We start from the raw sequence: 130813 nt of genomic DNA, 5'->3' as shown, positions 1-130813 counted from the left end.
TTTCCAAGTTGTTAAAGTTTGTTCTTTACACATGTTGGAAATTATAATCCACCTATATGGGATGGAAGCCACCTTGTGGATGGATATTTTTTTTTTTTTTTTTTTTTTAGAAGTTGTACGTATGTTGTTATATTTGGCACTTGATGCATCATAGATGTGATAAGTTCGATAACCGCCCACTACAAACACTGACAAGACCGGGTCGGTAGCCCAACTAGACAATGGCCTAATGCCCAACAACATTATTTACCCTCTAATAATCCCAATTCAAATAACTAAAGATTTCACCTTCTCTGGGATTCGAACCTGGAACCTCCAGGGCTTTCTAGAGTTTATGTCAACACCTTGGAACCACTTGTGGATGGATATTGGGCTTTGCTTTGAGGACTGTTCTCTTCTTGTATTGGTTTAGGTCCCAGTTTTCTTTCACGTTCTTGGATGATTTCATAAAGAAGGGTCTAAAGCTTAGCTAATTCGCAAATTGTAATGTGGGATAATGTCAATACTTAGATTTGTCAACACTAGCTTGCTCAAGTGGTTGAATGTGTTCACATAAACTTCAAAACTCTAAAGGTCCTAGGTTCGATTTCAAAGGCTGGAATCCATGATTTATTGAACTTGAGTTAGTAAAGCTGTAAATAATGTAATAAATTTATTGGGTTTTACGCCTCTTTCATTAATGTTGAACTTAGACAGTTATCATGCTTATCACATCTTATTGATGTATCCAATGCCTTGTAACGACTAACGTAGACCGTAGTCGATTTCTCAAAAAAAAACACTTAGATTTAAGATACTTATAAACTCTAGTGATTAATATGAAGGGCCTGCCCACTTTACCTAGATACTCAAGGACGACTCTGATTTGGGCCCATATGGGTAACCAAATGGTGGGTTCCCTGCTTTAATGGGACGATCATGCCCTTCAAAATTCTAGGTTAGGAAATTCAAAACGGGCTCTCTGTTATACTGCTGAAAGCGCCTTACCAAGCCCAATTTCTTGGAGGTGCCTTAGGAATGGAAGTGTCTTAAGCCTACATATGGGCTGCCTATAAAGTTTCCTTTCTATTGTGGTGTGGAAATAAGAATGCCATTTTTTTTACTTTGGCAATGTTATATACACTTACCTTACCGTCTTCACTTGATACACTCTGGGTTATTCGCATTCACACTTAACCTATTTTTACTCTAACATACACACTTTTCTTATATGCACACATATTGGACAAATGGCGTGACCTGTTTTCGTCGAAAAGATGAAAACGATTTTATGCACAAATTGTCGGAAAGATGAAACCGATGTATAACGTAATGCATCAGTACAATCAGTACATTCGAAGAGAATTTTGATAAGTTTTTGTTGGTAAGGGAAAACCGCTGCTATATTAGAACTGTGGACAAGATGGAACCAATGTGTAGCATAGGGCATCAGTACAAACTTGTTTGACAAATAACTTGCTTGGGGATCACAGTAGGGGTGTACTCGAGTCGAGCCGAGCCGAGTAGTAAGATGTTCAAGCTCGGTTCGTGTATTTAACTGTCGAGCTCGAGCTCGAGCTCGTTCGAGTACTTGTCCACTTGTTCAAGCTCGGTTCGTTTAAGTTTGAAAGAGCTCGAGCTCGCATTGTTTTAAGCTCGTTTATCAAAATACTTCAAATTAAAACTTTCTAAATCATCAAAATACTTCAATGATCATTTGTCACATACAATAATAATGATTAATGATTCATATTCCGATAATTTTTTGATGGTTGATATTTTATGTACAAGTTTCAATACTAATACGTAATTATGTACTATATTATTATAAGAGTATATTAAACGAGATGTTCACGAGTAGCTCGTGATACACTAAAGAATGTTCAAGCTCGGCTCGTTTATGTAAACGAGCTTGATTTTGAGCTCGTGTTAAGCTCGGGCTCGTTAATATTCGAGTCGAGCCCGAGCAATAGTCGAGTCGAGCTCGAGCAGCTCGTTAAGAGCTCGGCTCGTGTACACCCCTAGATCACAGTTTGGCAAAGTATGAGAGTTGTTGTAGAATAAATGATGCCCGAGAAAGTAGGAGAAAAAATTGAATTCGGCAATGAGGTTGGGTCAACCAATGAACACGTCAACAAATAGCGGAGTATTCCTGCGCTAAACTCGTTCTTTCTTCTGGTCTGGTATAGTATTATCCAAGTAAATTCCACTTCCTTTTCTTTGTGTTAAAAGCTTCAAATTCACTTTTCATGATTTTAATTTCAATTTCATTTCATTTAGTTACGGATCAACAACCACTTTCCACTTTTTCCTATAAATGCTACGGGATTCCCTCTCTTCCTTTTCGAAACCATTTTGTTTCTCTTCCTGTTCTAGCCAGAATTAGTTATTTTGTTTTCTTTTAGAGAGAGAGAGAGAGAGAAATTCTTCTTCATCTTCTCTTTCAGTTGTTGTTCTTCAAAGGTTCCAGCTTCATCATATTCCCCTCTCTCAACCATGTAAGTTCTTCTTCTTATTCTGTTTTAAGATCATTCCTTAATTAGATTGTTTTGTTTTTTCTAATTAATGATTCTGACTCTAATCTGAGAAAATGTATGTCATTTCCGTCGGAATTTTAACTCAAACGAACTCTTTCTTTTACAATAAACTCTTCAAATTTTGTTTTTGGCTTCCTATTTTAGGTTTTTAGTTTGTTTCTCTTTGATTTGATGAACAATCAGATCATTTTTAGCTTTTTTTTTTTTCAATTTCTAGTTTTCCCGCTTTTGTTCATCCTCTCTGCGCATATATTCATTATACATTGTTCATACTTACTAGTTTTGTTCCTAAATGTGACACAAAATCATTTATCTTAGGGTTTAGTTTGATAAAAGGGGATTTCGTTTTTGACATTCTAGGGTTTATCCTCTGTTTAAAGACCCAAAGATCAAAACTTGACTATTTTTCCTTGTCCTTTTGTTGGGCTCTGCAGAATTAAAGGTCTTAGGTTTGGTATTTGCTGTTTGTGTATAAGTCCAAGATTAGAACACTGAAGTTGTTACTCGGATTCGGTGAAAGCAAGCACTATGGAGGTGTTAGGGAAACCCATTGTTGCCGGACCGACGACAAACATTGTTTTCTTGTCGAGTATACTTGGTCGAGAAGGGGAGGTCCCTAGTCACAAATGTGATTGGAAATGCCAAAACGAGCGTGTCTGTGGAAATGTATATATTTGCAAGCTAACTGGAATTACTCACATCTGTGACAAAAACTGTGATCAGAGGATTTTGTATGATAATCATAGCTCTCTTTGCAGAGTGAGTGGTCATGTTTTCCCTCTTACACCTATGGAAGAGCAGGCAGTGAGAGGAGTCCGGAGGAAGCTCGACGAGGAGAGCTCCTCGCCTGATAACACTTGTGCTTTTAAACGAAGGCGTGATTCTCAGCTTCATCCTTCTCATTTCGAGAGGTCTTTCTGTGGGATCACTCCAATCTGCAGTCTAGTTGGGGAAGGCATGGACATGAGTTAGATAGTAGTCGGAGTTTCTTCATCCTTTATTTCTTGTCTTGTTTTTCTTTTCTCGCCTTCAGACTAAGATGGAAAGTAAAACACTTAATAATGTAGGCTTAAATGGAGGACATATGTGTTCTACCCGCCTCTAGAAAAAGCTTTTATTTCTCTTCTCGTTTATATGAAACGTAGATCATCCTCTAACTCTTGACTATTACTTGTAGACTTAATCTTGCTCGAATTAACCGTATAAATGGAAGTGGCTTTGATGAATCTTCGTTTGCGTTTCCATTTCCTTCTAACATTACTCATCTGAACTAATTCTTATTGCTTTTCTTCGGATTTCAAGTTAATTTGTTTATTAGACTCTCTTTCCATGATTGCTACTGCTCTTGATATATGTCTTGATGCATATGGTGCATAGAATTGTTCTCTTTTGATAAATGCAGGTCTTTTGCCAGTTCCAAAAGGAGTTTAGTCGCAGGTTGAGAATTAAGAGGTTTTCTTATTTGGTGGTTTTGTTTGGTTGTTCGTCATTTAATCCTTTCCTGATATGAATCAGTAGTGTTATCTGAAGTTGATTTTACTTTTGCAGGAGTTAGTTCATACCCATTCCCATATTAATGATTTGATTGTCCCATTATAATGAATGTTTTCTGAAATTGAAAATGTTCCTGACATTACCATTTACCCTTTTTTCTTCAGGATTCAGGAACAACACAAAGAGATGAGGAAGAAATTAGTGTTTTCCAATAACCAACAAGCAAGGAAGCAAACCCAGCAGGTAGGTGAAGAAATATCACCACTTCCTATTTTTATCTTTGTTTCATGAAGTTAGGTTTGACCTTGAGTTTGTTTGATATATGAAAGTCCATATATTATCTTATCATGTTCACATGAGGTAGAAAAAAAAAAGATACTCTCAATAATCAGAGATTAGGGTTCGATTCTTATCCATGTGTGGTTTCTAGGGAAATAGGATGTGAGAATAATAAATAAAGGAATAGTAAGATGAAAGGTATAATAAATGTTAGATCTAGAATTACTACTCGAATTTTATATGTGACTTTGAATTTCACGTGCATAGACTAAATGTATCTAGACAAAAAAATTTAAGAAGCATGGAGGGTTAGGCACAAAATTTAAATTCAACGGCTCTATTACTCCATCCATGTTATTATGTGGTCCATGTCGATTGATTATTTCTTCTTCTTCTTTGTTTTTTTTATGAGGTTTTGCCAAGTCAACGATTCCTCAACATTTGATTTAAGACTAACCTAGCACATTACATGTAAAATGTTATATGTGATCATAAGATCAATGACTATGTATTATCGGAATGAAATATTAGCTTTTGGTTGAAGACACAAACTAACATTTGCCATTAAGAGTTTGAAATGGTAGACAAGTTAACCTTCTTCTTTCCGGCTCATGCTTGTTTGACCCCATCAACCATCAATGGAGCTCCTATAGCTAGACGATTAGGCAAGGATTTGTGGTGGTTCTACAGCGAACAGATTTGATTTTTGGATATTCTTCGTGTCAATGACCTGGTTAATTATTCGAAATTGGTTATGAGCCAGTATATATTGAACTTATCCTAAAATGATGAATCTTCCCTTTCTTTGTTCGATTAGAGATGAATAGGAGAGGGGTGTTTTCCCTTATCTAATTTTCTTCCATCATCTGGTTTTGCAAATGTTAAGGAAGAAAGATGGGCCACTCCTCGGTTAGAGTCCAGGTAAAGCGGGTCGGGTTCAAACAAAGTTAACTCAACTCTCTTCTCTCGTAACAAAAAAATGATAAAATTAGACCAAACGGAGGAGGATAAGATCCCTTGTGTCTTGAATGGGAGATGTGAGTTTCTACTCCATTGCTCCCAGTCCCCAGATTGAAATGAGTTCCTTCATTCCAGGGAAGGATTGAACTTTAAACTTTTTAAAAAATGTAGCATTTAATTTCTTACCCAAGAAGTACTCAATCTATAAGGATTTCCCTTCCAATTAATGATTCTTATAAAAAAAATACTCTTTAGTCTTTAGTCCCTCTATATGTATAATTGTTTTCTTTTGTACTATACATTCATGTTTGCTATAAATAAAGGGTTACTCTTCTTTTGGTCCCCTAATTTGTGGATTATTGTTAGCCCTCTGTTTTTTCGTAAACTTAAAAGTGTCTCCCGACGACCTTCATTACTCTCCTTTTTCTTCTTTTCCTCCAATTTCTTTTGCAGATCCGGGATTGCTTCTGCTATGAAGAACCAGCAGCAACGATTTGCTGCTGTGATTAGTTCATAACTGAACTTCATAATAAACCCCCTCCCCCATTCTTTTCCCCCATAAGGATTTCTTAATTCAGTACTAACCCCATACTTTATGGAAACTCCTCCTCAACATTCAGGTTGGCGCCCTGCCTATGGTTCCAGATTCTTTACTCCTTCTCCCACCTGCAAATTTGTTAATGGCTGAAGAATTATTGAAAGACAACTCATGGAGTTATCTCCTGGTGATCAGGTTTCATTTGTTTGTACCGAATGTAATGGAACAATTGTATGTCCTTGGTTTCATCTTAATTGAAAATCTAAAACTGGCCGACAACCTTTGGTTTGAGTGGTCACAAGTTTAGTTCTCCCTAGAGGTTGAGTGTTCCCGGCATGCTGAATTGCTGACAGAAAAAAAAAGTATATCTAAAACTGAACAAACACATCGAATCGCATGATTTAGAGAGAGAGTTGCAACAAATCGATGTTGTTGGTTTCTAGTAGCAGAAGAAGAAGAACCCTAAGTAAATGTGAAATAGGAACAAGGATTAAAGTAGCTTTAGTTTTTTTACACAAGTCATGTCTTAAATCTAACTCAGGTCGGAATTGGTATTAGTGAGAATTTAGATTGTTTATGATTTGTTTAATTCTTTATATTGATTAATTTGGCTGATGATGTAGACATGTTCATGTTGGACCCGATGATGTAGTCATGTAGGCTTAGACATGTTGGTAATGACTATTGTCCGGAATATTCCTCATTGATTACTTTTGATACCACGATTAATAATTCTTGTGAGATGTATAGTGGAGGCAGTTGATGTTTGATGTAATAGCTTAAGTTGTCTTTCTCTCATATGTCATTCTCATCGTCCCACGTACACCCAGTTGAATACCATAATCTTTATTGAAACAAAAATATGATTTATCTGTATGGCAAAGTAGAATAATACTACAATCTTAAACCTCTCATTTGTTTCCAATTTCCTTATTCATCAATTTCGAAGATGAATGTGGCATAAGTTGAGATGAACTGAATAATATGACTTTCATCCTTTGGGTGGGCTATTATTCGTACGATATCGGGTAGTTGTATTAAACCAAATGGGTAGATAAAGAGTGCGTGAAGTTGGTATTTTTAAATAAACTAGAAAACAGGGCCTTAGGGCGTTATCCCATTTTGTTCACATTTATTCTTTGTGGATTAAAGTACACCATTTACAATCAAGTTGTGCAATAGAAACAAAACGAGTTACTAACTAAATATGTTGAATTGCAACAAAAAAACCTAAATTTGTTGAAACTAGAAAAAGAAAATATTGTAGATGTGCAATTTTGTGCTTATTAAGACTTGAAGTTTTGGTTTCAACAAAAAAAAAAAAAAGTTTCAACAAAAAAAAAGACTTGAAGTTTTGAACTATTACGGTCATTCAATGAGTTTGACCTCATTGCATGAATATGTTGTAGACTTTATTTGTGATAGATAATTTTTATATACTATGTGTGTTTTCGAAGTGTTCAAATGCTTTATAATTTATATGGTGCTTTGCTTGAGGCTGTTCTTCTTTTGGCTATTGCAAGAAGCTAGAGGAATTTCAACAAAAAAAAAAAGAAGCTAGAGGAAGCTGTTTTTTGGTATTTGTAAATAGCTAAATATTTTGTATTTTTGTTTTTGTAGCTTTTTTGTTTATCTCTTTTTTTTATGAGATAACTTTTTTTTGTAGTTCAACAACAAAAAAAAAAGGCCGCGGCTTTGGGGAATAAAGAAAATTCTCCGGGGAATAAAGATTTTTCTTAAAACTAGTCAAATAAGATTGACTTTTTATATTTCTTTTTATTCCTAAGGGGCTTCTAATTTTAGAAGATGCTATAAAAAAGGCTCCTCCATCTCATCACCTCTCTCTGCCACCTAACCTTCTCGCCACCTCATCATCATCTTCTCCGGGAAGGCCGAATTTTCCGGCCGGCGACCTTCAAACATAAAAAAAAAAATTATTTTTTTTCCTCTCTCCTCTTTCTCTCTCTAAATTTTTTTTTTTTTTTTCAAATTTGATTTGCAATTCAAATAACACTTTGTTCCGATGAAGAATAATAAACCTAATTCAATTTGGGTTTTCCTTAATTCAATTTCACATCTTATCCCGGAGTTGAATTGAGATCAAACCCCCTACTACAATTATTCAACTAATCGGAGTTGAATTGAGATCAAACCCCCTACTACAATTATTCAACTAATCTTCAAACAGATAATCAAAGACCAATAATCAATTAGAAGAAGGAAAAAAAACCCTAGAATCAGTAATCATGGGTTAGTGCAAAACTATCCCACCAACATATAGGGCAATAAATAGAGAGAGAGAGATACATACTCTAACAGAAGAGTTGATCTTGGTATCAACGGAATTCGAAACCCTAGTTCCAGGTTGAGTGATCCCTTGGTGATTAAGAGATTGTGAAGTAGTAAGAGGTCGGTTGAAAATCGTAACTAGGTAATATATTTTCGTTAAGATCTTTTTTGATACCCGTTTGTTTGTTGTGTTTTTCTTCCTGAGAATTTAATAAGTCGATGAAAAAAATGTCGTTTGGGGATGATGATGATGATTCGGAAAGATCCACGATTTGTTTGTCCATGAACTTGGAAGTATTCATGGAGAAATTTTAGATTATTTTTTCAATTTTTAGATTTTGAGAGAGAAAGATCCAATGAAGGAAATCCATGATTTGTTTGTCCATGACCTTGTTGAAGGTCTGTTTGCAGACCTTTAATGGTCTGTGAACAGACCATCTAGATCTGGTGAACCAGATCTGGTTCACCAGATCTAGAGAGAGAGAGAGAAGAGTGTTTGAAAAAAAAAAATTTAGAGAGAGAAAGAGGAGAGAGGAAAAAAATAAATTTTTTTTTTTTTATGTTTGAAGGTCGCCGGTCGGAAAATTGGCCGACCGGCGACCTTCCCGGAGAAGATGATGATGAGGTGGCGAGAAGGTTAGGTGGCAGAGAGAGGTGATGAGATATAGGAAAACTTTCAAAAAAATGTATTTTGTATTCCCCTTAAAAATTTATTCCCCGGAGAATTTTAAAAAAAATCTGGATTCCCTCGAAAATTTATTCTCTGGAGAATTTTCTTTATTCCCCAAAGCCGCGGCCAAAAAAAAAAGATAACCTTTTTTGTTTATTTGACTACTATAAAATAATATTGTTACCTTTTACATTATTAAACTAAAATTTTGCATTTTACTAAAATCTCAACCACACATAATTTTAACAAAAGAAAAATATCAACCACACGTATGACCCCACTAATTATATACTAGTAGTAGAATAGGAGGAACAAAGGGCCACCATTCATTCTCTCTACAAAAATAAAGATTGGGCCAATCACATGTCATCATATCTTTATTAAATTTAATGAAATTTATCCCACTGTCTTATTGTCCAATCTACACTCTTTCATCAAAAAAAAAAATTGTCCAATCTACACCATAAAACGGATCCTATGAGATATTTTGTTTTGCTTGAAGACTTTTCCATGTACTATATGGAATTCACTTTGAACTAGTGGTAATGTATATATGTCTACATGTTCGGTCAAGGGTTCGAGGCACACTCTTACCAGTTCAAAAAAAAAAAATTGAGTTTCTCCAATTTTTATGCGTCTCCAATGCTAATCTCTAAAGTTTTTAATTCTTTTATTTATGTGACAAGATTATTTTTCTAAAGAATAATTGGTTATGTTGAAGATATATGAAGAGTTTTTTTCCCATCGGTCTGAATATTACAAATAATGAATTTGACGATTAGAAATATCTTAAGAAGACATGATAAAAATAGAGTACACTCTTAAAAATTCTCTATTTAACCACGGCTACATTAATGATTCAAATTGAGTTAAAAAAATCTACAGAAAATCATACGTGACACTCGAAGTTTCTAAGTTTGAGAGTTACACTGGATGATTTGCTCTTATGTAAGTACAATTAAAGATATAGCGGAGACGTGAATATTTACTAAACTCACTCTATATTTAATTATTGATTAGACTAAAAAAAAATGGAATCCTATTCACCCGACGTTATAATTTAGGATTCAAATAGAAAACAAACTCATTATCATAACATTATCATCAAAATTACAACCACACAATTAATTCACAGGATCACTAATCTCACAAGCTCGAAATGTAGAAAAATTCCTAGAAAAGATAACAACTTAGGAGAAGATATTCTAATAAGATTAATTCAAGCGACCCTCTTACTTTCATTCGTAGGTGGCGTTCTTTTCCTCGTTGTCTGAATCAAGTAGATTTCGGTCATTCAAACTAGTCAGACATCACAAGTTATACACAAAGAAAGAGTTTGAAATCTAATTCAAGTCTATTTAGACCTCAAATCATATATAGAAAAAAATAAACAATATCCTATATTACAAATATATTGTGATTGGAGAGACCTAAAAGCTTAATTTGAGAGAGTGGGTAGAAGAAGATTGGAGAAGTTTGTTAGCAGAAGAGAGTTGTTCAGTTAGAGATCTAATTTGTGCTTGATAAAGACGAACATGATCAAGAGCTTCAGCTTCTAATTCACCAAGTTGAGAACAGAGTCTTTCCTCTGCTTCTTCAACTACATATAATCTTTGTTTCATTCTTCCTAATTCCTCTTTCATTTTACTTTCTCTCTCTAGACTTTCCCTTAATTCTCTCTCTAAATCTTCATTTTTCTTCTTCAACACTTCTTCTTGATTGAATTTGGTGTTGGGTTTGGTCGAATTTTGGTTCTTAAAGAAGAAATGGTTCTGAGGTTGGGGAGGAGCAATTGCTAAGCTTGGTGCCATTGATGTAAAATTTTGGAACGGAATTGAACTGATAAAAAGGAAAATTGGAACAGATTTGAACCGGAATTTGATGAATTCTTTGTTATGAGGATGAATTGGAAGTGAAGATGGTTTGTTAATAGAAGTTAGAAAATGGTGGGTTTATATAGAACCAAAATGATATGTCTAGGTTCAATGTATCTAGAGAAAGAGATTAAAGTTTGATTAGTTGCTTACGTGTGGAATAAACTATGTTTAGTTAATTAGATCTGTATCAATTAAGACAAAGATAACAATTGAGGGCATAAATAGTGGAGAAGATTTAAGTGTTTGGTTGTCACCATAACAATATCCATCAATAATTGAAGAGAATAGCACGTGCTGACCTCACTATCGAAATCCAAAGTAGGATAGTGTTGATTTCAAGTCAGATGTCTGACTCAAAATCTGAATAGACGTAGATTAAATATTTGTTTTTTGCTGATTAGTCAGAGTAACTAATTTGAGTTTTTTCGAATCCAATTGAGTTGGCTAGTATTCTTAACAAAAAAATAAAAAAATAAAATTGAGTTGGCTAGTCAAATTCAGACCAGGAGAAAAAAGAAAATATCTCACATATACTTTATGAGGACTTCACCGTGTGGTCCACAATTCACCCATGTTATATCAAACTATTGATACTTATTTGGGTTATTTCCCTAATGGCCCCCAACTTTGTGACCAGCTTCCCGCCTGACCCCCTACTTTACGAGAAATACCCATATGGTCCCCTTCCGTTATAACACCGTTACTCTCTCTTCCATTTCTTTTCTCTCTCCTCCAACATGTTTTCTCTCTCTGCCACCTCGTTAAAACCAACCAACCCATCATCTTCTCCGGGAAGGTCGCCATATGATGAGTTGGCTGGTTTTAACGAGGTGGCAGAGAGAGAAAACATGTTGGAAGAGAGAGAAAAGAAATGGAAGAGAGAGAGTAACGATGTTATAACGGAAGGGGGCCATATGGGTATTTTTCGTAAAGTAGGGGGGCCGGCGGGAAGCTGGTCACAAAGTTTGGGGCCATTAGGGAAATAACCCTACTTATTTTGAGTGGTATCTTTATAAAATGCAAGTTGGTATATAAGGATTGACAAAATTGTCATATTTGTGAACTTCTCACATGAAGCATAATTCTGGTAAGAATAGTTATTTACTTATTTCCCCTTAACATTTAATATTTATATGACATAAGGAAGGATGTTCTTTTTTTTTTTGTTGAAACAAGGATGGTTAGTATTTTGAACGAATAATTCTATTATTCCCCTAACATGTTGTACCAATTTTAATCATTTTTCAGTGAAAAGAAAAGAAATTTTTCATCAAAAAAAAAAAAGCAAAAGAAGATAAAGTACGTAAGGCTTAAAATATTCCCTTAGTGCAATTATATATTGTATTGTTTTTTTGGTACACATGTTTCATGAGTCATTGCTATAATGCTATAATGTTGTGGGTTGTTTGTCACGATCACCCATGCTTCCACATTCATTTGAGGAAGAAAACATTTGAACCAAAATGATATAGAACAGAGGATTTTAACCGTTCCTATAGGTTGTTTGCTGCTGTTGGTCATAATAGGTTAATTCATACCTTTGTGCGGAAGCGGTTGATCGTCCAATTGCCGCTAATCTGCCCACGATCGTCGCCGACTTGCTACAATCTATGTGTCCGAATCACTACTAGAGCAATCGGAATATCCACCCCTTAAATCCTTGTCTATCGATGGTTAGACCATGTAATACTAGAGTATGTTGAATGAGATTATTTGTGTAGTTTTTTGTGTGTTTTTCAAGAACACAAATGAGACCTATTTATATAGTTTCTCATAGCTACAATTAATCACAAAGATTAATAGCCAGCAATTAATCCATTGTAACCGCTATACTAAATAGCGAGTTAATTACGACCGTTTCATTCCCATGAATGTGGCCGTTAAAAAACGGTTTCATTCCCATGAATGTGACCGTTACAACATGATTAATAACTCCCACTCGGCCACATAGGCCATACACATTAACTCGATCACAAAGACCGTACTCATTCATGGTCATACAGACCGTACTCATTCAATCTATACAAGAACGTATCACATATTTCATACAGGAAATAAGGCGTGCGACCACAAAGTAACAAGCAATGTTACGTTAAGCAACCATCTAACTAACATAACACTTTCATGCTTTTTGATACCCCGAATTATCCGACTATCACCGATTGCATACACAGTCCCTATACGCAATATTGTTTCATTTAGTTATACACACAGTATAACCCCTGGCCAGGTCATGGTGGTGATATAGGAATCATTCTCCCTTAGACACTCATGTTAATCCATCTTAGCTTGACTGCTTTCCTAACATGTGCCGCTGGATCGACACTTCGTAACCCTTTGGAAACATGTTAAAGTAGCATCATCGAACCTTAACTTCAAAACATAGTTCTAAGTCAACGGGCATCGTCCAGTATAGGTTTCACACAGTGACAAAGTAGGGATTCTTTTGTTACTCCCTATTGGTCGTCATAAAGCACATACAGTATGATATGTATGCCATAACATAGTTCCCACTTAGATGGGCATGTCACTCTTCTATGTTATGCGAATATTAAGTCTAGATACTACACAAGTGTCTAACCTGAGCCACTCGATCTACATACACAATGTACGATCTGACACTCAATTATTCGGCTTTAAGGTTTAATGTGAAAGCGGGAAATTTCACATTCGACTCCCACTGAGTCTCATCTTAGACATACTAAGGCGACTATCAATTCTACAACACATGTATGATGGTAGTCCATATTGCACACACACAATGCCAATACGACTAAGTCTCATCCTGCACACATACAAGTGTCAGGGCGATCACCTGTGTGAATAGGTCGATCGTAAAACCTGGTGACATTTTCAAGTGCCTAATTAAACAATTGAACATTTCCAAGAAACAAACAAATTTATTTCATTGATGCTCAATACATGTCCATTACAAATATATTCCCTTAATAAACAACGACTACAACCTACGCAATCCTAAGTTCTTCACATGGGCTACAAAAGCACTCTTAGGAATTGGCTTAGTCAAGGGATCCGCAACCATCATGCTAGTGGGTATGTAATTAATGACAACATCTTTCTTTCTGATAGCCTCTCTAACAAAATGAAAGCGTCTCCTAATATGTTTGGATTTTTTATGAAACTTTGGATCTTTAGCGAACTGTATAGCAGCAGTATTATCACAGTGCATGTCTACAGGTTCATCAACCTTAGGAGTGACGTTGAGATCATGTAGAAAACTCTTCAACCAAATAGCTTCTTGCACAGCTAGGCAACATGCAACGTATTCTGCTTCCATTGTTGATAAAGCAACACAATCTTGCTTCTTACTACACCAGGATATAGCACCTCCACCAAGGATAAAAGCATACCCGGAAGTCGATTTAGACTCATCCAAATCGCCGCTGAAATCCGCATCTGAGATACGGGGACTACCTCGATCTCTGGTTGATCACCTAAAGCAGACAGACGTCCCTCATCCGAAATTATAGGACTACTCCTAATATTTCGGTCATTTGGTGGAACATCACTATCCTTGGTGCCTTGGTTAGAACCTAATTTCTCCCACTCACCAAGAGATAGTTCCAAGTCATTTTGTAACTCATACAACTCAAGATCCTTTTTAATTTCACCAATACTTGGGAACTCATCCTCAAGAAAATCAACGTTGCGGGTGTCAACTTCTGTCAAGCCACTGTTTGGTTGTTCACCGAACATTACATAACCTTTAGAATGCTCAGGATACCTTATGAACACCATCTTAGTCGCTCTTGGACCAAGTTTACCAAACTTGTGGTTTTGGTTGTGCACATAGCCAGCCGAACCCCAAGGTCGTAAATGATCCAAGGAAGGCACTCTTCCATTCCATAACTCATATGGGGTGGTAGACACACTCTTACTTGGCACACGGTTAAGAATATAAGTTGATGTAAGCAAAGCATCTCCCCAAAACCTGATAGGAAGATTGGCTTGCGCCATCATTGACCTAACCATATCCAGTAACGTACGATTTCTCCTCTCCGCTACACCGTTTTGTTGCGGAGTATAAGGAATCGTGAGTTGTCTTTGAATACCTTTTTCCTCACAAAACCCTTTAAACATATCAGAAAGGTATTCACGACCACGATCAGTTCGAAGTGTCTTTACTTTTCGATCTAATTTGGTCTCTACTTCCGCTACAAAACGCTTAAACATATTAAGGGCTTCGTGGCGATGCGATAATAGGTACACATACCCATATCGTGAGTAGTCATCTATAAAAGTGAGAAAATAAACAGCGCCATGACGTGCCTTAACATTAACAGGCCCACAAATATCAGAATGAATTAATTCAAGAGGAACCGACACCCTCATTGCCTTGCCAAAAGGTTTCTTAGTAGCTTTACCAGCTAAGCAAGGCTCACACCTAGGTAGCTCAACCTTAGTGAGCTGATCTAAGAGACCACCTTTTGCAAGTCTACTCATCCTATCTTGCCCAATATGACCAAGTCTAGCATGTCATTTAACAGATTCAGAATGAATATCAAAGTTAGAAGCAACCGCAAGCATAGAATTATTATCAGAATCATAATCCAAATCAAGTACAAAGAAACTTTCTTTCATGCACCCACGGCCGAACAAATCTCCATGATACATAATATCCAAAATGTTTAGTTGAAAATAAAAGGAAAAACCAAGTTTTAACAAAGCAACAACAGAAACTAAGCAACATTGCACCCCAGGTGCGTAGAGAGTATCATGAAGAAGTAACGTTTTGCCTCCTCGTAACTTGAGCTTGTATGTACCAATACCAAGAACATCTTCTTTGGTTCCGTTGCCCAACATAACAGTCTGTGAACCCACGGGCACACGGTGGTATTCCACAAACCCAGCTCGATCATGAACTACATGCTTGCTGGCTCCCGTATCTACAATCCAATTAGGAAGGTGATTAGCAACTAATGCGTGGGAACAAACATAAGTTTCATGAGTAACAATATGGTAAGGTACCTTTTTCGGCTCCGAGCAGTCTCGAGCGAAATGACCTTTATTTCCACAGTTGAAGCACTTCACAAGTGCAATTTTAACCTCTTTACGGCCTTTTGCCTTTGGTTGCTTAGCCACACCACCTTCAGGTCCATGGTTTTGAGAAAAACGAGCCTTCTTAGATCGCTTAGATCGATGTTTCGCCTTTTTCGACTCGCGTCCATGAGCTACAAAAGCAACATGTGAAGGCGCAATTGCCTTCTAACGCTCCACCTCCATCTCAAGGTGTCTAGCAATCTCAGAAAATGTCTTGACATGCTCACTATGAGCCATGAGGAGTTTAAAATTAGCCCAGCTAACAGGTTCATCAGGAAGTGAACGGATCACATTGAGAACCTGCTCCTCATCGTCAACTTCTCGCCCAGCAGCTTTCAGGTCACGAATCATAGCACTCATGATTCGAAGATGTTCAGCCACACTATGACTTGTATCCATAGTGTATCTCATCCATTTCAAAGTCAAGGCACGAAGCCTGGTAGCAGATGTTTGACCGAACTTGACCTTAAGCTTATCCCACATGTCCTTAGCCGTGAGACAATTCTCAAATTCCCCAATCAGATCGTTGTGCATGCAGTACAACATAGTATAGCGCGCCGAACGATCCTTTTTGGACCATTCTTGGTATGCTGTTAATTCTTGGTTATACCGATCACTTTCGGTATCCTTAGGTTCAACCATAACAATGGATAAGTTGTCTAAAACCTCGCGTTCATTAAGGAGATATTGAATCTTCCTATGCCAGATGTCATAGTTAGTACGATCTAGTTTTTCATTCGTGGACAAGTCTCCAATCATACTCTTAGTTGTCATCTACAATTATGCACAATGTAATGGATATTAATTAGGCACTATTTTTATTTCTAACTAAATTATCGAGATTTCATCATTTGTATCAATCACTCGAAAAATTCGCTAAGCTCATTATCATCATTCATGATATAAACTAGAAATTCCATAATTTAATTACTTCATAGAACACATCTATGGGACCCTTTGATTTCACAAATCATATTCGTAAAAAATTAATTTATAAATTATATAGGTCACACAGACATATATAAATCATATAGACATGAACTCTCATAGTTATATCATGATTAAATATGCTACACATGCATATTAAACAAATACACACATGTATTAACTCATTTGAAATAATAACATCCCATCCAATCCAAAACAAATTCGGAAACGAGTTACAACAGGATCACATAGATCTTGGTCGTTTGTTATTATTTGGGTTGGGTTACTCTTTTAAAAATTGCCAATAGTAACCTAATCCCAGTAGCCAAAATTTAATTTGGTTACCCAAATTGAATTATTTGATATGTCAACCAAAAAACAAATGTGTCCATACACAATAATAGGTCCTAACAGTAGAGACCCTTAATTTAATATCTTCTGTATTCATGTATGGGGATGGAAATAAGAGAGACATAGTTGATTATGGACTCTACGAATAATTTTTTCTTTGAGTCCCAATCAAATCATATTATTATCTGGCTAATGACACTATCCGACAGATTTAATCATAAGTTTACATTCACATTTCAAGTGATTTCCAATTTCAATTTTTCTTTATATAAATAAAATGAAATTGTAATTGGAAACTCCATTATCGACGAACAAGAGGCAGGAGCGAACAATTTCGGCTCTGATACCACTGTTGGTCATAATAGGTTAATTCATACCTTTGTGCGGAAGCGGTTGATCGTCCAATTGCCGCTAATCTGCCCACGATCGTCGCCGACTTGCTACAATCTATGTGTCCGAATCACTACTAGAGCAATCGGAATATCCACCCCTTAAATCCTTGTCTATCGATGGTTAGACCATGTAATACTAGAGTATGTTGAATGAGATTATTTGTGTAGTTTTTTGTGTGTTTTTCAAGAACACAAATGAGACCTATTTATATAGTTTCTCATAGCTACAATTAATCACAAAGATTAATAGCCAGCAATTAATCCATTGTAACCGCTATACTAAATAGCGAGTTAATTACGACCGTTTCATTCCCATGAATGTGGCCGTTACAAAACGGTTTCATTCCCATGAATGTGACCGTTACAACATGATTAATAGCTGCATTATCTCTCATATACTTTTAATTTCTTTTAACTAGTTGAGCTTCCATGAATGGAGGTCATCAAATATCTCATAACTGAAAAGACAAAGAAACAATAAGATGAGATAGAGTAACTAATTTGAGTTTTTCGGAGTCCAATTGAATTGCCCAATCAAATTTAGACCAGGAGAAAAAAATATCCCACCTGTATTTATACGAAGACTTCACGTGTGGTCCACAATTTACTCATGTTATATCAAACTATTGATACCTATTTTCAATGGTATCTTTATAACATACTGTAGTAGAAGACTCTAGTTGCTGCAATTAATAGAATAAACCACCGACAATGCTAGAAAAGAACTCATAATTGGCAAGGAACAACCACAATACAAAGAAGAATTCGTACTTTTTCATTCAGGGAGGCGGGGACTCGATTTACGCGCCGACGGTTAATGGCTGACGACGAATGTTGACAGCGAGAAGAGAAGAAGGTGGAAGAAGTAGCGGTTAGAAAACCACCCACAAATGGCGCATGGTGACTGCACCAGAAAAGCATCCCACTAGTTGGACCATATAGCTCTAGAGGCACCCCAAGCGCATAACTTGACTTATTTGGCTGCATTGTAGGGGTGTCAACGGGTCGGTTCCGGTTCGGGTATCTCACTATCCAGAACCGGAACCTATTAAAAATTACAGTTCCGGATCCTAGCGGTTCCGGGTCCGGTTCCATAATTTAAGGATCCAGAACCGGAACCTATAAAAATTGCGGGTATCCGTCGGGTATCGGATATTTATCGGTTCTTTTTATGACTTCTTATTTAATCATTTTTAACACTAATTAGGAAGGTTATACTTCATTCAAAAACTCGGATATTTTTTGTAAAACCTATTTAATAAAAGATACACGAACGAGTTATTAAAATTTTATAACAAATCCCATTATTGTATATTATAAGTTGCAATAAAATTTGTTATTGAATATAATTTGATTGCCAATTAAGAATGTTATGTTAAGTGAGAAACTCAACGACATGATTAGAAAATATTTATCATAGAATAAGTAATTAGGACCTTAAAATTTGTGAAAAAATCAACTAATTACGTATTAAAGTCGGGTATCGGGTACCCATCGGGTACCCGTCGGATATACCCAATAAGTATTTAAATCTTATCGGTTCCAATCGGGTAATATCCGTCGGGTATTAAATTCTTATCGGATACCAAAATAAGGATCCAGACCCGGCATAAACAGTTCCGGTTCCGGTTCGGTTCCGGGTAAATGGGTACTCATTGCCACCCCTACTGCATTGGTTGTGTCTTTATTTTTCAACTTCATGATGTAATTCTCATTAGCCTTTTGGTATATAGTGAAGTTTGATTAAAAACAAAATGGTATATCTTTATAAAATGCAAGTCGGTAAGGAATAAGGATTGACAAAATTGTCATATTTGTGAACATCTCACATGAAGCATAATTGTATTTGTGGTAAGGATCCTAAGAATAATTTGATAACTTTTGCGCCCTTGACATCTAAAACTCCTGTGACATAACAAAGGATGATTAGTGTTTTTTTGTTGAGGAGGATGATTAGTGTTTTGAACTACTGATTCTTTTATTCACCTAACATGATATTTTATTCAATAACAATAGAGAAAGTACTTACGGCTTAAAATATTACCTTTTTTTTGTTGAAACCTTAAAATATTACCTTAGTGTAATTATTGTATGGGTATTTTGGTCAAACATGTTTCACGAGTCATAGCTATAATGCTATAGTGTTATGGGTTGTTTATCACGATCACCACCAATGCATCGACATTCATTTGACGAGGAAAACATTTGAACCAAAAGGATTTAAAATAAAGGATTTTAACCGTTCCTATAAGTTGTGTCTTTTTTTTTGAATTGTTCAGCGTGTGCCTCGAACCCGTGACCTCTAGGTGGAAGATTATACCTCTTACCACTCCAACCAAGGGTTGTTGGCCCTATAGGTTGTGTAGGTAGCAAAGGGCCCTATAGGTTGTGTAGGTAGCAAAGGGAGTAAAAGTTGAACTTATAAATATTAGCGGCCAAAAGAGAAGATATTCATAAAGGAGACGAACACAAAGGAGAAGATATTCATAAAGGAGACGAACCAAGGGTTGTTGGCCCCATAAGAAATTCAGTATTGCTAGAAGCCTAGAATCAACTCCATCTCCTCCCGTCACAGCCATACCAGATCCAAGGTTAGGTCTATCTCTGTCCCCTTTTCTCTCTCTCTCTCTCTCTCTCTAGTTTCATATTGCTTTCATTTTCATTTGAAATTGAAGCAGGAACGAACAGAAGGATCTCAAAATCAAAACCCTAAATTTAAAAGTCTCACATTTTTTGTTTAGCTTCCCCACTGCTTAAGTCGATAACCTCTTGCTTTTCTTTTTCATTTGCTGTTCTAATTAGAAATCTCTTCAATCAACTTTTCTATCCTATTAGGAATTTGGATCATATATATAGAGTGATTGGTTGACAATGTTAATACCATATAGGATCCAAAATTTAGTTTAAATTGTAAAAAAGCAATAGTGCATTTTAAGTGTTTGTCATTTGTTCCCAACAAAAAATTGGGTTCTTACTTCTTTACTTGGAGGCTAATACTTTCTCTATTTAGGTTATACAATTCACATCTTAGTTTAAATTTAGAGTATTACTTGATATGTCAAAGAATAATTTAAGCCATAGCCACACACCTATGTTTTCTTCATTTGGTGCTCATTATAACTCAAACCCTCTCTGTATTTCGTATATTTTTTAAATTGTCTTTCTTGCTTCTATTTAGTATAGTTTCCTGGAAGCAATTTATCATGTACTGACTTTATATATTCTCTAGTTTTCATTTCTCCTCGTGGTTTGCAGTATTACCCCTTCGTGTCTTGGTGCTCGTTCATTTTCTCCGTTTACTAATTTTAGAATTTTCTCAGTTGTTAATATACACAAATGGATTGGAACCCCCAAAAAAGATAGTATAAGAGCAAGAAAAGAAGCTAACAAGTTTCTATTTTTGCAGCGTAACAAGGTTCTAGACTGTGAGAAGATGCATCCGCCTTTGACCTTGCATAGGCATCCTATGTGCGCAGAAGTATGTTCATCTTCTTCCTTCTCTTATGTATTCAATCAAACTCATCTCTGTTCATTTGAAGAACGTAAGAATTTCGGGAGCCCTTAATCGTTCTCATGACCAATATCTTTATCTGGCGTTTGTTCTTTGAAAAGGATGAAATAGTAGAAAAAAGGGAAAGATCTTCACATTTTTTGCTTCTCTGCTTATGACTGTTGCAGATAATTGAAGAATTTCAGAAATGTCATACAGACCATCCTCTAGGAAAGTTCTTGGGCAAGTGTACAGATCTCAAGGTTAAGCTTGATCGATGTTTTCGTCAAGAAGTGAGTCTGAGAGCTAACTTTTTCATATAATTTTTCTCTTTTCTTCTGTTAGAGGTTTCAGTTTTGGAACTAACTTATGTTCATAATTTATTTGGCAGAAAGCAGTAAAGAGAAAAGCAAATTTTGAAGAGAGTAAAAAGTTTAAGGAGAGATTACAAACTTACAGGAAAGAAACTGCAGAAGAGAACGGTATTTAGACATCGGGTAATCTTGATGAAGGAGACTTGAAACTGTTTCGAGTTTAACATGTCGACAACCCACTCAAAAGAGAAAGAGAGACAAGTTTTCACTAAAAACATTTGAAAACTGCATTCATCCAAGTTTTCTGTTGAATGAAATTGAAATGATGGCAATATCGTTTCTGTTTACAAGTTATACTTGGATTGTGAACAAGTATGATTAGCTATGAAAAAAAATTGGTATATGTTATTAAAACTTTATATTTGTTTGGAATTATATATATGAAAATAAATTGATGATGTCTTTTTGGGGTTCAATGAAATTTTCCCTATGTTGATATAAGTACACTGAAACTGAAAAATGACTTTTTGCCTGGCCATAATCTTGGTTGAGCTGGAAATAGATAGTTAAAACTTTTTGTCTCTCTAAATCTTGTCCAATCATATACTTCACTTCTTCCGAGACTGTGGCCAGGGCAGTGCCAAAAAATATGTAGAAGTAATTGTGCTCACATGTCCAAAAATCACATCACTCCCAGTACCAAAGAGAGACCCAGGAATAGGTAGATAGAATAGTTAGTTTCCAACTTTCCATCCAAATGCTAAATGTGTAGGGGAGCATAACTTATGATAGCACATTTGCCAGTCATACGTTTTCCTACTAAAATAGATTCAAATAATGAAACTTTTAATAGGATATATCACTCGACCAACTCTGTCTGCCCTGTTTAGGCGTAAGTTGTTTTTTTTTTTATTTTTTTTATTTTTATTTTATTATCTATTCGACTCTTTGACTTGCATTCCAGATTAGTTACCTGAGTTCAGGATGCGGTAGAAACTATTAGAAATAACACGACCTAGTAGTAGTCACTCGGTAATATAATTCCCAAAATCTTTTAATCTAGTGTTTGAAAATTTTCGAACGGTTGTCCTTGAAAATCGTATCCCATCTATTTTGGGCCGATTCCGAGTGATTTTCGTGTGAATATCAAATCTAAAGATTTTAGACTATACAATCCGAGAGTGTCTTTGTTTTTCTATACTGGACAGTGGACAGTCCGAAGGTCAAACTAAATTGACTGGAGTCAATAACTGTGGAGGAGCGCCTAAACCAAAAAAGTGGGGCTCGTGTAGAGAGAGGCACCCAGATTGAAGTGATCGGTAGGGCGCTATATTCTACACATTTCTACTGTGGAGATATACTTCGCCTTTCGTAGTTCCAGAGAGGTTTCTGCTCTCCTTGCTTTATCTCGGTAAATCTCTCTCTCTCTCTCTCTCTCGCTTTAGGGTTTCTAATTAAATTGAATCCTGATTTCGATTTTTTCTATTTCAAGTTTTCGTTTTTCTAGGGTTTTCAGTGTTTTAGGGTTTTCAGGTTTTTGTTACCTGCAAGTTCTTATATGAGCTTTCTTTTCAGATCTATATCATTCTATCTATAGAAGAATCGGATAAGATCGTTTGATCTTTTCAACAGAAGAAGATGTACAACGGAATCGGATTACAAACCGCTAGAGGATCCGGAACAAACGGTTACGTTCAGACGAACAAATTCTTCGTAAGACCAAGGGCTGCGAAAGTGGAAACGAAAGCATTTGAAGATGATCAAGGAACTGGTGGTGTTAAAAAGGCAAACAAGGAGATTCTTGAACATGATAGAAAGCGTCAGATTCAGCTTAAGCTTACGATTTTGGAAGATAAGTTGATTGATCAAGGTTATACTGATGACGAAATTGCTTTGAAGCTTGATGAAACGAGAAAGGAATTGGAAGCTGATGCTGCTAATGAATCTGATCTTCGATCCAGTGGTAGCGCGAATAACAAGTATTTTGTTTCTCCCTACCCTTTTCATATCTTGTTATAATGATGCTTATTAGTAGTTCATTGGCATATGAACTTAAATTGCATAATATGATTGTTTTTTTTTTTCTCAATTATCTAAACATGTTGAAATCATTAATTGATAATTTTATGTGGTATTGTTCTAAAACTCATCGAATTTTAGTTTGTATTGTTCCATTGAATTATATGTGGAGGATTTTGATGTTAGTTGCGAGAATAGGTATAGGAGTTGAGTTCTGTGTTGTGATTGACATTGTTCTTTCATTGTGGATTATGTCAAGTTTTGGTTATTTTTAGGAGTTCCTGATTGTGTTAGGATTTCTTAGTTTATGAAGGTAATCTATGTTTATTGCGTTTTCCTTGTGATAGTTTAGACTGGAGAGGTTGTCTTGAAATTGATTCATCATACTTCACTTTCCTATTTGATTATTTTCTCAGTCGGGTATCCTAATCTTGGTTCCATTGTCAACTCTCGTTTTCTCTCTTCATTCCCTTTAATATATTGTTCTACTCTAATAGGCGTTGATCTTATTTACTTCTTTCATTTTGCTTGAAACTTCATCCATCTCTTTTTGTACACAAACTCAGTTTGTTGTAACCCTATAACATATATACTCGTCTGGGTCCTTCGCTTCCTGACAAGAGAAGGGCTGGATACAACTCAAGAGGTTAAGTTTTGACCCTTTGGTGATACGAGGAATTATCTGAAGAATCTCAACTTGCTTGTATAGGTAGAAGAAACAAGTTTGTGGCAGGATGTTGAGAACGAAATTTGTATCCCACTTGCTGCGAAGGATATATTATGTAGACACACTTTTTTGCCTTTGTGTTAAGAATATTGAGATAGACTTCTATTTGCTCCACGTCCCATGTACTCTATTCTTTTTTAAGTTTATATTTCGTTTTCAAAGAGTTCCAGATTGTTGAACCTGGTTTTTGTGACGTTGAGTGTTAAATGAGCCCCATACCTTTTACTTGTACAGCGAGTGCAGGTACTGTTTACAGTTCATAAGCTTGGATGCTACATTTGTACTAGTTGATAGAATTCTAAGGAGCGTATTTTTGAACTTTTATTTACTTTTTAACCTTATGTTGAGTTTAATTATCTACTACTTACTTGCCTGGTCCAGGGTTTCGGATACTCAGACACATCAGGTTGCAGCTAGAAAGGAGAAACAGATGGAGACATTAAGGGCTGCTCTTGGGATTAGTAGAGCTGATAATACCTCTGAGCACCAGGAACAAAAGAAAGATGAGGTTATGCATGATTCAAATACTGAAATGAGCGATGATGAGAAACCAAAAGAAGAGCCTAGAGAGGAAGGGGAAATTTACAAAACTGAGGAAGATGTTCCAGAAGTGGGCAAGAAAGATGAGGTTATGCATGATTTCAATCATATTATTCAAAAAAAAAAGAAGCTGGGTGATAAAAATAGTAGCCGACGAGGTGAAATTGAGTTGTCCAAAAACCATGAGAAGCAAGATAACAGAAAAAGAAGGTACAAGGATGGTTCTTCTGATGCCGATAGTAGCGAAAGACGTTCCAAAGGAGTAAAGAAGAAAAATCGAGATACTAGGCAAGATACCGACTCGGATAGTGACGATTCTCATGATGTCAAGCACAAGAAGAAGGGTTTGGAAGACAAAAAGACTAGGAGACATCACAGTGATGATTCTAGTTCAGATTCCATAGCTGAAAGTGATGATGCTGGTAAAAGAAATACTAAAAGGGTGATGGAGAAATCTGCTAAGTCTCATTCAAGGCGTGGTTTGGAAGAGGACACCAGAAGACACAAAAGCCAAGTGGTGATGCAACATAAGGTCAGTAGAAGACATGACTCTGAAGATGAATCTGACACAGATAGTGAGAAAGTAACCAGAAGAAGTCAGATTAAAGAACAGACAAAATTGAAGTCAAACCAAGAGGCAGATATTGGGAGAAAATCTGACTCTGATAAAAAAGGACGTGGAAAAGACAGCCAAAAGGTGTATAGGGACTCCGGTTCTGATTCAGATGGAGCTAGAAAACATCGTAAAGCAGAAACAAATAGAAGGATTGGAGGTAGAAGGTATGATCCAGACGAGGACGATACTGGTAGTGGCAAGAAGGATGCTAGAAGTGTGGTGAAGCGTAGGGCTTCTAAAAGAGAAGACAATACTTCAACAGATGATAGTGAGAGCAACAATAGTAGCACTGACAGATCCAGCAAAAGTAGCAGTGGAAGTGATTCTGACGGTAGCAGTGATGATGGCAGCAAAGACAAACATGGCAAGAAGAGGGTTAATGAGGTGAAAAAGACCTTTAGTTCTACAAGGGATCAACACGGCTATAAAAGAAGAGAAAGTGGTAAATCCACGGAAAGATATAGTAATAGAGAAAAAGACACTTTAGGAACAGAGGAAAGAAGTCGATTTGAGACAAGGAGGGGGACAAAGAATGAAATCTATGCAAGTCAAGAAACGAGAGGGAAGAGGAAGCTAGAGACTGAAGGTAATGAAGAAAAATTGGAGTTGCGCTCGGAGCGCCAGAGCTCAAGAAGAGAGGGTGGGCACAGGGAGAGCAGGGCTGAGTTTGGACCAAACCACAGAGCTAGCAGGACCCAAGATGATGAAAAAGTGAAAGAGCATTTGAGTTTTGATACCTCAAGGGATAAATTGTTGCACAAAAAACATAACCACAATGAGCATGGAGTGGGTAGTAACCGAAGAAATGGTGATGAAGAGGGAACAATTAAGACTAGAAGGGGTGAGGAAAGACATGGAGGTAAGGTACAGGGAAGAGATGAAGACGAGCATGGGAGCAAAAATCATGTCAGAAATGAAGAAAAAGGAAGTGCTGTGAAACATGACAAGAGTGAGGAGGGGCAAAGTGTTAAACTGCAGGGAAGGAAAGAAGGGGAACTTGAAGATAGAAGGCGCGGAAGAGAGGAAGGGGACAGAAGGCGTGAGAAGGATGGAGAGGAATTGGGTAGAAGCAGAAGACGGGAAAGGGAAGATGAAGAAGTGCATGGAAATAAAAAGCTCAGAAAGGAAGAAGATGAACGCATGACCAGGAATGTGAGGGATGAAGAAGAAACACGTGGAGGCAAAATGCACATAAAGGAGGGAGAAGAACGCCAAAACAGAAGGCGTGGAAGGGACAGGGACGAAGAAGATGAGTCCCAATTGAGGAAGCGCGGAAGAAATGATGAAGAAGAAGAGCCGAGGAATAGGAGGAGTGGGAGAGATGATAGAGAGGAGAGCAAGACAGTAAGACAAGGAAGGGAAGAACTGCATGAAAGTAGAAGACGTGGAAGGGACGAAGAAGAAGAAGAAAAACGAAGAGGAAAAGAGGGAAGAGAAAGGGAAATGGATGCTAAAAGGGGTAGGTACGACGATTATCCTCGGTCAAGTGGAAGAAGAGGACATGAGATTAGCAGTGATGATGATCAACCAAGGCGACGACATGGACGAGAGTAGATACATAAATAACAAACACTTGGTGAGTTAGTTGAATTACGGTAATTTATGCTATGCATATTTCTTCTTTTTTTGTTTCATTTGGTAGCTGACGGCTGACCTGATTTAGCTCCTCTTCAAACGAGTAAGTAATGAATGATAATAGTTTGTTTTCTCGCAGATACTGATGCTGAAAGGAAGTTTGAGGAGGGAGAAGAGGCTGATCTGTCAAGCGTTTACTTACATTTTGCTCTCTATACAATGAATTTTGTTTGTTGTACTTCTACTGCACTTTTATCATTTTGGTATCGCTAGAAAACGATATTTAGTACTTTGGAGCAACTAGTTCTTGCCTATTTTCTGCCTTTTGAGTCTAACTTTAATCTTATGGGTTATCAAACTATTGTAGGATGAGTATAAATTTGGATTTGTTTTGTGACTTTTTCGATCTTTCCTTTGATCCAATAGAGAGAAAGAGAGCAGGAATCAACTTTGGAGCAGTGTTAAACCAGATTTCTTGATAGTGGACAATTGGAGATGATGCCATTATCACCACTTCTTTTTGTTTTTCTTCAACGTTTCTTTGTTTTCGGTCTCCCGTGTGTATTAAGGTCTGAAATATGAACTATTTCACGCAAGATTTGTAAGAAATTATTATCATAAATAATTTATGAAATGTAGAAGTTGGAAAAGGAAAGGAAGGTGTGTCACCTTCTGCCTTTGATAGAACAATGTCATAATACCAAAAAACACAAGTTGTAATCTGATGTGGAAGACTATATTTCTCTTGTTTTTTTCCTTTATCTATCTTTGATTCCACTGTGGTAGTGGCATGACTTCCCTGCCCTTACTTCGCCTTGTCGTTGAAGGTAAGAAAAGCCCAAACCGTCCAATATAGTGAATCAGAAAGTACACACCGGCTAATATAGTGAAAGTTTTTTCTCTCTATTTTCTTTTCTTACTCCAAATTGTTATCAAACACAAATCTACATTCAGTATTTTTCCAAGGTTCGACATACAAATGTAGAGAAAGTTAACCACCCTTAAATCAGGACGGTTCGGTTTGTCTTAGAAGTGGGCTTTGAATTTGGTGGGGTGGCCCGTGGCCCGTGCCCCTATCAAATTCGATTTTCCCCTTTCATTTCATCTCACCTTAAATTTTCATTTCATTTCACTTTCATTTACGTGGACGGGGTTTTGAATCGTCTTTATTTGGCAAATCACTCTCTCCCTCTAAAAAGTTATCTCCAGCTCAAACCCTAGGACAAATCAACTCCACCATCTTCATCCTCTCTCTCTCTCTCTCTCCATTCAGAAACAAATCCAAGGTACGATTAACATTTCAATTATCTCTCTAGTTTGATTGATTTACTATCCTTTTTAACATATTCATCTTAATCACTTCTTGTTTCCTGAATTCGGATCCATCTTGAGTTGATCCGATTAGGTAACATATATTTTGTATCTTATATGATCGATCTTGACTATTTCCTCATAGATCTACTGTTTCTATCTTATATTTTGCTATATCGATTTGTACGGATAGTAATATGACGATTAAATTACTGATTTTGCTTAGATCTACTACCTATTCAATTGAGATTAATGAATCGTGTTATGATTTACGCCCTAGCTCGATAGATCTACTTCTGTGCTTGATTTGATACTCTATTATTTGAGATCTCTAATGCGTTTTAATGATGATCTGGTCACTACGGTAAAACTTTATGTGTTGATGTACGGTTCAGTTTCAAGGTTATTGTCTTGTGTTAATTTGTGTGAATCTGCTGATTATTTGGCTGATTATGTGTGATTGATATTGAGTTTTGATGCTAAGACTTTCTCATGCTGCTTTCTTTTCTTGACACAATGAATAATGTCTTGGTATTTGTCCAACCGATTGGGTGTTTTCTGCGTTTTCTTAAAGCTCATATTGGTGACCTAAAATTGGTTTCATTCGTTTTATTAAACTGTTGGCATTAGCATTCCACAATCGCAATTTAGCGGAGTAGTCTGCTTGTTTTCGGACAATGGTACTTGGCAAGTAAAATTATGCAATTTCTTGCTAAATTACTGCAGCGCACCTTTCATCACGGATGACAGTTACCTAGGTTACGATCTTTCTGGAGATCGTGACTCGTACGGAAACTGATGATGATGAATGAGATTGACAGAAAAACCTTCTATTATAGAAGTCGTGTACAACAACGAAAATCTTACAAGTCCGGCCTGTTATAAAGATGGTAAAAACGAAGAAGTCATTACTGTTGCCTGTCTGTTGGTCTTCTGTAGCATTTAAAATTATAACAGTAAAAGATATTTTGAAGTTTTAACTTGAAAATAAGACTCTAGTTGCTCTTATGGTGCAATAAGAATATTAGTGTATTCATCACTTGGCATGGTTTTGTTGTTATCTCTTAGACTCTTACTGTTATGTTTTATTTATTTATAACTAGCATTTTTAGTTTTATTGATCTGTAACTAGCAATGTTTAAAAAATTGAGGCGCATTCCTTGAGGAGCGCCTCGAGACGAGGCAGTCACTCAGTGCCTTGGAATTATTTCTGAGTTGTTGGACAACATAAAATACATTAGTACTTTTGTCTATTGAACACTTGACTTATATTATGGTAGTAAGTAGAAAAATTGTGTTATGTTATGCTTGTATATAATTGATGCCATGTACCTTACAAAAAAACAGTTCACTAGCTTTACGATCGAGGCATACGTCTTGAAGCGTTCCCTCGCCTTGTGAGAGCAAAACGCATTGAGGCGTAAAATTGTATTTTAAAACATTGGTAACTAGCATTCACACTGTGGTCTCTCCCTGTCTCTCTGTCTATCTTTATGTCTATCTCTCTTGTCTCTGTGCTTTGTCCAAGTCAGTGAAAAACAATACCAGGCTTAAAGTTGGATTTTGTTGTTGCTTGTTTCAGTCACTGCGATAAATTATGGCGGAGGAGGACATTCAGCCTCTTGTCTGTGATAATGGAACTGGAATGGTTAAGGTGAGAAAATTGTGTAAGAAGTTTGTATTTCCTGAGCATTATACCAGTATTTCTTGACTAATCATCTAGTCTCATATTTGACAGGCCGGATTTGCTGGAGATGATGCTCCAAGAGCCGTATTCCCTAGCATTGTTGGACGACCCAGACACACCGGTGTTATGGTTGGAATGGGACAGAAAGATGCCTATGTTGGTGATGAAGCTCAGTCTAAGAGAGGTATTCTGACCCTGAAATACCCAATCGAACACGGAATTGTGAGCAACTGGGATGATATGGAGAAGATTTGGCATCATACTTTCTATAATGAGCTTCGTGTGGCCCCAGAAGAGCATCCTGTGCTCCTTACTGAAGCTCCTCTTAACCCCAAGGCCAACAGGGAGAAGATGACACAAATCATGTTTGAGACCTTCAATGTTCCTGCTATGTATGTTGCAATTCAAGCTGTGCTTTCCCTCTATGCCAGTGGTCGTACCACAGGTTGGTAGATAGAAATTTCTATTTGTTTTTTTTAAAGATACCCTAGTATTTTATTCTAAATGATGGTTTTCCTCAGGTATTGTGCTGGATTCCGGTGATGGTGTGAGTCATACTGTCCCCATCTACGAAGGTTACGCCCTCCCACACGCCATCCTCCGTCTTGACCTAGCTGGACGTGATTTGACAGATGCGCTCATGAAGATCTTGACAGAAAGAGGATACATGTTCACCACAACTGCTGAACGGGAAATTGTCCGTGACATTAAGGAGAAGCTTGCCTATGTCGCTCTTGACTACGAACAAGAGCTTGAGACTGCAAAGAGTAGCTCATCAATCGAAAAGAACTACGAGCTTCCTGATGGTCAAGTTATCACAATTGGAGCAGAACGATTCCGTTGTCCAGAGGTGCTGTTCCAACCTTCACAGATCGGAATGGAAGCAGCTGGAATCCACGAGACCACTTACAACTCTATCATGAAATGTGATGTGGATATCAGAAAGGACTTGTACGGTAATATCGTGCTCAGTGGTGGATCAACTATGTTCCCAGGAATTGCTGATCGTATGAGTAAAGAAATTACTGCACTCGCTCCTAGCAGCATGAAGATTAAAGTGGTTGCACCACCAGAGAGGAAGTACAGTGTCTGGATCGGAGGTTCTATCTTGGCCTCTCTCAGCACCTTCCAGCAGGTAATCACTGAGACACTGAGTGCGTGTTTTTGTTCCCAACTATTTGAGTTTGGTATTAAATTTTGTTTTGTATTTGCAGATGTGGATATCCAAAGGGGAATACGACGAGTCTGGTCCATCTATTGTCCACAGGAAGTGCTTCTAGAACGTTTCTTGCTGGTGATTATTTTGTTGTGCTTATTATGGATCCCAGATTTTCAAGTTCAGAAAATGGTGGTCAGTCAGTCAGTCAGTCAGTCAGGTCTTTGGTTTTGTTGGTTTTCTTTATTTCGAATATTCTTCTTTTCCTCTCCATCCTCTAATATAGGGTGGTTGTGTTGGTGGTGGTGGTATGAGTCCTATATATATATATATAGGTTGTATTATTCTGGTTTGTGTTTTTTAAGGAAAGTTTGCCGAAGTTGAGAGGATGGAAAATTGGATTGCTATTAATCTCTTATAACCTGTTAAGCTTGAGGGTTTGTCGAGTAATTAAATCATTTATTAAACTAATTGATGTCGTTGTTGAAGTAACCATTCTGGATTGAGGTTTTCAATTTGGTTGTACTCGGAATATTGATTTCGAGTACCTTCTATACAAATCCGGGAAGCTATAATTTTGTTTAAACCACTAGAGATTTAAAAGAGAAGGTCCGAGATCTTATATCATGTCTTGTTCTTGTTTTGTTCTTATGTATAGAATGCCCTAATTTTTCATTATATTAAGGGAAATTGCTAAGCTTCTATATCAAACAATTCTATCTACTAACTGTAAAATGTTCTTTACAAAAATAACAAATAAAGAAGGAAAAACATGACCAATAGTCCCAATCCAAATACTATTTTTTTTTTTATCTTGAGGATGAAGGAAATATTGTTGTGATGTCATATTCAACATTAACCTTGAGAGATGGATACTTTTTTTTTGTTGAAGGAGAGAGATAGATACTTGAAATCTTAAAATCTTACTCAAAGTTCAAAATAAGAAAAAGAAAGAATATTTTTGTTGTTCCAAATGAAGAGATTATTAATTAGGCCACATCAAGCCATTAAATATTAATGAACAAGTAGCGTATGTGGAATTGAATCAGCCAATATAGAAGTGCCCTCACTAAGAGGACTCCTCACAGTTTAGAGAGAGGGAGAGAGAGAGAGAGAGAGGGGTCCAGTTAAATAAATGAATGAGAGTATGAAACCAAAATTAATAGCTGCAGCCTCACATTATTTTGTTTTCAGTGGAAAATTCTAGATCGTATTTCCTCTAGGTTGGGTACCAAAAAGGCACGGCTACATGTACAAAATCAACAAATTTATTTTTGAAAGAAAATGTAAAGGAAATATTTTTTTTTTCTGTTGATTTTAAATTTGAAATGTAGGTTTATTAATTCAAAATTTTGGTTTATTAATTCAAAATCTTAATAATTTTTAAGGAGTAGGGTGAGATTTTGGTCGAATACAAAATTTTGGAATTAGGAATCTTTAGGATTCTTAATAGCCAAATAGACAAAAGATTCTTGATTCCTGCTAAATTCTACTTTTGACAGGAATCCTACTTAGAAATCTCACAACCAAATACGCCGTCAATTTAAATAAAATTTCACAATGGGACACGTTCCCTTTTAAGACGCAATTGATTAATACGTGACCGATCAAAATTATGTCTTAGACAGGCCATCGTGTTTTGGCTAGTTTAGACCGTTCATGATCTACTTACCCGAAAATTCCCTTTCTTTTAAAACATCAAAAATACTATAATAGCAACTAAGATATAACTTTTCAGCTTTCTACTCATAATGTCAATCTAGTACAGAGATTTTATAATTATCATTTCATTAATTCTACCAACTCTCACAAGTTACAGCCTAATAATTACCACTCTACTGCCGTTGCTCGCTTCTTACTGGTAACTCCACCGAACCAGGTTCCATGTCCGCCGGAGATTCGCCGGAATGTTCCTCTGGCTGTGTTGATGTCGACCTTGAACTTGTACTTGCAAATAATGTACGGCAAATTGGACAAGAAAAATGAGAAGCAATCAACCATTTTTCAATACATTTTACATGAAACCCATGATTACACTTTGATAAAACCCTAATTCCTTCTCCATTAACAAAGTCTGATAAACAAATTGCACAAACTGGTTCTGTACCAGCTAACTTTAACCCAGAGAAGAATTCAACAATGGGTCCTGCTAATTTCTCAATCTGTTCAAGTCTTCTTTTTTCCTTTTCCCTTAATGATTTCTCATTAGCTTTTTTTAGATATCTATTGAGGAAGTAATTGAAAATGAAAAAAGACATAATGAAACAGAGAATTACCACAAAGATTAGAGCCATGACACTATTGAAATCTGATTTGCTTTTAAATGGTACCCATGGGTTTTCATTGCTATCATCAAATGATGTAGATAATAAGCGTCTAATGTGGGTAGATGATGAGAAAACCATTCTGTCTTTTTAGAGAGAGAGAATAGGTTGGTTGTTTTTTTGTTTTTCAAAAGGAAGAATGAGAATATATAAAGGAATCAATGGATGTATCTAGGTTTTATGAGTGTACCTAGTAAAAACTAAAACCATGGGCTTGATTTCCTAGAGAGTGAAGTGATATTACCACTCACACACACTATTGCCTAATATATACTTTTATATACATAGAATCCACATAAAAATGACTAATAAAATGATGTTAATGACCTTATAAAATGTTTAGAATCGCTAATATTCTATTTCTTAATGTATAGACCATTATATGGGAGAATATTATCATTAAAGTAAAAGATGTTTGGAACTAATTTAGTTGACAAAATAGAACAATAACAAATGATTTTCCTGATGTGTTTTAAGACACGTTAAATCATAAGATTTTTCTTTAATAGATTTTTTGAACTGATGTTCAGGAATTTTTATGTTTATGAAGAAAAAAAGTGAATCTCTTAACACGTAGTCTAAGGATACATGTAAGGAAACTTCATAATCAATAGTTTCATATTTTCTTATCACGTGTCATATTTATAAGTTTTAACTCCATGCAATTCTACATCGAAATGCAAACTAAGGTTGCTCTCTCGTCAATCGTGAGAGTTCAAGTGAGACATCGCTACAATAGTCGAAGAAAGAGCAGATAGAGGGACGAATACGATTTTTTTTCCACATTAGTGGACAAGTCGGGTAAAAAGAGTGTGATAACAAAATCGCGGGTGAAAAAAATAAAAGCGGCGCATGAAATCCTCTCTCTCCCTATAACTGTCTCTCTCTCCTCAACTGGATTCAGTTCTGAGTTTTTTTTTTTCCGCCGACAAAGGGATGAAACCCGTTTTTCTTTCCTATGTAGTTTGATTTCCCTCCATTAATGGTATCTAGGGACCATAAAAACCCTAATTTTACGTTTACATATCCACTTTCAATGAAAGTCACATAGCAGGAAGGAACGTCGAAAATGAATTCCTTCAGAGAAAAAGTTCCCAAAAATGTGGTATTTTCCATAAACAGAAATCATACGATGAAGACGCAAGAGATGATGATGAAGATGGTCATCATAATCATCATCAATCCGAAAAAGATTCTTCCCCTCATGGTAATGGAGAAGGTTGATGTTGTGGTGAAGCATCTCATTGATCTAACAGTGGATTTTGGTCAGAATGGTGATTAGTATAAGTGTGTATTTATCACATTCATGGCAAATGATTGAACGCAACTTAAATCTTCAATTATATGCTATAATCGGTGTTTCGTTCGATATGATCTTCTTCACATTGACGGTACATCACATCTCATTTCATGATCCCTACGTAACTCTTTTCTTTGAATTCCATCTTATGTTTACTTTTAAAAGGATATGGATGTACCGACTCATGTTTCAAATATACTCTTTTAATGGCTTTTTCCGACAACTATTTAATGGCTTCTTCCGATACCGGTATAATAGCGGTTACGTCTTCAATGCTTCAAGCAGTTACATTTTTTTGGGGGCAGTTTCAACATGAAGGGTTCAAACAGTTACAAATTAACCGACATATTTGGAGCAGTTCACTAGTGTATTTTTCTAATTATTTTAGTAGGTTATATTTCTTTGTTGGTCTTTAGGACCTGTTTTGTTGGTCTTTAGGACCCTTATGTTTTTTTCGTTTTATTCGAGTGTTTTGATCATGGACCACTATTGGGAGTTTCCTCATCAACTTACAACTCTCTCTACCGATGTACTAGAATCAGAGGCGCAAACCAGAGATCTGCACGCCACGGTTGACGGCGAGAAGAGAAGAAGGTGAAAGAAGCATCGGTTGTTAAACTACCCTCAGATGGTTAGTGACGTTTGTACCAGAAGTAGCCCACCAGTTAGATCAGGCAGCTTTAGAGACACCCCAAGTGGGCATTACTTGTCTTGTTGTCCGGTTTTGGTTGTGTCTTTGTTTTTCAACTTAATGATGTAATTCTCATTAGCCTATTGGCCTTTAAATGAAGTTTGATTTCCAAACACACAAAAAAAAAAAAAAAAAAAAAAAAATCGTGGGTGTTTAATCCCAAAATATTTTCCCTCAAAATTGGGGTTTTCTTTCCACACCAAAATCCACGTCCACCAATTCGGTCGGCCCAATAGGCCCATGAGTAAAGTATAATAGTCCTCTTTCTCCTCACATTTTCGTGTCTTCTGAACCCTATTCTTCTTCATCTTCTCCGCTAAGCCTCTTTCTCTCTCTCTCTACTCTATACGATGAAGAAGAAATCGAAGACTTCGATTCTCACCAGCGATCTGAAATCGTTAATCAACGATCACTCAGCTTTCTTCGACAAACTTATCGAACAAATTCCTGCTAGGTTTTACCTTCCTGTTGAAGACAAAAAACCATGGTTTCAAGGTTTAAGCAAAGTAGCAAAAGCTTCAGCCAAGAAAGAATCAAGAGAAAACATCAAAAAAGCTCGAAGAGCTAGATTAGATCCTGAAGAACCTTCAGGAACCCTAGATTTACTCAAGAAAAACATAGAAGAAGAGAACGAAGAAGATGAAGATGACGAAGAAGAAGATTTCAAACACCAAAAATCAATTCTCACAGAAGGTAAAGAAGAGTCATTAACTTACGAAGAACTTCGACAAAGATATCATCAGAAACTTGAGGAATTAAAATCAGGTCGAAAAGCTGGACCTTCTGAAGAATCAAATAGATCAAAAAAGAGGCAAATTAATCAAGGAAAGAGGAAAAGATATGAAGAAATCTCGAAGAAACAAGATTCTTCTTCTACTACTACTACTAATAGTAAAGAATCGAAGAGTAATGAGAGAGATGTTGATAGAGTTGCTGAAGAACTGACATTTGGTCATGTAAAGATTGACGAGAAAGATGATCAAGGAAGAAAAAGGAGGAAGCTTTCGAAAACACAAACCCTAGAAGAAGCTAAAAAGTTACAGGAATTGAAGAAAGATCCAGAAAAAGGTGAGATAATAGAGAAGAAGCATCAATGGAGTGCGGCAAGTAGTAGAGCTGCTGGGTTTAAAGTTCATGATGATCCAAAATTGATTAAAAAGAGTATAAAGAAAGAGAAGAAGAAGCATCAGAAAAATGTAGGGAAATGGAAGGAAAGGGTTGAAAGTAGAGATAAGATTAGGGCTGATAAACAGAAAACTAGGTCAGAAAATATAGCAGGAAGGATTCATCAGAATAAAATGAAAAAAATTGAGAAGAGAGAGAAGAAGTTAATGAGGCCTGGGTTTGAAGGTAGGAAGGAAGGGTTTATAAATGAATCTTCTACTTGATTTTGTTTTTCTTATAGAGATATTGGTTGTATTTTGATTGGGGGTAATTGAAATATGAAATTCAACCTAGGGTTTTGATTGGTGAATAGTTTTGTGTTTTCTTTTTCTATTTCTATGAATCTGATTTGTCTCAATCTGACTCATTTGAATATGACTTGTTTTCATGAGAGTCATTTTACTGATTTATTTTATGTTCGATTCAGATACACCTGAAATCAGTTTGAGTCAGTTCATTCAGACGAGTCGAACATCACCAGACTGATAAAACACAAACGATTCAAAATCTTTCTCGAGTCAATTCAGATGTCGATTTAGGACTGATTTGAGCAACTAACTAAGAACTAATCAAGTTTGGTTTTGAACTTAAAACTACAAAAGCCGAATTAGTTGACAGTTATATCTGCTTGTGTAAATAAGATCTAATTATTCACTTTAGGTAGAAGAGAGAGAGAGACATAAATGTTGGATGACAGGCAGGGGAAGGATGTAATGAATTTCTTCTCTCTGAGGCTCTGCCATTTATTTCCTTTTCGAAAAGCTAAAAAGAGATAAGGAGCTAAATTCAATTTCTTAAATGAACTTATTAATGTTCTCTGCTATTGATCCGAGAGATAGACAGAGGTAGAGTTAGAGAGAGAGGGTTAGAGGGAAAGAGAAAGACAGAGAGAGGAGGAAGCAATGGAGGAATCCAATTCAGAGACTGAACTTTGGAAACAAGTGTTTGGAGTAGCTGAATCGGCTAAGGAGTTGGTAGACTCTGCTTCAGCCCTCATCTCCAAATCTTCCCACGAAGAACAATCTCTTCGTGAACGAGCACTAGCTCTTGATTCCAACATCTTAAAACTTCGCTCTTCTATTGATACAGCTCTGAGAATTGGAGGTTTAGATTTCAAAGAAGCTGAAAAGGTATCATCCTTCTTCTTCTTCTTCTTCCTCTTTAATCTTGTGGTCTCCATCAATGTTTGCTTTAACAGTTGATAGATTTGCTTACCCTTTTGCGCTTTTTTTTTTCAGTTTTTATTATGGGTTTGATTATTGAATTCAGATATTATTTTGTTGTTCTAATCTCATGTTAAGCTGGAAGAAGATTTGTTCAAAGCAAGATGCATTTTGCATGACGGAGACATATCTTCATTTTTACCCATGAAACCTCATGGTACCCTTTTGAACTCTTTTTTTCTTCTTGTTACTTGTTTAATCTAGAAGAGCTTCTTTATTACCAGGACTTCTTTTTTTGTTCATACCTTTCTTTTGGAATTCGTAGGTGGTTTCTTGAAGATGTTTCTTGGTCCGATCAGTGTACGGGCGAACAAGAAAGATGTTAAGTTGAAAATAAAAGAGGAATACAACAGATATAGAGTATGCTTCTTTCCCCCGTTGTGTTTATAGAGCTTATGATGTTCCCCAGTCCCTCGAAAATGACTAAATGAGCATATCAAGCCTAACTTAGTTTTTGTTTTTTTCCTTTAAGTCAGATATGAAATCTGACTCAATGTTTGAATCTATTAGAGTCAAATTTCAAAATGTTTCTTTTTTTGCTTGACTCATGATGTCTGACCTGTCTGAATGTCTAATTTGGATACTATACGAGTCTCCTAATATGAATTCCTGGTTCCACCCTCATCTCCCGAGATTGTTAACAGTTAACTCGTATCTTTGATGAGCAGGATAGAACAGGATTCATGTTTCTTGTGTTTCCGTCGACTCTACTGCTTCTAAGGTCATTCTTGTGGGATGGATGCATGCCAACACTACCAGTTCAGATGTACCAGGTACCATATCACAGCTGATTTTGTTCTTCCATTGAGTGTTTAATTCGCCTCGACGTGTAATTTATAATTGAAATCAAATTCAGGCGTGGCTGCTGTTCCTCTACACAAGTTTGGCTTTGCGAGAGAACATATTACGAGTGAATGGAAGTGATATTCGTCCATGGTAATTGGCTATATCGCCATTTTTGTCGAAAACTTGAAATTTTCTTAAACAAAAGTTATATCATTTTGGGGTCCAAGTTTTGTTTATGAACAGAATTGATTGATATACTTTGTAGGTGGATATACCATCACTACTGTGCCATGATGATGGCAGTTATCAGTCTCACTTGGGAGATTAAAGGAGAAGCTGATTGTGCTCATAAGCAAAGAGGCGTTCATCTATTCCTGCAATGGGCAGTTATGCAAGGAGTTGCAATGCTTCTACAAAACCGATATCAACGCCAGAGACTCTATACTCGTATTGCATTAGGAAAGGTGCCACACCAACGTCATTCCTTTGAAATTCTTGTTCCTCAAACGAGGCAGGGACCTGACTGGTTGACCTAAATTGCCATCCCCATCTTTGATCCATCAACTCGTCTGCTATTTCTATGAAATGCAAAGACTTAGACGTGCTCTTTATCGTAAAACCGTCGTATATTTACTGTACATGGTATTTATCTTAGTTCGGATTCTCTGCTATTTTTAGGCAAAACGAATGGACGTGGTATGGGGAGAAACTGCTGGTGTAGAAGGGCAACTATCGTTGTTATACCCCATACTCTTCATTTTGCAGGTGATTCAAGCTATAAATCAATTGTTTGTGTTACATATCACTCTAGCTATTAGATTCTCAGTTATTGAATTGGTGTCTTTGTACTTGTCAGGGTTTTGAAGCATACGTCGGATTATCACTACTCAGAATTGCGGTCATTGGAGTTGTGTCTGAGTGGCAGGTAAGAAATAAATATCGTTCTTTAGGCTTGGTTTCATCTTTATGTTCGATCTCGAAAAAATATAAGTGTTTACTTCGAAGAACTTATATTTGGTTATGATATAGGTAATAGTCTGTGGAGTTCTTCTGGTTATAATGTCAGTAGGGAACTTTAGCAACACGATACAGACATTGATGTCAAAATCCAGGTTTAAGGCGAAAATGAAGAAGAAGCTCAAGAACAACTAGAACATCAAGAACTGAAATCAGCTTGCAAAATGTGTTACGGGTTTATTTCTTAGTTACATTTAGTTTCTCATACTTATCATGAGCATGGAAAGTTTGAGCAATTTTAAGTTGTTACTACAATTTCTATGGTTTTATTTTTGTTGATGTAGAATTACAATTCCATTATTAATGTTTGTGATCCTTGAATCCAGTTTTGACTAAAGACTTTGAAAATCAAGTAGTGGTTTGTTTACTCCTTCAACTTAAGTTTAGATGTTAATTGGGTGAAGTTGCATTGATCTCATTAGAAAAGCACTTGCTATGGACATGAATGATGGTAGGTACAAGATTAACGGAGAGCTATTGTATCAGTTTATTTCATGACACAACTTAAGACATATGTCCGTTGAAGGACTAATAGCATCAATCTTCTTAGTAAATTCAAGGTCGTGAAATCAATTCTAGGGGACACTACACATACAAATGATTAATTTGATAAGGGAAAACCCCCCAAATTTTCATTGTTTTTCAATAGCCTTGTCAAAATATCTCAATCCATTTTAAAATTTGTAGATTTCAAAATATTTTGAGTAGATGGCCCAACTACCAACTCTAGGGAGGTAGGGTTGGGTTTTAGGAACCCGTACTTATCCTTCTTCTTAACAGATAAGAACGAAAAAACACTTTTTTGACTGAATTGGAAAAACTAGTAGTACTCTTTTCTTTCTTCATTTTTCTCGCAAGAGATAAAATTCAAGAGAGGAGTCGACTGTGAGAGAAGAAATTGCGGATTGCTATTTTAGAGAGAGAGAGAGAGAAAGTAATTGTTGGTTAGGGTTTTATCGAGAGGAGTCAACTAGGGCACCAAGAACAGGTAACTTTCCTCCTTCCCTAATCATCACTTTGTGTACTTTCTCTTAATTAAATAAATGATTAAAAGGTTTTCTAATGACTCTGAAGTGAACATATCTATTTGATTGATTTCCTTAATAGAATTTGTAAGTTCACCTGGCTACATCTGTGTGATATGGACACTCTGTTTTTAGCTATTTCTTTAGCTGTTTAGGGGCATTTCAATAGGAACCTTCACCCAAATATATGAGATTTTGTATGTTCCTCATGTGTATATTTCCACGTAAAATGTTAAACCAATATCATTTTAGGTTAATCTTGTGTGTATTATGTACTAAAAGTTCAACCTTTAAGTGAAAAATCATAGCAACAAGTAATGAGCATAATATATAGATTTGTTAATTTCGTCAAGCATATAAAGTTTGCCATGAAAAATGTAATTATGGATCTGACTTCAGTTTAGTCGAGGAATGAGAGACAAAAAGGAAAAAAGAAAATAAGAATAAGAAAGGAAACAAAGAAAAAGACACGGTTGAAATCATTGTCAAGTCTGATTTAAACAGATGAATTGTAGAAGAAGGAGAAGGAGAAAATGAAAAGAAGAATAAAGGGAAGAAAAGAAAAAAAAAAGAGTTTGTGTTGATTGGAGGAGGAGGATTACCTCAACTTTTGGTAGTCATGATCCACTGGTGTTTGAACAACCTACCCAAACCCCAATTTTAATGGGTTGGGCTCCGTCTGCTTGAAAAAAAAAGAGAAACACTAGCCACCCTTTCTAGGGCTCCGCTTGAGTTAGGCTCTCTCCTAATGGAGTCTTCTTCCGACCTGTTGACTAGGCGTAGAATAATATAACATGCTGTTTGCCTTGTAATGCCATGTATACAAACAGTGTCATGAGCTACTCCTAAAATGGGATGGGTTACAAGGGTACTGCCATTAGAACGTTTTTGGAGGTGTTATAACCACTTCCGCCAAGTCCAACGAACATTACTCTTGTTCTCTCTCTATGTGATGAACACACCACTCTTTTACTTTTAGTTAAGGTTTGTACAAACTCAAAGATCTTTTGTTCTCTGTAGGGTTTTGATATCTCATTGTTCGATATGACTGCATTGAGGAGCTATAATTCTTGCGCTGTTGGAGCCCATACCTGTTACAGGTAACTTTTTCTCTACAACTGTCTTTGGCAACTCCTTAATTTTTTTTTGGGTAACTACATTTTTGCTGTATTTTTTAATCCATGGGTAAGAATTCCAGATATGTCTAAATAAGATTGCATCATTTGTTTCCATTTGATTTTATCTAAGTTAGTTGCAACCATGGTAGTAAGTTTTGATATACTTTCATTTCAATGAGTCAAATGTGTCTATTACAGACTCAATTGACAGCAAATTCTACTTATAGTTACCATTATTATATTTCGGTCAAAATAACGATATCTCACTCTAAGCCTCGACCAGAATTTGGAGAAGAAAAGTCCAATATCTTATAGAGGAAAAATAGCGAAAATCAACATGAGATATGGCACACTTGCTTTTGAAATAGTGAAGAGGAATATTAGCTGTGCAATATCTGTCTCTCTTAAGATATATCTTCTTTTTGCAACTTCTGCTACACTAACGTCACTCTTGTGCTTTAAGGAGGAGAAGTGGAAGGTGGAATTCTCCACAAGCAGCTGTCCTTCCTAATTTCCATCTCCCAATGCGCAGTCTTGAGGTTAAGAATAGGTAAGCTATTGTTAAGGCATCCTATTCTTGCTTATGACTTCGAAACCTTTTGTGCTTATATGAAAAATCAAATGTTTGTTTAAGTGTGCCTTAGAAATTAAAATCTACACCTTTTCATGTACAAGATCACATGTTGGCGGTTTTTTCTTTTTTTCCCCCAAATTAAGATCTGAAAATCTGACTTGTGTCAGCTTTTAGAACGTTTATTCTTTAATCTTATTTGTGTGTCTAACTCGTCTGAATTGCTGACTCAGGCTAGAGTTTGGGTCCACTTGGGCCAAACGACTCAAACATTATATAAGCCTGAGTTAACAACTCAATAAACTAAATGTTTACGGTTTACCTGTTAAAACAAGTCAAACTCAGATGATTTAGTTTCAGACAAGTTGGACTTGAGTGAGTAATTCAGACAAAAAAAAGATCACCACCATAGAGAAGGTGGACATGTTCAAGTCGAATAATTTGTTCAGGGGTTACCAGCGTGTACTTTTTCGCTCTTGACATATTTCTTTTGGGCATTTGAAAATTGCAGGACATCATCAGAGGATATAAAGGCACTAAGATTAGTCACAGCCATCAAAACTCCGTATCTTCCTGATGGCAGATTCGACCTTGAAGCTTATGACGACTTGGTGAACATGCAGATTGTAAATGGTGCCGAAGCTGTGATAGTGGGAGGAACAACTGGTGAAGGTCACTTAATGAGTTGGGATGAACACATTATGCTTATCGGACACACCGTAAACTGCTTTGGTGGATCAATCAAAGTAATCGGAAATACTGGAAGTAATTCAACGAGGGAAGCAATTCATGCCAGTGAACAAGGATTTGCTGTTGGAATGCATGCAGCACTTCACATCAATCCTTACTATGGAAAAACGTCTTTGGAAGGTCTAGTTTCTCACTTCGAAGCCGTTCTCTCCATGGGTCCTACTATTATCTATAACGTGCCATCAAGAACTGGCCAAGATATTCCACCCTCTGTGATTCAAAGGGTCGTTCAAAATCCAAACATGGCTGGAGTGAAGGAATGCATGGGAAACGAACGAATCAAGGAATACACATCTCAGGGTATTGTGGTATGGAGTGGAAACGATGACCAATGCCATGATGCAAGGTGGGGTTTTGGTGCCACTGGAGTCGTATCTGTTGCTAGCAATTTAATCCCTGGATTGATGCACAAACTCATGTTTGAAGGCAAGAACAGTTCACTAAATTCCAAGCTTCTGCCATTGATAGATTGGTTGTTCCATGAGCCAAATCCAATTGGAATGAACACAGCCCTTGCTCAACTTGGAGTTGTGAGACCAGTTTTTCGGCTACCTTATGTTCCTCTCTCCCTAGCTAAAAGGGTAGAATTTGTGAAGATAGTCAAGGAAATAGGGCGAGAACATTTTGTCGGTGAAAAGGACGTACAAATTCTCGATGACGATGACTTTATCTTGGTCGGTCGGTATTAACACTATTTTTTTTCTTAGTTGTAGCAGCTTTAGTTTTTCTATATCTTTTTTATGTTAATTGGCATCTCAAGGAGGTAGTGTTATTTCATAAAAAAAAAAAGGAGGTAGTGTTGAATTTTTGAATGTATGGCAAAATAAGTCCATCTTTAGGAGGATGTTTTTTGTTTCTGGAACTGATTAAATTATCTTCTGGGTTGAAATTAGGTTTCTTCGAGCCTATTGTACTTTTAAATGATTGTGCAGTAGGTGAGCGAACTTGTAGCAAATATTGAATCTAAGGAAAGAATTTTCGCATCCTATGCCTCGTGTTTAAGTGATTGTGGTTAGGTCGTGTTTGTTTAAGAGTATATTATTTGAAATCATTCAAATGGCTATTGTAACCTTAACTACAATTAGTCAGGAAGATTTGGATGCATACATGAATACACCAACACAAATTGGTGGCTTAGCCAGCATATTACTTTTCAGAATTTTCGATTAACATCTAAATGCTTCAAGTTTTTTAGCCACTTTTGGGTATCTTGAGAAACATATGGTTCTGTATATGACAATTTTTTTTCACCTTCTCCCTCTGACATACCACCATTGGATACCATAACATCATCGTCGTCGATTTTCTTTATCTTTGCTGGCATTTGCCTGTCTGCTTGGATACCTTACTTTAAGCGACAGAAGGCGAGAGACTTAATGAAGGCCACCCCATTTTTCCAACGCACGTGCAATGTCATATCACCCTGCAAAATTTTGAATATATAGTATAAACTGCATAAAAAAGAGTCACGTATTACGACATCTTCCTGCAATAATGTAGCTAAATTTTCAGATATCAAGATTGTAGATCTCTCTTCTGAGCACTAACACCTCTCTCCCGTTCTTTCTTTGGAACCCCTCTCCAACAAGGAAGACACATTCTCCTAACAATGTCTCTCCACATGCCTAGACTGATAAGATTAGATCACATCAACTTTCTAAGTTGTTGTCGACTTCCATTGCAGGGCAAATAGCATTTCTAAATTGATATAGTTTTATTCGGACTGACAACATTTTTTTGAAGGGTTAATCTCCCAACCCCAATCATCTTTAAACCCTAGCTCTATTTTGTGTCCCAATTGTGTTCGTTTTTGTTCCATATCGTGCATGGATTTATCTTTTAGCTCCTAACCTTTGTCTCACTTTTTAATTCAGTCATTTTCTCTCTTATTTGTTTTTACCGTCTTGACTTGTCTATATTCGTCAACATTGTCTTTTCTCCTTTACGATCGTCGCCGATAAGGGCCACTGACCAACAAACCCTCCACCGACCGACCACTCCCCTATCTCCATCACTAGCTTCCAAATCTCTCCACATCTTTCCATCTAAAATCTGGCAAAATAAACCTTCCCTAGAACCTCTTTATCCTTGAAGGGGGAAATCACAACCTCTAAGGATTTTAGAGATTGGAGTGGTGGTGATGAAGAGATATTAAGTTGTGGATAGAAGGTCTATCAAGCGACGATCCCCTACAAACAGTTGGAGAGAAGAAAAGATTACGGGGAGGAAATATATAGATAAAGCGGATGAGATAGAAAGAAAAGAAAGTTGAAAGAAAACACTAGAGATGCAAAATTGGGAAGTGCGATACATATGAGGACTAAGACACGTTCGATTTTATCTAAGTTAGTTGCAACCACGGTAGTAAGTTTTGATATACTTTCATTTTAATGAGTCAAATGTCTCTATTATAGACTCAATTGGCAGCAAATTCTACTTACAATTACCATTATTATATTTCGGTCATATGATATATTCATTTTGGTCAAAATAACAATATTTGCCTAAGCCTTGAACAGAATTTTGAGAAGTCCAATATCTTATCGAGGAAAAATAGCAAAAATCAACATGAGATATGGACAGCAACATCTATTGTAACAAAAAAACATTGAGTACGGACGATTAGGTAGAAGAATTGAACATTCACTTGATACAAGTGAAAATAATTTATTATTTAACATGTCCAAGAACAATTATCTTTTAGCAATAGAGGAGGTAATTACAACTATTCAGTGGAGATGAAATAGAGCAAAGTTCCACAAAAACCTTTTTGGCCTATCAAAATTTTTGATAATATAGAAGAGAAAAAGTTTCACTACCTTTAACCCACCCAAACCAGAGCAATTAAGAATTAAGAACGACAGTTTTGATTCACATCTAGTAAAATAAGAAACACTTTTTTTACTTCTCTCACCTGATGTTCAGATGATACACACTCTACTTACCTAGTACCTTCTTATTTTCCTTCTCATAAGCTTCAGTGCTGCTTGGTTTTGGTTCGGCTTCAGTGCTGCTTGGTTTTGGTATAGGTTGAATCCTCACATATGGATTTCTTGTCAATGTTTCTCCTTTTAAAGCAGCTACATATCGATCATTTGTATTTTCCTTTCGCTGCAACTCTCCTAGATATTCCGCCAGTCTCTCCCGATTAACTTGACCCATCATCTACAAATTGGCGAAGGAATGTTAGTAATAAGGTACATTATACACATCTTGAGGACATGAGAAAGAAATAGTCACCATTTCATCTCTGAAGTTATTCAAGATTAAAAAGAATACAGAAAGTCAGAAACTGTATTCGACTATTATTTCGCAATTACAACCAACATAGCGCCAGGTATTTTTTTTACTATCTGAAACTTGCTCGAGTTTGAGTTATCCCAACCCGACCCACTTGAGTCTGCCGTGTTTAGAGCAGGAACAAAATAGTCATTTGAATTTATTTCAGACAAGAGTCTCATAATTCAGTTAGACGGGCCAACTATCAGCCTAGCATTTAGACGAAGTCAGAAATCTCGAAATAGAAAAAATGTTCTGAAGCCAACCAATTTAGATCTCGAGTAAGATTTCATGTCTGAATTCACCAATAACCAAGGACCAGAACAGAGGTAATACCAGAGCCAGCCTAAAGCGGCTGCTTTGGGCCACCATTATTAGGGACCCATAATTTGGGTCTGACACCAATTTGCTCTAAGCATTTTGCATTTTTTCTACAATAACCTTGAAGATCTTCGTTCTTTTTTTTTTTGCTTATTGAGGCCAAGAGATATTCAAATACTCTATGTCTAACAAAAAACTAAAAAAGTACGTTTTGGAGTTATCATCTCGAACAAATATGTTTCTTTTTCCTCTAGAGCGTCTTCTATTCATGAATTAATCTTACTTGAGTACCCAAAGGACTTCATAAACTCAGACGATTGTAACTTGTGGACCCCAAAACTTACACGCATCATCTATATATCTTCTTTGTTAGACATTTAAGTCTTTATACTATTGTAGCAAAGTGAAAAAGACTATGTTATCTAATCTTTTCACATACATTTGGTATCATTTTTGCTAAAAGAATTTTGTATGCCTTTTGCAGATCGAAGCATAAGCCTCAAGACATCGCTTCAATTTTTCATGGCAAACTACCTCATTATAACTTCTTTCTTTAACATTGTTTGTATGTTTTACTTGTTTCACCGAGGATGTCCTACCTAAGCACATTTGAAATTGGATACTGTTTCTGAAATTTTATTGATTCAGAGTTTGCAGGCCAAATGGGAATACAAAAATAGTTTACGGAAAATGGAGAACTTATGTTTGGTAAAAGTGCAGATTGAATTGATGAATTAGAAAGGGCATTAAAATGAGAGAAACGGAAAGAGTAACAAAGTGGGGGGGGGGGGGGGGGGGGGGGGGGGTTCTTTGGTAGAAGAATTACCAGGGAATCAGGGCGAGCATTTTTACGGAGCTCTGCTTCGAGTTTTTCGTTGCTGGAGCTGGTAACTTGCATGACACAGTATCCAATCATGCCTGGTATAACACCACAGACTGTTGCGAAGGTTAAGAAGAAGGGCTTTGAATCTCGAGTCTTGCGAACAAGCCATCTCCATGTTCCACTCTTCTCCCACAGTAGCTGTGACATTTCTTTCTCCCTTGACTCTCTCTGAAAGCAGAAACAAAAATACTGTAGACAACAAAGGATAAGTTTCATAGACTAAAATCTGGCTAATGAGCCATGAATTGAGAGCGAGAGGCGAGGTGACACCTTGTCGCCTAACATGCATTTCGACTATTACTATGAATTATAAATGTAACTTTCTCCTGTCTGCGGATTTTCACTTTTGATTTATAGCAATTCGCAAGTAACTGAAGGCAAAAACATACAAACTCACTAGTCGCAAAACCACTATAATTAGTAATCAAAACATCCACTGAACAGAAGCACAAAAACAAAAAAAAAATCAGGATCTAAAAAAATGGGAAAATTTTGGAACTTTCTGAAGATAACTAAGAAAAATATGTTATAATTTTGCATGTTATGAGTTTGTTTCAATGAAAGGAAATTGATTAGACCATTAATCAGAAACTTAACTAAATCTTCAATGAGAATTTGTTTTGGTAATTAACCATCTAAAACATCAAAGTTCCTCAACAAATTTTTACCAGAATCAAAACCCTTTCATTAAATGGGTCAAATAATCATGAACTTACTAGTGAAGATGAATAATTAGTAGTTCAGTAACGTATTGTTATTGTAACACATACCCTGAATGTAAAATATTGAAGGAGTCGGATCTGAAAATAAATACCGAAGAAATAAGAAATTCTATTGAAAACAAATGGGTACAGGAGAAAAACCCTAAAACCAAGAGCAATTTGTAAAAGAGACAGTAAAAATAAATTACTCCATCTAGGTAGATTTCTGATAATCTAAGGGGATTTATTTTCTTACCTATAAATAATGCTCTTCCCGAATTTGAGATTTGGCGCGAGAAAAACAATTCTTACGGTAGGATTGCAAGAGGAGAAATCCCTAATGAAATGTCAAATCATCTTCACTCAAAATGGTGACTAATAAAAAAACAAATGAGATTAAAAGTGTGTCTAAAGGCCCCCGGTCTAATTGCTATCCGCACCGGGGAGTGTCTCCTTGGTGGCTTAGCCAGCATATTATTTTTCATAATTTGGATTGTCTTTGCATATCTGAATTTTAGTGTACTCATTGCTAGTTGAATCAATATTTACACATATACTCTTTGCACAATTAATCATGTAATTACATTCATAAGAGAAATGGTTTTTCATTCAATCCAATTAACATCTAAATGCTTCAAGGTTTTTAGCCATTTCTGGGTATCTTGAGAAACATAAGGTTTCATATATGACATCTTCTCTTCACCTTCTTCCTCTGAGATACCACCATTGGATACCATAACATTATCGTCAGCGGTTTTCTTATCTTTGTTGGCATTTGCCTGTCTGCTTGGATACCTGACTTTAAGCGATAGAAGGCGAGAGACTTCGTGAAGGCCGCCCCATTTTTCCAATGCGCGTGCAATGTCATATCGCCCTGCAAAATTTCGGAAATATAGTATAAACTACATAAAAAAGAGTAAGCGTATTACGACATCTTCCTGCAATAACAGTAACTAAATTTTTAGATATCAAGATTGCAGATCTATCTTATTCTTATCGAGTAAGAGCGCAATTACAGCAACATGCACTCAGCATGGCTTCTGTCCCTGATCTAATAGAAACTTTAATCGTATGGTTTGTGCTAATGAGATCTCCGAAATGAAACTTTAACACAAACATTCACATTAGCTTTCCTGCAATTGCCGTGACTCACGTTTTTGAGATTTGTCATGTCATTACGTCCATGTTCAAGCTTACAAGGAAGAAGTCAAGAAACTATTAACAACGATGGAATATCCTTACCTGCACGTTCGAAAGTTTTTCTACTTGGCATATAAGTCATATCCATTCCCCAGCTCTTCTGGAATCGACTTATCTGCATATTAAATTGGATCATGTCAAACTCTAACATAGTAAGTAAGAAAGAAAGCTCAATCATTGCAACTGGAACGGTTGGTAAAATTGGTAGTCCAAGAGAAAGCTAATCTAGAATGAAACATAAGTAAAAAAGAAAATGCAGCAAGGACTGATCGGATCATCAATTCAAAAATGTTACCTCTTCTTGCAAATGCTCAAGGTTGTCCCAGTAACCCTTGGGTTTACGATGTTTATAAGCAAGGGATAGGTTCATCAATGATGCAATCTTTCTAAATCCGCCCATACGTGTAATTGCCTTTTCGATATCCACCCTACCATGAAGCCGAAGTTGCTTTCTCATTGGCATGAATCCTTCCTGTCCGTTTTGTGAAATAAAGGTCAAGAGCTCAGATTTCAGAACTTCAATGTCTCTTTGCAAGCCTGGGACCCTTGGTCTTTGTTTTAGAGTATTCGGCCTACTGGAATCAGCTTCCTCAGTTAAGTTGCTACTCTCAGCCGCTATCTCATTGTCATTTGGAGCGAGCTTTTCTTCTATGTCCTCAGATGTTTCAGAAGATTTTGCTACTTCCCGTTTTTCGATGAAATCACGAATGGCACATAAGTTTGACGGGAGATCTTCGTATATAACCTGGAAAGTCCATGTATCAAACTTATGGAACTCCAAAATGTAACTGTGTCTAACAAAGTATTGTGTTCGTACCTCTTCCACAATAGCTTCTGAAAGAAATGAATCTGTGTGCATTTTCGATTCCACATTGTACTTGAGTTGTGTATGATGATTTCCGAGTTGTTCTAAATGCCATTTGCCCTTAAAGGAATCGAAATCTCCTTCCACTAACTCAAAACTAATCTCTTCTTCCAGCTTTTCACATAAATCTAAAACGACACGTGCATGAAGTACCATATATAATAAGCCCTTGCATCCTTCCTGCACAAAAAGGATGAGTACTAGAAAGTTTTAACTATCCCAATCAGGAAGCGGCATTAAGTTTTTAATATTGATCGGTTTTGTGAAATATTTCCAGTTCTAAGGATCGACAGAAATATCATTCTGAATTTACATGTGCATATATTTCGAGAAACTAGTACTTCACCTACCTGAAGAATGCGAACCTTGTTGTTTTCTCGTGATAAAATCTTACTGATAGCTAAATTTGGAACAACTCTGTAGAAGCCAACTTCATAAGAAAACTTAATCAGGATGGTTAAAGTAATATAACAAAGAGAAAGTAGAATAAGGCCTACTCCATACGGTTAAACGACAATTCTCGCACAATACGAAAATGAAACCTAAAATACTTACTCAGGCAACGTCTCATATGCAGTCAAAACGTTCCAGACTTCACGAACTGGTGCCTTTACTGTAATGCTAGCAACGACACAACGATGAACCCCTCCATTCTCCTTCATTCAGACAAATCGCTTTATTAAAAATTGGCTTCCCTGGAAAACTAATTAACGAAAACTTCAATTCTACGAGGTTATAAAAGCTACCGCTTACTCTAAAAGCTTGAACTGTTAGGTGACATGAGATGATATATATAAAAGGGGGTCTAGAGGTCTAACAAAGGATTCGGAACTTTCCTTTGGAACAGACGACACGAACATAATACAGGTTATGGACAAAGATTCAATGAATTACCAATAGGCCATCAAATCTGCGGAAATGAACCTCATCCACCATACAAGGCCTATCAAGCCTGCAAACTTTTCCGAACACACCCCAGTTAGTGTTCACTTCATTTGAAGATGGTGGTAGTGGAGCAGTAGTAGAATTGGAATAGCTATTGATTTCACTGGAAGGCAAGATATCCTTCTGAGATATTGCACCGGCGAACTGCAGAGAAGGGGAAGTAAGGGAAGCAATGGAGGCCAGAAGTGTCTTCTGGTTTGCTTCGGCATTTCTTTCAGCTCTAAGAGCTAAAGCTTGGAGATTTACAGGAAGATCCGATCTGATAATCCTTTCTAAGAAAATGGCTGGAAAATTGAATCTTGGTATTACATTGACCTCATAACATAAAGAAGTAGTAGAAGATCTGCATAAATTGGAAAAAAGTAGAAGATTAAGTAAATTTCTTCACATTATCTGCGGTTAATATGAACGAATAAAGGTTGTACCTATTTCCAGATTTTACAGACCATTTTCCTTCAAACTTCTTAAAATCTCCATCAACCATGGAAAAGTGGAGCTCGGGACCATTGGCCTAAACCATGAAACATTTAATCAGAGTAATCATCACTACTAGAGATGAAGAAAATATATATTCAGACGAAAAACTATAGTTGTTGCATATTAGAGAAAAAGGGTTAGACGTAATAAGCAAGTATTAATTTGTAAATTCTCTAGAAAGTTATAAGAAGAAGCTGCTACTGACAGCATGGGGGAATTCCTTGAGATCCAAGACAACCCGAGCTTCGATGTGCCAATATAGTGCTTGTTGTAGGCCTCTTTGCTCTAACCATATACGACCCGGATGAGGACATGGAATTCTACCACTGAGGAGAAATGACCAAGAAAGAAACAAGCCTTCAAAATCACGAGTATATATACAATAAGATGGATTATATGTGTAGAATAACTGGATAGCCAGCCCTTTTAAACTTGAGTGATAATAGGATTAACATATACTAACAAGTTAGACAAGATATATATACCTGCAAATGAGATTAGGGATGAAATCAGCAAGTCTTTCATAATCAGTAAGAGCATTCCAAACAGAATCAATATCAGCAAAAACCAAAACAGTGGCCCTAATTCTTCTTTCCCTCCATGAAATTACATCTACCTCACAATGTACCTTCCTCTTCTCCTCTCCTTCATTATACTCATCTTGTTCCTTTCTAGAATTACTATTATTATTACTCTTGCCGCCTCTGGGGTTTCTTTCGCTTCGATCGAGAGAGCAGAAAACTGTACATTTACCAATTGAGGAGGGTTTGGATAATGAATGAGGGTTATTATTATTATTATTAGGTGGAGGAAGAAACCAGCTGAAAGAATTGTTTCTTTCTCTTCTTCTTCTATTGGAAGTGATGAATTGGAGAGAGGAATTAGAAGTGAAGCTCAGATTTGAAATCTTGCAGGTGATCATGGAGAGAGAGAAAGTAGAGAGAGTTGAAGTGAGAGGGAGGGGGAGAGGGAAGTTCAGTTGCAAGAAATCGACTACAGTTGTAAGCAGAGATGGGTGGTTGATGTTGGAAGTTGAATTGTCTTCTTCCTTCCCCCATGCTGAGAGGGGTATTTTAGTCATTACATTACTTCCACTGGGTGGTGGATATTTTAACAAGTGTAAGGTGAATAACATTACTACGTCATCTGATTTTCTTTTTTTTTTGCATTACTTGGAGAGGATGAATGAGAAGAAAAGGCAAAAAAAAAAAGGTCGGAGTCCACCACTCTTTAGTGCAGTGGTAGGACACTCTTTAAGTCCGTGAGATCTTCAGATCTAGTCTTTAAATGGTTTTAAGTAGGGGTGTGCAACGGTCGGCTTTTTTCGGTTTTGAATCGACCCGAAGTCGAACCAATAAGTGGCGGTTTGACTAAATCGTCGGCCGAAGTCGAGCCGATCATTCGGTCGAACGACATGGTTCGACTCGGTTTGGTTCGGCTCGGAAATAAGACGGATAATAGTATGGAAGACTAACTAAGAATAGGTTGTGGTAAATAGAAAATGAGTGAAGACTTACCTTTAAATAGAAAATGAGTGAAGACTTACCTTTAAAACATTTCAATCAAGTTGAATAGGTGGTTGATGAAACCGACAACAACAACTAGGAAGTAAGATAGATAATAGTATGGAAGACTTGATTAGGGATTTTCTAAATTTTTTTCTTTTTACTTTAACACTTTCTAACTTTACAAAATTATTATTTTATTTTTCCTTAGGGTTCGGTCGGTGCGGTTTGGGCGGTTTCTAGAAACTCAAGTCGAGATTAAACCAAACCGATTTTGGGTTGTTCGATTTTTCGGTCGAATCGAGTCGAACGGTGATCGGTTCGGTCGAAAAACGATCGGTGCGGTTCGACTTGTTTGGTTCTGCCAATTGGTTCGGTTTTTGCTCACCCCTAGTTTTAAGAGCCCAAGACATATTAATTGACAGTTATAGTGTTTATCCAAATTTATGATGTATTGCATACTATGTTCTTAATATTATCAATATCATTCAAATGTAATGACTATTGGCATCCAATCTAAAAAAAATTAGCGATACTTTGGGGTGGAAGGGAATTTTTGAAAAAGGAAGTTAATTTTAGAGAACGCGGAAGGCTTTTTAGATTTTACGGGGGCAGAAGGGTTGAGGGGATCATTCATTTTGTAACTGTTCAATTTTATTTAGTTTTGCAAAAACTTTCATCATCTCCATCATTGTCAGCATCGTCGTCGAGCACCCAACACCTCCCTCCTGTTCTTTTCTTTGGAACCCCTCTCCAAAGATTATGTGGAGGAGAGATATAGATGAAGTAGATGAGGTGGAAAGAAAAGAAAACACCAGAGATGCGAAATTGGAAAGTGAGATACATATGAGGACTAAGACGAACTGTAAGACACAATTGTAGGCTAAAAAAAGCATTGTTGGTCACAAATTGGGGATCAAAAAAAGGAAATCTCCAACTTTGAATCTACTCCAATTCATGTGAGACCAATATTTTAAATATGACAAATCTGGGACCTAGTTGCCAGATAACAAACTTATATGGGACCAAAATTTAAATCTCTAATTTTGAAACAATTTTAGGTGCTTGGTGGGAATAGAAAAACGTTCATTTGGGTACAGAGAAGAGAACTCGATTGAGAGGGTACGCCGGAAAGGTGGTCGGATCTCATCAAGTAGGAGACCCAAGTGAAGGGTTTTCACAGTTAGGGCAAAATTAAGGTAAATTTTTCCTTCTCTAACATTTTCTCTTTGTTCTTTCCCACAATTGACTTGAAACGTTATTCTCACTCTTAGGTTTTCTAATTTCACATTTTAGGATTATGATAACCCAATTCAAGCTCTTGCTTCCACTTCCAAATTCAGTGAAAAACCCTAATAGACTGTGGTATGTTGAATTTGGTATTTGGGGTTATAAACCCCAATCTTAGATCTTGTCCATACCCTAAATTTGAGTAGCAACTCTTGTCAATTGTTATAATATGCTGAATTTTGGCTCTGTATGATAATCACCCAAACTCAGATCTTGTTCCAACTCAATGTTCTTGTTGGTTTAGTATAAACATGGGTCATTAGGTGTTTTAACTCTAGCATGGATTTTGAATGTATAATTTGCTGATTTTTTTGAAGAAGAGGCCTTACTTGAATCCGATTTTTTCTCTCACCTGAAATTTTATAAATTTACCGTTTATTGAAACAAGGTTCAAACCCTTCAATCTTCAAAATGGGTTCCCAAGATCAGGAGGCAAATAACAACAAGGAAGAAAACCCACTTATAAAAAATTGGTCTCTGCAAGATTTCGATGTTGCAAAACCTCTTGGAAAGGGTAAATTTGGTAGAGTCTATCTCGCCAGAGAGAAGAAGGTAAAAAAAATTTATTCAATTATAAATCTCCACGATTATTAATTTTAAATTAATCTGTTTTTTCAGAATTTGTTTAAAGAATTAATGATGATTTTTTCGGTTCTTTTAGAGCAACTACATTGTTGCTCTCAAGGTGATCTTTATAAAGCAGATTGAAAAATACAATCTTCTTCATCAGCTCGGTCGAGAAATGGAGATTCAAAGTAACCTCAGGCACCCCAATGTTCTCCGCCTCTTTGGTTGGTTTCGTGATGATGAGCGCATATTCTTAATTCTTGAATACGCACATAGAGGAGAGTTATACAAGTTACTCAGTAAGACTGGACATCTCACTGAGAAGCAAGCAGCAACGGTAAAACAAAACTGAAATCAAAGTTTTTGAGTTCATTTTCCCCTTGCCATTATGTATTTATTTTACTTGTTCTGTGGTGGAATGCAGTATATTGCTAGCCTTACAAAAGCCTTGATATATTGCCATGGGAAGTATGTAATTCACAGAGACATCAAACCGGAGAATTTGTTGCTTGATCACGAGGTAATTTAGACTCTCTTTCGCATAATCTTATTGGGGTGAGTTTTTAGTATAGTAAAAACCTTAGTAGCCCACTTTAGTTGGTTTAACGGTGAGGTTGTTTATGCAAATTTGGAGTTATGTTAGTTACACATCTTCACATTAAGATATTGCTTATAAGTTTAGGTGATTAGCAATGATGACAATTGTTTATACGATTTTTGTTAGTAGCAAATCGTGTAGTGTTACATTTTTGCTGACATATATAATGGATTTCAAGAGGTTATTGGTTTGAAATTTAAGTGCATATGGGTTTTAATATTGCAGCTCTCTTTTTTCCTTACGCTATCTTTATTGTCCCTGTGGTCGAGATCTGAGGTTTACTTTTCCAGGGTCGACTTAAAGTTGCAGACTTCGGATGGTCAGTCAGGTCAAGAGATAAAAGAAGGACAATGTGTGGGACTTTGGATTACCTAGCACCAGAAATGGTAGAGAACAGAGGTCACGATTACGCAGTCGATAACTGGACAATGGGTATTCTCTGTTACGAGTTTCTTTATGGGGTTCCACCATTTGAAGCCGAAACCCAAGGCGAGACCTTTACAAGGTTAGGATAGTATCTTGATCAACTTCTTGATCTTACGTATGGATTATTCAACTATAATTGAATATCTTAGTGAATTTGTCCTTGTAAAAACAGGATAATGAAGGTTGATTACAGCTTCCCTCCCACTCCCCATGTGTCTGTGGAAGCGAAAAATCTCATTCGTTTGGTAAGTTATTTCTTGCTAGCTACCGTTCCCATTTCGATTTGCAGAGACGATTACATAATCAGACAGTCTTGACGTTTTTTATTTTGAAAAATGTGCAGCTTTTGGTGAAGGATCCTTCTAAGAGACTTTCACTTACAAAAATTATGGAGCATCCATGGATTATCAAGAATGCTGACCCTTCTGGTACCTGCAGCTAATAGTAGCTTTCCAAGTGATTATTATTGCTACGTCATATTAAGAAGACGAGAACAGTGAAAGTTCGCCGGAGTTTCTGCTCTGCAAGATCATAGAATTTGAATTATTTGTTTCGAAGATTTCGTCTTAATGTTGTTCTATGACCCCTGCGACTGACTTTTATTTCTGCATGTATAGTAAGTTTGCGATTTCAAATGTGGTGATTGTCTACATGTCCTTTAGTCCTGCTTTGGGAGATTTCATGGACATGTTATTAGAGAAAATGAAGGGATAGTTACTTGAATTCAAATTTCAAATGTGATGAACGTATGAGAAGTGATAGGAGGTATTTGTTGTAAGTTATTTGTTGGAACGGTCAATTACAATCTTTGGGAACGAAAAGAATATCAATGAAGATTTTATGGATGACAAACTTGTTATCGATTAAACAAGTATGGCAGTAGAGTTGGATTGTGAACAGAAAGTCTAACATCGGAATGACGATGAAGAAGCCAGAACGAAAACCAAGGAGCATGAAAAGAAAGAGCACTAAAAAGTATGGTCATCTATACTAAGAAAGTGACTTATGCTTATATGCAAAAATAGGGAAGTTGTAAATTATCTTCACGATCATATAATTTTTGCCAAAATTCTCATGGGCTGGATTCACAGACAATACCTAAAACCATGAGAACTAGGCTAAAATTAGTGAGAACAAGCATAGAAAAAGAAAAACTAGGTTTACTTTTTCCCTTTCCCAAAAAACAACCGTTACCTATAATGTGTAATACAACAGAGTGCAGATATTGTAATTGAATACACTAATTTATTTACATTAACAGGTTCATCTATTAACTCAGACATTCTTACACATCTCGAAAACTATTCACAAAAGGTTTAAGCTATCTTAGCACCACTTCTTCAAACAATTTAGTGGCCAAGTTGTAACAAATGCTCAAGTTTTTCGACTCCGAGTTCTTCGAGCAATCTGCAGAAAAACGAAATAAAGGTAAAAACCACAAAAGAACTGCAGATATGGAGAAAAGCTGAGAAGTATAGAGTAAGTCGCAGAAATCGTGACGTGGCTAAGTTGTAGAAGGAACTTACAGCATCCTCTTTCACGTCAATTACTTCGGATGCTGCAGAAACCGCTTTTTGTCCTTTCTTCTGCTCTTTGTTTTCCCCTAAAAGATTACCAACTCATTCATGACATTGAGATCACGGACTCTTCTAATGTAAACTTAATCTAGTATATACCCTTCCCGATGTAAAATGTACATGAAGTCCAAGAGACTGGCAGTTCTAGTTCTTAAGCCTTTTTGGCTTTGGAGCATTGGAGGAATCAGGTATGGACTAACGAGCTGATTTTGTAGTATTCAGACTAGATATTAGTATATAAATATGATGTAAATCTACACTGTAATTCTAATCGCAGAGTTATAAAATCAAGTTCCTTATGATAAAGGGCATTTTTTTCCCCACCGAACAGGTCATGCTAGTTAGGCGTAGCCTAGTCCATAGTTGGCTGACTAAGCTGTGTTACGACTTTCGAGATTAACAAATACTGACATAGTTCGTGATGTTACTAGAAATATCAGGAGTTTAGAACCTTAAAAAAGGAACCATGCAACATTACCTGCTACAGATGGTATTTTTTCACCACTAACATCTCCTTTTCTCTTACTTGATATGTTTGTCTTTTGTAAGTTAGGTTTATCTCCAGCATCATTAACTACCTCAGCAGACCTGATAGAATTCACCCACAGTACAACATGAGTTCAATGTAAAATTTTAACAAATATAGGTCGGACAACACGTGACAAAACAACCAAGCATCGCTTACCCATTGGAAGACTCTGTCCACCGATATAGATCTTGACATTTCCTGCACAATAAAGAAAGAAGAAATCATTTTTGTTTCAAACAAGCAAGGACATAGAGTAGAACAAAATATTATCCGACACAAAACATTACCAGAACACTTTGTCAATTGCTTTTTTTCTTGCAACTGTCCTGGCCCATGATTGACTAAACCAAGGACATGCTTGGTATACCATGAATGTACACTAATATTCAGTCCCCAATTGTTAAAAAAGTTACAAGATCAATCGGGTGAACCGATTTGTTGTCAAACCATATGAGTTTACAAGATCAATTAGGAATAAGTCCTTTAACAACAAACATGAATACTTATGTGGGCCATATGCAACATAAGGTATATATGCGAACACATAACTTGGGTTGTACAACAACATTAACGAGCACCTCGAAGTCTGGAACTACTTTCAAAGAAAGCGGTGGGGAAAGAAAAACAGTTCTTCCCCACATATGCCATAGGCATATAAAGCGCGCATGTTATAAAATGAAATTACTTGCCTTTACTGAGAAGTAATAGCAAACCTAATGTATATCATAAATATATGCCACACATGCCTAATATGCACATCAATCCATGAGTCATACTTGATGCATGCACCTTATAGGATATGATGAGGATCTGAGTACATGCAAGAAAATAATTGTTGGAAATGCAAAATATTTTATGTTTACACTAAGAAGCCAAAAAATGCATATGCAGTATCTAGAAAAGAGATTACTCTCAATTAATATATCTGTATATCCATGTTATCCCCTTAAGGTTACAGATCAAGTCAGTGATAAAGATACGAAACATCCTTTTGGAAAATTAAACAGCAATCCCTAGCCTTGTCAAAAAGGATCCATCAAATTTTTTTTAGGCCTCGTTCTGCAGGGTTTGAACTTTCCTGTGTAAAACTTGCACATGGTTTGCAGACAGGGAACCAAAGCCTAAAAAGATGTTGACATGTCTTCACCATAACCAACACAAAATTGTACTCAATGCAATTTCTTGCGTTTTATTTCTATTCTGGTTTCTCCAGCTGATGGTTCATGACCCACAAAGAGTTTGTCTACAAATCTCCCGAAGAATGTGAGTTTCCAAGTGAGATATTTCTTATAAAAGTATAAGCAATTGTAATAGCATAAAATTATAGAACTGATCTGCAGCACCAAAGCCGATTGAAAAGATTAGGACCTTCAACAACTCACCTAATCTTCGGTCGGAGCTTGCTTCCTTCCTTCGTCAATAAATTGTCCTGTAATAATGCAGCACAAGCTCAAAAAGAATCTAAAGTAAAGGAGTAGAAACCAATGACATAATAAAACAGTGACTCATAATGTCCAACTAAGGCTGCTTTGATGTAATAGGGATAGGAAAATCAGGCATGATTCCCCTTGTTTTTAGGCCCTTGTTTGATCTTAACACGAATGTCCATAATCGACTCAACTGCCCTAACCAACTCGTCTAGTTACAGTCACAGATGATATAGATGGGCCCTAAACAAGCTAGATTATTCAATAAGCAGATAAGAATCTAAGATAACTCTACCCCAGCTCTAAAGAACCTTTAATTACAACCAACTTTAAGTCCGCGTTGAACATTTACTTAAAACACCCACACATGAACAGTAGCCCTAGCCTGGTTTCTTTTCTTAACTATAGAGTCCCACTGCTACATCATGTTAGCTGACAGAGGCATATACAAAACAAAACTGAAATAAGATTTACATAATAGTATAATACTCACCTCCTTCAACAGGGCTTCACTACTTATGATCTCCCAGTTTTCACTTTCCAAGCATAACTCTACAACTTCCCCATCATCACGGGTAATCTTTCAATTGCAACAAAATTTTAAGAAGTTTCAGTTAACCCGGGGCTCAACTAATGGGTGCATGTATAATAAAGTTACCTTTTATGAAGAAGCAACACTCCTAATATGATTAAATAACATGAACTTACTTAAATAACGGAAAATAACCATAAGATCCCATAAAAACAAATGCATTGATTTAGAAGATATGAATGAGACAAAGATCCAAGATTATAAAAATAATTTATAGGTTCAAGTACATGCTGATATGAGTCATATGGCCATATATCGATTCCTGCCAGATTATATCAGTGTTAGCGAAAGACAGAGAAACACCATTTAGGAAAAATATGAAATTGCAACACCTAACACTTAAAGAAGGATTGATCGATAGTTCCATCTGCTTAACCGAAGCAACATTCTGGAACTTTTGAAACAGTGAGCTCAAATAAGTTGAAAAAGAAAAGACAGAAAAACAGTTACTTTCAAATAGTTCAGTACTGTAGTACGAACCTACCCTTCTCGTATTTTCTACTTGTTTACACTAGTTCAAGTGTGTTACAAGCAAAACTATACAGTGGTTCCTGTAATTAACGCATTAAGAATTCGTTTTCCAGAATGGCAGAGACGAGCTCTCTGCAACCTTTATTTTTTTGCTACTTTCACCGTTCAAAGTGCACAGAGATAAATGTCCTTCTATGGATCAGGAGTTGGGACTAAATTGGTAAACCTTGTCTACTATGATAACCGAAATACTAACAATTTGGAAATTAACCCTGCAGAATTCACTGTTTTATCATATTGAACTACATTACAGAAACTTACTTTGTGAGAACTGTTCTGAGAATTGAATTCATCAACAGTGCCTGAACAGAAACTGAAAAGCAGAACAAGAAAAAAGATAATGTAAGACCACAACTGACAAGTAAGTTTTTGAAGTCCACGTCACATTCTTTATCAATCCTCACCAATTATCAATTGGAGACCACAGTTTTATCCGCTTTCCAATTAGCAGCTCAGGTGTATTCCCACTTTCCTGTATATTGCATTAGTTATGTCAGCTCATGCCTCATAGATTATATGAAAACAGTGTAAAAGGGTGGTGTTTGTTTTACAGGCATCTGACGCCAACTCATTTATGCATAGCTAAACTGACTCTGTTTATTACTTTCAGATACAACAACAAACTGCAGACATCGTTATTCTTTCATGTTGGAAAACTTAAATTGAACTGATGAGGCTAAAATTGTGCTTGAAGTAAACATACTGAAGTCTAGTGAAGTCCCTAAGAGAGCCCATCCAACTTGTTTCAATACTTTATTGCATGAATTTTAAAATTTAAAGCGAGTCATCAACAAAAAAAAATTGAATTTGAGATGAAAATCTGACTCAAAGTACAAGCTAGATGATTCTATTTTAGAATCCTAAAATCTTGAAGATCCTGAGCAAGAAAGAGTCAGAGTTGATGCTTTAGAAAGAAAAGAACAACCACCACCTCAATATTGAACTCCATGATTTCGAATTGACTGTAACCACAAACCTTGCAATTATTTTTCAGATCCATACCCGATCCTCCGCAAACTTCAACAGCTGCTGCACTCCTTGTTTTTCTCCTATCAGTGCTTTTTGTAGGAAGGGAGTTTGTTAAATCTATATCAGGGGCAGAAACTTGTGACCGAGAAATGGAAGGCTTTGTAACAACTGATCCACAAGATGATGAAACTTGGAACTTTCCCTGGTCTGCATCAGTAATTTCAGGTGCTCCTTTCCTATGATCTCGCAGTCCCATTGATCTAGAAGTCTGGAGACATACCTCCCCTTTATTTTTATTTGTAGCAGTGACTTGCTCTCTCACATCTTCATTAGGGTCCACTCTGTGCTCGGAGGTTGTTTTCAGTTCTGCTTTCGTCCTGGTTTTTAGAAGATCAACTTGTTTTTGCAGTGGCAACCTCACATGGTGCTTTACCCCAACTAACTGAATATTATCCTCTTGAACCTTTCTACCACGTTTAGCTGGAGGACTAGCTGGCTGAAATAGATACATATGTTGTAACTATAACAGCCCTAAAGGGAGAAATTTGATTTTAGATATAAAAATAGGCAAATGAAAGCAAATAATTGATAGGTTATAACAATGTACCCTCGCCATATGGGATTCAGAGATGGAAATGACTTGCTGGATAAAATTTTCATCAATGAATCTCCCAGTACGGTTTGCCTGTGCAACCCACAGTTAAAATAATAATTTCAGCGTAACAAGCCAGAATCTTTTAAATAAACTATTGAAAAATATCAGATCAACTTACTTCATCAGTTTTGGCATTAACACCATCTCTATAGAAATGCGACGGCAGCAAAACCAGTCCAGGAGTATGAGATGAAGATATGCAATTACTAAGCACTCTTAACATGAGGATGCCAATTTCTGCTAAAATATGTAGCTTCTGAAATAGAAGTAATCCATCTATTAATTTCATAATGTAAAGGTTCAAAAGGTAAAAACCCTGTTTTTAACAATTCACAATACGTACAGGAGTCATACGAGGATCAACAGCATCCTCAGCTTTTCTAACCGCACGAAAGATACTTAGCAAATACGATGAAGCGTCGTCAACAAAATTCTTACTACTATTGACAAACCTAGCATTTAACAGTGCCTGCAAAACCACTAGGAGTGGACTGAAAAAGAAGGCAACATGTTAATATGATACTGGTACCAAGCATGAGCAATGTGATATTCAAAACTGAGATGCAACAACATTGTACAGAAGAAATATACTACCTGCAAAACCTAGCATAAACTTCTTCATCGTGGCAATTTTCAGAAGGAAAATCTAAATCATGAGCAAGAATATGGATCAAGTAGACCAATGTGTATTCTGGGTAGCTCGTCATTGTTCCTCTGCTGTCTTGCATATCAGAAGTCTGGCGGAGCCGAGCTTCCTTGCCGTAGTCGTTAACGAACTCTGATAAATGTCTCAAGGACTAGACCAAATGAACATAATAAATTAACACACAGGACCATGTATTTGTTGAGAACTTCAGAAGGTAAAAAAAGAAATAATGGAATAACAGCGAAGGAGATCATGTACGTCAGCTTGCACATCTTTGAAAGAGTCTGAGGCGCCAAAAGCAAAAGCACAGGCATATCTGATCGGGACAAGGCGGTCCCTCAAGAGCTTGTGTACTTTATCCAGAAATGGTCGACGAACAATAGATGAAGGATCCTGCAACAGAACAAGTGGACATGAATATTATTGGAAATAGTGTAGAATAAGAGCATGGAAGGATCCTAATTATACAGACTCAAAGATGGGAGGTGGAAAAGAGGGTGAAACAAGCCGAGGCCCAGATTTTCAATAATTTATATTTACTACTTCCCCTTACCATTTTACTCGTATTTTATTTATTGACACTTTTAGATTTAAGATAATTATAAGTCGTTCCTTAGCATCTGGGTTTCTTTATTTCTTTAGATTAGGATTAGTTGCTATCTCTGTGTACTTTCGCAATGGTAGGCAGTCCTCTGGGTCCTAGGTGCAAGGACTCACGATCCTAGTCTTTTCCGTTGCTTCTACATAGCCAAAATTTGGCAAGTTGTGTAGGCAAAACAGATATTACTGGATAAAGGAGTTTTTCTCATAGGCTCATAGCAAGCAACTGGTTTGCCATTATTCACCCGAACTATAGTCTATACAAGAGCTTAATCTTCTCTCTTCATCTGCTAAAAATACAGAAATGGAGGAATATGGATTGTGAAGTTAGGCAGGGTGGAATAAGGGAGCACATTTTTTGTGTGCATATGGACTATTGGAAATGGTGGAGAAACTGGTATTTTGTCTCTTTTGTGGTGGGGAGAAGTGGGAAGGGAAGGATGGTTTTTGGTTGCAGATATAATTGGATGAGTTTTCTTCCTGAGAATCTTAAGTGTTGACGATTGCGAACAACCACCACTAATGAACGATTCAAACTAGCCCTTGCGTTCGCAACGTATACCTTCAAACAAGTTATTTATGGAAAACAAACCTTTCAAAACCTAAAACCTATGAATAAAATTTCTGCTTCAGCCAACCCATCTTTTAACTTAGAGCATTCAACCCAATCCAATACCCAAATTTGGATAAATCAGTCTTTTCACTAAACCAGAATCCTATAAGTTACAAACAAGATATACATACAAACACTTACTTTATACCTAGTGAAGTGACTACCAGTATCTGAAAAGTACACGAGTGTCTACACCGAGCACAACAATATATCAAAAGGAGTCTCGATGTTACACAAGAATTACCTCTTTACAACTACACATAATTTATAGCTTATAGCTCATACCTTGGCCTTCCTAATCGCCTGGTGAAAAATTCTGGGCGAAATATGGAAATCCCATCTTCTAGCAAGCCTGAGCACAGCCTTCGCAGAAGCTAACCTGATGTGAGCTTTGTCACTAACACTGCACAACAAGTTCAATAATGCATATAAGCATAATATAGAATGTGAGTTTGTGGACTGATTTGGCTCTATAATGTCTATATTTGCTTGAGTTTTCTTCAAATTTTGTAGTTTATGGACTGAAATGGCTCTTTGATGGCCTACCTTGACATATATATGTAAATTTTGGTTTATAGTTTATTCATGGTTTTTTTTTTGAAAGTTTGAATTAATATATAATCAAAAAGTGGTATAGTACAATGAAAGAGGACAGACTAGCCGCGAGAAATTACATCATTAACTCATCCCACTTAGAGGTAAAGTCATTGAACGACTTTCCTTTTGCCCAACTTGAATTCCTACTCCAATGGTTTATTCATGGATGATATATGAGTTTGTGGACTGATTTGAGTTTTAATAAACTTAATACTGTGTTAATAATAAATGTATTAGATATATTATTATATCTATTGACCGTTAAAATACGTGACACGTTTCAGATTTTCGAGCTTAGAACTAGAGTTCGCACGACCTGACCGCACAGGAGTTTTAACAAAAATTAAAACCTGAAATCAGAGGTTACATGATCTAGAAATTAATACCTCGATACAAGATCATCTGAAACTTTACCCTCAGGGAGTATCTTCAGCAAAATGTCCAACAATTCCTTAATATTGCGCCTAATCTGAGTTCCTTGATGTGGTAGAAAGCTCTTCACAAGTGTTTTTAGCCCATATATCTGCATGGCCGACCATTGAACCAGGATAGAGACCAAGTAAATATTTTAAACATTACATAGAATCATCATCCACAAGAAGTACGGCACCAAAATAAGAGGTTTGTTTTGACTTGGAAGTTGGAACACATCCACATATATTTTTATAACTTATAAAAGTAGGCAAATTAGTTAGGCAAACAAAGAAGGATGACTAAGGAAGAAACTTCACCTTCAATTTGCAAGAAGTGCTGCACTCCGGATCTTCATCAAACATAAACAGCTCATTCAGGGATTGTGCCTAAAAAATATAAATTTTCTATCTCAAGCCATCAAACTTCATCACGTAAAAAAAACACACAAGAACATATAGGTTGAAAGAAGTAGTTCATAGTGTCATCCTGGCAAGCAAAATTACAAAAACTAACTCACATTAGTTTCGTCAAAAATATTTTGGATGATGGATGTAATCTCCTCCTCCTGAGACTCGAAGATAGGTACAGAATATTGTGCAATACAGCCCAGAGACTGTAAAACCGTGGGGACATTTTCTCCAGAACGAAGAGAATCAACTAGTTTCTGAAAATAGAAGACAATAATAGTATAAGCCTTCCATACACAAAAATTTAAGACTACGTCTAAGAATGAAACAAAAATGATGACTTAATAAATCATTAAGAGTATAATATGAGCACAAGAAAATTATAAACAAATGAAATAATACCACACAAAATTTAGTGTACATACTTGCATTTCCTCTTTCCCTTATCGTAAGGCCTTGAAAGAATCGAGAATTACTAGACTTCCTACCAAATTTAGTATAGTATTTAACAACCAAAATTGATTGCGCATAACACATTGTACATAATACATATATATATATATATATGTATGTAGATATATATACAAAATACATTTCCTTTCAGGTTTAAATCAGTGCGACAAAAAATGAAAAAACACGACTAAAAATCATGGTCAAGAAGGTGATTTTAGAGGCTTATGTTAGCAAATCAAATTCCTGATAGACTAGGGATATATTGAGGACAAATCGTGCTCATATAAAAAAATCAAAAGTATCACAGGGGAGTATACTAAATATATGAAACTACAGAAGAATAAGAAGGTAAAAGCCACCAGCATTACCCTAGGTCAGCACAAATATCAACAAGTAACAGACTGAATAACTAGCTGAAAGAAGTGATATAATACCTTGTATAAATCTGAGAGTACCAGTTCGTCAGATGTCCCATTTATTGCAACAATGGACGAAATGGCATATTTTGACTGGACACGAGTTCCCTCCAAACACACCCTTTCCAGTGTAGGATAAATATCTCTAGAAAACAAGCAACCAAAGCAAGTTACGTAATGCACTAATGCATTAAGGATAGAAAGCACACAAAACGATATGAAAGCAATAGTGCGAGAAGCTCAGTTATTATTAAACTATTCAAGCAATACAGAGAATAACACATTTTGACTGCAAAATATATCTCAACCTTGATGGTTACCTGAATTTCCAAAACATTTTCTAATGCTTCTTTGACTCGAAAAAACGGATCAGGTTTCATAGACTTTTTTTTTTGAAACTTTGAATTAATATTAGAAGAAGCGGAAGATACAAAAGGAATAAGAATTGTGACGGAAAACAGTAAAAGGTCCTGGAGAGGTAACCGGGAACCAGAAACCTCTCCAATTACATAGGAGCAACATACCACATACAAGAATTGTGACGGAAAACAGTACAAGGCCCTGGATCAGGTTTCATAGATGGTCCTTCAAAACCCAACAAACTAGAGAACTAGTATAATATTTTGGAAAATGGACATAATGAACAGTTAGGTGATCTACTGGTGCAAATCATTACATAGCAATCCACAGATGTACAATAAAACCACAACAATAAATACGGCATAGAGAGAGGGGAGTTCAGACACAGCAAGTAAACAAGTCCCAAATCAAGAAAATAGAAGTAGAGTGGTTGATTTACCCGTTCAGAATAGAAAGGGGAACTACTAACACAATTTTGGCACAACTCATTATATTCATTTTTCATAGATGACCTTTGAGAGTCAACAGACTAGGGAACACCAGACACGGACAATATTTTGGAGATGGATGCTGTGAAAAGTTAGGTGACTACTGGTCTGATCATTACACACCAACACAGTGGATGTGCAATCGAACACACATTAACAAGTACGACATAAAGAGAGGGAAGTTCAACGAAGTATCTTAGACACTTTTCCGGAGTTATGAATCAAACAGGAGGCAATATGTACCTCAGTTTGATGGAAATATGAGGACCTGCTTTTGCCAAAATTTGAAGCAGCTTTTCATGAACTGAGTTGTTGTCTTCCAGTAAAAGCTTCATTAGCTGCTCTTCAGATCCTCTAAGCAATGATGGATACACGCTCGAAACAGTCTAGTTCAAGAAGACAGATGAAGTAAATAGCAGATCAACTTAAAACTGGTTTTAACTTATCTTATGAAATGTTATTTTGTTTGAAGATATCTCACAAATTTCCCATATTAAAAAAATTGGTGACTTATTGGCAAAGGAGGCTAACAGCACAAGTCAATTTTGAAGCAATGACAAATTGTTAAAGAAGAGTCATTTGTGTTAGGAATACAAAGTTGTTGCATAAAACTGTACACCAATGAATGGCATCCACAGACTAGAAAAAATTGCTTCAAGCACGAATTAGAACATCTACGTAATCATAAAGCAATTTTCTTACCGATAGGAGATTGAGGGACGATGCATTTGTATCCTTACTTCCAACCTTTTTCATGGAAAGATCTGATAGAATATAATGCACATGTTCTGAGCTGAAAATATTAAATGAGCATTTTGCAGAGAGTGTTCTCAAAAATTCGAAGAGTGGATGTTTCTTGCCGATTCTCTTTAGAAAACTATCCTGAAGAAACAAATAAAAGGGTTAGTAGAAATTTGAGCACGTAAAAGTAACTATTGATAAGCAAAACAGAGAAAAGAGTTGACAAAAATAGCATAGAAATTTGAGCACGTAAAAGTAACTATTGATAAGCAAAACAGAGAAAAGAGTTGACAAAAATAGCATAATTGCATTTTTGGATGCCTTCACAGTAAAAGGTAAAGATAATCATAATCTAATCTCTCTGCCTACAGAAGTAATGTACGGCCTCTTCACATGTACGTATGAGATTGCTTGCAATTGAGAATGAAAATGCATTAAGATATAGAAAATTTAAAGATATAAGATGTATTAGTTTGAGCGAAGTGATGAGAACCAAAGAGAGGAGTTCAAGCCCGTCAAACCAAATAGACTAGAGGACCTAGGTGCAGCTCGTTCAACAAGCAGCAAACCGACCCGATTGAAAACCCAAAGTTTTTTCTTTCTAATTAAAACTATTTCCTTTTTTGTGTTGATATGTTGTAAGGATCAGTCTTTTAAAACTCGGTAGATGCATACGCCTCAAGGCGCGCCTCGAGGTGAGGCAGTCTGTTTTCGCCTCGAGGCGTACACATCTACAGAAAAAAAAACTTACACGCATTGTTTGAGTTTATACAACATAAGATGTATCAACATTTAACTTGTTTTTCAAGCAGTCAAGTCTCTATATTATTGTCGTAAAGTGAAAAACATCATACTATTTTAATTTTGTACATAAATGTGGTGTTATTTATTTTTCTAAAGAATTAGTGCGCGCCTGCGCATCGAGGCATCCGCCTCAACGCGGCGCTTCACATTTTTGGAGTAAAAGAGGCACAGAAACATTTTTAAAACATTCTTAAGGATGGTGTTTTCCAGATTATAGACTTCCCAATTGTGAGTCAAAACCTTAATTAGAAGTACTAGAGAGTTACATGATTTCCCTACTAATAGAACCTAAAGGATTGAGTCACAAATAGATCTTTTGGTAGAGTTTTGATTCTTTCGAAGAAATTTTGAATTTAATTAACATGTAATATGGTTTAATTAGTTCTAGTTGGAAAAGTAAACATTATTATCACGCAAGGACCTCCGTATAAAGCTTTCACGTCTGACCCTTAAGTGGCGGAAACTTTCTTAGAATGTTTGGTACACTGATAAATAATAAGTGTCGAGTAACGAATGCCCCCTAGTTCAAGTCAATTCACATGTTTAGCCCCCAATTCGGTTTGAAATACTGTATTGCCCCAATACCTCAAATGTTCCATCCGCGGACGTAAGTTACCTATTACATTTTCCTCTCATGTACATGGTTCTTTTTCTTCCTTTTAACTTTTTCTCCAACAAAATTACATATTGCTCCACCAGGAGCTCTAAGTTTCTGCTCGGAGCAGTAGAGACCACTTATGGAGGTCGCCTACGAAATCGAAATTACAAATATACGTTATGCTGGATTGAAGAAGCAAGCACCTGCATTTATGACGCACACCCCCCCCCCCCCCCCCCCCCCCCCCTCCCCCCCCATCCCCACCCCCCCACCATTTATTTTTATTTCTTTTTCAGGAATTCATGTTCCTAAACAGAGCAACCGCTGCACCGAGTCAAAGCAGTACAATAGAAAAATTGGAACTCATTAATGCAAGGCAATCAGTCAGTGATCTTGAGAGAGGAGAAAGAAGAGAAACAAATAACTAAAAAAGAAAGTGGGAGAGGAAAGATATCAACAAGTCTCCTAGACAGGAAAAAAAAAAGGTGGGAGAGGAGAAACTTGGTTGCCGTTATTGTTTACCAATAAGGACTTCGGAACTAGACATGTGAGTTGGCCTAAATCCCTAAACTACGGCACATTTGGCAACCGAGGCAAATAATATATTTGAACTCATGAATAAGATAGAGATATTATAATCTAAAAGTTTCGTAGACTTACGGTCACAAATGTTGATAAAAGTACAAGATAACTTACTCTTACGTTGTGGGAAGTTATAGAATCTGTTTGCACATCCAACATTTGTAACAAATCCTTAAAGATGTTATTGTCTTTCATTTGGTTCAACTTTTGAAAGCACTCTTCTGCTTTTGAAGGATCAGCAAAAGACGCTGACATCTTCCCAAAGGAACCATTGGTTCTCTTCTGCACATCTTCTACACTATTATCCTGCATTAACACTTCAAGATTCAATTAGAAAATATAAATTTTTGTGTTAGTCCAGGCGAGCGTTATGCTATTCAAAAAAACATATACCAAAAAAATATAAGATACAGAGAATCAGATACCAAGAATCATTCTAATCGATCAATACAACTACAAACGGCTAAGATAGTATTAACACAATTCAACTTCCTCTGATAGCCAAAAATGGATCAGATGTGTGCCTCAGCCCTCGAGCTATCAATACAGTAATACACTCAAAATTAATATTTCATTTAAATCCTTTTACTGGGTGACAACCCTCTACTAGGCCAAATAAAATTGGCAAAACATTATCAAACAAAGTTAGAAAGATCAACTCCATTACAACACTTTTCAGATTCATCCCATCTCTTTTTGGTTGAACATTTACCCTGCTAGTGCTAGTGTAGTTCAATGTCATAGACTCGTAGTTAAATTGGGCCGAAGACTCAATTTTTAACTTTTTTTAAGTTAAAAAGACAAGTTACATTTTTTTTGGTAATAAACCCAAAATTTGTAATTTTTTGTTAAAAACCTAAATATTTGTATTTTGTTTGGCTAAAAACCCAATCTTTTTTGCGAAGTTGTTGCATGGTCTTGCAAAGGTGCCGCAAGGTGTTGCAAAGCTAGTACAAGGGGTTGCAAAGCTGTCGCGAGGTGTTGCAAAACTATTACAAGGGGTTGCAAAGTTGTCGCAAGGTGTTGCAATGCTATTGCAAGGTGTTGCAAATTAAAAAAGTACCTAGGGAGTTGAAGAGTAAAACAAATTGACTGATCATTTTTCACCAAAACAAAAAATTTATAGGGAGTTTTGACCAAATTTATGATCACTTTGAAATTCGTAGTACTAAATTTCGTTATGGTTTTTCTTATGAACTAGCCAAAATTTGTTATGATGAAAGGCATGTGAAGAGTACTCATCTATTCGGCTCTTGTGCAAGTCTACATCTAAATCCTAATAACTGACAAGACTTCATTGTGAACTCCTTGAAACACCCCCATTTTAGACCTCGCTTAGGCTACATCTATGCAGTACGACTCGTCCGAGTCAGCCGAGTGACTCAAGAGTGACTCGGGACTCGGCAGTACACCGAGCCGAGTCCCACCGAGTCAGCCGAGTCTAGGGTTAGCCCGAGTGACTCGGCTGACTCGGACCTGACTCGGCTGACTCGGTAGAGATTGTATTTCTATTTATTTTTATAGCAAGTCTACTAGTTTTTTTATTCTAGTTCTTAGTTATTACTATTAGAGTATGAGTCTACTAGAGTGATTATTTAGTTCTACTTGTTCCTAACTCTACTAGTAATTTAATTTTGAAGTTTGTACTTGATTTTATCAAGTATTATCATGTTATTATTTTATATACATACACTACTAACAACTTCATAATATTCAGAGTGACTCGGCCGAGTGACTCGGCTGACTCGGTCGAGTGACTCGGCTGACTCGGTCGAGTGACTCGGCTGACTCGGTCGAGTGACTCGGCTGACTCGGCCCTTGGCCGAGCCGAGTCCGAGTCGTACTGCTTAGCGCTATATTGATCTTAAACCCACTTTTTGGCTTTAGATTGGAGATACCGAGTTAGTCTTTGTCAGGATAGTCTCATCTATAAGTACATTATCCTAGCAACCCAATCATTTTAAAACTTTTAGAATGACGTGAAATTTCCATGAGGTATGCGGTGAAAAGATCACCCTCACTGTATTTTTTTTATCTTTGTGTATGCAGGGGTGGGGGAGGTGGGTGCTCAACAAGTGGTGCAACAAGCTCATCTTACGAGTGCTTGAACCCATTGCTCAACCACCGAGTCAGATGATCACTGATGGTCATCCAAATTGATTAAACTTAGCCGAGTCATATACAACTAGTCCAAGTAAGTGTTAGTCATGATTCTCAGGTTATTCACGTTGTGGTCGTTAATCTTCAAGCTTAGCCAATTAAGTCAAATCAGAATCAGTCAATCTTGAAGCCACACTAGGATTGAAGTCCAACTTGGATGGATCAAATGACATCTTCAAGAGTTCAATGAGAATTTTTTCGAACTTGTGGTGCCTGGAATTGGAGCAAATGTCTAAGTTTTCAGCTAGACATTGATTAAAATGATATAGAAGATACATTTTACAATTTCTAATATGTATAAATGATATGCACCGCTAAAAGTATATGACAACTGACAAGAATAAAAGAGAAGATTGCACAGCATATTATGTTCTTCTCTACAATATCTTTATTTTCTTTAGGGTGTTCTAATCATTAAAAGCAAATATCATCCCTTATTATCTTCAAGAGCCTCCCTTCTCTTTCCAGTTTCAGTTAAAATCTACTGTAGTACTACCTAACATTTATAATAAATATCATGTTGTTCTAATATGATATACCATACCTTTCCTTTTTTTCGGAAATCCAAATAAGCCTGCATCTCTGTCTGCAACCTGAGGAGAACCACATTACATGACGAAATAGCTATTTCACAACCGCCAAGTATATAAGCTATTCAGTACCCATTACCTGCATTTCTGAGACAAGATGGAGTTTATAGCCTTCACATGAGCGAAAGAAAATAATGAGAACAAAAAGATCCAATGTGTTGTTCTCTCTTTCACAGAGAGATTGGCTGGAAAAAGATCCTCAGCAAGCACAAGTTCCATATTATGGGGCCTGTAAAAGTGGCAAGAAATTTGATAAAGTCCGAGTATAAAGATTCATTATGGACGACCAATAATAAGGTTTCAATAACCGGACCTGAACTCCTTACAATCTTTATCGTAGCAGAGCATCAAAATTTTACACGGAATCTGCTCAAAGTGGTCAGTAAGTGTCACAAGACCCTCGGAACACTTAATGCAATAAAACCGATAAAGCTCCAGCAACTTTTGCATAGCATTTTTCCTCACAGAAACCTGAGGAGAATTAGGAAAACATTATATTAGGTGGAATTCGTACAATCTAAGTATCTAACACATTTTATCAAGCAAAACTGACCCTCCTGTCTCGCAGACGTTCTGTAACCCGCAATATCAATTCAGGTGCAATGGATTTCAGGTTGGACTTGGCCAAATCACAAAGGGAAACCACGGCCTGCATTCTCACTTTATCATCAATATCCAATAGTCTTTCTTTAAGTACAGCTGCAGAAAATGACAAGGTTCAGCAACATACAAAACTGTAAGTTAGACTGACAAGATAGCAAATGTCCAACTAAATTAAAGTTTTAATGTTCAATAACTTACTAAGAACTTTATGTGACTCAGGCCCAGAAGGATTGGACATGTAGCAAGTTTTCGCGCACTGTAAAGCACTAACTCTAACATCAGCAGACTTGTCCGAGAACCTTTTCAAAAACTCCTCAAAAAGTTGGCGATATTCGCGTGCAACCTGTTGTCCGGGTAAAGCAAATAGCTTTCCCAGTAAATTAACAGCTTTTATTCGGACATCTACCTGATCAGTCTGCAAACAGAATCAAAAGTTACTACATAGTCTTAAAAAGTACTAAAGCTGAAAGATTAAAAATAAGATTGTGGAAGAACCAAGCCAAATACACAGCATATTTTGTGCCCGATAAACCAGAGATGGGCAACAATACCAGTAATTCTTCTGTCAAGTTCGGAATAACAGGAAGAAGCAATTGTGGAGCAAACTGGAAAAGTTTAAGAACAATTTCATGGTAATCTTCTTTAAGTTCGCTCTCTACAGAATCTCTATCAAAGATACAAGATGCTAAAAATCCATGAACGAGAGGCTCCAGCTTTTCAGAGCATTGCTGAATGACAGAAACAGCTAGCCTAGTTGAAGCAGATGATGCAGCCTGCAGAGAAAAGGGCTCAGTTTTTTGCATGTAGCAAGAGGACTGGAACACCTGACTAGAACACTGAACATATATTCAATTATAACTTCAGGAAAAAAAAAAAAGTATTTCAATTTTCTGTTCTTCTCTCTTAGAAAATATTTTGATTCTCAAATATTAGAGGTAAAAGAGGTCACAAAAACTCTATAACCTAGAAAAACGGGTACCTTTTCAGACAGTAGATTCTGCAATATCACATCCAATAGAGGTTGAGAAACCTTCTCCTCTAGAATAAGAGTCATAATAGACAGCATAGACTGAAACAAGCTTTCTTGATGATGTTCTCTGTACAATACGTTTATATTACAATTAGTAAAATATCTCAATAATATCTATATGGGAAGGCAAAAAGATGGTCGTCACATTACTGACCAGTTGAGTAGTTAGTAGAAACTAGAAAGAACAAGCTACAAACAACAAGAAAGGCCAACGGAAAAAATTCCGCAAACAAACCACTTTATCTTAATCCCACGTTTTTTAGATGCAATAAAAATGCATTAACTTGGGGCTCTAACAGGGAGTGAGCGCATGCCCAAGAATGCCCTTCTCAAGCTATAACTGGATACTTCAACCCATGAACTCCCTAGAGCTCCATCTCTGATCCCATGGTGACAAAAAATTTATCCATTGCCCCAGATTGTTTAACAATGTGTAACAATGTAAATTACCATAGTCTGCATGACTAGTAAAGACGGCAAAATTGAGACCACTACAACTACTATTATTTTCTTTCCATTGGAAGAGGAAGTCTGAGAAAGTTCTTAAAGAGGCGAGGCTGACAAAATAGTATATACTGGGATATCTTGCTCATGTTTTTCTAACAACATTTTCTGGAACGCCTGCACTAACCTAATTCAGAAAGCAAGAGTTTGATGCAGCCCTCAGTAAAGAACTCCATTCGTTACCTCCTCGACCTTCAAATTAGTTACTAACCTCGCCCCTCAAAATTTGACATTGAATAAAAGGATGTACACTCTCTATAGTAATGCTTAACTATAGGGTTGGAGCAGATTCTAATCTGGTAGTAAAAAGAAAAAAAACGACTATGCTTGCATAGCTTCCCAAGATATATAGAAACCCATATATGACTTGTATTTAGCCCATACATTAAATTTTTCAACTGAGCAACTCACAAGCAAGCAAAAAACTCATACAGGGCAACTGACTTAGTACAACCAAATATTCAATGTTATGTATGTGTTGTTTCTTCTTTTTCCCTTCTCATTTTCCCCTTTTTTCTCTTTTTTTTTAATAATATAACATGGGAAGAAAGCATGAACAATTCAAATTATTCAATATATAATATTTCATGGAGAGTGTTCAATCCTCATTCCTCGGTTCTAGAAGCAGTAATGTACCTGACAACAGAAAAAAAGACGGTGAACATTTCCTCAACTAGATCTTCGCAGCCGATGTCAAGCATAAGCAAACAACATTTGAGACGAGCAACAGTCTCCAATATTTTAGCCCTCCTTGTGAAATAAGGGCTTGCATTATCAGCTAGCTCCGCAAACATACTGACAATTAGCTTAAATATGTCCTGCAAAGGAGAAAGATTAAGGTATATATACGTGTTTAGACAACGGGGCACGGGTGCTGAATCAGAAATATCAACTAGGAAACATATTACCCTTAAGACTTCGTCACTGAATGGTGGATCGGGTGCCAGAACCCGGATTATTTGACAGATACAGCTGGCTACCAAAACCCTGACATCTTTATCTTTGTGAAGAAGCAGGTTATGCCGAACAAGAGAATCGCTTAATGGTTCTATTGCAGAGTTTAGCGATGAAGACTGACCTAACGCCAGAAAAGCATCTTCAGCTTTCTACATAGGAAGTCGAAAAAGATTGAGCAATAACTAACCTTAAGCATCAATATTTAAGAAGATCGTAGAAGTATCAAACAAACAAAACAAACTCGTGGTATAGTTGAACTAACAGAAAATAATTCAACTGAAACTGTGGAGTGTATATGTTGGTGTAAGCAATTAGTCACAAGAATCACAACTCACAACTACCTGGCTAGCTGCCTAATGTGTATAAATACACATGGATTAGTTTACATAGAACCCCGAGTATCAACTTTTCTTAAGAATGATATTAAAATTCACATGCCTATAGCCTACCCGTGAACAGATCCAACTGCTTTCCTTTGTCACTCACATATTTGATTTGGTATTATGGTTTAGTATAGTAATGAATATACCAAATTATGAGGTTATCTAACTATATGTTTATATGAACATGATCCATCATCCATAGATAGAATTCGCCAATTGTCCCTATTATGAGGTTTTGCATTTTTGGATAGAAACGAAAATTATGTAAATGCACACTGTAGCTCATTAGTGAATTTTATTGAACAAACAAGATAGCAAGTACGAAAAAGGAGAAACCCATGGCTGTAACAATAAAAGGAACTCCGTATTATCATAATATATAAATTAGCAAACCGAATTATCCAATCCGAGATGCTGTGTAGTAGAGAATGATTTGTATTAAAAATAAAATGCATCTGAATGGGAGGGGACAAAAAACTGGAACCCATCTGTACTGAGGGAAGACGAGTTTTATAGCATGAAAGCGGATAAAATGAAGATTAACAAGAGCTTCGAAAAGATGAATATCAGATGGGCAATGTGGGTAGCTTGATCTTCAACGAGAGAAAGATAAACTGCATCTTTACAAGGACTGGGGTAAACTCAACGACAGTATTTACCCTTAACTAGAAAGAAACCAGTATCATCTCAAGTAGGAATTAGCTATATCAATCCAAACCACAAGAGAGGTTTGTGTGTGTGTGAGAGAGAGAAAGAGAGAGAGAGATGAACTACTGAAGAGTAAAAATACTTGTACTTAAAATTGTATTAAAATTAGTAGTTTAATGAAGCAAACTGAGATTAAAATCTGGAAGAACTATACTAGAGGTTTTTCATCAATAAAACATAGGAGATGAGTCTAACAAATAATCAGTAAGTAAATGAGTAAAGAGATTGAGGATTTGGTTACTCTGAGCAATTTGACAAGAGAATCCTTGTTGAGACGTGTTTGTTGAGAGAGACTCTTCCCAACATCACGTATAACTTCTGCTGCAGCAGTTTCTGCTGCCATTAAATCTTAGGGTTTTAATAATTCAGTAAACAGATTTGATTTTGTTTTCCACAAACTTGATCAAAGAAGTCACTCTTCCCGTCTGGAGTCTCTTTTAACTTTGGAGAAAGAGAAAACGTTTAACAAGGTGGAAAATATAAGAAAGATCGAGAGCACACAAGGGAAGGCGCACCAAAGGGACTATCTGTGTCTGAGTCGTCTAAATCTGAGTCTGAGTCGTCTGAGTCGTCTAAATCTGAGTCTGAGTCGTCTGAGTCTGTCATCCGAGTCTGAGTCATCTGAGTCTGTCATCCGAATCTGAGTCATCTGAATCTGAGTGGTTTAGGTCTTAATCACCTGAAATTATTTGTATACTTAATAGTTTGTTTGTTTAACTATAAACAATTTGGTAAGTAATGAGATAAGATCTTTTGTAACATGTCTATTACCATTTTTCATTTCCCAATTATGTTCAATATCTCTTATCTTTCCTTTCAGTAAAAAAAAAAAAATAAAGTAGTATCAGACATAAAATTAATTGAGTCTTATCTTTCCTTTCAGTATAACGTTGACGTACTGCGAAAGCCATAAAGCCGATCATGAACTAAACTACTTCTTACATTATTTAGCTCCTACAAATAACATGAAAAATTCTCAATGCAACTCATGTTCTCTAGGACTCAACTGCACAACCTCTCAGTATTTCAGAGAAATGCGCGAGAAAGTAGACAACTTGCCCAAACAATTCCCCAACAAAGGTAGCTGATTTTCTTTCTTCTATTAAGAGCCCTCATTTTGTTTACTTCTGCCATTTTTGCTTATTCTAACTCACCATTTTTCACCTTGTTTAGCAAATTTAATACCTCAGTTTTTGAGCATTTGTTATTTTCATATTTCTATTGGATTGATATCCTTCTGAACATATCATACATGAAAATCAACTGCTAGTTTTAAATAGAAACATGGGCTTTGGTACAAAATTTCCAAAGTCATAGTTGGACTCCATGTGTTGAGAGAGTAATTCAACTCTAATTGAAATCTAGCATAAAACTATTTACAAATCCTTACACAAGCAAGGTAACCACTTTATGTTGATGAGTTTCACAGGAAAGAAGAAAGATTGATGACGTGATTAAAACAGGGAACTTCTCCACTTTCGTCGAGAAAACTCGGAATGAAACTCGCTCTTTACCTATTTAGGTTGTAGTTCCCTTTGTCAACGACGGTTCTCTTCTCTGATCTTTCTTTTACTCATCGGAAATTATTTACTTCTCATGCTGAGAGTGTTCTGTACTTTTGATACCCAACGTGTTGTTTAGACAAAATATCTGCAATAAGATGGCGCCCAAATAGGTGAGAGTTTTTTAGGATTAGATTTCTTGATGATGAGTCCACCACATAACCTTGACCGGCCATCCATTGAAGCAACTGTAGAAGAAGTTCCTTCTTTTCGGGCTCGCCTATATACCGTGAAATAGCCATACCAAATACCTCCTGAAACAAAACTCACAAAAGTTAAAATCTCTATTAACATCGAATTCGCACCCAAAGAAGGAAGAAATAGAAGAATGTGTAATTCAACATATGTATATTCAATGACAAGTTTTTTTCTCGGGCAAGGCATAAGAGGTAGGCAGATTGCAAGAGTGTTCTCTTGCATTTGCCAGGTCTCATTTTGAGCAGATATGGGTAGTGTCCCTTGACATTTTATGCTGGATATGTTGGAACTAAACAAAAACTCTGTCCAAATTTGTACATTTCAGTTTTGACCGGCTTTCTTCTTCTATTTCAATAACTTGGGGATATAAGATGTTTTGTGCCGCAGGAAAAAGGATTTTACACAAAAGACAACTACTTGAGATTTTCTTGCGAAATTTACAAATTCTCATACCTGGTCTATTTTGTAGCCAGAACTGTGAAGAACTCTCACGACATCATTTATCATGTTTATATTGCCTGATTTAATAAATGATACCACGAACTTCTTTAATGAGGAACGGGAGATTTGGTCGGCATTGTCCTATTCAAATAAACATCAGAGAATATAAACCAACATATAAACCATTTAATAACTAAAGGACTTAAATTCGACGGCATTATTAGGCTAGCCATACCTTTACTACAACATAGGCATCTTTCAGAAGTCCTCCAGCAACTAAGATGCTTAATATCTTACCATGGAGGGCCCTACACATTGTTTTCTTGCTATATCTTAGAATGTTGTAAACAGAATATGCTTCTGACGAGGCCCCAACATTTCCAAGTTGCAAAAGTAAGGAGGAACCTAGTTCCTGCAAATATACCATACATATTAATGTTTCTTCAATTCTTTTTTCTACTTTGACTATGATATCGACGTAATTTCATGAAAATAACTTGAAATATTTTCGTTTTACAACAGATCGATGTCAACTAGAATATACGGTTGAACTATTCAAAGCAACAAATGAATTTCCATTAAAATATAAAGCCTAACTTAGATGTTTAGGTTTTTAGTAGTGATACTGATACGACATTTAGTTATACAATTTTACTTATCTCTGAAACTCAAGTATTGCATTCGCTTTCTACCTATGTAATATGAATGTATGATATCTTATAAGTGTCGACATTTCTACGAAGAGATGCATTTCACTTATAAGTTTGTACCTCAAATGCCAATAGGCAGGAACCCCTAAGAAAATGTTACTAGTTTCCATTATGAAGCATCGTACGAACAGTCAGTTCGTCACATCCCATTGTCCCAGAAAAAGTCTAACCCAAAGGGCTCCTACCTCCCTTTGGGTAAATCTCAGAGAAACGTTAATGAAACAATGAGTAGGATCTCGATATCAAGCATAGGGGTGAATCCCCTATCAAGTAGTCTAAGAGAGATCTCTGGAATTTAGTCCCTATGGTTATTTGCTGGTCGATCTGGAAGGCCAGGAATGAAGGAATCTTTAAGGATTCTAGGTCAAGCTTTATAGTGGAGAGGGAGGATGTATTAGGTGTTTTATTTGGGTGGAGCAGACACCTAGGTTGGGCTAGAATGTATTCGTATTGGGACTTCATGTCGAATTGGGGGAGCATTATTAACTGAGATGTATTAGTTCTGCTCCCCTCAGTGTACTTTTTTGTTTTCGTTATCATATATATTCAATCAAATTTCAAAAAAAAAAAAAAAGCATAGGAAAATTGACGGGGAAGCTACTGCTTACCTCATCTGGTTGATGACCTTTACTGTGCATATCCATCATTGTCTTAAATGCGAGCTGATACAATTTTTCCTTGCAGAAGTATTTGATTAAGATATGGAAAGTGTTAGAATCAGGCTCAATTGCTAGTTCATCCATCTTTTTCATCATCTGCATTACACTTTCCATTTCTCTTCCTCTGCAGTAGGTCCGAAGCATGCTATTTAACATAACCAAGTCGTATTTGTCAGATGTCGCATCAAAGTCTCTACCAAGTTGCTTTGCCTCTTCCAATTGTCCCGTTCGACAAAAAGCAGAAATCATAATACTGTATGCATAACCATCTGCATGTACAATTGTAATTCCAGGAAAGAGATTATGATTTTAAATAATGAATTATGCACAAGATTAAGGAAGTGATACGCATTAGTTCCATACGGTATCCGAAGTACAGAATAATATTAGTTAGGAATCGAGTATCTTAAAGCAAGAAATGGTAAAGACTAAAGAGAAACTAATTTCTAAGCTAGGTCAAAATTTTAATCACTATTAGTACTATATATATACTATCTTTTTTTGTTGCGAAGTCCTATATATACTTAACCAACACCTTCATACATAATTTAAAATTCAACATGAAATTACCAGATTTTACATCTTTCTTCCTCATTTCATCAAACACTGATTTTGCTTCATCTACATGGCCAGCCTTTGCAAGCCCATCCGTTAATAAACAGTACGGCAACTACAACCATATTTGCATTTGATTAGAGAAGATAGTAATTAATTAACAACGATAACAAGGAATAAGTATTCTTAAATTCATGATTCAAACAGACAACTTATGGCATTTCGTTTCCACAGAGAGTAGATACTAATACCCAAGGAATGAAACTTCCCGAAATTTCACCGAAATTTCGCGAAACGTTTCCTAAAATGAGATTAGGTGCACGAAATAACACTTACAACTATTTCCTGCATAGTTTCCACTGACATGATCGAAATTTCCACCGAAGTTGTGGGAAATAACGAAATTTCCACCGACATGATGGAAATTTCGACCGACATAGTAGAAGTCTAGCAAAAAAACCAGAGAAACTAATACTAGAAAAATATCCATTTCTTCGTCTTTTTTCATCTTCATTTCGCTTAGATCTTTCTTGATTTTTATGTTATGTTTTCCATGGTTTTTAAATCTGTTTGAATGATTTACGACTTGACTTAACTGCCTAAAATTGATTTTATCTTAGTAACACCTGTAATATAACTGTGTAATTGACGATACCTTCTCAAACTAACATAGTTTGTTAATTATTATTAGTAAGAATGTTATCTTTTGGGTGTTATAGCCAAAAAATTATTCAATTTACCCCCGGAAGTAACTGTGTAATTGTTAATACTCCCTCAAACTAATAGATAATGTTAAACATCATTTTTATGCTTCATTATGGTTTAATAATCTTGTTATACATAATTGCATCATATTTCTATCATTTCTGTAGATTTGTAAGATTTCCACACTGACCGAAACATTTCTACGAAACGTTTCCACTTTTGGACCGACCGAAATTTCCACCGAAACCGAAATTTCATTCCTTGCTAATACCAAACCACTTTTATAAAACAATCAAGCTTAGATAGAATCATCACCAGAACCAAGTCTATGTGAATTACCTACCCTAAAATAGTTACAAGGTTTTGGGCAAGGACATGGATATAGTAATGTAGAGTCTCAGAAGGCGCTGCAACAAAGGTTTAAAAAGGTAACGTAAGCGATGCTAAAGCTACGTAAGAACTACCAAAAAAATGAACAAAACAAGAAGGAATAACAAAAGAAAATGAAGTCATAACCAAGAGGGTTATTTTATTTCAGTTGATGACGAAGAAAACATAAAACATCCGTAACCTTATTGCCATCTAACTAGGACTCTTCACTCTTCAGTTGATTATACTACTATGCCTATTATATATCGAAGCTCTTTTGGTTGCTACTAGTATCATATCTATAAGTAATTCAAGTCCCTTCCATTTGGCCATCAGTGAGTGGGTTCGCTCCTACTAGAAGGCCTCCATAAAATATGTGTTGAAAGATGTCCTCGGGGTGCCGAAAGGCCTCTCATCAAGCATCTCCAAAAGAGAATGGCGTACTCAAATTCCCCTAAATCAATTTGGCATTGCTTTCTTAAAGTTGAGTTGTATGCAAGCTTATTATCGAACTCTTTGCATATTATAATCATTCAAGGGTTGGTACTATTGCAGCCCTTGGCATTAAACAATAGAAAAGAGGCTCAAGATACCTTGCATGACTTGCAAAATTCGAAATTTGCTCTAAGAATTGAAAGAGATAAAGATCTTTTACCTCATCCTTAGCATAGCCTAAAGTTTCAAGTTCGAGTAACAATTCCTTCGCCTTTTCGAATAGACCACCTCTAACATAAACCTTCAGTAAAGTAGTCAAGAAAACCTGTAGTCATACAACAAACAATGAGGTTAAGAAATAATCGGGAAGCTAGTGAAATAAAGTACACTAACAAACGCGTTGAGGCAGTGAGTTTTCTTATCCAGTTGTGCACTTGTACAAGACCTACAGGTGCAGTATCTAACGAATAAAACATAATGAATCGACGAAGCAGATGACAATTTGGACAAAAATAATTCCTATTTCATGCAAATTTGGGACTTTAGTTCTAATTCAGCAAACCCTCTTCTTATTGTAAATGGTATTAAACCCTCAGCCATTGGACTCCTCGTGCAGAAAAAGGAAGAGGTTTCTGATAAGTTAAACATTAAGAACGAATTTAAGATCCGAAAGAATCAACCCGTTATTTCTAGCCCGCTCTTAATGGAAATGTGGAAGTCGTGCAACATGGACACCAGTAGGGTATCGATGTCTGGCATCTGTATGAGGTATAAGATATGGTGAGTGGAGAAATGTCAGTACGTGGATGTGACACTGCACATGTTTTTCACTTTCAGATCAAGTGTTGCCAAATTTTACACCAAACCAAATTTGTTAACGTAGATAGTATTGTGTAGCCCTAACAAACCTGTGTGCAAATTGGCGCAAGATGTAAATGCAATGCAGAAGAAGATTCCAAAAGAAGTATTAGTGACTTCGGTTAGATACTGGAAACAAGAACGTTGACATCCAACCTATTGTTAACAGTTTTCATTATTTAGTACTAACATATACTATAGGAGTATAGGTGAATATGAAACAAACCTTATTAAGTACTAACCCTGCTGATTTCATATCTTTAACTAATTCATCAGCCTTCAAATAGTTCCCTTCAACTGAATAAGCATTAAGCAAAGAGCTGTAGTGATATTCATTAGGAGAAAAACCTTCATCCTTCATCTGCTGGAAAAAAGTCTCTGCATCTTCGGACCGGTTATTTGAAGCACAAATAGCTAACAACGACCCATAGATTACAGGGTCCATGCTTATACCATCATGCTTCAATTCCTGTACCAGCGCCAACGCCTTAGTATATCCATGTTTGCTTTTCATGCAACCTGAAAGCAGCTAGGGTAACAATATACAACATTGATCAGAGAGGAGTTAAGAATTACAAGTAACATAAAAATCGCGAAACAAAACTTCAAAGTATGATTGCATTAACTGCCACTAAGTTGGAATTAATATGACATACAGTACTATAAGTAACAGCATCTGGCGCTAGACCATTCTGCTTCATCTGATCAAATAATTTAAAGCTGTTCTCAGTTTTTCCATTCTTGATGAGGCACCCTAATACTGAATTACAGACAGAGACATTATTTCTTGTAGATTCATCTTGCATGCTATTATATGTTTCTAGAGCTTTAAGTGGATTGCGGCTCTTTCCCATGAACTTGATGAAACTGCTATATGATGCAATGTTAGTCTTCCCATTCTTCTTCATCCAATCAAAGACCTGCATTAAAGAAACAAAATATTACAAATTTTACCATTAGAAGAAGAAAAAAAGGAGAACGGAGAAACAAGAATAGCAGACCGCGGGTAAATAACAATTGGTATCACATGAACATAAAGGAAAGTCCATCAAACGCACGGAGTGCTAATGCATGTAAGTGACAACTAAGACGAAAATTTGTGGGAAGACTTATCACATGCGACAACCCTACCAAATGATTAGGCGTATAAGAAATTCAAGTTTCAGACGACACTAACGGAAATACAATCCCGTACCTGGAAAATTGCTTTCGGAAGTACTACAATTTATTTTGTCAAACAAAGAAGAATTTATTGGGAACGCACCACCTCCTTAATTCATAACTACAGCTTCTTCCTAACTTTTTCATAATTCCCAATTAATATCACTCTTTTCGTGAAGAATAAGTCGAGCGAGCATACGGGAGGAAACGCAGGACTACAGATGAGAAGAGTCATAATTGAGTACACGTGAAGCTTTTTCTATGTTTGTTTCTAAACTCATACTTGGGGAGCAAATTTCAAGTAGAAAAGCATCTCACACAAGTGGCTCACATGAAATTTTGAAAGATTCCAAATGTTGGGTGTTTTGGGGTTTCTACGCTTGTAGTTAGGATTGGTTTAGGAATTTGTGTATTTTTTTTAGAATATAGTGAGTTCAACAAAATGCATAAGTACTTACATATTACGAACAAACAGAAAATTCAACAAAAAAAAAGAAACATCACGATATAGAACTTAGCTAGCGATAAAAAGGAACTCAATTGTCGACTTGAAAAACCAACCTTGATAACATCCTGCCACTTATTTAGATTCCCCAAATTACGCAAAATGACATTCATATCTTGTGCTTGCAACATTGGTCCTAATCTGTCAAAAAAGTAAAGTCTTTCAGTTTCTCCTCGAGCTAGAAATGCATAAAAGAAGTGCTCAAGATTGTAGTTTTACAAGATATTATGAAATCCATATACAAGAAACTTCATTTTAGTGGTACCACACCCAAATAAAATCATGTGATTAAGGATATCAAGGTAATCATTGATGCATTAAGACATAAAACAATGTGATTAAAGATAACAAGTGATTCTACAAAATAAAGGTTAACCTCAAGCTTATCCATTTTTGTTTGATTTTAGTTGGCTAATAACTAAATTCAGTACAATTAGAAGATAGAAGTTATAATAGTAAAAATTCAAACTGAGAGGAAGTGAAGAGGATATGGAAACCTAGTGAGTGCCGATTCCAAATTGGGAGCTTGTTGGATTTCGGCAATGGTAGCTCGTCTAGATGAGAATGATGGTGATTTTGAACTGTTTTGAACTCCGGTGGTGGTAGTGGTTGTGGTGTTGTTTCCGGTGCTGGTGGTGGTGGTGGTGGCTGTGGGAGAAGGGATGTGAATGGATTTGTGTTCGAATTTCCTAAAACTGGTGTTGGGGGAAGTAAGCTGACAGCGGCAGTTGGTCATTGTGTTGGTGATATTAGGGTTTAATTGAGGAAACAATGGACCTGCTACGGTGGATGGAAAGATGAGAAGATTTTGAAACCCACCACCACGGACGCCATTCAAGAGAAGATTTTCCATTCTCTCTCTCTCTCTCTTCTTTCAGAAGTTGAAAGAAGGAAGATAACAGTTGATAGAAACTAAGAAATGAAATTATGCATCTTGAGTGGGTAATTAAAACGTACAAAATCCAACGGTCAGGCGTCCAAAGTATCATAGTTTCGCGTATAGTCACGGATACTTAAGTGATCCTGGAATTAACCCAAACGACTCGCACTTGTTTGCCTTGGCAGAGCATGTCCAACTTATGGGCTAGGACACCCAATTTTGGGTGTCCCTGAATTTTGAGAGTTCCTGATTTTTTTTCAACTCTAACACTGGACTCGCTCTTCAACATAAAAAAAACACCGGACTCGCAACAAAAACTCCCAAATTCAATTTTTGAATATTATAATTAAAATTCATTAAGATATATTAGAATTCATACATAATTAAAACAACTAAAATAAAATTTTAAAAAATAAATTAAAACTAAATTAAATCTCATTCATCCAGTTTTGCACCAATTTCCTGTGAATAACAAGTTGTTCAGGACATATGTTTTGAAGTATCTTTGTTCATCAATCCTACCCCAATTTGCATTCGCGGATTTTCTTCTTTTTGGCGTTGAACGAGTATATTTTCTCTTTGCACGTCTATATTTTTGTTTTGCACGTCTAGACTTTTGTTTTGCACATTGATGGTCTCTTGTAGAAGTTTATCTTTAGACTCATGACTCGCATTTCTCTCTTTCCAAAACTCAGACGTTGTTGAACTTTCACCACTTTTGGCTTTATTTTTTTCCTTGCTTGTTTTTCTTTCAAGTGTCTTTGTTGGGTTGTAGAGAGAGATCCTTCGCCTTGGTCGGAAGAAGGTTTTCTTTTGTTTGATGAAGATTGAGATAAGTTTGATGACCAATTGGAATGGTCTTTCAAAATTTTATAACAATGTTCGAACATAAAAGGTTTGTCGTCATTGTTATGTTTAAACAATTCATATGCAGACTTCAACTGCAAAGTAAAAAAATTTAAGTTCATAATGTATCAAAAATAAAAAGTAAAGATACTAGGCTAAAAATGTAATATCAAGAGTGATTATCCGATCATTATCATTTTCTCCGTTTTTTTGGTTCCTTTGCAACACTGTCAAGCGACCACAAAACTTCCAGTATTGCTTGTTAATTTCGCTCCAACGACATTTAAGACCCTTCGAAGCACGATTTTGATTTGTACGTTCGTTGAAGTGTTTGGTGATCTTGTTCCAAAAGCACCCGCTCTTTGATCATTTCCAATAATCGCATCGGTGCCGATATGTAAATAAGCACGAACAAGCACGACATCACCTACATGATTATAACGCTTAATAGTTACCGATGAATCCGGTGTTTCATTAAAATCAAAAATTTTCGACCTCATCATTCGATAAACCAACGTCCTCATAGTTTAGTAACAAGTCCACAAAGCTTTCATTATTGTTAGAGAGAAGATAGCTTTCATTGTATTGAGAGTTTGGACTTAGCCATTGAAGTGAATAAAAAGATGAAGAGAGGAGATGGATTGAATAGAGAAAAGATAGCTTGAGATAGAGAGAAGATAGCTTGAAATATAGAGAAGATAGAGTTGTAGATAGAAAAAGAGGGAGAGAATTATAAAAATTGGGGTGGATCCCGTTTAATAAGGGATCCACCCAATTGTACCGTTGGGAGTCCCCAACTAGCCGCTAGGGAATCCCAACGGTCTGATTTGGGGCTGGGAGCCCCACCCTCCCAGGTTGGCCCTCCCAAATTTGAATTCGGGAGCCTCAATCCATGCACGTTGGAGTTGTTCTTACTTGTTAGTTGTAGGTCGACTCTGAAAATCCAGAAGTTACTAGTTCGATTCATGTGAAGAACTGATAGTGAGATCTATCATTTACTGACTTGTGTAAAATAATATAAATAAAGGAAAAGTAAGACTGAGTTTTTACGTCTCCTTAAGATGACCTTAAGGCTATGTTTGGAGCGCAAAAATGCAAATAATAGCTCAACGGAGGGAAGGAGTGAGTTTGTGATTTCCATTTTTCGCAATATTTGTTTTAATATTTTTTGACAAAATTATCCGTGATACAATATTAAAATTGTCCTTATACAATATCAAAATTAGAAAAGATTGAAAACCAAAGTATTATTTAAGTTCAAGTTGGAATAGAAGAACGAATAGAAAAACAAAAATAAATTGGGCTAAAATATGTAATGTGTTTTTTATGTTAGCCCAAAGGTGTGATAATGGTTGTCGTAGATCATAACTAAAATCAATGTATGAATTTGTCTTTTGGGTATATCCTGTGCCCTAGGGCACGGACACTTGTATCAATCAAATGTTACGAAATTTATTGTTATATTTTATTGAGAGAGAGATTTTTATTAGTTATTATTTTTTTGTTTCTTTTCTCTTAAGTTAGCTATTATTTTATTGAAAGAGAGAGATTTTAATTTCTTTTTTTAACCCTTGAAATTTTTTTTTCTTAAATTAGTTATTTTATTTCTAAGAAGGAAACGATTATTGTTTTTTAAATAGGTAACTTTATTTCTACGAAGGACTATATTTTAAATTTTGAGAAGGGCTTCTAGACAATATCATTTATTAAAAAAAATTATGTTTGTCCCAGTCATCGTTTTCCCTTCTGTTTTATTATATAGATTTTTATTACTTCAATATTTGTATAAGACTAAAATATTTGATAATTTTGTATAACATAAATATAGAAATTGCCGTAGAGGCCTATACTCTAGAGTATACCCCGTGCCCTAGAACACGAACAGTTGTATCAATTAAATTTGATGACTTTCAATATTTATTATTGCTATATAGTGGACACCATAATTTTTTGGTATTCTACTTATTATTTATTTTATTTTATTTCATTTTTTCTTAAATTAGTTATTTTTATGAGACAGATTTCAATTTCTTTTTTTAACCCTTGCAATATCTTTTGTTTCCTTTTTTTTTCAAATTAGATATTTTATTTCTAAGAACGATTTTTTTAATAGATTATTTAATTTCTACGAAGGACTATATCTTAAATTTTGGGAAGGGCTTCTAGACAATATCTCTTATTAAATAAGGATGTTTGTCCCAGTCATCATTTTCCCTTCTGTTTTATATAATAGATACTATTTTCTATCGTTTGAGCTCCCCCATTAGTGTTATTGTCGTCTCTGACTCTAAATTAACAACGCCCCTCAATTTTTATAAAATTGTAAAAAATGATTCATCCCAAAACAAACACTGTCATTTTTGTATTTGACTTGAGATCGGTGGATAAGAGTCAATTTTAATTCACAAAATTAGCTCAAAGTCCAATAATTCTAAAGGAGCGCTAACCACTTTCTTCTTTTTCTTCTTCTGTTCTCTGTTACCCAAACTCCAGAATCAGAAATCTTATTTCGCTCTCTATGTTTTATTCTATGCTCAATAAATCTTTGAAGCTTCTAAAGTTGAGATAATTTTTAAAATCTCTCTTACTAAACTCGTCACTGTACGAATTCAAATCGTGTAATCCTGAGAGTTTTATTTGGATTTTTCACTGAAATCGATCATCAATGGGGTAAAATGAGGATATTCTGATTTTATATGGGTTTTGGGTTGAATTAATTAGTCTTAACTGTGGTGAATTTTAGAAATTCGATTGATTTTGAGGAAGGATTTGTAGAATGATTGATTAGAACCAAACTGTAAGTTCAAGACGCTTTTGATTTTAAAAAAATCATTTGGTTCGAATTAATTTTAGTTCACAAAATCATTGAAACCTACCTCCACCATAGAAGAAGATTGAAATTGGAACGCTCAATCTCATTTTAGATCACAAATTCGAATCTAGTCCACAAATTTGGAAGGAGTCACCAATGGGGTGGGGTAGTCACCAATAACACAACAGAAGTATCTTTAAAACTTCCCGGGACACCTAGTTTAAGCTGGCTGTAGCTTGTTGAGGGTGGAAAATTAAGGGAAAAGAACTTGAGACTAGATATGAAATGTAAACCGAAAACTTTGTAATGGAAAATCAAATTAACTTATTAATCTAGAAAATTACATATGAACAAAAGAGTGGGCTTAAACTAGATCCATTTGAGGGCACCCAGAGCATTAGAGAACACACTCACTCTTCATACTCTACTATCAAAGGATTAGACGGCCACTGATGGGCTAGGATTGTTTGATCGTCGACCCCACCACGAGACACACACAGTTTCTCTCCTTTGTTGCTTTCTCTTTCTTGCTCAACGAGTTTATCTAGATCATTCCTAAGTAGAAAATAAAAAGAAAAATATGTTTATGTATTTTTCATAATCGTTTTTTAAGATATCAAAGTTCACTTGAGAAGTTCCATTAGAAAAGTAAATAGATAAGGTACACATAAATCTTATTATCAATCAACAAAAAAGGTAAGTGATTTTGATCTTTATGGTTTCGCATGATAATATATTTTGATTATAAAGTTCTTATAACATATATATGTTGAGCTAGGTGTGTGAGCCTATTTCATCAAAAAAGGTGTGTGAGCCTAAAATGCAGGCATACCTAACACAACAAAAGTGGAACTCAACCCAAATCTTAAGATTGAATACTTTGAATGTGGGAGATGTGAAATTTTGAAGGGGTTGAAAAAAAAAATTTGGAAGTCAAGAGTTAGTTAAAGTGGTCATGTGGTGTGTGATGTTTGGTGTTTGTCCACATCTCCTATCAAAACTTTCCCTTTCCTTTGGATACAATTTTTTCAACATGTGATAGAGTGGATCCCAATGAGCTTGGAAAATCAATAGCATTGAAAAGATGTTCTAAGGGTCCTACTACTTTATTTCATTTTTTTTTGTTGAACTATTACTACTTTATTTCATATTCCATATTTCTACTCTATCCCTCTCTAACACTCAAAGGGACTCCACACATGCAATATGTTGCTTCTTTATAACACAACATTTGCATTACTTTCTTCTTCAAATGAAGATCTGGCCAAGGTGACAAGGTCAGACTGAAATTTGTCGTCAATGGTCAAGATATTCGACCATCTTAAAGTAAGATGTTGATCACAAGATTACATACGTCATATCTGATTCGACTGATTTTGGCCTTGACTTTTTGAGTCACCTGTTGTTGTTATTTTTTGTTTCAGATTTTTGAGATCTCCTGGATATTCCAATACAAAATTCTCATTCCAAATTATGATTAGGTTATTCTTTAGTCTTTTATTTTCGTCATGTATATTAACTTGACAATAATGCTTTTTAGGTGAGTTTGTGTAACACTTTCAACAAAAAGAAAGTGGGACTGTATAGTGACTAGAGCGATTGGAAAGACCATCAATCAATCTTAAGATAGAGACACGATAGGAGCTAAAGACACTTGTTTTTTTGTTGAAAATGGAAGAAACAATGTGGCGGTTGTGACGTTGAATAATAAAGAAGACGTGAGGGAAAAAATCACAAAAAAATAAGGACAATTTTGATTATTATTATTTTTTTTTTTTTTTACTTTTAACGCATGTATTTGTCAAACACAGTCAAAACAATCTATTGGATAAACTTGAAACCAAATGGTTTACTAATTATAAATTAGTGGATCGTTTAATTTAACCAGAAACCACTCCTACATCGTCTAATTGCAATAAAACCCATTTGTAGATAAATTGGCAGAATAGATCACAAAATTGAAGAACAGTCTCCAAGGATTGGTTGGCATTTTTCATTATTTGTAAAGACTTATCTGCTAACACATGATATAATATTAACCAAATAAGATAACAACAATAAGACACCTACCTAAATGTCAAAGCACATTGAGTAGACAGTTGATGTATCAGACTCAGACCATTTATTTTGTAGCATGCATTCCCAACTGTGTCCCAACGGATTAGATAAGCTACGTGTCCGGTGCACGGAGAACTATCTTCGGTCTCCCGAACTTACCGACTCATGGCAATCTTCCGGGGCGCTCAACGACCCATAACGCTAGTCACTACTCCCACTGGGTATCATTAGTGTTTCCTTGTAGGAACGCTCACGAATCTGATCAATTACTATGTGAGCAGACATACACAACTCTATTGACCTAAAGCGTGTAATTCTACATTCGGGTCCTTCTTTATCATAAGGCAAAACTTTGACACATTTTTTTAGTGGTCGATCTTGGCTCTGCGATAAGTGCTAGTAAAAGGTCGCTCCTTTCTTTTTCTTTTTTTTTTGTTAAAAACTCTTTTTTTTTTTGCAAAGCTAGTAAAAGCTCTTGAAAGAAGCTACAAAATATTTGGCGTGCGTTTTGAAGAAAGCGAAACTCTCCATCTGTTAATTAAATATAAAATAAATCTCCCAAACGGTATATTCAACGAAAAATATATCATTTTCAGCCGTTGGATTTTCCCAGGAAATCCAACGGTGTAAATAACTCAACACGATGTTCTCTCATATAGTAGTCTCTCTCTCTCTAAACAGGTTAGAACTTCCACGACCATCACCACCTCCATCCCAATTTGTCCATCAGAAACGTTACAACTTCACTTCTCTCTCTCTCTTCTTTCCCTCTTCTTCTTCTTCTTTGAACCAGGGTTTGTTGATTTCGTGATTATGTAAGTTTCGTGAGGCGTTTCAATTGCTTCTCTTTTTTCCTATCTCAGTTAGAAAGAGGAGTATCATAATTCATGTGGGTTTCTCTCTAATTCGTTTTTCTCTCTCTCTTTGTCATTTGGGTTGTGGGTATTTGAAGTTAGAGAGAGAAAGTGAGAGAGATCCATGGAGGAGGGTAAGTTGTTTCAGTGGAGTGTGTTTCGATCTCTTCTGGCTATACTTCAATGGTGGGGGTTTAATGTTACTGTCATTATCATGAACAAATGGATCTTTCAGGTATATCTTCTTCTTCTTCTAACTTTGTCATCTTCTTTCCATCTAATTTCATGGGTACTGTTTGTCTAATGCTAATTTGCTGAGATTTTTCTGGGTCTTAATTTAATTTTCCTAAATTTTATTCCTTTGATGTTTGATTGGTTAATTTTTGTTCCCGATTCATCTCATCTTCTCAGTTTACCAAAGTTGTGCTCTTAGTTTATGCATGAATTTGAGTTATCACTCGTCCCCCATTGTGAGAATAGTCCCACATGGGAGAAAGGACTATCTAGCAACCAAGAATATAATGTCTAGGCCCCCATTGTGAAAACTTAACATGATATCAGAGCTAGGGCCACCCGTGATAGGCTTAAAAGCCACACGTGCTTCACGCCACCCGAAAAAAGAACACGCGTTAGGCTAACCACGCCACACGTGAGGGGGCGTGTGACAATAATCCCACATAGGAGAAGGGCTATCTGGCAACCAAGGATATAATGTCTAGGTCCTCTCCACTCATTGCCAATCGGTTTTGAGTTCGAAGAATTTATCCAATATAAGCTTCTTTTAAGTGATTTTTAAGTATATGTGGTTTGCTTCTTGAATTGTTAAGAGTGGCTTTCCTACAGGCTACTCCACATTGAAGATGGTATTCACTCCATGTGAAAACTTACCGGCGTGATCTCTCAGACAGAGGGGAATCTCACGAAACTTGTGCACGTTTTAGTATTTTTGAAGTACTTGATATATATATAGTTGCTTTAGGAACCAAAACGAAGAACTGCATTTCTTCCTTGAATGACAAACCGTTTCTCTTGACATCTTCTATGCCATCAAAGTCCGATTATGTTATTGCAAATGTGATTCAATAAGCATGGGGACGCTTTTATCTATCTCATATGGTTAATTATCTTGTTCTGTTTTTTATTTGTACAGAAACTGGATTTCAAGTTTCCTCTGTCTGTTTCTTGCGTCCACTTCATATGCTCAGCTATCGGAGCATACACAGTAATCAAGATCTTGAAGCTTAAGCCATTAATAGCAGTGGACTCTGCAGATCTGTGGAGAAGGATATTTCCTATGTCATTTGTGTTCTGTATTAACATAGTTTTGGGTAATGTAAGCTTAAGATACATTCCTGTGTCATTTATGCAAACAATAAAGTCTTTTACTCCTGCAACAACAGGTTAGATTGATGTTCTATCTCCCTTTGTTCATTCTTTCTCTCTCGTCATATTGGTAATGTTCGAATTGGTATAAACTCGTACTGTAATCCATTTTGTAACAGTTATCTTGCAGTGGATAATTTGGCAGAAATATTTTGACTGGCGTATTTGGTCGTCTTTGGTACCCATTGTTGGAGGAATTCTTCTCACATCGGTTACTGAACTTAGTTTCAATGTATTTGGATTTTGTGCTGCCTTATTTGGTTGTTTAGCTACCTCTACAAAGACCATTCTTGCTGAGTCATTGTTGCATGGATATAAATTCGACAGGTAGTGTATTTGATCTATGTCTTCTTTATTTCTATGAGCTGTTTATCATGTTTGTCCATTTGTTTGAATTGTTAATTTTAGAAGTTTTTGTGTCACTTCATATTTTGACTTTTAACTCGACATTGGGATTATCATTATAAACCAGTAGAAAGTGTGGGTGCTTTTGCGAATTAGTATTCTCGCACCAGTCTGATGGACATGCCTTTTGAATTTCAGCCCAAATCTTGTCCTGAATGCGACACTTTGTCAAATAAACCCTGATTACTGAAGTTAAATATTGTGAGGTTGGCTATGAATCTTCTTTAAATCATATCAAAGTTTATGTTGTATGCCTACCAATTTAGGTGCTGATGTCGACAACTCTTAGCTGGAGTGATTACCAAGTTGGTTTCCACCCTCTAGGTCTCGGGGTTCGAGAGAAGGATTAATACCACTTAAAGTATGTTGACCTTTCAAAAAAAAAAAATTAAGGTGCTGATAGATGCATCCTGCGACCTACTTGAAGTGAACCCTTTCAGGTTCATAGGGTAGATTAGGTAGAAACTTGTGAATATGCAGCATATTTGATCATTTGTTTGAGGTACAACCTAGTTCTATGTTTCATCTTACTTTTATGGAGACACTTGGTAGTTAGATGTTGTTTCTGAACTGGACGTCAGATTAGAGTGTGGGATCAGATCAGAGTCCTAAGAGAACTGCTTCACTTAGGTTTTTAAAATGCACTTTAATGTCTGCAAATGTTTCACTTGAACCATTGCGGAAATTCATTTATTGTTAGTGTTATTTTATACGACCCCTTGTTTGGTTCGACTTGTGACGATCAGTAAACCATAACAATTTGATTTTCTAAGTCTTTTTTCTAGTGTTTCAATTTGCATTTCAGTCTTTCAGACTCATTCTACCTGGAGCTGATGTATTTTTGTTTCTGTTCTTGCATCATGACGGAACCAGAACTCTGGTTAGAATTTTTAAGGAGCTGGTTCTGAATTTATGAGCATGGACGTGGATAGAAACCTAAAAACCCCTTTACGAAGTGATTTACCTAATAAATTTAAAATGATGCACAAATGCTATGCACATAAATCGAAATCATAATTTTTACAATACAATTAGTTATGGATGAAACATACTAAACTTGGGTCTTCTTTAATAAATTATCGTGTTATGTTAATCCTGAGTTTTGTATCAATTTGTGTAGCATAAATACAGTATACTACATGGCGCCGTTTGCCACCATGATCTTGGCAGTACCAGCATTGCTACTGGAAGGGGCTGGGGTTGTGGAGTGGTTTCAAACACATGATTCTATTTACTCGGCACTTATCATAATTATCAGCTCCGGAATAATGGCCTTTTGTCTTAATTTTTCCATCTTTTATGTTATCCATTCGACAACTGCCGTCACTTTCAACGTTGCTGGTAATCTTAAGGTGAGAATTCGAATAACCCTACTAATATCTTAGAGTGTTATACTTGACCTCATACTTGACTCATTGAGAGCACATGACCTGTCGTTACCAACATTTCATGTGACACCCATATGCATATCCCGCAAAATAGCAAGACTGTACAATGACCTCAAAGGGGCAAACAGGGGGTGGTGTTTGTCTTTCCTCAAATTCAGAATGATATCTGACTCGAGATCTTTATCGACTCGAGTAAGATGTCAAAATGCTTGTTTTTTTTTTTATCAGACACATGTGTCTGCTTTGGCGCCTAATATCTAAAATAACCTGAAATGATTGTTGTGCCCCTTGTCCTCTTTATAATTCGGTTTTTTGTTTACAGGTTGCAGTTGCAGTGATGGTATCATGGCTGATATTTAGAAACCCAATTCCAGGATTGAATGCAGTTGGATGTGGGATAACCCTAATGGGGTGTACGTTTTATGGGTACGTAAGGCATAAACTGTCGCAGATACCACCGCCGCCAGGTACACCTAGAACGCCACGAACTCCTCGGGGCCGGATGGAGATGATTCCTCTTGTAAATGATAAGTTAGATGACAAGGTTTAATAACCTTACTTTTTGTTATAAACTAAAGTTCATTAAATAGGGTTTTGTGATCATGTTCACAGACCATTTAAATCACAAACAAGCAGGAAAAAGTTGAAAAAGAAAACATAGAAGAAACTGGTTACTTTCAGGACTTAAACTATATTTTGTCTCTACAAAACTTTGAAATTTTAATGAGTTCAGTAATTGAAGTAGATTATTTATAACATATACTTGTTGAGAAGTGTATATTGTTTTCTGTTCAATTTTTTGTGTGGGCAGAATTGGGGTGGTTAAAAATGAATTAAACCCCTTGCTTTCTTTTGTTAGTGTAAGATCAAATAAAAGGATCATCTTGAAATTTCAAATTTCAAGATGATCCTCTTCATTGATTCGAAAATATAAGAGGGAAAAGAAGTATAGAACGTGAAGGTAAGATCATGGTATTAACTACTCCTTAATAGTGTAAGGTTGCTTGCTTAGTTGGTTGTACATCTACTCTGCAAACTTATAGGGCATAGGTTGCCATTCACAGCGGAGTAAAAATCCACCATTTACTGATTTGTGTTAAAAGGATATCGATAAAGTAGAAGATATTGTAAATAGACATCAGAGCTTCGATGACTTTTTAGGGTCTGTGTCGTTTTTATGACACTTCTAAGACTGAAAGGGCCTTGCAGTTATATGGTAAATACGTAAACCAAAATCAACTTTGTGCTTGATCCGGAGCTTCATTTTAACACTAAAAAGAGTATTCGACCATGAAGAGTAGTTTGTGTTTTGTTTTTCTATTATGGGACGCGTTTCCTTAACCTAAAAAAATAAATAAGAGAATCATGGCAACGTACCCTACCAGCCCATCATCACTCCCACAACCAACAAGGCAACAACCACCATTTACTGAACTTCTACTAAGAGAGCTGAGCTAGCCTGTAGAGCTCTTTACTAGTCGATCTTCACATTTTATTTGAAATTGTATAATGGAGGAGCTACATTTAAGAAGAAGAATGGCAGTTGTGGTGGTGGTGGGATCCAGTTTCAGTTTAAGAAATTTCAAATAGGGTTGATGGCTTGATGCCCACAAAGAAGTATGGCCGCCCCTTTGGGACATCCTAAAATGGTTGGGGCAGAAAGATCTTGTCAACGGAAGTTGGTAATAGGTGATCGAAGGAGAACCTCAAATTTCACACTAAAAACTAACATTTTTACATTTTACTCCGTAATTTTAATCATCTTCACCACCACCGACAACACTTCTTCTGACAACCATTACCAACATTTTCTTTATTATTTACCTCTCTCTGCTCTCCTGAAAAACTTTCGACTCTTTCTCCTCTCATCCCGCAAAAAGAAGGTTTGTTTTTGTTTACAGAAACTCGTTTCGTCACCGAAAAGGTACAAAGTTTCAAGTGAATTCATACAACTTCTTAAGAGAGTTGAAAATTCTCAACGATGGTTCTTATGAGAGGCCTCACACAAGATGTTAGTCGTCGGTTGGTTAGGAAACATCTCGTGGGATGCCGACCATAGAATATCACTTAGTAAGTCTCTCACAATAGCTAACAACCCTTGGTATGAGTGATAAGAGGTTTAGCATCCCCACTCTAGAAGTTAGAAATTCGAGACAGGCTGACAATTTCAAAAAAGAAAGTCTCTCACAATATGCCTCCACAGAGGGATTTAGGATGTCAGACGTAAATCTAATACATTTTATCTGAAATCCTAGTGAACAAGTTGTGTTTTACTTATTCAATTGAAGTCACCTCATAGGTATAACTTAATAACAATTAAAAGACTTTTTATACAAAAATCTTGCATATAACATCAATATTTTATCCTATAGGGCCAGGACCTAAATATTCTTTACCTTGTCACCCTATGAGATGAATTCCTCTTCTTTACTCTTTCTTTTTGATGTTTTCTTTTCCCACGAAAGTAAGGAAGAAAATATTAGTACTAATATAAACAAAAACGAAAAAGCAAAAAGCAAATACTCGTATTTTTCTTCTGTTAAGAATTAATAAGATCTGAGGATTTGCAGCAATAACGCGTTAGAGAGAGAAAGAGAAGAGAGAGAGATAGAGAGAGGTGGGAGAGAATCAAGGGCTTCGCCGGAAAGTCTCTTGATAGTCTCCTACGTTCTTCCCAGGTTTGTCTTCCTTTTATCTTTCCTTCTTTTCTCATTCTGTGATCTTATATTGTCAAATTCATTCTACCTGTAAATATATATATATATATATATATGGAAAAACCTTCATTGCTATTTAACTAATCCTCATGATGATGAGATCTGTTTTCCTTTTTCAGCTGAATCAAAGTAAAACGATTCTATTGTATTGGACAGTCTTTTATTTGTAATTGTTCTTAAATTCTTTTTTTGAAATTTTTTGGATTTTATCTTTGCATTGATATGATTTAGTATGAATTTTTATGTAATTTAGGTTTTTATAGTTGTACAATGTGAATCCATGGTGAAAGTTTCTCTTTCTTCATGATTTGTTTCGTGTTTGTTTGTTCAATTCTCTGTTGCTTTAAATGTTGATGGAGGACCTCTTGTGGACCAAATTTAGGTTTACTCAGTTGTATCACCTTTATTGAAAAATATACTTTTGAGATTCCGAATTGAATTATCGATATCCATTCGATCTCATAACAATTTTTGTAGATTTTTTTTAGTATCCTTGTAAAAGATCACAAAACAACTATAGATCATAATTCTGAGATCTTTATCGATTTTAACTTGCAGAAAACCTTCCTAATTGGTGGCACAATTGTATTTTAATGGTCGAACATTGTACAAAATACGAAAGCATTTGAAATCTAAGTTGAATAACAAGATTCACCTCTCGTGTTAAACTAATTGCAATAGTTTTGCGTCCATGCACATTGTTGCACTCATGCTGGACGTTACTGTTTCTTAACGACAGATCAATAGTTCCAACTCAAAGAACGTCGGAGATTTTCCACGTTCTTTAGTATGATATTAACTGTGATACTCCGCCCAAAGGGGGGAGGAATGAAGACGAAATCCGAGGTGAATGGCCTGATTTCGCCCAAGTATCTTAGAAAGATATACTGGGCCAAATCAGGCAGGCCACCTCGGATTTCGCCCCTCTTTTCCCAAGCAGAGTTTAATATTTGTTTAATGCTACCCTAGACATAAAGCTGTTGATTGAGACTAAATCTAGAAGACACTTTCATTTACAACTAGGTGGTGTATCATGCTAAATAAATTTAATTTTTTTATGCACAAAAAGTAGGAGACTATCGATTTGATATTCTTTGGATTTGCTGCTTCTACTAATGTTACTCATGTGTCATAATTTTCTTTTATGGTCAGGTTTTCTTTGCCGAGGTATATCTGGTGTTGGATATTTTCTAATGTGTTGGCTGTGTTATGCAAAGTGGAGATTGGAAAAGACTAAATTAGTTAACAATGACAGATCTGTTATTTTCACTCTTAAGAAATCTTACCAGTTCTGATGGTTGGGGTCCTCACATGTTTGGGTTGCTGGTTGCTGGATCGCTTGGCCTTTTAGTTATTGTATATGCATGTCTTAAATGGCAGAGGAAGATGTCACTGAATTGGGTTAAAGCTGCTGCTATGGCAAAAAAGCAAGTCTGGAAGAAATTGAAAGTTCCTTTATCATATCATTCATGGGTAGAAGATTTTGCTTATGGTGGTCAGCCATCAACCTGTTCCATCTGCTTAAATTCCCTTGTGTCTCCAAATCCAGTGGGTGCCAAGGCAGCACCACCTATTCCTCTCCATAGGTGCTCTGTTTGTGGTGTAGCAGCTCATTTCTATTGTTCCGAGTTTGCGGCAAAGGATTGCAAATGTGTAGCCCAAGCTGGTTCGACTCATCTGCTACATCACTGGTCAGAGAGATGGATTGCAATGGATGAGAACCCTGAGATGTCCTCGTTCTGTTATTACTGTGATGAACCCTGTGGTGTTCCTTTTCTTGACGCTTCTCCGACATGGCATTGCTTGTGGTGTCAACGGCTTATACATGTTAAATGTCACCATAAGATGTCAAAGGAGTCTGGTGACATTTGCGACTTGGGTCCTCTCAGAAGACTAGTCCTTTCTCCACTCTCGGTGAAAGAAACAGATAAAGGAACAACCGCAGGAGGTATGCTGAGTTACATTACGGAGGAGATTATAGCTTCATCAGTCCGTGGACAAATCAGAAGAAGACGACAACGAAACAAAAATGGAGCTCTTTACGGGGTTTCTAACGGTAAAATTCAGGAAGCTGATAAAAATATGGCAATTGAATATGTGCTTAATGGTCTTGCCGGTTTGGATAAATCAGGCACAAAAAAGAATAGTGACCACTTTTTGAGGAAGGATGGCCGGGCATCCAGTATTAAAGGTACACAAAATGGTACTATGCAGAAAAACAGGACTAATGTATCAGGTCGAGCTAAGAAGTACACACTGATTGATTTACCACCTGATGCAAGACCTCTTCTAGTTTTCATAAATATCAAAAGTGGAGCTCGATATGGGCAGTCACTGCGAAGAAGATTGAACATGCTTCTGAATCCTGTGCAGGTTAATATCTTATCTTCATCTGTACTTAATAAGGATTGTATATCTTCACCTGCACTTTGTGGCATACACTCTCTAAAATTGGTCTGAGTTGTTAGTTTGTGGGACTGTGTACATGACTTATTAATTAAGGGCTTATGAGTTATGAGGATGAGTTCCCTATGAGTTAGATCGTCCTCACAAAAAGTCCTAGAATGCACATGAGCAAATAGTAGAATTTCTGGTACTTATGAAATAAACATTTTAGACATCATTGAGTGGTCTGGAAAATTTTGGTTAATCCTCATCCGCGAATGGTAGTGGTCTGCTTGCATACTTGAATTTTTTTTTTTGCAGCTCAAAAATAAGTTACGTTCAAATTCCATTTTATGTATTCACATAACTTATCCTACTTGTAAATTTGCAGGTTTTTGAACTGAATTCTTCCCAGGGGCCTGAAGTTGGATTGAATTTGTTTAGTGCTGTGCAATATTTTAGAGTTCTGGTATGTGGTGGAGATGGTACGGTTGCCTGGGTTCTTGATGCCATTGAGAAGCAGAACTTTGAATCACCTCCACCTGTTGCTATTCTTCCTCTAGGCACAGGAAATGACTTATCCAGAGTTTTGCAATGGGGAGGAGGTTTTTCTAGTGTAGAGGGACAGGGTGGATTAAGAACGCTTGTGCATGACATCAGCAATTCAGCAGTGACTATGCTAGATCGCTGGAAAGTAAGTCTCAAGGAACAAACCTCAGAACGGACTTCAAGTAAAATACAATCCAAGTTCATGATGAACTATTTGGGTAAAAATTCTGATACAGCTGCTACAACCAAATCTTTCTTAGATTTGGTGAATCTAAATTGATTATTAATATGTAGGTATCGGATGTGATGCAAAGGTTGCATATGAATTTCACGTGACTCGAGAGGAAAAACCTGAGATGTTTCGTAGCCAGGTATATTGTTTATTTTGATTTATTGTTCACCACAGTAATTACGTTCCAGTTATAATCTACCTATCTAAGCATATGTGCATAATGTTTATGTTAATGACGTCGTATTAATGATGGCGAATATATATACAAATATACATTTGTATTACCTTGGTGCATGAGGGCTTCTTCAGAACTTTGTCTCAGGAGCCAGAGGCCTAATGCTCATTTCAATCATCTGCACATTTGCTGACTGAACCTGATAGAGAAAACCTGTCTTACCTTATAAGTTAAAACATTTAACAAGTTTAGTCGAGACGGCGTTCGAGGAACAAAAAGTAAAAGCACTCTGAATTGTAGATTTCTAGTAAAATACTAAAAAAAGCCTTGCCATGATAATTTAGTGGATTGTTGATATCCCGGTCGTGGATGACATGACGAAGGACGTGGGGGGTGAGGTGGTATGAATGTCTATGAGTGTTATGGAGACTGCAGTGAGGTGGTCGACCCGAGTGGTTACCAGCAGTCACTTGGCAGTAGTAGTTGTAGTGGTGAAGAGTGAGTAGGCTAATGACGTGGTAGGTGTGGCTATACTAATGGTTAAGTGTGGGTTTGCGGTTTAGTTATTCCAGTGATAATGCAACAACTTTTGTGGTTGGTGTGGCTATAATAATGGTTAAGTGTGTGCCGTTTAGTTATTCCAATGATCATGGCAACAACATTTACAAGAGAATACCAGTGGTTTTTCCAAGTGAAAAAGAGAAGAATAAGGAAACCAAACTCTAAAATTAAGTCACTTTTTAGTTTTGATAAGTCGTATCGTTCTATCAACTTATTTTCTCTTACCAAGTCAAAAAGCAATTTGACTCAATCATGTTGTATACTTCCTACTTTTATATATGTATACTTCGGTGCTTGAAAGAAACTTATTTTGTTCTTTTAATTGCAATTAAAAATGTGTACTGACTCACTCTGTAAAACAATAAACAGTTCGTTAATAAATTGCGATATGCTAAAGAAGGTGCCAAGGATATGATGGACAGGACCTGTGCGGACCTACCATGGAAAGTTAGGCTTGAAGTCGATGGAAAAGACATTGAAATTCCAGAGGTGAGTGACTCATGTTAGTTTCCTTTTACTGTAAGTTTTGTTATTAAGAAGTGCTGATACACTCACGGCTGAGACATCTAATTTAATTTGTTGGTGTCTTCACACATCACAATGCCACATTTCCCAAATGAAATCATGTACATTACAAGTATGCACGTACCGAATGCACTTTATGTAGAACAACCTCATTCCATGCAAATACTATCCTTAATTTGTTTGTTCCGTGATCCTATGATGGCTGGCATATGATAACATAAATGCTTTGTCAGGTGTTGGTTGAATTCAACATTGTCTATTTGGTTCAGTCGAACTTTGTTAAGTGTTAACTTTACCAAGAGCCGTGAAATAGAACAAAACTAATGAATTGATCGATAATCTCATGAATTGTATCCTCTCATCTTTTATTCACTTCTCTCTTTCTATTTTTTTTATCTTTCCTTCCAGGGGTCCGAGGGTGTGATTGTTCTCAATATTGGGAGTTATATGGGTGGAGTAGATCTTTGGCAAAATGATTACGAACACGATGACGATTTCAGTTCACAGTCCATGCATGATAAGATGCTTGAGGTTGTTTGCGTCTGTGGAGCATGGCACCTCGGCAAACTTCAGGTTTTGCTTCTACTTCAACTTGAATATTCTCACAGTAAACTAGTGTTTTACTAGATCCATGGGATGCTCCTTAATTTATTTTAATTTTTATATAAAGATCCAATAAATCTGAATTTATTAAGAGTTTTGATATGTTAGTAGGAACAAGTGCTTCTCGATAAATAGTGAAGTGCACACCCATAGAAAGTAAATGAAGATAAAAAATTGTATCCAGAAAGAAAGTAAAAAATTGAAGATGAGAAAAAGGAGAAATAATAAAGTGGAAAATTAGAATATGTAGATCTACTAGTCCCTTGGAAATGAGACGAGGAATTCGTAGGCGATATGAATCTATATTTTGCAGATTGATTTGACTATTGAGTTTTTTGTTTTACAGGTTGGACTTTCACAGGCTAAGAGGCTAGCTCAAGGCAAAATCATTAGAATACATCTATCTAGTCCCTTCCCCGTTCAGATAGACGGGGAACCTTTTATCCAACAACCTGGTTGTATAGAAATAACACATCAAGGACAGGTACGTGCTTGGGTTTTCTCTCTGTACTCCATACATATAGATGTCAATCACTTCCTTCAATGCCTTGAGCACACATAATAAATTTACCCAACAAATTCAAAGTAACAAGATGGAGGTTTTGTGAATCTCTAGAAACTGTACAAATTTGCCTAAAGAGTCGGGTTAAAACGGATGATGCTACTTGTACTTTAAACTCTTTACTTTGAGTTTGACATAATGATATCACTCTTCCTCACCGTAGAGGCGTAGATTCAAATTTTATGACGTTGAACGTAAAATATGTGGTAAGAAGAGTTTCACATCATTATGTAAAACTCTAGCTGAACATTATACAAGCAGAGTTATCATTGGTTAAACCGAATGACGGGATTAAAAATACTCGACTCAGCATGTGTGATAGTTGGGGTGAACTGTTTTTTCTCCATTACTCGCGTGCGACAGATTAAGAACATCTGAGTCTTCACAGATCTACACATAGTGGATAAGGATCAAACTACAGATATTATAGAGCTATATAAGCAGTAAGCCGTTATAGAAGGAACGTGGTAGCCCACAATCCCAATACCTCACGATCGGCTCAAGATCGCTTGGTCTCCCTTCAAATTATACGCATATTTATACATACATTATATATAAAATTATAAATTGTAGTTGCAAAACTATTGTAGCAATCGTCATACAACAAGCCTTTGTAGTGGAAAAAAATTACACTAAACGAGAACCATGAATTTCAGGTATTCATGCTAAGGAGAGCATCAGAGGGGGAGCCAACAGGTCACGCAGCGGCAATAATGACGGAGGTGCTACTGAATGCAGAATGTAATGGCGTGATAAATGCATCTCAAAAGAAGTTACTTCTCCAGCAGATGGCCCTTCATCTCTCTTGATTAACCTCCTAGCCTGCCCCATTAACAGATTTGCACAAACCAAAATACAGAACCAAATTAATTAGATAACTTGGGCTCTGTCGAAATTACTTGCCCAAATGTCATCTTTTTGAGTTTTGCTTCTTTTGCAGGAGAAGCACAGAGTTATTTGTAATCATATTTCCACACGAAATGGAAAATCATACGAGACGAAGTGAAAGAAAGAGCTTCAGTTTTCGCGTTCAATATATTACATAGGCGAGATTTTCTTCTTTTGTGTAAATAACACCAATTTTGTTATAAAAGAAATTACTTGATACAATCTCGTATTCTTCATATTTTGTGTTTTCGCTCTTTGTAAGACCATTAAATTGAATGGTTATTTTACGAAAGGGCCACAAGAAGTACAGGGTGATGGGTTTAGTCGTGCTTTTTTCTTTGAGTTCGGGGCTCGGAAAAATACTTGGTAATGAGTTTGAGTTATTAGTCATCTACAGCCAAAGTTAGTCCGTGAGCCAAACTACAAAAAGAGAAGTTGTGATCGAAACGTATCTGCAAAATAATGCTAACCATAACACTAAAATGATTACAAGCAACATTACTATATACATAAAACTAGTGAACTACTTATTTATCTATGTACAATTGTACACAAATCTCTTACTTTTGATGAGCTCCTCCATACTTGGGTTCTTCAAATCCGAAAGAAGTACTAAATTCAAAAAACCAACAAAGAATTCTTGACATCGTAGTTCATCTTCTCCAAATTTGGTATAACTGCAAATTGAATCATAGAAGGTGGTCCACAAGCCAATGCCAATGTGTCGTCCGATGATTCCGGTATATGTTCTCTAAGAACCTCTTCCCTTATACGCCCAACACTATATTGCCATCCTTCCCTCAATGTTTTTCCTATAACATACCAAACTTTCAACCTTCCTTCATACTCCTTAGCCCAACCATCAAGTTCTTCCTTCAAAAGAATATCATCTTCGGTTCGATTTGCATACACAAGAAACATCTCTGTTTCATCTTCCGGATCTTTCAATATTGCTTGCATTACTTGATAGATTGGAGTAATGCCCGTCCCTCCGGCTACCATGGCAAGTCGCTTAGCAAACTTGGGTTTGCCATGAACATTGAAGTTACCACGACCCGTATATTCGATGTGTCCTAATGGGCCTTTCACATCGATAAATGAACCTAAAGAAAGAGAATCTAAGTATTGAGACATAAGACCACCACTAGGAAACTTTGGATCAACTCCTTTGAAGTAGATTTTGATCACCAATTCAAAGTCACCAACTTCATCAATAGTGCTACTAGGAGTATAAGCTCTCATACAAAGCTTATCATTTATGGTAGCACAAACAAAGATATGTTTTCCAACTGGTAACCCAAGGACTTGATCCGACGAAGGTAACCCGAATCTGAATAGACGAACGTCGTGTGAAATTGAAGTTTTCTTTATAAGTTTGCACTTGATTTTTTCTCGTGGAATAAGAGCGGGTGCTTTAGAAATGGTTTCTTTAATAGGAGCAAGGTGAGTTAAGTTTGACGAGTCATGGAGCGAGTTGTTTGGTGAAGATGAGTCAGAGGTATAACCAGTAGTAATGAGCTCACCGACTAAATAATCTGCGAGTAATTTTTTTGCTTTATCAGAGTGAATTGCATCGAATTCTTCGGTACAATCTGTACCGGCATTGATAAGGATACTATCTGCACCACCAGGATGGTCTTTCAAGAATTGGGTGCAATCATAGACATGACCATGGACAATAATCCAAGCTGAATCGGCCGAGTTGTGCTTACTCACCTCAGACATGGAGTAAATCTTTGAAGTTGGGTTCATGAAAGGTGTAGAAAGACTTTTCTTTAGAGTTTGGGTATTTTCAGATGATTCAAGATGGTTTTGTTTAACCATCCATCCACCGGGTTGGTTTCCGGCTTGAGTTGGGTGCTCGAAAATGAGCCCAATTTCTCCTTTTTGTGGCTTGCAAACATTCGTCTTAATTCGAAACCAACAATTGTTCATCATCCCCTGTTCAAAACAAAATTGAACATTAAGTTAGGCTCATCTTCACAGAAAATCACATCGTTTTTGGAAGATTGGTAGGGGTTTAATCTTACCAAGACATTCCAAATGAGTTTTTCAGGTTGAGTACCAAGGGATTCATCCCAAGCTCTAACAGCAATCTCTTTAGCAGAAAGCAAATCAAGGACTTCAACCTCAAGTGACCAAAAACACCAACACCAATATTTCCCATACTTGTTTGGTTTCTCTGGGTGTTCCAAACTGCATAATAACCATGACTCTCCCCCATCCATTGTCACTTCGACACGTGTCACTTTCTTACCTCCACCTATATCAAATTATCAACCAAACAAATAATAAATTAATATTTTATTAAAGAATAATAATAATAAAACAATAAATAGTTACAATTTTATTAGTACAATATTGTTTCATATCTTTCAATATAGGTAAGAGGATTCCAAGAGACAATCAAGGAAGTGGGTTTTCTCTCAAGAAAAGGAAAAAAGGAAGTGGGTGAGAAAAAGGACACTTCTTGACCTTTCAGTTTGGTAAAGAACAAGGCTTCCAAGATTATGGGGATAAAGACAAAACCCATAATTTAGTGATGTCCACTGAATCTAAAGAACCACCACTCTTTTATTTTAATTTTGACCACTTTTTAGTTATTAGACCTGTCTCTTTTCTTCCAACCATGATCCTTCTGTTCTTCTCTAATATAACTATTATTATGTGCTCACCTGAATATGCATATCCTTTCATGGTGTAGGGTTTCTGAGTAGTCGACGAATTAATGGGAAGAATTTCTTCGTGACTTGGAGTTGTAATCACCGAGTTTATGTTTAACTCGTTTATTATGTATTCAGGCTTATACCACCAAGCTGTTCATCCGAAAAAAAAAATATATATAATTAGAAAACAACTTATCAAAAATACAAAATCAGACAAAACGTTTCGTAATAAGTTTTTATGTTTACCTTCTGTATTGGCTAGTTCAGCATCAACAAGAGACGGAAGAACTCTATTATCTTTAAAATGATAATGACTATTCGATTCTTGAGAAGTAACAATTATTCTTTTCAACCATTTCACCATTCTACCCCCAATAAAACCAGGGATAATCATTCGTACAGGATAACCATGATCGGGCGATAATAGCTCTCCGTTTTGCATATAAGCTATTATTATATCTCGTGATGGATCCATAGCGAACTCTTTTTTTATACTCGTTCCGTATTTTCCACCTCCACCACCAGGTAAATTTTCAGCTCCTTCGAAACAAACGTTAAGAGCGCCTTTATGTTTACTCATTATTCCGCATCGTTTAAGAACATCGAGTAATCGTGTACCTCGCCACACCGAAGTTGATATAGCTCCACTTCCCCAATTAAAACCACTTGTTCTTTTAACCATATTTTGTTCTTTACGTCTATTACCAGCACAAACTAGTGTGGCAGGAAACTCACGACTAGGAAAATCGTTAACGAGTTGATCCATAGTGAGTCGTAACGGCCGTTTCACAAGTCCACAAATCTCAATCGTCCAATCTTCCCATTTTGCTTTAGGAACAGATCCATGGTTACGAACATAATGAAGTGGAATCGGTGTTATGAAACCGTGGCTCATGAGTTGACTCAGTTGTGGTTCACAATTGAATGGGTGTTTACCTGTTAACCGAATCAATGAAGGGTTTCTTACTATCCAATCATCAGCGGTTCCTTCATCTTTCGGGTCGAAAATCGACGGTTCGATTTCATTGTTTATTTTAGTGAACGTTTTGATCCACCGATCTGACTCGTCGTCACTGGACGAGTCATCATCATCATAATCATAAGAGTCCATGGAAGTGATTATATTCTTAGGAGGGGGAAGAGAAGAAGATATACGGGTTTGTGGTTCTGAGTAGAAATTGCAACTGCGAATCGGTGAGTCGGATCGGTGGTTCGTTTTGTAACCACGAACCACCGATTTTAGACCCGATTCGAATTGACCAAATTGCCTGTTTTCAACAGAAGTAGCCATATTGAATCTTGAGTGAGAAGAAGAAGAAAGAAGGAAAGATTCACTTCTTTCTCTCACTAGAAGAACTATTACTAGTAGATGGAGTATTTCTTTCTCTATTATTAGGTATTTTGTTGCCTTTGAATTTGGTCTGTTGAGAGAAAATGTAGTGTTCAATTCTGCTGTTTATATAATAATGGCTGGTATGAGAAGGGATGGAAGGTTGGAAAAAGACAGCTTAAAAAATGCCCACTTTGGATAGCTAACACCAACCCCCTCTTTACTAGGAAAGAGGACATATAAATCCCATACATATAATTAGCAACTCAACTCGACGCAGGCATAGGCCCAAAAAATCATTTTTTCACTCACAATTTTAAATTTAGCTCGGTCTAGAAAATTCAGCTCCAATCCCAGCGGCCCAGCTTATCTTTAGGCCTAAAATTTGTGCATATAGAAACAGCATACGTGGCATTTTTGTGAGTGTGTGAAAAACGTGTGTGATTTTGGGTATGTACGAACATGTGTTTGAACTATTTTCGAAATAATTTTTTTTTTACCAAGGTTGAGAAATTATTCGGGGGCCGACACGTCTGTAATTTAGTTTAATTATTAATGTATGAGTTTTTGTTAAGAGTTTAAATTTTTTTTAAAAACTAATTAAAGTTTTAAACAAAAAGGAGAAAATTAATTACATTAAAAAAAAATTGTAGAAGATCTTAGCAGTTCGATTTTATCTAACGGCTAGGATCAACCCCAACGGTCATGTTGGGGATACTTCAGTCGACCCTAATGTTTAGGTCGGCTGAAATCGTCGGCTGGGACTCAACTGACAGGGGTTGGATTGCACCGCTGAAGCCAAAAATTCAAATTTTTGGCCTCAGTCGGGCGTAGGTTGGAGATGCTCTAAGGGGTGTACATTTAGTATCCAAACGGACTAAACCAATCCGATCTAAACAAATTTAGGTGGTTTTGAGACCGAGGAGTTTGGTTCGGTCCATGAATTTGTTTGACAGATAACTGAACCAAACTATTTATTATTATCTTTATATTCTATATATATATATATTAGAATATATGATTAGGTATGATGGATGGTGGAGATTCAATTGTTCATCATACTTTTTTTATCTACCTCGAACGTTGATAAATTATGTCGAATTAATCACATACATGTAAACTTAATGGTGTGTAAGATAATATTAATATTTAGCACGTTCTAAGTATAATTGTAACAGATTTAAAAGTCGAAAACACGAAAAAATTTCTAGACAAAATTTTAATCTCTTGTTAGGTTCTCCAATTGGACCAAATAGATCATGCATAGTCAACAACTGTAAGTTATTTTCTCTTTCAACAAAAAAAAAATAAAAGGCTCTATTCTCCTTTAATCACATTTTCACATAAGAAACATGTTTTAAGACTTTCAACAATTGCCAGCTGCATGTAAAGTAACAACAATAGTAAAATTGTAGGTCGATCGGCCCATCTGCATCTAGACAATGTATCAAAATATTGCTGTTTGATTATCTTGACTTTGACATAATGTATGTTAATGTTGTACTAGAAATTAAACATTAAATACTAATTACTTACACAATTGCAAAAAATAGCCAATTTGTTATGTAGTTCACAAGCTAAATAAGAATTACAAAAGAAGATTTTCGGATAATACTCTGGAAATTAATTCCCTTTAATTTCGGAATGGTAAAATGACTCCAATAATTCACTTGATAAAAACTAAATTACAAAGACATGTCTATTTATAGACCAAAATTTTACTCACTAACCATGACCACCACTAACTTATCCATAACGATTTATCTATTAACCTCACTAACTTATCCATTAATCTCTCTAAAGACAATTAACAAATACAATCTCTCATAGTTACAGTTTGCCTACAATACAATATTCCCGTTATAATCAATGACTATATCCTAATCATTTGTTTGTCTAGCAAATATATAGAAGTGGTCAATGACAAGTTTAAACATCAATAGTGTAACTTCAAAGTTTTTGAAGTTTAGCCGTAAGTGTCAATACTATGGGTTTTCTTCAAAGGAAAAATCATTCAAATCAAATTTTTAATGGGAAAACAATTTGATATTTTGGATTTAACTTAGTTTATATCTCAGAGAGAAAAAACACAAACTAAAAATAGTTGTAAAAATAATAATATCCACTCATGTTCTTAAGAGTAGCAAGTTGTTGACACACCGGGCTACACAACTCGCCTCCTTGGACTCCCACATGAATCGTATGTGAGAGAAATTTCTCCACGTGACTGAACATGTGAGAGGATAGAGAAACTTTTGTGTTTGGCCAACAACCCTTGGTTGGAGTGGTAAGAGGTATAATCTTCCACTTTAGAGGTCAAGGGTTCGAAGCACGCTGAACAATTCAAAAAAAAAAAAACTTTTGTGTTTGCTCACATGCAGTTCAAGTGAGAGTCTCAGAAAACGGATTGAGTATACTTTTTGTCGACGACACATAGAATACGTGAAGTTTAATTAATGTTCTTCCGAGTCAGAAAACAATAATTCGACTTTGAATTGCGTGGTCCAAAATAATCGAGGTTCAAATCGATAATTGAATTGTAGTACATAAAAAGGTGGGATACTAATTGATTATAATAAGATTTAATAATAACTATAATCATTTTATAAGTTTTATTATTAAAGAACTAATGAAGATATGAAAACACAGGGTGGAAGAGAGGAGAGAGAAAGTAGAATGTGACATTATGTGAGGTAGATTTATTTTTATGATGTTTTGGTGAATGTTTGAGGGTTTAGGTTGGGAAGTGGCGGATGGAAAAGTCCAATGGCCAAAGGTGAAAAGAGAGTCGTTTCCTATATTAATTAAACTTGCTTACAAAAAGACAAAGGGTGTCTCAATCTACCACCAAAAGGGCAAGTGATTGATGAACGTCTCTCTTTTTTCTAGTCAAAGGACTTCACCCCCAATTTGTGCCATTAGCCACCCCAACCTCCCCACCCATACTTCCTCTCTCCACTACTTGTCTAGTCTTTTGGCCCCAATTTCTACCCTCTAAAATTTCTCCCATGTTACCTTTCTTCAATATTATAAGGCTCATGATTTGTGGATGGGAGTGGGTTATATTTCCCTTATTTACATGTTTGTCTGTCAATATTTACAAAACTAACGGCTACAATCACTTATAGTTTAATTTATAATATATGTTTGATTCTAAATCACTAAAAATTTCAAAAAAATAGTGAATAGACGTATGTAATTAAAGAAATGCTACATCAACTTCTAAATCAACATCCAAGTATGTAAGATTCTAGCATAAAAGTATTTCTCATTTTAAAATCATATCTACAACTTCGATTATATCATTTTAAACTTCTCAAGGTCGAATCAATATGGTGGATTGATCGGTCAAATCATCTCAAAGCCGAGGGTAATTGACAATATTTTGGGCCTAGAGGCATATGATAAAATATCTACTTTTTTTTTCTGTTGAAATTCAAAATATCTACTTTTTTTTTTTTGATGAAGGTCAAAATATCTACTTGAGAAGCTTCCTAAGTAGAATAGGCTTACTACATCAAATATAGTATTTGTGAGTAGGCCTATCAGTTCAATGTTAGTTTTTCTCCATTTTTGTGAAACGTGCCAACAAAATAGAACTCAAAAGGAGCTTGATACCCACTTTTTCAGTCCCACTTTATTTTCTTTAACATACAAAGTTTGATTTCTGGTACACAAAGACAGTCATGAAGCTGAGGTTGAATTCGGCTTTGCCTGTAGGCATGCATGGGTAGAAAATAGAGATTTACACAACATTCATCTTGTGGATATTGGAAAGTCATAAAGTGAAGGATCGACCCAATTTTATTTAACTTCAAAAGCACAACAAACAGATAGAAAGGCAGATCAACTATAAATTAGAACATAAGATTGTTATTATTATTATTTTTGGTTGGGAGTAACTAAATAGATACAACAGGAGATTTACAATGTAGCACCAACCCTGTCGCGAGGAATCAGACGCAGTTCACTACCATGTTTAAGGAAGACATTGCCTGCAAAAAGTAAAAACAAAAACAAAAGCTTATTCAAATTTAAGGAAATTGAAATATAGAAAGCATCATCTGAGATCCTGATCTTGCTTCATAATCATATAAAGTAGTTGAAGAAGAACAGATTTTTCAAGTACGATGTGCAAACCACGAATGCAAGGACACAAGATAAACAAGGAACAAGATGAAATCGAAAAAGAAATGAGGAATGAACTAAGAGCAACATATTTATTAACATCACACCACGTTGAAATCTTGATCTCGGTCATCGTGTCGAAAAATGTGGGCCCCTGAAACTGTTCCATAAGAACTGTTTGTAAGTTCGAGACTAGTTGATGTTCATAGTTGTTCACATTTAATCCAATCGAGATATTGATTGCTTAAGAAACATATACATGTTCTATTACTATTTTGTTTTTTACTTCAAGAAGATAGCAAATGATATTTCCTATAATCAAGGTCTTCTGCGTAAAACCAATGCATCTTTGTAGACGTAGGTAGACCTTCTGACAAGCGTTAATACCAAAAGAAAGCCACACAAGTTGATAAGCTTCCTTAACTTCTGACGTAGGTAAAGATTTGTTCCTCTTCTTTTTATTGATTTTAGCTGTCGCTGCTAAAGAGTATTTAAGAGATCATAAGTTAAAACCTTTTAGGTTACCTTATATGTGTAAGGAAGTCCTAACAGTATTAGGTATTCTAGGTGGAAAGTTTTAGAGTCTTCTCATCGGAGATTATCTATATAAAGAGCAGGCTCATATATACACACATACATAGATATGACATGACCAGTGGCCGATAGTTAGGAAGCTAGCTATAAGCCACAATGAGCTACCACATATCCAAGGAACAATGAAGAAAGAGCATAAACACATGTTCGACAAAAAGTGACATACCTGCACTTTGCTGAGGATTGATACCCACACCATCTAAAACAACACAAAAAGAAAAGCAAATTCAAACACAACCCAAGTAATAATTTAAACGAAAGATAAGAGTAAACTAGATAAGCTGACTGCATTTTCATCATAAGGAATTTAAGTTAGTTTAAATTGCTATTCACTAAAAAGTAGACAACAAAACCTAATTCTCAATCTAAGTTGAGAATTTGTTTTCAAAATTTGAGCTTCTTCAAAAAACCCTTTCTGGATTAAAAGAAAATCAAATACATTCAAAGATGCCTGGTGCATTAAACCAATATAAATTATTTTATTGTGCATCAATCTATTTGATCATTAACTTTCAAGAATTTATACCCAAATTCTGAAAAAGAGAGATAACAAGAGGAATTAAATCTACCTCAAAGGGAAATTGAATTTAGGGTTTATCTCAGAAAGTAATACACAATTATTATTATTGAAAAGGGTTATTGGGTTAGGACTAAAATTAAGCATAGATGAAGATTGGGAATACCATTGGTGATGATAGCACTAGTTTGGGGAGGAACTTTGAATTCTTCAGCAGCAAATTTCAAAACAGCAGTAAAAGGGGCAGCTTCTGGGACGCTGAAACTGAAAATAACATCAAAATCAAATCAATAATATGTTTTATTATCAGAGAAGAGAATAGAATCGAATAAAATATAATGAAAACCCTAGATACAGATTAACTTACACTTTGAAGGGTAGCTTTGGATCGGAAGTGAGAGTGACTTTGAACGATACTTTTCCGCCCGACATTGTTGAGAGATTTAGGGCTCTGATCTTTACGTTCTACAGAGAGAGAGAGAGAAAGACTCCTTCCAGCTGAACTTGGTAATTGGCGTTCTTTTCACAGTAAAGTAGATTAAGGCAGTGTATATTTTTTTTATACTTTTATTATGTCAGATGTGAAATCTGACTCGGGTCGGAATGGGATTCCAATCAAATTTCAAGTATGTGTAGAGATGTTGGTGATTTGTTATGTTTGACTCGTCTGACTCACTTAAATATATGATTTTAGTTGATTATGGGTTTACTTACGTGAAGCAACTCAACTTAAATAATAGATGAACCGTATTCGGCTGATTAGAAAGGAAAAAAGAACACCACCTAAAGCGTTATGGTTGTTGATTGTTGCGACACCCCACATTGACATATTGGGTTTGGTTCGATAAGCCAAACCTCCCAAGTAGATACATATACATGAGCACAATCCTACAAACAATAGTTGACAATATATGGTAAAAAAAAAAAGTCACGTCAGATTTTGTATACCATTCTATGAAGACCGCTCGACAAACCAGCAAAATAACTTGAAGGTAGTCGAACATACTCATCGAATTCATACTAAATTATTCTACCACTATGGCCGTCACGACCACAATACAACTTATCTTGAAGAACAACCAACAAACAAGTAGGACTTGGCAACTTATCTTGAAGAACAACCAACAAACAAGTAGGATTAGAGAGCCTAGCCATGAAAATCTAAAAGGAATTCAATATGTTCCAAAACCATGAGTTGAGAAAGAATAGAGAATATACAATAACATAGAGATACCATTAGGGGTGGGTTGGAGCAACCCCAACTCATGGTGGATAACAGGATAGTGGATACTTACCCAGGGCAGCCACAGGGCCATAGGCCCATAGCCCTATCCTGCCTCAAGAGATCTGATTACTATGGAATCATTCACAGGATTAGCAGAAACAAAACCTAAGAAAATTTGAGTATTTTGCAACCCAATAATAATCGTACATGATGATATCTTTGTTTTCTCAATCAAACCCTAACAAATAACAAATTATTGCACATTTTAATTATCTATTTCTTTCCAAGTCTACCAACTATAATAAGATTACCAATTATATTCACATTGGGTCTAGCCGTCACCATTCTCACAAACTTAAATTATCCATCTACTCTCTGCTTATAGTTTAGTTGTTCATCAAATCTACCTATCCGTCTCCAAAGACGAAAAAAAAAATTAATCTAATCAACTCGCTGCAATGGAGACAGAACTTTGAACCTCTGGATTCTGGATTCATCATTTGACATGAGCAAGCCAACAAAGGTGATGTGAAACTTAATCACTCTCTTCTTCATCCATATCTGCCAATAAAGAAGAAAACAGCAGCAAAAGAATGTTAGCGTAGGGTGAAAATACTAGCATTCAAACACGAGAGCCACCACAAAACAAGGACGATCACTACAAGTGAATTCAAATTTTAAGTCAACCACCAATTAATCATAGAGAATTTTTACCCTTACTGAAGGATGGCGAAAGAGATGTTATACACATTTTCCTCGTATCATTATGCAAACCTTCAAGTTAACCGGTTATACTAATCTAAGAGATCTACTGACAACTCACATGTTCATATCAAACTTTGATCGACAAATTCTAGCAACAAATGACTGTTGCTACTGGGTCTCATTTACTAACCCAAAATCTTGCATACCAAGAGATCATAACATACAAACTCTGAAACTCTATATTGCTATCTCTATAACAATGGATGCTGCATAGGTTCGGATACTGGGATTAGGGTTTACAAATATATAGTATTGCAATAACAGAACAAGTAATTTAGTGTTGTAGCTGATCAGGACGCATGTTATATGAGAACGCTATCTGTTGACCTACTTCTAGTGTGACGGAGAACGGGATAAGTCATACACATGCGAGCAAAGCACAGTAAATTTTGTTCACCCGATTTCATTACCGTTCAACCTGTTCAAGTTAGAACCCCTCGCGTGATGGGGTCCTTGCTTACCCCGTATTATACAAGGGCCAACAAAATCATACTCAAGTAAGACCTGGTTTTTGATAAATGTAAGCATTAAAAAGAGAGAGGGGCCTTAATATCAAATTCCTACAAACTTACCCTCGTTAGACTCTTCACTGTTGCTGTCATCTTCCTCTTCTTCCTCATCCTCATTATCAGAACCTTCCTCATCATCAGCATCACTTTCAACGGGAGACTTGGGCTTTGGAGGCATTATGAAATTGAATGAGGACCTTCTGCGAGAACTTGAAACAATGTTGCTAACATCAATGCCTTCAAGTTCTTTTGTCCTTTCCTTTTTCTTTCTTACTTCCTTGATTTCTGAGATGAAAATAACTGTCATTCCGCATTCATGAACAACATATCTAGTTCATATTTCTTGAGCATTTAAGACCGAAATTTGTTCAAGAAACAAAGATAGCAATAGAATACATTCCATCGCGAAGAGAGGTACTATCAACCAAGCAGAGAAGTAATTGAGTCAACTACAAAACACTAGTTTCTAGAAACAAAGAGCCTTACATAAATGCTACCCAACATGAATTGAGATGTTAACTTGTACGTATAAACATAACCCATTAGAGCAATACAGGTTAAGAAGTGCACAAATATGGAATGAACCAAAACCTATATATGTATATATAATTGAACATATTACACTCAAGAAGTATATATATAAATATGATTATGAATCTAATAAGATAGTAATCAATTAACCTTTCAGAAAGAAGAGTAGCAACTAAAAGAACATCAGAATAAGTTGTATTAGCAACAATAACAGCAGTCAGATATACATTATTGACCTAGGCTATTCGATCCAATCTTACTGTCTTTAATATTTCCTAATTAATTTAAGAAGAAAATGAAACAATAGATGCTACAGAAATAGGTATATACAATGTTGTCAACTTGTGAATTTTACAATTTTGACATCATTGGATATATATTAGCAACTTATAGTTTTAAACTATATCTTGTGTTTTGCCCAAAATTTACAATCGAAAATTCGAAATATTTGGGGTTCACTAGTTGCATCCACAAACTTACTCATGCTAATCAAACGGTTTTCCAATCTTCTAAAATTCTCCTCCAAAGTTCTTTCAGGCCATTGACTTTGACGTCTAAAATGTTACTCCGTTGAATGAAAAACAGTAAGGAACTTTTCACGGGATAGAAACATAAATTCGTGGACTACCGAAACCTGCTAGTTAACTGCATACCTTTTTCAGAAGGATTTGTAGACAGCCCTTCTTTACCAAGTATATCCTCCAACTCCTTTATCAGGCTAGCCTCACGTTTGCTCTCAGGTGCTTGTTTCACTCTCTTGTAAACATTGGGGGGCACACTGCGATATATGGACAATTTAGAAAGCTTTAACTGGAAGAAATAATGGTCACTTGCACAGTTTCATGGAAGTGAACAGGAGAAGACCATTTACCTCATTCCACACGATTTGATTACTGATTTTAAATGCTCGACACGCTTTCCGTACACAGGGGTCGGAACCTCTCTCTTTTTCTGTGTTCCCCAAAGATGATTAAGTAAAGAATGTTAACTCATCAAAATTTCACAAATTTAACAATTGAAAGAACTAAGTATATGAGTATGACCTTAACCGACTCTTCTTCAGATGACTGAGAATGACCGTCGTCAGAGAGGTTTCCACGGTCACTTGCATCACTACTTTCCATCTCTGCCGGTTTCATAGGTTTCATCTTTTTGTTACTTGATGTTTTGGTCTCTTTGGCAGGTCTTTTTCGGTTTTTCACTTCAGAATCCTGTCTTTTTCCCTTTCGAGCAGCTTTTCTCTTTGGTTTTACTTCATCCTCATCGAACTCTTCTTCGTCTTCTTTTTCAGAGGATTCTGAACTTCCTATACTGCTTACTTTCGCAGACTTCCTTCTAGGAGATATAACCTTTGTGTTTTTGCTCTTCACCCCATTTGCAGAGTCAGTAACCTCAGGGCTTTGTAATACCTGATAAATGATAAAGCACAATAAAAGATGCTTGAGTTATGTGATTGATGAAAGAGATCGAAGCTTCTTGCTTCTTATACACAGCACTTACTTCATCTAGTTGAGCAATAATGAACTTTTTGTAGGGATCAAGAGCATTTTTATCAAGTTTAAGATCTTCTTCCAATAGTCTACGAACTGCAACCATAGTAACAGTCCTGAAAAAGTAAGCAACAAATAATCCTTTTAATTGTCCGAAGTATGTAACGGGAACACAACCTTTTGAAAGAATAGACAAGAAGACAGGTAGCAGACATGGTAGCAAGACGACAAAAAGGAAGTTAATCAAGAAAAAAAAGTGAAACTGGTAATACTGTGAGGACCTTCATGAGTTTTTACCACAAAAACTAACTGCAAAAAAAATGGTAGTGATAGAAAAAGTCGAATAGCTTACTCCGAATTATCTCTGAAATAAGAAGCCCTCTTTTTCATAGCATTCTTTATCGTTTCTTCTGTTGGTTTTTTTTCAGATTTGGCACTTTGAATATCCTTAGTTTCCTGTTGCTTCGATTGGTCTAAAACTGGAGAACTGTGCTTCTTTTCCTCATCTTCAGAACCAGATGCTTTTATTTCATTTTTAATCTGAACTGCAGGAAGTTTTTCCTTTCCTTCTTTTTCCGACTGAAGAGTTTCTTCCACGTTCTCCTCTGAGTTCCTGGACACGCTCTCCTCATCGGCGCTATCAAAGCACTGGTAAAACAAGGTTAAAGATAGTATTTATAGTTATACAAGCCTAACTAGAAAACATAAGATCATTCAAACAATACAGTTCTAAATCAATTATGCATACTTTTATGCATCAAATAAACAATCCCTAGAGGTTCCAGAACAATAGTGAAGGCCCTACAGCCCCTAGCCCCCTACTCTACGAAAGAGCCACTGGGTACTTGGGTGAAGATGACTGTTAAACAGGTCTAGTTGGTAAAAATGGCAAACTTGACCATTAAAATGGCAAAGAAAGCTTTCAAGAATGTATGCAATTTTGGAAACCCATAAAAATACAAAAGAGCATCTCTAAGGAAAGTGTCCTTCTCTGTTACGAGGTTCCTATTAGTCCGTATCTACTATTAGCTGCATATCACGCTCAGACAATATGCTACACATCAGGGGGAATAGCAGAAGAAATAGTGACATCTTAGACTATATATAAATAATTAAATATACTGGCTTACAATAGACCAAAAACATGTTACAAGCTACATAATGCTATTAAGAGTATACTGGCTTACAATAGACCAAAGTTAATTAATCTAATCAGTTACCTCTTGCAAGCATTGCTTTATGAACCTCTTATGGACATCCAATGAAAATGACTCCAAGCCCAAGTCCTTCTCTAATACTCTTCGAACTCCCTCGAGAGTCAATGAACTGTAAGAAGTAACAATGGGAAGCACATCAATTATAATCTTAAAGTAATCAAGCCCTCAAACAAAAAGTGAGAGAACTAGGTATGTAATTCCAATTTCCAAATATCCTAGTTTCGTGACAAGATCTAAAACAAATTCCTGTTTTTGTAGCTAACTTGTAAAATTTCCAAGATTAGGAATACAAGAGCACGCAAAATAACAGAGTAAGAACCACATCGAATAACATTTGACAGAGCTACTAGGCCCGATAATAAATGGCCCGAGAAGGCAAAATTTTCACATGGCGTATGACATTAGTAATTTTTCCTTCTCAAACCATTTATTGAAGGGCCATTTAGCATTTTCCAATAGCAATTGCAGTTTAAACTACAAATAACACTTAATCAAATAAAACAACTAGATAAAAAGTGGGAGACAGAAGGAAACGGATACTGCTCTTACTTTTCGAAATGAATAAAATAAGTAGTGTTTCATTTCCCTTCGATTTTATCTTTACCCCTCAACACCGTCATACAGAAGCACAATCATGTACAAGATCACCTCAAAGACTCAGACATGTTGTCCATTTATCTGAACTACTAAAGTTATAAACCCAACATTTTAAACAATTTCCCGATCATGTCTAAATTCTTGAAACTAATTATGCAAACCACGGATTGAAATTTTGGTTTCGGTGGAAATTTCTGTAGACATGGAAATGAAAATATTTTGGCTGAAAATTTTGAAATTTTAATCCCTTGATCGCATCGTTAGGAGAAGCTAATTAAATTTCGGTTCCAGTGGAAATTTCAGCAGGCAAGGAAATGGAAATATTTCGGTGAGTTCAGATAGGTAATAGGAAAACTATTAGTACCCCAAAAATATCCAGAACAACACTTCTAAGTTGTACAGTTGTACTAAAATTAGCAGTTACAGGAAGACTTGACTACGTACTGATTTTTATTAGGATACGACGATATGTTTGCGTTATCGATGCGAACTTCCTTAAGGCATTAAATCTCCTTTTAAGATGATCGATATGGAATTGTCCAAGCATGCGATGGACCACGGGGTAAAACTATGTGCAAGTATATAGTAGATCGGAGATTCGCAGTTAATCCTTAATGTCTGATTCTTCTGTCACCACGTGGCTAAGACAATCTATTCTTACTAAGTTAAGTCTTTTTCTCCTTACATAGAATTCGTAGTAAATATAAGTACATTCCGCTAATATCTTTCCTTCCTCGTTAAAAATGAAATATAAGTACATTCCGCTAATATCTACAGTTCGTGATACGTATTAGTCAGCACGAAATCAAAAGAGAGTTGCTTTAGGTTGGAAATGGCATTAGAATGGCTCAAGCAATCGTTGACTGAAGACCTCGTTCTGTGCTTTTCCATTTATGACTTGTGGAGTGCTTCCTTGATTTATCACACACATGATTTTGGAAGTAATTTTCGTCATCCCTCAATCACCAAGTTTTACTAAAAACCCCAGCCGATTGTTTTTCGACTCTGCTCAATAAGATGAAGTGCTAATATTTCTTTATACCCTATAATGCATAATCTAGGTCTTACATTGAGCAAATCAAAGTTTGATTTATCGAGTAAGCTTTTTTCTTCTCGATTCTACAGTTTACTCCATTACCCAAGTTCTAATCTTTCATCAAATTATCAGTATTGTTAGTTGAAAATCGTTGGAACCAAAAATTCAAATAGAAAAAGAGTGCTTAAAAATCGTCCATTTTTGCAATGGGAACTATTGATCTAGAGAGAGAAACCAATTGAAGATCAAATTAAACATGGAGATATTAAAATTTTAACTAAACCCTAGGAAGCAAAACAGAAGAAGTTGGAAATCAAAAGAACAAAAAAAAAAAAAGGGAGCGAATTCTTCTTACTTAGCCTGTTCTTTGAAATGCCCTATTCGTGCGCGCATAGCGGAAGTTATCTCTTTCTCGATATCTTGTTCTTCTTCTTCGACCTTCACCTCTTCTTTCACGCTCTTGATATCCTTCATCTCCTCCATCTCTCTCTCTCTCTATCTTTCTCTCTCTACCTCTCTCTCACTCCACCCAGTACAAGTCTGCAAATGTTTCGCAGCTTTCACTAGTACTGGTACTAAAATTTTGAAAGGGGGGACATTTTGGCATTGTCTTATACCACATTTGTGCTAAAGGCAATCCAAAGTTTAGTTAGGCAATCTGGTTAAAGGCAGTCTCTAGTTTAGTTAAAGGCCATGCCTCAACTAATGTTTGACTTAACGGCCTGTCAGATCGTTTGTCAAAGCAAGCCGACGACCTTCACTGATTTTTTTTTTTTTTTGTCTATCTTTTTTCTTCCTTTTTTTCCTTCTCTTCTTCGTTTCCTTCCTTCCTCTTCCCTCTCATCTCTCTCTCTTCTCTCTTTATTGCCGGCAAAGGGGAGGATTCCCTTCGTTAACGGTCTGATAAATCCGTCTGGACCTGGTGTTCCTCTCAGATCGCGTGGCGAAGGGGAGAGATAAGAGAGGGAAGAAGTAAAAAAAGGAGGAGCGTAATAAGAAGAATAAGAAGGAATCTAATGAAGAAGGAAGGAAGGAAGGAAGAAGATGAAAAGAAATTCTTTTTTTGCAATTAAGGTCGCCGTTGATAAGAGATTTTTGTCAGGAGGGTGAACTTAACCCTCAAAAGTAACATTGTCTTTAATCAAATTTGGTCATAATGAATTGATCAAGTCGAGCTTCAAAATTACATTGCGCTTAACAATGAATTGACTAAGTCGACCACCACTATTTCAGTCATTATCTCTTCCCATCTCCGGTTACACCTTCGACCACCACCACTGTTTCACTCATTTCTCCTTTTTCTCATCCCTCTGCTCCTCCAACCACCACTACCTCCATTCATCTTCTCACACTTTCTTCATCTTTCTCTCTTTATCTGTTATGTCGAAAGGGACATTCTCCTTCGCTCGAACAAATAGATAAAAGGAAGAAGGAGAGAGAGGGAAGAACGAGATAGAAATAATGGTGGTGGGAGGAGGAACTATGACAGTTTGTCAACAACGATTATCGGTGTGGAGAAGAAATGGTGGTGGGAGTTGGGAGATAATTCTTAGATGGAAATCTGGAATTGTAAGAGGTTTAGTCTTCTACCCTAGAGATCAAAAGTTCGAGGTACATTGACAATTCGAAAATAAAAAGGACAGAGAAGAAAGATAACCCTCTCTTCACCTTGGGTAGAGTTTACAAGAGAGAAAATCCATTTGTCTTCCTCGTTGATCACACTAACAAATCTCAACCGCATTAGAACGCTATCAAGTTAAGATTTTACTTATCACTATGCCCTGCCTGCTATTAAGTTGAATGATGTCTTAACTTAAATCCAACTATGAATATTAGTAATAAAGAATCATTTTTCTTGCCTAGGAAGATGACATAATATTTGCACTGGTTTCCATAGACTTGCTTAAGTTTGCACAAAAACCCCCACCAAGAAAACATTAAACATAGAGCACAGTGCCGAGACCTTGAAAAACACCTTATTTTTGTTTTCTAATTTCTTATCCTTGTAATTGACTTCTTCTTGGGTAGTTGGATTTCAAGTTTGACCAAATAATTGTTTGGGTTCATTTCAATTTGGTCCTCGATTTGTGACCGATTAGAAAACTTGACCTTATATTTTGTATAATATTTTATTTTGAGCTCCAAGGCCATAATTTCGTCAATCAAAATTAGTAGTCACTTTTTTTTCCCCTTTTCTTCCCCTATTTCAAAAATCTTTACTTCTCTGTCCTTCCAACTTTCTTACTTGTCAGAAGAGTCGTCGGCAGATGGTTAGTAGTCATTACCGGCGACCTTCGACATAAAAAAACAAATCAATCTCCCTCTTCTTTTTCCTCTCAAATCCTAGGGTTTCACCATTTCAATTATAGTTAAGTTTGATTAACTGAATCATGGTTTAAGAGCCAAATTAGAGTGAGAGACAAATACGGGGGGTCAAATTGGAATTAACTCACAATGCTTTGATATTGAATAAGTAGAAATAACGTCTCTTAACAAAAAAAAAAAAAAAAAAGTAGAAATAACGTGCCAAGATAAAACGCCAGCGATCCGACCTTCATTAAACAGTTCTCCCAGTCTTCTTCTGTCATCGACCAGTTCTAGAGAGAGAAAATAACTCCAGAGTTAGAAAGAAATCTAGAGAGAGAAAGAGAATTCTACTCTACTGTTCGAAAATGGCAAATAAGAAGATTACCACGAGCAGAACTCTTCTGATCTTGTTAACATGTTGTTATCTTCTTCCTTTAGGGCAATCAATATGGTTGAACCTTCCAAGCTCAGGAACCAAGTGTGTTTCTGAGGAAATTCAAACAAACACCGTCGTCTTAGCTGATTATACTGTTGTTTCTGAAGATCCAGATAAGATCCCAACCATCTCTTCTAAGGTATTCCTCCGATCTATCTTCTCAATTCACTTGGGTCACCATTATTATCATAAAATCTGCGTTACCCGTCTTGTTTAGGGATTAAGATAGGGTTTTTTGTTCATGAATTTGGGAATAGTTTTTGAATTTCAAAGCTAAGATTTTTATTGAAATCTTATTATCCTTGATAGGTCAATTACTTATTTTGCATCTTAAGTTTTTTATTGTGTTAAGGTTTCAGACCTAAATTTAGTAATGATATATACTGGGTAATGGTTTTTCATATAATCTGTTTATAGGTTTCAAAGGATATAGATTGTTGAACTTTCAATAGTATAAAGATTGGTTTTTTTTTGTTACCCAGGTTGAGGTAGTTAGATTTGTGATGAATTTGGTCTTAGATGTGTTTCCGAAGAAACTTGGTAGTTGATACGCATTGAAAAACTGAAATTAGAACTTCGATTAGTTGAAGTTCATGCTCTGAAACTCAACCCAATTTGGGAAGTAGACAACCGAGATCGATTGAAGGCATCACGTTATCGAGGTTCACAAGTGTCATCATTATCTACAAAAAACTATTGAAATCTCATAAAATTAGCTCAAAGAACTCCACCAAGATCATCTGTTTTGCGGATATTTGATTTTTCTTCAGGACATTGAAATTCCCATTCTTATATGGACGGATCATGGAATCCAGTTTTCAGAAAATTTTGTTGGTTTGACATATTTGGACATGGCACCTCTTAGTCGAATGAGAAACCACGGAGTTGTGCAAAACCCTAGGATAATGGTCAGTTTCTATAGGTCTCCGTTAGTCCTTCACTCCTTCGCAAGCTGTCTTGTGGAAATGAAATTTCTACAGGTCTGTCTCAATTTAGAATCCAGGATATATAAACGGAAATACAACTGGTTTTACACACCTGGATATCAACGAAACTGATACTATATAACCTCTGAAAGTATAAAGACTTGATTCATCTGCGGAGTTCTCACAATGTTATCTTAAAGGAACGAGAAAAGTTCATCTCTGATGAAAATAGATGTGACTCACATCATGTGAGATTTAATGATCATAGCTTTAAATGAACGAGTGGTATCATCCTAATTGGAAACCTCATTTCTTCCTTTTCCTGGCGGTCAATGGTTTTCACCATAAAGATTTCTGAACACCCTTATTTGATCAATTTCTTAATACGTGGTAGAATGTAGTTGGATAAAACTTCTCGGCCAGCATACAGCACGAGGTTATCATGGTTCTACCTGACGGATTTGCAAACCTCTTCAAATTTCGGGCCTGATAAAATTATAGCGAGCCCAAAATCGCCCAATGTCAGCTACCAAGTCGGCTTAAATTGCAATTATTAAATAATCCGTGTATCCTTCTAACAGTTATCTTTCAAAGGTTAACCTACCTATTTTCTTTTCTCGCTTCATTTTTTCCTTCTCAAGGTGGATACATTCGTAAAAGTTTGATACGTACGACATACTATTTAATAAAACCTTTTTCTTCTATTTGTAGCTTTCTAATCTCAATTTATATGCTTCAGTTACTCTTATGACAACACCCATTAAAATGACAGATAATTCGAACTGTCAAGTTGGGAGGAATTTCTCATTGTGTTCGCTTGCTAGTAAATAAAGCTCTTCTTTTCCTTTTGTAGGTTACTTCACCCTATGGGAATACTCTTCACAGTAAGGAGAATATAACCAATGGGCAGTTTGCATTTACAACCAGCGAGGCAGGTAATTATCTTGCCTGTTTCTGGGTGAATGAGCATCAAAAGGGAACCGAAGGAGTAAGTATCAACCTTGACTGGAAAATTGGGATTGCAGCAAGGGACTGGGAATCAGTTGCTAGAAAAGAAAAGATTGAGGTGATCAGCTCACTTGTAATTTGGGATTTTCTTCCTTTCATATGCTCTAAACTAGTACCATTGGTTTCTCTACACCTACTGAAACCAAAAGTAGCCATAGTTTGGGTGGTCCACTGTTGAACTTGTGGTCCTTAGGGTTGCCTCAACCTGCGTTTCACGGGCCACTATATGTATCTGCCAATCTAGGATCCTATTTCCCAACCAGGGTTAGTCTGAGATCTGGATAGACTCTGATGCAAATTAGACACCTTCAAAAGGATCGCTTGCTCCATGATCAGCCCTAGCTGGCAGCCAACTAAAGTCCCCTGACAAGTTCACATCATTATATTCATCTCTTTTGAGCTAACACATCAAGCCATTTCATTAGGTTTGGTTTCCTTTTTTATGTTTCTTATTCACTACTTGATCTTGCAGGGAGTTGAGCTTGAACTGAGGAAACTCGACGGATTAGTGGAGGCCATCCATGAGAATTTATTGTACCTCAGAACCAGGCATGTTTTGTCTCTCTTTATAGATAGTTATAGTATCAGACTCTTATCGCCAATGTGTAGATGTTCTTTGTGCAGCAGTATTTGTAAACCCTAATTTATTGACGAAACGTATCTGACTCACAGGGAAGCAGAGATGAGGGAAGTGAGCGAGAAAACAAATGCAAGAGTGGCGTGGTTTAGCATTATGTCTCTGGGTGTTTGTATTGGAGTTTCTGCATTACAGTTGTGGCATTTGAAGCATTTCTTCCAAAAGAAAAAGCTTATCTAGAATGTCTAGAAAAAAGTTGAAAAAGGAAGAAAACGGGATCTATTTATTATTAATGAGTTCGGTCTCTGCTTTTGGACGTTCTGTTATGTAATCTTGTAATTGAGTAAGAAAACTGATTCCACGAAAAATGATACGTCCATGAAATTCAAGTACCCTGAAATCATGTTTGCAGAGGTTTATGAATATTCTTTATTTGTATTGTAAGTGTTATGGTGAACCAAAATCTGCTTATAGGAAAGTTCTACTTTCTCCACGAACAACTTTGAGAACATTCGTAGTGTGTGTGAGAGAGAGAGAGAACATTCAGTTTTGGGACGTCACTCGGGGTGTACAATGAGAGTATTTATCAGTCTTAGGGCGTACAAATGGCTATAGAATGAATTGTGAGAGTTCTTCTCTGTGCCCATGTAAACCAATCTGATTAAAGGTCCACTTCTTACTGCACTTTAGGGTCAATCATCGGACTGGTGGAGCTCCAAAATACGGAGCTCGGGTAAAAGCAGGCGACAGGCCAGGCTATCCGACTTAGAACATGTTTGGATGAAGGCAGAGAAGGGACATACAGTTGGTTGGCATTTGCCAAAAAGTGAATCACAGATTAGCATTTGCTTTTCTCAGTAGCCACCGGCACTTTTAGCAAACCCCCAAGTTTCTGATCATTAAGTTCAATGAAATTAGGCCCTAAAACATGCTTACGGTGATCAGAAGAACAAAGAGTGACCGGAAATCTGCATAATCAAGAGGTCCAAGACAAATATGTTAACAGCGTATGGAAATGGACGTTAATGAAGATGAATCAACCATGAAATTTCTTAATTCTGATGCAATTGAGACCAAATTAGTCTTGTATATAAGAGTAACAAGATTGTAAAATTACATTATGGAAACCTACAAAAACTATTCTTGCTTCAATGCAGCTGCAATTTTCTTCTGAATGAGTTCAACACCCAGACGAGGAGATAATCTTGGAAGGGTTTCCTGCAAGCAAAAAATTTCACTGTAACCTTTCAATTTCATACAAATTTTATATGCACAAGTAGATCAATGACTGGTCCGGCATTTCTATGAAATTTTTGTCAAGTAGTTTGCTTTTCTACCAATCAGCAGACTTACTGACGGACAAGTTACTAACGATCAAGCAGTCTCAAAATCATTCTAACGGGGAAATGTAGGCTTCCGCTGCAGGGCAGCTTCACCCTAAAGATCATCTAGGGATTTCATGTAATGGCTAAGATATGCAAGATGCACGATGTATATCTATTTGGACATAAAACACACACACATACACACAATCCTGGGCTACATATGATGTGTAGCAATATCAGACACCAGTATGAGGTGTCGAATACAACGAGTGAGGTCTTCAGACTTTTCCTCTTGTTGTTTTACACATAACACATCCATGAGAAGTCACTTAAGATCGTTGTAGCTATTAGGTGGTGTAAAATTTGAGGCATCGACATAGTACCAAGGCAGTTAAAATTTTCCAATAGAGCATAACCAAGCCACGTCACGAACAAAACATTTTCATCTCCGCAAAGGCTGATTTCCCCCAATATGTCGACTACATAATGATATGTCACTTCAAAACTACAAATCATTGTCCATATTTCTATACTGAATCTCAATGTTTTGCATCTAAGCTTCATATTATGTCATCTCATTAACTCCTACCTAGTGAATGAAAAAAAGCATTTGCCATTCCATATAAAGTTTCTAGAACATCAACCATATAAACAAGACATCATTTTGATATATTTGAATGAAGCTCTGCTACTAAAACACTTCAATTCTACACAATAATAATAAAAAACATTCAATCTTTTCTGCTCAAAAACATTTCAATATTCACAAATTCCATGTCTGAATCACACTTCAAATAGCAAAAACTCCACATTACCAAATCACAGAAGTATTTCAACATACAAAGTCCAAAGCAACTCAAAAAGACTCAAAATATGCAAAACCCAATAGCCATAATTGAGACAAACCCAAAGTCCAAAATGAAAAAAAAAAAAAACTAACCTCAGTTCCATCAGAGAGAACTCTAGCCAAGACAGGTATTTCATATTGGTAAGCCTTCTCCCATTCAGGATTGCTTGTAATATCTCTTACCTGCACCAAAAAATTAAAACCCAGGAAAAAACCAAATCAAACAATAAAACCTAGGATGACAGTTTTTGAAAAGAAGCAAGTAATTGGTTATGAAAGATAACCTGTAACTGAACATCAGAAAGAGAATTAGGGCCATTGAGAGAGAAAGCAGCTTGAAGCTTTTCTTTAAGACCATCACATAAACAACAACCTGGTTTGCTATAAAGAACAAGCTTTCTTGATGGATTTGATTGGGTTGAAATAGAAGATTTAGGGATTAATGAAACCCATTTTGGTCTTTGTCGAGATAAGAAAGCCATGGATGATGATGATGCTGAAGCTGCTGCCATTGCCATTGTCTTCTCTAAAGTTTGAGTACATACATACCCTTGATGGTCTTATTGGGTAGAGAAGAGCTTTCAGAAGCCCAGTTTACTCTTGGGTTGTTTTAAAGGCGCTCTCAATACTTTATTAGCACCCCTACCACCCTTTACTTTTTTTTTTCTCCCAAAATTTGTTTGGATACACCTACCCAATCACCCAAATAGTGAAATAGATCCTTCAACCAAAAAAAAAAAAGTAGTGAAATAGATTATCTAATGATGATTCTTCAAAAACTTGTTTACGACTTACAAAACATTTTAACTTTTATGTATAAGAACATGTATTTTGGATATATCGCCATTACATGACAGGTATCTAGCATATCCATACCTATGGATTTTCTACCATATAGTGACCAAACATATAACTTACACATATATTCCCAAAAATACTTTTCAGAGGGAATCCAATTAAACTAAATATATTTTTATTTTTAATAATTTCCCTATGGAAAAGGATTCCTTTCTCTTCATGGGCAGTGGTAGCAAAGTGAGGATAATACTAATTGAAAATACAAAAATAAAAAAATAAAATAAAAGAGAGAGAGAGATTAGCATAATAGCATGATAAAGAATTCATTGAAAAAAATACACCACTACATTTATGTACATGTATGTATATTTCTTTTTTTATTTTTCTATTTTACTACATTTTTATCTTTTTTTCTTCAATTTCTTTTGTGGCCTTCATACTTTTGGGTTAAATGTTATACTATATTATGTATCAGAAAAGAAAGATATGGTTGTTGTAGATACATTATATATATAGTATAGTAGTATACCCCAATAATGCATTTGTATTTTCAAAGAACTTTCTAACTTTACCTACGTACCTTTTATAATTAGAATTTCATGGCTTCATGTGATCTTTCTTTATATGTTCCATGAACCTCTTTTCTTCATGCATTTATATTTTTATATTTTAGATGGAGGGAAAAGAAACAAATGTGTGCATGGAAAAGGAACTTTGCTACCTAATAATAAAATTCTGTCTCATGGGCTATAGATTATTGAACCAATCGAAAAAGATTAATTGATCTTAATCCTCTCAAGTGTCAAAGAAACTCTGATGACACTAATACATGTAAATACATGTGTGTACCCTAATTTAGTTAGGTGGTAACGTATGTATCTTTTAATTGGATTTGTTATACTAGTATTAACTATTTAAAGAAAGCTTGTAAATAACTTTTATCGAACCTCAACTAGACGAGAACAAAGGGAACTCCATTATAGACTTCAGACTTCTTGATGGTGCCGGAGAGGATGGCAATGGAGGTGATCCTCTTTAGTTGACATATGTTATATTTCACAATAGTCTAGGAATGAGTGTAAGAGAAAAAAAACCATAGTAAGTGTAGTAGTACTTTTTCAACTATAGTTGTTTCTTCATATCTGTATCCCACTGTTCAGTGTTATATCGTTTCAAGTTTCATAAATGAGACAATGATACCACTAGTTTAAAAAAAATTGTTCTTGTTCAATACAAAAAGTAAACCCTATAACT

At 36.2% G+C, this 130813-nt stretch overlaps 22 protein-coding genes and 1 long non-coding RNA gene across 29 annotated transcripts; 11 read left to right on the top strand and 12 right to left on the bottom strand.

Annotated features, from left to right (window-relative positions):
- The first annotated feature begins 2348 nt into the window (after positions 1 to 2348).
- Positions 2349 to 3742, top strand: LOC147534540 (uncharacterized). Its single transcript, XM_086649574.1, has 2 exons — positions 2349 to 2477; positions 2951 to 3742. Exon 2 carries the CDS (start codon positions 3045 to 3047, stop codon positions 3486 to 3488), a length of 444 nt encoding a protein of 147 aa, XP_086505700.1. The 5' UTR covers positions 2349 to 2477; positions 2951 to 3044; the 3' UTR covers positions 3489 to 3742.
- A 4079-nt stretch (positions 3743 to 7821) lies between these two features.
- On the bottom strand, positions 7822 to 8586 carry LOC147534539 (uncharacterized). The gene is made up of 2 exons (XR_015228110.1): positions 7948 to 8586; positions 7822 to 7899 (listed from the first exon to the last, which is right to left on the bottom strand). It is a non-coding gene; the product is annotated as an uncharacterized LOC147534539 (long non-coding RNA).
- A 1213-nt stretch (positions 8587 to 9799) lies between these two features.
- Positions 9800 to 10681, bottom strand: LOC147534538 (protein RESPONSE TO LOW SULFUR 3-like). The gene has a single exon (XM_086645882.1). It carries the CDS (start codon positions 10555 to 10557, stop codon positions 10177 to 10179), a length of 381 nt encoding a protein of 126 aa, XP_086502008.1. The 5' UTR covers positions 10558 to 10681; the 3' UTR covers positions 9800 to 10176.
- Positions 10682 to 15934: 5253 nt separating this feature from the next.
- LOC147534537 (uncharacterized) lies at positions 15935 to 16458 on the bottom strand. Its single transcript, XM_086650134.1, has 2 exons — positions 15985 to 16458; positions 15935 to 15943 (listed from the first exon to the last, which is right to left on the bottom strand). The coding sequence occupies exons 1-2, from the start codon at positions 16456 to 16458 to the stop codon at positions 15935 to 15937; spliced, it is 483 nt and encodes a 160-aa protein (XP_086506260.1).
- Positions 16459 to 19629: 3171 nt separating this feature from the next.
- Positions 19630 to 21634, top strand: LOC147534536 (Cytochrome c oxidase biogenesis protein Cmc1-like protein). Its single transcript, XM_086650657.1, has 4 exons — positions 19630 to 19945; positions 20761 to 20832; positions 21033 to 21137; positions 21236 to 21634. The coding sequence occupies exons 2-4, from the start codon at positions 20788 to 20790 to the stop codon at positions 21332 to 21334; spliced, it is 249 nt and encodes an 82-aa protein (XP_086506783.1). The 5' UTR covers positions 19630 to 19945; positions 20761 to 20787; the 3' UTR covers positions 21335 to 21634.
- A 705-nt stretch (positions 21635 to 22339) lies between these two features.
- On the top strand, positions 22340 to 26958 carry LOC147534535 (uncharacterized). Of its 2 annotated transcripts, none has more exons than XM_086646795.1 (5): positions 22340 to 22569; positions 22734 to 23137; positions 24286 to 24532; positions 24575 to 26636; positions 26775 to 26958. In XM_086646795.1, the coding sequence occupies exons 2-4, from the start codon at positions 22797 to 22799 to the stop codon at positions 26612 to 26614; spliced, it is 2628 nt and encodes an 875-aa protein (XP_086502921.1). In that variant the 5' UTR covers positions 22340 to 22569; positions 22734 to 22796; the 3' UTR covers positions 26615 to 26636; positions 26775 to 26958. The 2 variants fall into 2 exon arrangements, with proteins under 2 accessions (XP_086502921.1, XP_086502922.1); XM_086646796.1 differs by having other exon boundaries at positions 22480 to 22569; positions 24286 to 24525; positions 24571 to 26636.
- Positions 26959 to 27581: 623 nt separating this feature from the next.
- On the top strand, positions 27582 to 31260 carry LOC147534534 (actin-7-like). Its single transcript, XM_086645880.1, has 5 exons — positions 27582 to 27921; positions 29529 to 29600; positions 29685 to 30078; positions 30155 to 30768; positions 30848 to 31260. The coding sequence occupies exons 2-5, from the start codon at positions 29544 to 29546 to the stop codon at positions 30911 to 30913; spliced, it is 1131 nt and encodes a 376-aa protein (XP_086502006.1). The 5' UTR covers positions 27582 to 27921; positions 29529 to 29543; the 3' UTR covers positions 30914 to 31260.
- A 1364-nt stretch (positions 31261 to 32624) lies between these two features.
- Positions 32625 to 33194, bottom strand: LOC147534533 (uncharacterized). The gene has a single exon (XM_086650133.1). It carries the CDS (start codon positions 33192 to 33194, stop codon positions 32625 to 32627), a length of 570 nt encoding a protein of 189 aa, XP_086506259.1.
- A 957-nt stretch (positions 33195 to 34151) lies between these two features.
- LOC147534532 (Surfeit locus protein 6) lies at positions 34152 to 36626 on the top strand. The gene has a single exon (XM_086649566.1). It carries the CDS (start codon positions 35455 to 35457, stop codon positions 36490 to 36492), a length of 1038 nt encoding a protein of 345 aa, XP_086505692.1. The 5' UTR covers positions 34152 to 35454; the 3' UTR covers positions 36493 to 36626.
- A 307-nt stretch (positions 36627 to 36933) lies between these two features.
- LOC147534531 (uncharacterized) lies at positions 36934 to 39667 on the top strand. Its single transcript, XM_086649565.1, has 9 exons — positions 36934 to 37398; positions 37570 to 37648; positions 37757 to 37851; positions 38160 to 38264; positions 38348 to 38427; positions 38543 to 38741; positions 38956 to 39042; positions 39134 to 39202; positions 39307 to 39667. Exons 1-9 carry the CDS (start codon positions 37171 to 37173, stop codon positions 39427 to 39429), a joined length of 1065 nt encoding a protein of 354 aa, XP_086505691.1. The 5' UTR covers positions 36934 to 37170; the 3' UTR covers positions 39430 to 39667.
- Positions 39668 to 39996: 329 nt separating this feature from the next.
- On the top strand, positions 39997 to 43741 carry LOC147534530 (4-hydroxy-tetrahydrodipicolinate synthase 2, chloroplastic-like). The gene is made up of 4 exons (XM_086649564.1): positions 39997 to 40282; positions 41340 to 41419; positions 41901 to 41987; positions 42520 to 43741. Exons 2-4 carry the CDS (start codon positions 41364 to 41366, stop codon positions 43445 to 43447), a joined length of 1071 nt encoding a protein of 356 aa, XP_086505690.1. The 5' UTR covers positions 39997 to 40282; positions 41340 to 41363; the 3' UTR covers positions 43448 to 43741.
- Positions 43742 to 45387: 1646 nt separating this feature from the next.
- LOC147534529 (uncharacterized) lies at positions 45388 to 48319 on the bottom strand. Of its 3 annotated transcripts, XM_086649569.1 has the most exons (4): positions 48199 to 48307; positions 48012 to 48041; positions 47185 to 47409; positions 45388 to 45923 (listed from the first exon to the last, which is right to left on the bottom strand). In XM_086649569.1, the coding sequence occupies exons 3-4, from the start codon at positions 47386 to 47388 to the stop codon at positions 45696 to 45698; spliced, it is 432 nt and encodes a 143-aa protein (XP_086505695.1). In that variant the 5' UTR covers positions 47389 to 47409; positions 48012 to 48041; positions 48199 to 48307; the 3' UTR covers positions 45388 to 45695. The 3 variants fall into 3 exon arrangements, with proteins under 3 accessions (XP_086505695.1, XP_086505693.1, XP_086505694.1); XM_086649567.1 differs by lacking the exon at positions 48012 to 48041 and having other exon boundaries at positions 47185 to 47430; positions 48199 to 48319; XM_086649568.1 differs by lacking the exon at positions 48012 to 48041 and having other exon boundaries at positions 48199 to 48310.
- A 121-nt stretch (positions 48320 to 48440) lies between these two features.
- LOC147534528 (polyketide cyclase/dehydrase/lipid transporter) lies at positions 48441 to 52510 on the bottom strand. The gene is made up of 10 exons (XM_086650132.1): positions 51915 to 52510; positions 51635 to 51755; positions 51378 to 51463; positions 50902 to 51295; positions 50563 to 50663; positions 50358 to 50424; positions 49960 to 50187; positions 49438 to 49887; positions 49185 to 49257; positions 48441 to 48816 (listed from the first exon to the last, which is right to left on the bottom strand). The coding sequence occupies exons 1-10, from the start codon at positions 52508 to 52510 to the stop codon at positions 48548 to 48550; spliced, it is 2385 nt and encodes a 794-aa protein (XP_086506258.1). The 3' UTR covers positions 48441 to 48547.
- Positions 52511 to 53881: 1371 nt separating this feature from the next.
- Positions 53882 to 56667, top strand: LOC147534527 (serine/threonine-protein kinase Aurora-3-like). The gene is made up of 7 exons (XM_086650694.1): positions 53882 to 54133; positions 54613 to 54776; positions 54886 to 55128; positions 55216 to 55311; positions 55680 to 55894; positions 55988 to 56060; positions 56159 to 56667. Exons 2-7 carry the CDS (start codon positions 54636 to 54638, stop codon positions 56255 to 56257), a joined length of 867 nt encoding a protein of 288 aa, XP_086506820.1. The 5' UTR covers positions 53882 to 54133; positions 54613 to 54635; the 3' UTR covers positions 56258 to 56667.
- A 290-nt stretch (positions 56668 to 56957) lies between these two features.
- LOC147534526 (ARM repeat superfamily protein) lies at positions 56958 to 77448 on the bottom strand. 4 transcript variants are annotated; one of them, XR_015228313.1, is made up of 32 exons: positions 76991 to 77250; positions 75610 to 75807; positions 75338 to 75519; positions 74147 to 74264; positions 73719 to 73940; positions 73366 to 73582; positions 73118 to 73263; positions 72878 to 73035; positions 72644 to 72793; positions 72519 to 72567; positions 69929 to 70120; positions 67792 to 67971; positions 67333 to 67475; positions 66260 to 66386; positions 65483 to 65629; positions 65283 to 65351; positions 64938 to 65074; positions 64240 to 64357; positions 63000 to 63134; positions 62690 to 62892; positions 62439 to 62586; positions 62214 to 62351; positions 62048 to 62125; positions 61474 to 61936; positions 60876 to 60943; positions 60733 to 60784; positions 59842 to 59928; positions 59304 to 59350; positions 58078 to 58119; positions 57871 to 57980; positions 57342 to 57418; positions 56958 to 57222 (listed from the first exon to the last, which is right to left on the bottom strand). XR_015228313.1 is itself a non-coding variant. In XM_086650692.1 (32 exons), exons 1-32 carry the CDS (start codon positions 77090 to 77092, stop codon positions 57190 to 57192), a joined length of 4362 nt encoding a protein of 1453 aa, XP_086506818.1. In that variant the 5' UTR covers positions 77093 to 77448; the 3' UTR covers positions 56958 to 57189. The 4 variants fall into 4 exon arrangements, 2 of the variants coding, with proteins under 2 accessions (XP_086506818.1, XP_086506819.1); XR_015228314.1 differs by having other exon boundaries at positions 64240 to 64333; positions 76991 to 77248; XM_086650692.1 differs by having other exon boundaries at positions 61448 to 61936; positions 76991 to 77448.
- Positions 77449 to 78002: 554 nt separating this feature from the next.
- EMB3103 (Pentatricopeptide repeat (PPR) superfamily protein) lies at positions 78003 to 86049 on the bottom strand. Its single transcript, XM_086647221.1, has 10 exons — positions 85405 to 86049; positions 84964 to 85048; positions 83898 to 84161; positions 83468 to 83770; positions 82604 to 82708; positions 80890 to 80989; positions 80269 to 80588; positions 79186 to 79362; positions 78963 to 79091; positions 78003 to 78565 (listed from the first exon to the last, which is right to left on the bottom strand). Exons 1-10 carry the CDS (start codon positions 85758 to 85760, stop codon positions 78344 to 78346), a joined length of 2061 nt encoding a protein of 686 aa, XP_086503347.1. The 5' UTR covers positions 85761 to 86049; the 3' UTR covers positions 78003 to 78343.
- Positions 86050 to 92070: 6021 nt separating this feature from the next.
- LOC147534524 (EamA-like transporter family protein) lies at positions 92071 to 96291 on the top strand. The gene is made up of 5 exons (XM_086648804.1): positions 92071 to 92592; positions 93508 to 93757; positions 93860 to 94067; positions 95266 to 95497; positions 95856 to 96291. Exons 1-5 carry the CDS (start codon positions 92482 to 92484, stop codon positions 96081 to 96083), a joined length of 1029 nt encoding a protein of 342 aa, XP_086504930.1. The 5' UTR covers positions 92071 to 92481; the 3' UTR covers positions 96084 to 96291.
- A 1810-nt stretch (positions 96292 to 98101) lies between these two features.
- Positions 98102 to 104952, top strand: DGK2 (diacylglycerol kinase 2). Its single transcript, XM_086645869.1, has 8 exons — positions 98102 to 98211; positions 99403 to 100623; positions 101027 to 101402; positions 101479 to 101555; positions 102522 to 102641; positions 103086 to 103250; positions 103627 to 103764; positions 104499 to 104952. The coding sequence occupies exons 2-8, from the start codon at positions 99499 to 99501 to the stop codon at positions 104649 to 104651; spliced, it is 2154 nt and encodes a 717-aa protein (XP_086501995.1). The 5' UTR covers positions 98102 to 98211; positions 99403 to 99498; the 3' UTR covers positions 104652 to 104952.
- A 205-nt stretch (positions 104953 to 105157) lies between these two features.
- On the bottom strand, positions 105158 to 108943 carry LOC147534522 (nitrate reductase [NADH] 2-like). Its single transcript, XM_086645868.1, has 4 exons — positions 107643 to 108943; positions 107406 to 107546; positions 106761 to 106993; positions 105158 to 106671 (listed from the first exon to the last, which is right to left on the bottom strand). The coding sequence occupies exons 1-4, from the start codon at positions 108685 to 108687 to the stop codon at positions 105349 to 105351; spliced, it is 2742 nt and encodes a 913-aa protein (XP_086501994.1). The 5' UTR covers positions 108688 to 108943; the 3' UTR covers positions 105158 to 105348.
- Positions 108944 to 112509: 3566 nt separating this feature from the next.
- LOC147534521 (ubiquitin-fold modifier 1) lies at positions 112510 to 114523 on the bottom strand. Its single transcript, XM_086646519.1, has 4 exons — positions 114333 to 114523; positions 114132 to 114229; positions 113615 to 113647; positions 112510 to 112721 (listed from the first exon to the last, which is right to left on the bottom strand). Exons 1-4 carry the CDS (start codon positions 114395 to 114397, stop codon positions 112651 to 112653), a joined length of 267 nt encoding a protein of 88 aa, XP_086502645.1. The 5' UTR covers positions 114398 to 114523; the 3' UTR covers positions 112510 to 112650.
- Positions 114524 to 115356: 833 nt separating this feature from the next.
- Positions 115357 to 121955, bottom strand: LOC147534520 (DNA ligase). The gene is made up of 9 exons (XM_086646517.1): positions 121691 to 121955; positions 119706 to 119811; positions 118838 to 119133; positions 118496 to 118601; positions 118039 to 118404; positions 117867 to 117946; positions 117649 to 117773; positions 116528 to 116749; positions 115357 to 115751 (listed from the first exon to the last, which is right to left on the bottom strand). The coding sequence occupies exons 1-9, from the start codon at positions 121816 to 121818 to the stop codon at positions 115726 to 115728; spliced, it is 1455 nt and encodes a 484-aa protein (XP_086502643.1). The 5' UTR covers positions 121819 to 121955; the 3' UTR covers positions 115357 to 115725.
- Positions 121956 to 123797: 1842 nt separating this feature from the next.
- LOC147534519 (transmembrane emp24 domain-containing protein p24delta3-like) lies at positions 123798 to 127052 on the top strand. Its single transcript, XM_086648839.1, has 4 exons — positions 123798 to 124217; positions 125858 to 126070; positions 126485 to 126561; positions 126685 to 127052. Exons 1-4 carry the CDS (start codon positions 124008 to 124010, stop codon positions 126827 to 126829), a joined length of 645 nt encoding a protein of 214 aa, XP_086504965.1. The 5' UTR covers positions 123798 to 124007; the 3' UTR covers positions 126830 to 127052.
- Positions 127053 to 127615: 563 nt separating this feature from the next.
- LOC147534518 (Thioredoxin superfamily protein) lies at positions 127616 to 129296 on the bottom strand. The gene is made up of 3 exons (XM_086647648.1): positions 129046 to 129296; positions 128855 to 128944; positions 127616 to 127807 (listed from the first exon to the last, which is right to left on the bottom strand). The coding sequence occupies exons 1-3, from the start codon at positions 129277 to 129279 to the stop codon at positions 127727 to 127729; spliced, it is 405 nt and encodes a 134-aa protein (XP_086503774.1). The 5' UTR covers positions 129280 to 129296; the 3' UTR covers positions 127616 to 127726.
- Between the last annotated feature and the right edge of the window lie 1517 nt (positions 129297 to 130813).

The sequence above is a fragment of the Eschscholzia californica genome, unplaced genomic scaffold (assembly GCF_041429995.1).
Source record: "Eschscholzia californica isolate CP2 unplaced genomic scaffold, dmEscCali1.0.p SCAF_6, whole genome shotgun sequence".
NCBI lineage: Eukaryota > Viridiplantae > Streptophyta > Magnoliopsida > Ranunculales > Papaveraceae > Eschscholzia > Eschscholzia californica.
Note: the sequence above shows the minus strand (reverse complement) of the source record. Positions and strands in the feature narration are given on the sequence as shown.

Coding starts and splice junctions, on each gene's coding strand:
- LOC147534533 (XM_086650133.1), bottom strand. CDS start 33,194: ATGGTTTTCTCATCATCTACCCACATTAGACGCTTATTATCTACATCA.
- LOC147534529 (XM_086649567.1), bottom strand. CDS start 47,388: ATGTCACAGCTACTGTGGGAGAAGAGTGGAACATGGAGATGGCTTGTT. Junction 45,924..47,184: donor ATGCTCGCCCTGATTCCCTG/GTAATTCTTCTA, acceptor GCCAATTTGTAG/ATGATGGGTCAAGTTAATCG.
- LOC147534526 (XM_086650692.1), bottom strand. CDS start 77,092: ATGGCAGCAGAAACTGCTGCAGCAGAAGTTATACGTGATGTTGGGAAG. Junction 73,036..73,117: donor AACGTCTGCGAGACAGGAGG/GTCAGTTTTGCT, acceptor AATTCTCCTCAG/GTTTCTGTGAGGAAAAATGC. Junction 58,120..59,303: donor AAGCTCCGACCGAAGATTAG/GTGAGTTGTTGA, acceptor TTTATTGTGCAG/GAAATGTCAAGATCTATATC.
- LOC147534524 (XM_086648804.1), top strand. CDS start 92,482: ATGGAGGAGGGTAAGTTGTTTCAGTGGAGTGTGTTTCGATCTCTTCTG. Junction 94,068..95,265: donor CATGGATATAAATTCGACAG/GTAGTGTATTTG, acceptor CAATTTGTGTAG/CATAAATACAGTATACTACA. Junction 95,498..95,855: donor ACGTTGCTGGTAATCTTAAG/GTGAGAATTCGA, acceptor TTTTGTTTACAG/GTTGCAGTTGCAGTGATGGT.
- LOC147534531 (XM_086649565.1), top strand. CDS start 37,171: ATGGAGGAATCCAATTCAGAGACTGAACTTTGGAAACAAGTGTTTGGA. Junction 38,265..38,347: donor TACCAGTTCAGATGTACCAG/GTACCATATCAC, acceptor AATCAAATTCAG/GCGTGGCTGCTGTTCCTCTA. Junction 39,043..39,133: donor CCATACTCTTCATTTTGCAG/GTGATTCAAGCT, acceptor TGTACTTGTCAG/GGTTTTGAAGCATACGTCGG.
- LOC147534537 (XM_086650134.1), bottom strand. CDS start 16,458: ATGACAACTAAGAGTATGATTGGAGACTTGTCCACGAATGAAAAACTA.
- LOC147534527 (XM_086650694.1), top strand. CDS start 54,636: ATGGGTTCCCAAGATCAGGAGGCAAATAACAACAAGGAAGAAAACCCA. Junction 55,129..55,215: donor CTGAGAAGCAAGCAGCAACG/GTAAAACAAAAC, acceptor GGTGGAATGCAG/TATATTGCTAGCCTTACAAA. Junction 55,895..55,987: donor CAAGGCGAGACCTTTACAAG/GTTAGGATAGTA, acceptor TTGTAAAAACAG/GATAATGAAGGTTGATTACA.
- LOC147534522 (XM_086645868.1), bottom strand. CDS start 108,687: ATGGCTACTTCTGTTGAAAACAGGCAATTTGGTCAATTCGAATCGGGT. Junction 106,994..107,405: donor GAAAGGATATGCATATTCAG/GTGAGCACATAA, acceptor AATTTGATATAG/GTGGAGGTAAGAAAGTGACA. Junction 106,672..106,760: donor AACTCATTTGGAATGTCTTG/GTAAGATTAAAC, acceptor TGTTTTGAACAG/GGGATGATGAACAATTGTTG.
- LOC147534521 (XM_086646519.1), bottom strand. CDS start 114,397: ATGTCGGGCGGAAAAGTATCGTTCAAAGTCACTCTCACTTCCGATCCA. Junction 113,648..114,131: donor TAGTGCTATCATCACCAATG/GTATTCCCAATC, acceptor GTGTTGTTTTAG/ATGGTGTGGGTATCAATCCT. Junction 112,722..113,614: donor CAATCCTCAGCAAAGTGCAG/GTATGTCACTTT, acceptor TACTTTTTGCAG/GCAATGTCTTCCTTAAACAT.
- LOC147534528 (XM_086650132.1), bottom strand. CDS start 52,510: ATGACTAAAATACCCCTCTCAGCATGGGGGAAGGAAGAAGACAATTCA. Junction 50,425..50,562: donor GCATATGAGACGTTGCCTGA/GTAAGTATTTTA, acceptor TGGCTTCTACAG/AGTTGTTCCAAATTTAGCTA. Junction 49,888..49,959: donor CAGAAGCTATTGTGGAAGAG/GTACGAACACAA, acceptor TGGACTTTCCAG/GTTATATACGAAGATCTCCC.
- LOC147534534 (XM_086645880.1), top strand. CDS start 29,544: ATGGCGGAGGAGGACATTCAGCCTCTTGTCTGTGATAATGGAACTGGA. Junction 30,079..30,154: donor TGCCAGTGGTCGTACCACAG/GTTGGTAGATAG, acceptor GGTTTTCCTCAG/GTATTGTGCTGGATTCCGGT. Junction 30,769..30,847: donor CTCTCAGCACCTTCCAGCAG/GTAATCACTGAG, acceptor TTGTATTTGCAG/ATGTGGATATCCAAAGGGGA.
- LOC147534530 (XM_086649564.1), top strand. CDS start 41,364: ATGACTGCATTGAGGAGCTATAATTCTTGCGCTGTTGGAGCCCATACC. Junction 41,420..41,900: donor GGAGCCCATACCTGTTACAG/GTAACTTTTTCT, acceptor TTGTGCTTTAAG/GAGGAGAAGTGGAAGGTGGA. Junction 41,988..42,519: donor AGTCTTGAGGTTAAGAATAG/GTAAGCTATTGT, acceptor TGAAAATTGCAG/GACATCATCAGAGGATATAA.
- DGK2 (XM_086645869.1), top strand. CDS start 99,499: ATGACAGATCTGTTATTTTCACTCTTAAGAAATCTTACCAGTTCTGAT. Junction 101,403..101,478: donor GTTCATGATGAACTATTTGG/GTAAAAATTCTG, acceptor ATTAATATGTAG/GTATCGGATGTGATGCAAAG. Junction 103,251..103,626: donor GGCACCTCGGCAAACTTCAG/GTTTTGCTTCTA, acceptor TTTGTTTTACAG/GTTGGACTTTCACAGGCTAA.
- LOC147534532 (XM_086649566.1), top strand. CDS start 35,455: ATGAAGAAGAAATCGAAGACTTCGATTCTCACCAGCGATCTGAAATCG.
- LOC147534536 (XM_086650657.1), top strand. CDS start 20,788: ATGCATCCGCCTTTGACCTTGCATAGGCATCCTATGTGCGCAGAA. Junction 20,833..21,032: donor GGCATCCTATGTGCGCAGAA/GTATGTTCATCT, acceptor TGACTGTTGCAG/ATAATTGAAGAATTTCAGAA. Junction 21,138..21,235: donor ATCGATGTTTTCGTCAAGAA/GTGAGTCTGAGA, acceptor TTTATTTGGCAG/AAAGCAGTAAAGAGAAAAGC.
- LOC147534519 (XM_086648839.1), top strand. CDS start 124,008: ATGGCAAATAAGAAGATTACCACGAGCAGAACTCTTCTGATCTTGTTA. Junction 124,218..125,857: donor TCCCAACCATCTCTTCTAAG/GTATTCCTCCGA, acceptor TTCCTTTTGTAG/GTTACTTCACCCTATGGGAA. Junction 126,071..126,484: donor CTAGAAAAGAAAAGATTGAG/GTGATCAGCTCA, acceptor TTGATCTTGCAG/GGAGTTGAGCTTGAACTGAG.
- LOC147534535 (XM_086646795.1), top strand. CDS start 22,797: ATGTACAACGGAATCGGATTACAAACCGCTAGAGGATCCGGAACAAAC. Junction 23,138..24,285: donor AGTGGTAGCGCGAATAACAA/GTATTTTGTTTC, acceptor TGCCTGGTCCAG/GGTTTCGGATACTCAGACAC. Junction 24,533..24,574: donor AAGTGGGCAAGAAAGATGAG/GTTATGCATGAT, acceptor AAAAAAAAGAAG/CTGGGTGATAAAAATAGTAG.
- LOC147534540 (XM_086649574.1), top strand. CDS start 3,045: ATGGAGGTGTTAGGGAAACCCATTGTTGCCGGACCGACGACAAACATT.
- LOC147534518 (XM_086647648.1), bottom strand. CDS start 129,279: ATGGCAATGGCAGCAGCTTCAGCATCATCATCATCCATGGCTTTCTTA. Junction 128,945..129,045: donor TTTCTGATGTTCAGTTACAG/GTTATCTTTCAT, acceptor TTTTTGGTGCAG/GTAAGAGATATTACAAGCAA. Junction 127,808..128,854: donor TTCTCTCTGATGGAACTGAG/GTTAGTTTTTTT, acceptor TTTTGCTTGCAG/GAAACCCTTCCAAGATTATC.
- LOC147534538 (XM_086645882.1), bottom strand. CDS start 10,557: ATGGCACCAAGCTTAGCAATTGCTCCTCCCCAACCTCAGAACCATTTC.
- LOC147534520 (XM_086646517.1), bottom strand. CDS start 121,818: ATGGAGGAGATGAAGGATATCAAGAGCGTGAAAGAAGAGGTGAAGGTC. Junction 118,405..118,495: donor TTATTGCTCAACTAGATGAA/GTAAGTGCTGTG, acceptor ATCATTTATCAG/GTATTACAAAGCCCTGAGGT. Junction 117,774..117,866: donor ATCAAATCGTGTGGAATGAG/GTAAATGGTCTT, acceptor CATATATCGCAG/TGTGCCCCCCAATGTTTACA.
- EMB3103 (XM_086647221.1), bottom strand. CDS start 85,760: ATGGAAAATCTTCTCTTGAATGGCGTCCGTGGTGGTGGGTTTCAAAAT. Junction 85,049..85,404: donor TTGGAATCGGCACTCACTAG/GTTTCCATATCC, acceptor CTTTTTTGACAG/ATTAGGACCAATGTTGCAAG. Junction 84,162..84,963: donor AGTGGCAGGATGTTATCAAG/GTTGGTTTTTCA, acceptor TCTTTAATGCAG/GTCTTTGATTGGATGAAGAA.